The sequence below is a fragment of the Athene noctua genome, chromosome 33 (assembly GCF_965140245.1).
Source record: "Athene noctua chromosome 33, bAthNoc1.hap1.1, whole genome shotgun sequence".
NCBI classification, from domain to species: Eukaryota; Metazoa; Chordata; class Aves; order Strigiformes; family Strigidae; genus Athene; species Athene noctua.
Genome location: NC_134069.1, coordinates 1,663,109 through 1,800,542, shown reverse-complemented (window position 1 = coordinate 1,800,542; position 137,434 = coordinate 1,663,109). Strand labels below are relative to the sequence as shown.

The following is a 137,434-nucleotide window of genomic DNA, read 5'->3' as shown; positions in this document are numbered from 1 at the left end:
GGGTTGGACTCGATGATCCCGAGGGGATTTTCCAACCTGAAGGATTCTGGGATTCTGTGACTCTAAGGCAGCGCCCAGCGGCACCGGCAGCCCCCTAGAGCCGCCCAGACACCCCCCGGCACGGGCTGTGCCTGGCCAGTCGCCCTCCCACCACCGCTGGGTCCCCACCGCTGCTGGGGCTCCCCTTCCCCGGCTGCAGGTCCTTGCCCAGGGCCCCACTTGCCCCAGAGGCCCGGGACTCTGCCCAGAAAGCCCACCCAGCGCTCCTGGCAGCCCCGAGGTCCGGCTCCCAGCCCTGGAACATCCCTCTTGCACCCGGCCAGCGTCGCTGTGCAGAGATGAGCGCCAGCCCTACCCCACGGGCCCACCACCCCCTCCCAGACAAGGTCCTGTCGGCCCCAGCACCTGAGCAGCGCCTCTGTGCCGCGGACACAGCTCTGGGGGTGCTGGCAGAGAGAAGGAGCCGGCCCCAGCGCTGCCAGCGGCCACCCGACACCACCGTGACCCTCTTTCCTCCGTCGCAGGGGGACAGCGGCGGTCCTCTCCTCTGCAAAGACAGGAGTGCTGACTACTTCTGGCTCGCTGGGGTGACCAGCTGGGGGAGAGGCTGCGCGAGAGCGAAACGGCCCGGAATCTACACCTCCACTCAGCACTACTACGAGTGGATCCTAGTACAGGTGGGGCTGCCCCCAGCAGGAACGGCTGCTCCAATGCCACGGCCAGCCTTCCCCTCAACCCCCCTTCAGAGGCCAAGGCCAACACCAACACCATCAGGCGGGTTCAGCTCCCGCCCCCTTCTACCCCAGAAGTTGGTGGAATTCTTCACTTGCTTGCAGGAGCTCCTGCAGAACCTGAGGGAAGGCCTGAGCAGCAGGAGGGAAAGGATCCAGCGCAGGCTGCAGTGCACCACGGCCACCTCCTGCAGGGGCTCTGCCTGCTGAGCCAACGGCAGCCTCAGTGCCAACGGCCTGCTCGGTCCTGCCCACGCCCCCCGACTGCACACAACCACCCATGTTTGTCTTAGCTGTTGAATGAAGCTGCCGCCTTCCACAGCTCACCACGCTTCGGTTCCACCCCGCCTCCTGGGCAAGGCCCAGCGCCTGCAAAGTGAGGCTGCAGGCAGCCAAGGGGGGCACAAAGGGGAAGAGTCACTCCGAGGGGTGACCCCGAGCCTGGTCGAGGGGAGGGGGAGGGTGTGGTGGGAGAAGGGGCCACTGGTCACAGGGCCGAGAGGTCTTGGGGACAGCGGCTGGAACACAGAGTGTCTTAGGGCAGTCGTAGGGGGGGCCACAGGGCAGGACAGAGATTTTGGGAGGGCACACATGGGGTCTGGGGGGGCAGACTGAGGGTCTGGAGGGGGCACAGGGCAGGACAGGGGCTCTGGGAAAGCACGTTGGGGGTCTAGGGGGCCACAGGGAAGGACAGGGGCTCGGGGGGGGCAGATTGGGGACTTGGGGCAGGGCGGGGGGGCTCAAGGGGAGGGGGGGGCAGGGGCTGTAGTTCAGACCCCCCTATAACCCCCCTTCTCCTCCCCACCCCACCACGGGGCGAACAGAGCCCACCGTGGGTCTTGCAAGGGCTCAAACCAGGGAATTTCTGATGAAGTCTGAACTGCGAGGCAGGAAGGTTTTGCTCGTGTTTGTTCCCCAGCGACTCCTCAGCGGTTTTCCGTCGGCCTCTTGGTCTGCGTGGACAAAAGTAAAACGCTCCCCATACACCTCACCGGTAGCAGCCTTCGGTGGGTGCTTGGGCAACCGAGCTAAGGGCAACTCGAAGACAAGGGCCCGGAGATACCGTCTAGGGAGGGTGATCTCGCCCATGCAGGCGGACGACACCTGGACCTTCCTCACGGCTCCTGCTCCACAAAGAGCCGACCCCGCGAAGAAGAGCCCGTACTCCTGCCCTCGGCCACCGAGGCCCCTCACTCTCTTGTCACTGGGCATGCTGGGGCTGCGCAAAGGAATCCCGGGAAGTCGTGATCATAAAACACCCCTTTCCAGGAAATTCACGCCTGTGTATGATTGGCGGGTGTGTAAACTGATGGCCCCCGCTAGTTCGGGGGAGCCCTTATGGTGGAGAAAGCCCAGGGCGACCCCAGCGCTGCTGATCAGGAATTCCCGCCGAGCAGTGCCTTTGGATTCCGACTGGTGAGGGAGTTTCTTGGTTTCAGTCCGGACCCCCCTGCTGTGGGTCCCGCTTGTCACCCCCCCCGGCTGTGGGGCAGAGGCCCCCTCCCGCCGGGGGTGTGGAGGGGAGGAGCGGCTGGAGGATTTGGGGCTGGGGGCCTACACCCCCGTGGGGCTGGTGCAAAACTTCCTCCAGCCCCTGCGCCTCCACGTGGGGCCGCCCTGGTGGGGGCCATGGCCCTCGGTGACCCGGGGCTGGGGGTCTCTGTGGGCTGGGGGGGACCTGGGGGGGTCTCTGCGGGGCCGGGAAACGTCCCCGTGGGGGTTTGTGGGGGGATTTGCGGGCGCTGCCTCGGGGCAGGTGTGGGGGGGTCCCTGGGGGCTGCCCCTGACCCCCCCCGCCGCCCCCCAGGGACGCCGGGCCCCGCCTGGCCCCGCTGCCGCTGCCGGCCCGCGCCCCCCGTGCTCGCCGGGACGTCACGGCCCCGGTGACCCCCGGGAAGGGCGGGGAAGGGAAAGGCGAGGGGGGGAAGGGGAAGGGGGGGGAGGACCCGACCCCCCCGAGCCGCCGGGTTCACACCCCCCGGGCGGGGGGAGGCCGCGACGCGGGCGCGACGCCACCCCCGAGGGCCCCCCCACCCCGGGGCTCCCCTACCCGCCCTCCCGCCTCACCGGAGCCCGGGGAAGCTGCCGGGGCCACCGCCGCCGCCATCACGGTGGCCCTGAGGGGAGCGGGGTCCGCCATGGCGGGTGAGGGCATTGCCAGCGAGGGGGCGGGGCCGGAGAGGAGCATGCGCAGGACGCGGAGGGGGTGCGGGGCGACGCCGCGGCCGCCATGGCGGGTGAGGGCATTGCCAGCGAGGGGGCGGGGCCGGCGCGGCGTGACGGCCCCAGGGCGGGAAGGCGCTTTCCCCCCCCCCCCCCCCGCAGTCGCCGCCGCCATTTTGTAGTCGGCGCCGGTCGGGGCGGGCGCGGCTGCCTTCTCTTCCTTCTCTTCTTCCTGCACTTCTGCTCTTCTCCTCGCCGGCTCCTGAGGTAGGCAGGGGCTCCCCGCTGGGCGCCCCCTCCCCGCGGCACCGCCCTACGCTGGGGCGGGGGTCCCCGAGTTCTCCCTGGTACCCCCGGGCCCTCACGCACCCCCGTCCTCCCCTCTCGACCCTCCGACAGGGCACCTGGCAGTGGGGGACGGGACCCCCCTGACAGTGTGGGGAGAGGGACCCCCCGCCCACTGGGATCCCCCGACCAGGGGGTTTTGGGGGGCAGGACCCCTCGGGGACCCCAGGCGAGGGCTGCGCCTCCATTAGTGCCACCGCTGCCCCGCTAACACATTATTTTCGTTCCTCCCCCCCGTAAAAGTTTCCCTTTTTCTCCCCGTTTCTGCCCCTCAGGTGATGGCGGAAGAGGCCGAGCCCGGCGCCCCAGTCCCGGCGGAGGGGACTCCCCCCACATGCCGGGGGTCCCCGCGCATCCCGGAGTCCTCTGAGGGCCCCCCAAGATCCTGAGGGCTCCCCCCACACCGCGGGGTCCTCCTAGGGGTGCCCCCCCATCGCGGGCCGCTCCGAATGGGGCACCCCTCGACCCAGGGGGGTTCCCCTGAACCCCGGGGGGCAGTGAGGCGCCCTCCCGCCCGATCTCGGGGGGGCGCTGCGTGCGGCACTGGAGGCGGCTCCGACCCAGGACCCCGGGGAGGCGACAGCGGCAGAGCTGAGCCCGATTTTGGGGGTCCCCAGGCCCCCTACAGCCCCCCCGCCCCCAAGACAAGTGTGGACACCTGGACGGTGCCCGACTGCTGTGCCACAACCTGTGCCTGGAGCGTTGGGGGGGACCCCAAAATGGGGGAGGTGGGGTCAGCCGAAATGCAGGGGAGGCACTCAAAATATGGGGGAATGGGGAATGTGGGCAGTGGGAGGGGGAGTGTGGGGGTGCGGTGGGGGTTTGGGGGCTCTCTCTGACCCTCCCTGTCCCCCCCAGCCGCTGGGGGGTGCGGCCACAGGGTTTGGGGGGGCCACGGACAGCGCTCAGCATCCTGGAGAAGTACAGTCAGAACCTGCTGCAGCCCGGCCCCCCCGGCACTGCCGCGCCGTCCGCTTCGGGAACCCCGTCTTCCGCGGCACCGTCGATGCTGTGCAGGTACCCCAAAAGCTGCACTGGCACCCCAAAACCTCAAGGACCCCAGTCCCCCCATATCACGCCAATATCCCCCACAGAACCCCAGTGTCCCTCACTAGCACCCCAGTATTTTACTGTGGGACTCCAGTATCTCCTGTCTCACTCCAGTATCCCCCACAGAACCCCAATATCCCTCTCTAGCATCCCAATATTTTTCCATAGTACCTCAATCCCCCGTATCACCCCAATATCCCCTGTAGCACCCCAATATTTCCCTGTACAATCCCAGTACTCCTAGTATCCCCCCCAGTATCACTCATATCCCTGCAGTATCCCATTACAGCACCCCAATACTCCCCTTTCACCCCAATATTCTGCTGTAGGTCCCTAGTTCCCTGCCGGGCCCCCCAGTTCCCCCTCACCTGCAGGGGGGCTGGGGTGTGCGGCGTCTGTTGGGGTACACAGAGGAGACAGGGCAGGGGCTGAGCTTTCCCCTGAGGTTGGGGGTCCCCAAATCCCCCGTGTGGCCACCGTCACCGCTGATGTCCTGCTGCTGCGAGCCAAGCTGGACCTGCTGCTGGCCGTGAGCTCTGGGGGCCACTGGGAAGGTCATTAGGACAGTCTAGGGCGGCCCTGGGACATGCTGGGGAGCAGTGGGATATACTGGGATATATTGGGGAGCACTAGGAAGGTCACTGGGATACACTGGGATGTATTAGGGAGCGGTAAGAGGGTCACTGGGCCATACTGAGGAGTACTGGGAGGGGAACTGGGACATACTGGAAAGTACTGTGCTATACTGGGAGGGCTCTTGCTCTCCCTCTGCCTCTCTCCTCCAGAACGAGTACCTGAACCCCCAGTTCTTCACTGACCTCCTGGTGGGGGGGCTAAGGTGAGTGGGGACTGGGAGGAACTGGGGGGAGCACAGAGGTATATTGGAAGGGACTGGGAGGAGGTTGGGCTGCACTGGGATGGGTGGGTGGGGCACTGGGCTATAGTAGAGGTGCCCAGGGATGTACAGGGGGTGTGGAGTGGGGGTGTCACTGGTTCCTACTGGTCTGTACTGGTGTGAAGTGGGAGCGGTTCTTCTTCCCGTCCCCAGGGGCCGCTGGTGGCCGGATCGCTGCCAGTAACGGATGGGGACAGCCCGCAGGTAGGGGGGTCTGTAGGGACTGGGGTCTGTAGAGGGAATATAGGGAGCTCTGTGGGATCTGGGGGGCTGTAGGGATTATAAGAAGCTTGTAGAGGCAGGGCGGAGCTGTAGAGGGGCTGCAGGGCGCTCTGTAGTGGTTGGTGGTCTGTACTGGCATTATAAGGAGCTCTGTAGGGGCTGGGGTGGGAAGAGTGGTCATAAGGAGCTCTCTGAGGACTGGGGTGCTTGTAGAGTGGTTATAGGGAGCTCTGTAGGGGCTCGGGGGCTGTAGAGGGGATGTACAGGTACTATAGGGAGCTGGGGAGGGCTGTAGAGGGGTTATAAGGAGCTCTGTAAGAGCTGTGGGAGCTGTACAGGCCCTATAGGGGGCTCTATAGGGGCTGGCGGGTTGTAGAGTGGCCTTAGGGACCTGGGAAGGGGTTTAGAGGTGTTATAAGGACCTCTGTAGGGGCTGTGGGTGTTGCAGAGGGGCTATAATGAGCTCTGTATGGGCTGGGGGGAGCTGTAGAGTGGTTATAGGGAGCTCTGTAGGGGCTGTGGGGGTTTTAGCAGGGCTATATGGAGCTCTGTTGGGTCGTAAGGGGGGCCCTAGATTGGCTATGAGGAGCACAGTCCAGGCTAGGGTGGGCTGTAGAGGGTCTATAGGGAGCTCTGTAGTGGCAGTTGGGGCTGTAGAGGGTTTATAAGGAGATCTATAGGGGCTGGGGGGCTACAGAGGGGCTCTAGGGAGCTCTGTATGGGCTGGTGGGCTGTAGAGGTGCTATAAGGAGTCATGTAAGGGCTGGGGGGATCTTTAGAGGGGCTAGAAGGAGCTCTGTAGGGGCTGTGGGAGCTGCACAGGGCCTATAAGGAGCTCTGGGGGGCTGTAGAGGGACTATAGGGTTCTGGGGAGAGCTGTAGAGGGGTTATAAGGAGCTCTGAGGGGGCTGTAGAGGGTCAATTGTGAGCTCTGTAGGGGCTAGGAGGCTGTAGAGGTTCTATAGGAAGCTCTGTAGGGACTGAGGGGCTGTAGAGGGTCTGTAGGGACCTGGGGAGGGGTTTATAGGGGTTACAATGAGCTCTGTAGGGGCTGGGGGTGTTGCAGAAGCGCTATAATGAGCTCTGTAGGGGCTGTGGGAGCTGTACAGGGCCTATAAGGACCTCTGTAGGGGCTTGGGGGGCCGCAGAGGGTTTATAAGGAGCTCTGTAAGGGCTGGGGGGATGTAGAGGCATTATAAAATGCTCTGTATGGGCTGTGGGTCCCGAAGACTGTTTGTAAGGTGGTTTCTAGGGGCTGGGGGGGGAGAAGAGTGGTTCTCGGGAGCTCTGTAGGGGCTGAGGTGGCTGTAGCAGGGCTATATGCTGTTCTGTAGGGGCTGGGGGGGGGGCCTAGATTGGCTGTGAGGAGCTCTGTATGGGCTGGGGTGGGCTGTAGAGGTGTTACAATGAGCTCTGGAGGGGGCTGTAGAGTGGTTACAGGGAGCTCTTGGGGGGCTGTAGAGGGGCTATAAGGAGTTCTGTAGGGGTTGGGGTGGCTGCAGAGGGTTTATAAGGAGCTCTGTAGGGGCTGGTGGGCTGTAGAGTTATTATAAGGAGTCATGTAGCAGCTGGGGGGGCTTTAGAGGGGCTAGAAGGAGCTCTGCGGGGGCTGTGGGAGCTGTAGAGGACCTATAGGGATCTCTGTAAGGGCTGGGGGTTGTAGACGGTATATAGGGAGCTGTGTAGGGGCTCAGGGGCTGTTGAGGGGATGTAGAGGTACTATAGGGAGCTGGGGAGGGCTGTAGAGGGGTTATAAGGAGCTCTCTAGGGGCTGATGGAGCTGTAGAGGGGGTATAGGGAGTTCTGGTCGCTGTTGAGGGGCTATAGGGACTTCTGTAGGGACTGAGGTGTCCAGAGCTTATATAACGAGCTCTGTAGGGGCTGGGGAGCTGTAGAGGGGTTATACGGAGCTCTATAGGAGCTGGGGGGGCTGTTGAGGGGCTATAGGGAGCTCTGTAGGGGCTGAGGGGGTGGCCCTAGATTGGTTATGAGGAGCTTTTTACGGGCTGGGTTCGGCTGTAGAGCGGTTATAATGATCTCTATAGGGGTGGGGGGAGCTGTAGTGTGGTTATAGGGAGCTCGGGGGGGCCTGTAAGGGGGCTATAGCCATCTGTGTAGGGGCTTGGGGCCTGTAGAGGGGCTATAGGGATCTGGGGAGGGCTGTAGAGGGGTTATAAGGAGCTCTGGGGGGGCTGTAGAGGGTCTATTGTGAGCTCTGTAGGGGCTGGGGGGAGCTGTAGAGGGGCTGTAGGGACCTGGGGGAGGGGTTTAGAGGGGTTATAAGGAGCTGTGTAGGGGCTGGGGGTGTCGCATAGGGGCTATAATGAGCTCCGTAGGGGCTGGGGGAGCTGTAGACAGGCTATATGGAGTCATGTATGGGCTGTGGGGGCTTTAGAGCGGCTAGAATGAGCTCTGAATGGGTTGTGGGAGCTGTACAGGGACTGTAAGGAGCTCTGCAGGGGCTGGGGGGCTGTAGAGGCATTATAAGATGCTCTGTACGGGCTGCGGTGCCCGAACAATGGTTGTAAGGCACTTTGTAGGGGCTGGGGGGGAGAAGAGTGGTTATAAGGAGCTCTGTAGGGACTGGGGGGCTGTAGAGGCCCTATTGGGAGCTCAGTGTGCTGTAGAGGGGTTGTAGGGAGCTCTGTAAGGGCTGGTGGGCTGTAGAGGTGCTATAATAAGGAGTCATGTAGGGGCTGGGGGGGCTGTAGAAGGGGTATAGGGAGCTCTGTAGGGGCTCTGGGGCTGTAGAGGGATTATAGGAAGCTCTGTAGGGACTGAGGGGCTGTAGAGGGGCTTTAGGAACCTGGGGAGGGGTTTAGAGGGCTATAAGGAGCTCTGTAGGGGCTAGGGGTGTCGAAGAGGGGTTATAATGAGCTTTGTAGTGGCTGGGGGTGCTGTAGAGGGGCTATATGGAGTCATTTAGGGGCTGGGGGGCTTTAGAGGGTCTAGAAGGATCTCTATAGGGGCTGTGGGAGCTGTACAGGGCCTATAGGGAGCTCGGTAAGGGCTGGGGGTCTGTTGAGGGTATATAGGGAGCTCTGTAGGGGCTGGCGGGTTGTAGAGTGGCCTTAGAGACCTGGGGAGGAGTTTAGAGGGGTTATAAGGACCTCTGTAGGGGCTGCGGGTGTTGCAGAGGGGCTATAATGAGCTCTGTAGGGGCTGGTGGGAGCTGTAGAGTGGTTATAGGGAGCTCTGTAGGGGCTGTGGGGGTTTTAGCAGGGCTATATGAAGCTCTGTTGGGTTGTAGGGGGGGCCCTAGATTGGCTATGAGGAGCACAGTACAGGCTAGGGTGGGCTGTAGAGGGTCTATAGGGAGCTCTGTAGTGGCAGTTGGGGCTGTAGAGGGTTTATAAGGAGCTCTATAGGGGCTGGGGGGCTACAGAGGGGCTCTAGGGAGCTCTGTAGGGACCAGGGGGCTGTAGAGGCTCTATTGGGAGCTCAGTGCTATAGTGTGGCTGTAGGGAGCTCTGTAGGGGTTGGTGGGCTGTAGAGGTGCTATAAGGAGTCATGTAAGGGCTGGGGGGATCTTTAGAGGGGCTAGAAGGAGCTCTGTAGGGGCTGGGGGGCTGTAGAGGGACTATAGGGTTCTGGGGAGAGCTGTAGAGGGGTTATAAGGAGCTCTGAGGGGGCTGTAGAGGGTCAATTGTGAGCTCTGTAGGGGCTAGGAGGCTGTAGAGGTTCTGTAGGAAGCTCTGTAGGGACTGAGGGGCTGTAGAGGGTCTGTAGGGACCTGGGGAGGGGTTTATAGGGGTTACAATGAGCTCTGTAGGGGCTGGGGGTGTTGCAGAAGCGCTATAATGAGCTCTGTAGGGGCTGTAGAGGGGCTATAGGGAGTCATGGAGGGGCTGGAGGGGCTTTAGAGGGGCTAGAAGGAGCTCTGTAGGGGCTGTGGGAGCTGTACAGGGCCTATAAGGACCTCTGTAGGGGCTTGGGGGGCCGCAGAGGGTTTATAAGGAGCTCTGTAAGGGCTGGGGGGATGTAGAGGCATTATAAAATGCTCTGTATGGGCTGTGGGTCCCGAAGACTGTTTGTAAGGTGGTTTCTAGGGGCTGGGGGGGGAGAAGAGTGGTTCTCGGGAGCTCTGTAGGGGCTGAGGTGGCTGTAGCAGGGCTATATGCTGTTCTGTAGGGGCTGGGGGGGGGGGCCTAGATTGGCTGTGAGGAGCTCTGTATGGGCTGGGGTGGGCTGTAGAGGTGTTACAATGAGCTCTGGAGGGGGCTGTAGAGTGGTTACAGGGAGCTCTGGGGGGACTGCAGAGGGTTTATAAGTACCTCTGTAGGGGCTGGTGGTCTGTAGAGGTAAATTAGGGAGCTGGGGGGGGCTGTAGAGGGGATATAAGGAGCCGTGTAGGGCCTGGCATGGGGGGTAGAGGGACTATTAAGTACGTCTGTGGGAGCTGTACAGGGCCTATAGGGAGCTCTGGAGGGGCTGGGGGGCTGATGAGGTGCTATAGAGAGCTCTGGTGGTGTGTAGAGGGGCTATAAGGAGCTCTCTAGGGGCTGGGGGGCTGTAGAGTGGTTATAGGGAGCTCTGTAGGAGCTGGGGGGGCTGTTGAGGGGCTATAGGGTTCTGGGGAGAGCTGTAGAGGGGTTATAATGATCTCTGGGGGGACTGTAGAGGGTCTGTTGTGAGCTCTGTAGGGACTGAGGGGCTGTAGAGGGTCTGTAGGGACCTGGGGAGGGGTTTAGAGGTGGTATAAGGAGCTCTGTAGGGGCTAGGGGTGTCGAAGAGGGGTTATAATGAGCTTTGTAGGGGCTGGGGGGGCTGTAGAGGGGCTATATGGAGTCATGTAAGGGCTGGGGGGCTGTAGCGGGGCTAGAAGGAGCTCTGTAGGGGCTGTGGGAGCTGTACAGGGCCTATAGGGAGCTCGGTAAGGGCTGGGGGTCTGTTGAGGGTATATAGGGAGCTCTGTAGGGGCTGGCGGGTTGTAGAGTGGCCTTAGGGACCTGGGGAGGAGTTTAGAGGGGTTATAAGGACCTCTGTAGGGGCTGTGGGTGTTGCAGAGGGGCTATAATGAGCTCTGTATGGGCTGGTGGGAGCTGTAGAGTGGTTATAGGGAGCTCTGTAGGGGCTGTGGGGGTTTTAGCAGGGCTATATGGAGCTCTGTTGGGTCGTAGGGGGGGCCCTAGATTGGCTACGAGGAGCACAGTACAGGCTAGGATGGGCTGTAGAGGGTCTATAGGGAGCTGTGTCGTGGCAGTTGGGGCTGTAGAGGGTTTATAAGGAGCTCTATAGGGGCTGGGGGGCTGCAGAGGGGCTCTAGGGAGCTCTGTAGGGACCGGGGGGCTGTAGAGGCTCTATTGGGAGCTCAGTGCTATAGAGTGTCTGTAGGGAGCTCTGTAGGGGCTGGTGGGCTGTACAGGTGCTATATGGAGTCATGTAAGGGCTGGGGGGATCTTTAGAGGGGCTAGAAGGAGCTCTGTAGGGGCTGGGGGGCTGTAGAGGGACTATAGCGTTTTGGGGAGAGCTGTAGAGGGGTTATAAGGAGCTCTGGGGGGGCTGTAGAGGGTCTATTGTGAGCTCTGTATGGGATAGGAGGCCGTAGAGGTTCTATAGGAAGCTCCGTAGGGACTGAGGGGCTGTAGAGGGTCTGTAGGGACCTGGGGAGGGGTTTAGTGGGGTTACAAGGAGCTCTATAGGGGCTGGGGGTGTTGCAGAGGGGCTATAATGAGCTCTGTAGTGGCTGGGGAGGCTGTAGAGATGCTATAGGGAGTCATGTAGTGGCTGGCGGGTTTTAGAGGGCCTATAAGGAGCTCTGTATGGGCTGTGGTAGCTGTGCAGGGCCTATAAGGAGCTCTGTAGGGACTGGGGGGCTGTAGAGGCCCTATTGGGAGCTCAGTGTGCTCTAGAGGGGGTGTAGGGAGCTCGGTAAGGGCTGGGGGGCTGTAGAGGTGCTATAAGGAGTCATGTAGGGGCTGGAGGGGCTTTAGAGGGGCTATAAGGACCTCTGTAGGGGCTTGGGGGGCCACAGGGTTTATAAGGAGCGCTGTAAGGGCTGGGGAGCTGTAGAGGCTTTATGAGATGCTCTGTACGGGCTGCGGTGCCCGAAGACTGGTTGTAAGGCGGTTTCTAGGGGCTGGGGGGGGAGAAGAGTGGTTCTAAGGAGCTCTGTAGGGGCTGAGGTGGCTGTAGCAGGGCTATATGCTGTTCTGTAGGGGCTGGGGGGGGGGCCCTAGATTGGCTGTGAGGAGCTCTGTATGGGCTGGGGTGGGCTGTAGAGGTGTTACAATGAGCTCTGGAGGGGGCTGTAGAGTGGTTACAGGGAGCTCTTGGGGGGCTGTAGAGGGGCTATAAGGAGTTCTGTAGGGGTTGGGGGGGCTGCAGAGGGTTTATAAGGAGCTCTGTAGGGCCTGGTGGGCTGTAGAGTTATTATAAGGAGTCATGTAGCAGCTGGGGGGGCTTTAGAGGGGCTAGAAGGAGCTCTGTGGGGGCTGTGGGAGCTGTAGAGGACCTATAGGGATCTCTGTAAGGGCTGGGGGTTGTAGACGGTATATAGGGAGCTGTGTAGGGGCTCAGGGGCTGTTGAGGGGATGTAGAGGTACTATAGGGAGCTGGGGAGGGCTGTAGAGGTGTCATAAGGAGCTCTCTAGGGGCTGATGGAGCTGTAGAGGGGGTATAGTGAGTTCTGGTCGCTGTTGAGGGGCTATAGGGACTTCTGTAGGGACTGAGGTGTCCAGAGGTTATATAACGAGGTCTGTAGGGGCTGGGGAGCTGTAGAGGGGTTGTAAGGAGCTCTGTAGTGGCTGTTTGGGCTGTATAGATGCTATAGGGAGCTCTGTAGGGGCTACTGTGCTGTAGAGGGTCAATAAGGAGCTCTGTAGGGACTGGCGGAGGCTGTAGAGGGCCTCTAGGCAGGTCTGTAGAGGTTGTAGGGCTCTGTAGGGGCTATAAGTACCTCTGTAGGCACTGGGGGCTTTAGAGGGTTATAAGTACCTCTGTAGGGGCTGGTGGTCTGTAGAGGTAATTTAGGGAGCTGGGGGGGCTGTAGAGGGGATATAAGGAGCCGTGTAGGGCCTGGCATGGGGGGTAGAGGGACTATTAAGTACGTCTGTGGGAGCTGTACAGGGCCTATAGGGAGCTCTGGAGGGGCTGGGGGGCTGATGAGGTGCTATAGAGAGCTCTGGTGGCGTGTAGAGGGGCTATAAGGAGCTCTCTAGGGGCTGGGGGGCTGTAGAGTGGTTATAGGGAGCTCTGTAGGAGCTGGGGGGGCTGTTGAGGGGCTATAGGGAGCTCTGTAGGGGCTGAGGGGGTGGCCCTAGATTGGTTATGAGGAGCTTTTTACTGGCTGGGTTCGGCTGTAGAGCGGTTATAATGATCTCTGTAGGGGCGGGGGGGCTATAGTGTGGTTATAGGGAGCTCGGGGGCGCCTGTAAGGGGGCTATAGCGATCTGTGTAGGGGCTTGGGACCTGTAGAGGGGCTGTAGAGGGGTTATAAGGAGCTCTGGGGGGGCTGTAGAGGGTCTATTGTGAGCTCTGTAGGGGCTGGGGGGAGCTGTAGAGGGGCTGTAGGGACCTGGGGAGGGGTTTAGAGGGGTTATAAGGAGCTGTGTAGGGGCTGGGGGTGTCACAGAGGGGCTATAATGAGCTCTGTAGGGGCTGTGGGAGCTGTAGACGGGCTATATGGAGTCATGTAGGGGCTGGGGGGGCTGTAGAGGGGGTATAGGGAGCTCTGTAGGGGCTGGGGGCCTGTAGGGGGGCTGTAGGGACCTGGGGAGGGGTTTAGAGGGGTTATAATGAGCTTTGTAGGGGCTGGGGGAGCTGTAGACGGGGTATATGGAGTCATGTAGGGGCTGGGGGGGCTGTAGAGGGGCTAGAGGGAGCTCTGAATGGGCTGTGGGAGCTGTACAGGGCCTATAAGGAGCTCTGCAGGAGCTGGGGGGCTGTAGAGGCATTATAAGATGCTCTGTACGGGCTGCGGTGCCCGAAGACTGGTTGTAAGGCACTTTGTATGGGCTGGGGGGGAGAAGAGTGGTTATAAGGAGCTCTGTAGGGGCTGGGGTGCCTGTAGAGTGGTTCTAGGCAGCTCTGTAGGGCTAGGGGGGGCTTTAGAGGGGCTATGAGTATATCTGTAGGGTTTGGGGTGGCTGTAGAGGGGTTATAGGGAGCTCTGGTGGACTGTTTAGGGGCTCTAGGGAGCTCTTTTGGGGTTGGTGTGCTGTGGAGGCATTATAAGGGGCTCTGTAGGGGCTGGGGGGAGCTGTAGAGGGACTATAGGGAGCTCTGTAGGGATTGGCGGCCTGTAGTGGTATTATAAGGAGCTCTGTAGGGGCTGGGCTGGTGAAGACTGGTCATAAGGAACTCTGTAGGGATTGAGGGGGCCACAGAGGGTCTATAAGGAGCTCTCTGGGGACCGGGGTGCTTGTAGAGTGGTTATAGGGAGCTCTGTAGGGACTAGGGGGGCTGTAGCAAGGCTATAGGGAACTCTGTAGGGGCTGGCGTGGGCTGTAGAGTGTTTACAGGGAGCCCTGGGGGGGCTGTAGAGGGGCTATAGCGAGCTCTGTAGAGGCTGGGGGGAGTTGGAGAGGGGCTATAGTGAGCGGTGTAGGAGCTGGGATAGCTGTAGAGGGGCTGTACGGAGCTCTGTAGGGGCTAGTGGGCTGTAGGGAGCTCTGTAGGGTCTGTAGAGAGGTTAAAAGGAGCTCTGTAGGAGCTGGGGCTTGCTGTAGAGAGACTATAGGGAGGTCTGTAGGGTCTGTGGGGGGCCGAAGAGTGGTTATAAGGAGCTCTGTAGGCGCTGGGGTGCCTGTAGAGTGGTTCTAGGCAGCTCTGTAGGGCTAGAGGGGGCTTTAGAGGGGCTATGAGGATATCTGTAGGGTTTGGGGTGGCTGTAGAGGGGTTATAGGGAGCTCTGGTGGACTGTTGAGGGGCTCTAGGGAGCTCTGTAGGGGTTGGTGTGCTGTGGAGGCATTATAAGGAGCTCTGTAGGGGCTGCGGGAGCTGTAGAGGGGCTACAGGGAGCTCTGTAGGGGCTCCGGAGACTGTTCAGAGTGTATATGGAGCTCGCGGGGGGCTGTAGAGGGGCTATAGGAAGCTCTGTAGGGGCTGAGGGAGCTGTACAGGGCCTATAGGAGCTCTCTAAGGGCTGGGGGGCTGTAGAGGCTATATATGGAGCTCTGTAGGGGCTCGGGAGCTGTTGAGGGGATGCAGAGGTACTATAGGGAGCTGGGGAGGGCTGTAGAGGGGTTATAAGGAGCTCTCTAGGGGCTGATGGAGCTGTAGAGGGGCTCTAGGGAGCTCTGGTCACTGTTGAGGGGCTTAGGGACTTATGCAGGGACTGGGGGTCCGCAGAGAGGCTATAACGAGCTCTATAGGGGCTGGGCGGAGCTGTAGAGTGGTTATAGGGAGGTCTGGGGGGCCTGTAGAGGGGCAATAGCGAGAGGGCTGGAGAGGTGCTATAAGGAGCTCTTTAGTGACGGGGAGGGCTTTAGAGGGGCTATGAGGAGCTCTGTGGGGGGCTGTAGAGGGACTATAGGGAGTTGGGGAGGGCTGTAGAGGGGTGATAGGGAGCTCTGGGGGGCTGTTGGGGGGCTATAGGGAGCGCTTTAGGGGTTGGTGGGCTGTAGAGGCATTATAAGGAGATCTGTAGAGGCAGGGGGGAACTGTAGAGGGGTTACAGGGAGCTCTGTGGGGGCTCGAGGGGCTGTTCAGGGTGTATATGGAGCTCTGTAGGGGCTGGGGGGCTGTAGAGGGTATATAGGGAGCTCTGAAGGGGCTTGGGGGGCTGGTGAGGGTCTATAGAGTGCTCTGTAGGGGATCGGAGGGCTGTAGAGGTACTATAGAGAGCTGGGGCGTATGTAGGGGTTTATAAGGAGCTCTGTCGGGGCTGGGGGAGCTATCGATGGGCGATAGGGAGCTCCGTAGGGGCCTCGGGGCTATAGGGAGCTCGGGGGGGGTGTGCTGTAGGGGGCTATTAAGGAGCTCTGTAGAGGCAGGGGGGAGATATAGAGGGGCTATAGGGAAGCTCTGTAGGGGTTGAGGGGCCGCAGAGGGTCTGTAAGGAGCTCTCTGGGGACTGGGGTGCCTGTAGAGTGGTTATAGGTGTCTTGCGGAGATAAGACTCTACAACCGTGAAGCTGTAAAGTAGTGTGGTGGTTTGACTCTGGCTAAATGCCAGGTTTTGCGCGGAAGCAAAAGCAAACAGATTTATTCTCTCCTTCCCATGGACAGGCGCTGTGGGGCCTTCTCGGGAAGCGGGGCTCCAATACGCGGAGTGGTTGCCTCGGAGGACCGAGGGTGACCCACCCCTCCCTCCTTTCTCCCGGCTTTATACTGAGCCGACGTCACAGGGTCGGGAATATCCCTTGGGTCGGTTCGGGTCAGCTGTCCTGGCTGTGTCCCCTCCCGAGATCTCGCCCACCCCGTCCCGCTGGGGGAAATGTCAGGAAGAGCCTTGGTGCTGTGTGAGCACTGCTCAGCAGCAGCCACCACACCAGGGAGCTGCCAACACCCTGCAGCTCCCAGCACAAACCACAGCACCACGGGGCTGCTGTGAGGGAAAACCGATTCCGGCTCAGCCAGACCCAGTACAAGTAGGAACGTTTATCCGGCGCCGGGCGCATGGGGGATCGCTCCACCACGAGCACGCGCGCCGTTTGCAGCTCCCGTCCGGCTGATACGTTACAGAATAGCGCATATTCATGGAACGCCTGTACATATACGTAGTGTACCCCCGCCTCCCCTCGCTCCTCATGGTAATCAGGTCTCCTCCCCTTGCGCCTGCGCCATGAGCTCTTCAAGCTCCGGTCAGGGGTCAGAAATTTCTGGGCAAGGGTCGGATAGGTGAAGTACCTCTTCTTCCTCGCTGATGAACTTTTCACCCTGTCGCTCTGCGCTGCCTCAGTTGTTCCCTGGGCCCCGGCCAAACCGCCAGGCCAGTTTGTGCTGGAATCTCGGGTGATTTGTTGCTGGAACACACAACTTCAAGGACCAGAAGAAACTTCTCTTTGGGCTAGGAGATTGCAGCCGAGCAACGTTATCAGCACCTGGTATGTGGCTCTCCCCCCTTTTCTTTGTCCGTGCACAGGCCTCTGTCTTGTGCCATCTGACCAAAGTTACTCAAATCCCCTATCTCAGCACTCAAAATATGGGGGCAGTGGGAGGGGGAGTGTGGGGGCGCGGTGGGGGTTTGGGGGCTCTCTCTGACCCTCCCTGTCCCCCCCAGCCGCTGGGGGGTGCGGCCACAGGGTTTGGGGGGGCCACGGACAGCGCTCAGCATCCTGGAGAAGTACGGTCAGAACCTGCTGCAGCCCGGCCCCTCCGGCACTGCCGCGCCGCCCGCTTCGGGAACCCCGTCTTCCGCGGCACCGTCGATGCTGTGCAGGTACCCCAAAAGCTGCACTGGCACCCCAAAACCTCAAGGACCCCAGTCCCCCCATATCACGGCAATATCCCCCACAGAACCCCAGTGTCCCTCGCTAGCACCCCAGTATTTTACTGTGGGACTCCAGTATCTCCTGTATCACTCCAGTATCCCCCACAGAACCCCAATATCCCTCTCTAGCATCCCAATATTTTTCCATAGTACCTCAATCCCCCGTATCACCCCAGTATCCCCTGTAGCACCCCAATATTCCCCTGTACAATCCCAGTACTCCTAGTATCCCCCCCAGTATCCCTCATATCCCCGCAGTATCCCATTACAGCACCCCAATACTCCCCTTTCACCCCAATATTCTGCTGTAGGTCCCTAGTTCCCTGCCGGGCCCCCCAGTTCCCCCTCACCTGCAGGGGGTCTGGGGGGTGCAGTGTCTGTTGGGGTACACGGAGGAGACAGGGCAGGGGCTGAGCTTCCCCCTGAGGTTGGGGGTCCCCAAATCCCCCGTGTGGCCACCGTCACCGCTGATGACCTGCTGCTGCGAGCCAAGCTGGACCTGCTGCTGGCCGTGAGCTCTGGGGGCCACTGGGAAGGTCATTAGGACAGTCTGGGGCGGCCCTGGGACATGCTGGGGAGCAGTGGGATATACTGGGATATATTGGGGAGCACTAGGAAGGTCACTGGGACACACTGGGAGACACGGGGGGGTTACTGGGCTGTACTGAAGGGCACTGGGACATACTGGGATATATTGGGGAACGCTAAGAGTGTCACTGGGACATACTGGGGAGCACTGTGCCATACTGGGAGGGCTCTTACTCTCCCCTTGCCCCTCTACCAGAACCAGCACCTGAACCCCCAGTTCTTCACTGACCTCCTGGTGGGGGGGCTAAGGTGACCGGGAACTGGGGGAAACTGGGGCGAGCACACAGCTATACTGGGAGGAGGTTGGGCTACACAGGGGTGGGTGGGGCACGGGGCTATACTGGGGGTGCCCAGGGATGTACAGGGGGTGTGGAGTGGGGGTGTCACTGGTTCATACTGGTCTGTACTGGTGTGAAGTGGGAGCGGCTCCTCTTCCTGCCCCCAGCGGCCACTGGTGCCTGATTTGGTGCCAATACCAGATGGGGACGGCCCGCAGGTAGGGGGGTCTGTAGGGACTGGGGTCTGTAGAGGGGCTATAGGGAGCTCTGGAGGGGCTGGGGGGGTGTGTGGAGTGGTTCTGTAGGGCTCGGGGGGGGCTATAGGGGGGTTCTATAGGGGCTGTTGGGGGCTGGAGGTGCTCTATGGGGCTTCTGTAGGGGTAGGGCGGTGCTGGGGGGGGCTCTAGGGGCTGCAGGGGTGCTTCTGGGGTTGCGTGTGGGACTGTAGGACCCCTACAGGGCCCCTATAGATCCTGAGAGTGTCCCCCTGTGACTCTGGTGGGACGGGCACCTCCTGCAAGGGAGCGTTGCTGACAGCGCTGGATAAATCACCGGCTCCTCTGCTCCCACGCAGGATGACCCAAAGAAGCCGCAGCTTTTGCTGGCTCTTCTTAGGGAAGCCTCTCCTGGGAAGCCCCGGCAGCTCTGGTAGCGGATACCTGAACAGAGTGTTTTTCCCTTTCAGGAGCTGAGACGTGTGTGTGCGGCACCCCTGGAGACCCTGCGGTAAGAGACGTTTCCTGAGCTGGAATTGTGTCTGTGCAGCAGTCTTGGCTGACCTCGTGCTACCTGCACTCCTTTTCCTAACAGCCAGGGCTCTGGTACTTCCCTCCTGCCTTTGCCTTTTGCTCAGCCTGGCGAGGAAGGGGAGCACGTGCGGAGCAGGGAAGGCACACGTGTCTGCTGCTTGCTGAGCTCAGACAGTTCCCAGAGGGGATGGGCAGCTCTCTGACAAGAGCGGCTTTTGTCTTCCTGCAGGAACTGGCAAACTTTGTTGGCAGAGGAAACCCAAAACAAGGAGCGTCTGCGGGAGCAGGTGGCTCAGCTGAAGGCGAAGTTCAGCAGCGCAGAGGTGACCCTGCATTTTGGGGAAGGAGGGGTGGCTGGGCAGAACCCCCGAGAAAGCACTCCTCGGGGTTGTTGGTGGGCTCAGACCGCTGACTGCAGCGAGCCAGCCTTTGCCAGGGGCTTGCTGGGTGAGCTGCTGCGCTGCGCAGGCCCTTCTCCGGGCCCGGTTTCTCTGGGCCGCTTCAGGCAGCGGAGGACTCCCGGCAGCCTTCCCTCGGCACGCCGGGGCCTCTGCCTGCTCTGGCCGGGCCCCGGGGGCAGTGGTGAGACCCAGGTGTGCTCACGGGGTCAGCCAACGCCGGCGGGGCCTGGGACCGTCTCCCGACCGACCTGGAGAGCGTGGAGGGTGGGCACGGGACGGTGGGGACCCTCATCAACCCGCCTCGGGGCTGCGGCCACGGCCACGGCACAGATCCTGTTCCTCAGGCCTGGTGGCTCACACCAGCAGCAGAGCGTCTCTGGGCTCTGCGGACAAGGCTTGGCTTGCACCTCGGGCACCGCCCCTTTGCCTCTGCAGGCGCTAGTGGCCACGCTGCTCTGCCCGCTGACATGGTCCTTTTCTGTGTTCATTCACATCTTTACCAGGAAGTTCAGGACAGCAGCCAGGCAGCGCCTGCCAAAGTCTCTGCCGCGACATATGACTGGGCCCTGAAAAGCTCTGGTATGGACGCAAGCAGCCCCACCTCCTTGCCCTGCGCTTGCCTGTAGCCCTGCCCAGAGGAGGCCGTGCTCTCCAAAGCGGGGCAGCTGAAATGCTGCCTGGGGTCCCCGAGCCAGGCTGTGGCTGAGCGGCTCTCTCGGGCTCCCTCCCAGTCCTGCCCTTGGCCCCTGCGCGGGGGCCTCTGGCGCTGCCCCCGCACACGCTGCTGCGCTGATGGAGGGGCTCTTCCTGCGGCTGCGTCCGCGAAGGGAACGGCTGGGTCACCCTTTGCTGCCCACGCGGCGAGCCCTCGGCTTTGCTCCGCTGTCGTCGCCCCGGCGCCTGCTGCCCCCCAGCACCCTCAGACCTTCTCCTCGTGGCGCCGTGGCGGCAGCAGTCGCCAGGCACGGGGATGCCGTCCCTGCCCCGCGCAGCCGGGCGCCCCCGCGGCCTGGGGGTGAGAACAGCGCTGACAGACGTGGAGCTGCTCGGCGGCACCAGAAATAGTGTCTGAGCACCGGGTGCTCCTGGTCTGGGGCCTCTGGCAGTGACCTGCTCTCCCTCCCTTACAGGTGCCTCCATTGACATGCGGAGAACTTCGGAGGCCTTCAGCTGCACACACTGGCGCTGCAGCGTTGTGGAGTGGTTCTCTCAGTCCACACCTGATGCTGTTTTGGAGGTACTGTAGCGGAACTCACGGGTGCTGGTTTCCTTCCCTCCGGTGAAGCTGGGACCGACCTCGGGGCTCTCCCCTCAGTGCAGGGCAGTGCCGCTCCAGCCCGCAGTGCCCATCAGGTTCCTGAAGCCAAAGCTCGGACACAGGGCTGGGCCTGCTGGAGATGAGCGGTTCCCCTCAGGAGGGGAACGGGGCTGAGCTGAGCGGAGCTGCTGCCCCTTGCCCACAGGCCTCTGTCCCAGCTGAGTGAAAGACTTTCTCCCTGGTGACCCCCTTTCCACACTTGTCCCTAACGGTGCCTTTTCAGGGGTGGGGGGTGCCCTGCTGAGCGCTGGGCAGAGAGGTGTTTCTGTAAGGCCCTGACTAGGGTGGCTTCATAACCAGTGTTCTCCTCTTTTCCGTAACACTGAGAGCCCCCTCTGTCGGGCAGGGAAGGCGGCCTCCTGCTTCTGTCCGCCCCTCACGGGCGCCTCATTTCCGAGCTGCAATAGCCCCCCCAGACACGCCGGTCCCGTGCTCCGAGCGGCACGAGCTGTGTTGTCCCCGACGCGCTCTCGCCCCTCACTGCTCTCTCGTCCTGCCTGCAGCCGGATATGTCCCCAGGGAACTGCTGGCCTCTGCCGAGGCACCAGGGCCAGGTGGTCATCAGGCTGCCAGCACGGGTCCATCTGACCGCCGTCAGCGTGCAGCACATCTACAAAGATGTGTCTCCGTCCGGGACCGTCGTCAGCGCCCCCAGAGACGTCGCTGTCTTCGTAAGTCTCTGCCGGGCGCGTCTGGTGGGGTCTGGCCCTGGGGGAAAGCCGTGACAGGGACTCGCCTGCGGCCTTCTGTGCGTTCCCTGGGGCTTGTGTCCTGCTCTCTGCTGAGCCCTGGGGGGACGCTTCGAGGGCTCCATCCCTCTCGGGACATCTTCTGGCCGAAGCACCTCCGGGTTCTTGACCCTGAGGAGCCTGAGCTCCGCCCCGGGCAGTGTCAGACAGCTGCTGGAGCCCGGGAGAGGCCGGGTACCTGCCCGGGCTGAGCCAGCGCGCACGTCCCCTCTGTGGGGCTGAGTCTGAACTGCTCTGCTTGTGCTTTGGCCCCAAGGGACTGGACGCGGATGGAGAGGAGGAAGCGCTGCTCCTGACGTTCACCTACGACGTGACCAAAGAGGCCATTCAGACCTTCCCTCTGAAGGTACGCTCCACGCGCGGGGGAGGATGCCGGGGGGCGAACCAGGCTTGGCTGGGAGCCCACGGCAGGGGGGTGTGAACGCTTCCTCCCTGGGCACAGGGCCCCGGGCCCCCGCCCAGAGAGCCCTGGCGGGGCTGAGGCGCAGGCGGTGGTTCTCCTCGCAGCAGAGCGTCCCCTTCTCTGCGGGAGGCAGGCAGAGCGGGCAGCGGGGCCTGGAGGGCCAGAGCAAGGGGCAGGGGGGCGCAGCCCCGGCCGGGCCGGCACGCAGAGGAGGCCAGGAGCCTTCCCCCGTCCCGTGCCCCGGCCTCCCCAGCAGCCCCGGTGGCAGCAGCCGCTCCCACCCGCCGCCGGGAGCTGGTTCCTGAGCAGGAGCAGGGCCGGCAGGGAGGGACTGACTGCACTGTCGCTCTTAACCCCTCTGCCTCCCTTTCCCTCTTGTCTTCGCAGACCGCGCCGTTTCCCAGAGCCTTTTCGTATGTCAAGTTCCTTGTGAAGAGCAACTGGGGCAACCCCGAGTACACCTGCGTTTACCGAGTGCAGGTGCACGGGCTGAGGGCGGGCGCAGGAACCAGCTGAGCCCTGTCCTGCTCTGGGCCAGGCGGGAGTTCCCTCTCCGTGGCCGAGGGGAGCACGGCCGAGGGCAGGGCTGCCTTGGAGCGTTCCACGTGGGGTCACGTCCCGCTCCCCGTCCAGGCGGACGCTGCTCCCCCGCGCCCCGTTTCGGTTCCGGGGTGGTGGCGGATTCTCTGGAGCGGTCGGGTCGCTGCTGGGACGGGCCCAGACCGGCCACCGCTCGGTGACCGCCTTCACCTGCTCGGCCTTGCTGTTGTTGTGTTGGTCCTGTTAGTACTAGTAAATCTTTTAGTTCAACCTGTGAATTTCCTCTTTTGTCCCTCTCCTGTTTCACCGGGCTGGGGTGGGGGGAAGTAAACAACTGGCCACGTGGCGATTGGCTGCTGGCCGAGTTCAAACCACAACACACCAGAGAAGAACAAGAAGGACCAACAGAAGAAAAGAGGGAAGAAATAACTAAAGGCTGTGGCCTTTCAGCTCAGCGTGGATTTGTCTCCATCGGGGGGGCACCAGAAGAGCCCTGGGGGGGCGGGGGTGCCCACTGCTATGGCCCCTGCCCAGCCTGCCGGTGGGTGTGGGGGCACCAGCAGCCCTGGGGCCAGCTCCTGGGGGCTCTCGGGGCCGGGGGGGAGCCCCTTCCCCACCCCGTGAGCGTCCCGGGCCGGGTCTCGCTGCTCTGTCCGGCAGCCGTTTGTGCCCGGGGACACCCAGACACAGACTGCGCCCTGCCGCCAGGCCCCCCCTGCTCAAGGCCTGGAAATAATTAATCGCCAGAGAGCGGCTGCGCAGATCCGGCCAGTGCACGCATTTCATTTCCCGCCGTAACAAAACTTCCTCAGCATCTCCTTCCTTCTCTTCCTCCCTGGAAGAGGAGGGTACAGGGGGGGCCCGGCGCTGGGGGAGACGCTCTTCCTGCGCCTCCTCCTTCCGAGAGTCTTTTTCCTTTACCTTTGTATTACAAAACACACAACGGCCTGGGGAATACCTTGCACAGTCTATTATTAAGGCCACACACATATATCAAATTTGCTCGTCCCAAAAACTATATGGACAATTAGCTGGCACTTTACCTGGTTAAAAATACCGCTGATACCAGACAAGTTGTGAACCACCAGACAGCTCCAGGCAGTCATCGCTTCCTACCCCCTCCACACCTTCACAGCTGAAGTCGCACGCTTCTCTCACATTCAGAATCACAGGCACCTTACGCGAAGCAATAAATATTTACATATACGTGCAAAATCACCCACAGAAGCAGCTCACGAGCCCCCACGGCAGGGAGCAGCACTAGAACCGAGAGGCTCCCGGTCCTCACGGAGCTGGACAGTGCTGTGGCACGAGCACAAGTTCAGTGCCAAGATGCTGCTCAAGAACACACTCTGCACTGCTGACATCTGGGCTCTGACCAAGTGTTCACTGACTTCACACACTGATCAGGGTACCTCCCGACTAGAAGCACTGCTGCCTTACCAACAACATAACTACCCGTAACCAGTTTACAAGAAAATCTAGTCAAACTCTCCATGAAAGAGTGTGATTCCTCCAGCTCCTATCACAGACGGGTACACAAAATGCTTCAGGTAACAGACAAAACTCCTCCCCAACAGACGGAGATTGGCCTCTTCTTGAGGGTTCAGCTACCTATGACAATTAAAAGGGGTCTTCTTTTCTCATTCTGATAATAGAACCTAGTCAGCAATGAGTATGTTCAATGCATTTTGAAAAAGTCCGAATAAACTAATAGAGACAGGTAAATACCACCAAGAATTCACACTTGACAAATTCTTCTAAGAGACGACTTATAGATGGCTTTTTGATTTCCAAAAGCGTCATAATCATGTAGGAGCTACTTCTGTATGAAACAGGTCATGACCCGGGGGAAATAAAGTCCCTTGTGTGTAAGGCACTAGCTGAGTCCTTTAGGGACTGGGTTCCTTTTCAGAACCTACCACAGATTCCCTCGGCGATCTTTAGAGAAATTATTTGGTTTATGCCTTCACACTCTGTATCTAAGGAGGGCCAGTACCTTTTTCGTCACCTTTCTTTGTGTGGTTTGCTAAGTATGCAAATTCTCTGCCATGGGAAACGTCCCTTCTCCGCGGGCTGCACCACACATTGCACCATGGAGGCTCTAACCCAGACAAGGACTAAAGTAAGGAATTTCCATCCATCCCTCAGCGCTGAGGGGGAAAGAGCTACGGATTCAAGTGTGCATCTGACACAGGTCACCCTGTAGGACGCAGACCGACGTATTAAAAACACAAGTGTTGCGGTGAGGGAATAGCTGTCTTTTTCTACCTGCCAAGCCACAGAGCTGTGGCGCTCAGATCACAGCTAACCCTTGCAGGAGGTTAAAACCTTCGCAGGAACAAAAGCACAGACACCGATATGACGGTTACTACTTGTTCAGCTTATTAGCTGTGCAAATGCCTTATATATGCTCCTTAAAGGGACCCACCTGAAGCATGGCTGTGTTTTGGTCACATCCTTCTTTGGCATCTTTGATTGGTTCCCTATTCTTCCCGTACATCGCGAGCTCTTCCGCGCGCCTCTCCCTACACACAAGCAATTTGTTGTTTTTAAATAGGTTCAGTGCACCAAAACTCACAAACAAACAAAAAGCAAACAACAAAAACCATTAATGGGGAAAAACCTCGGGTTTGACCTTCACCAGTAAACCCAGCGCCATCCACTGACCCCGTGTTTCTGTGCCCGGTGTGCCCGCCCGCAGCTCCGCACAGCAGCAGGGCTCTTCTCAACCCCGGGCTCTGCCCAGGGACACGAGAAATCACAGCGCTGCCAGCTCACAGCAAAGGCTCCAGGCTCTCGCCTCTGAAGCAAAACCCTTCAGATCTGCACTTAGGCATTTTAGACAAAGTCCACCAGCAATGCAAACAGCTCCGTCCACCACAAAAACAACGCCGGCTGCTATCGGTACGTGTGCCGCCGGGCACGTGTTATCAAGGGCAGAAACCCAGGGCCTGGAGCATCGCTTCACCGCGGGTGTATCCAGAAACACGCGATCCCGGAGATCCTGGCACCACTGCCCGGGGTTCCTCCCGCACCAAAAAGAGTTCTGACACTTCTACGCGTTTCCTTCCCGTTTACACCCAGCACCAACCGGGGCATCAATTCCTGTTTCTCGAGCCGTTACACTCTTGCCTTGATTAAAGCGTTTCATAACAGCCACCGCAGGCCAGACTCTCACCCAGATCTCCGGGAACCTCGGCAGATGGGTCTGGAGGGGAACGCCCGGTACCGCCGGGGGTCTGACAGCGGCGTTCCCTCGAGACAGCTCCCCTCCAGCTTTCCAAAACCCCCGAAAACACCCACAGTCCCGGTCAGACCGAGAAGGAGCGGGAAAACGGATCCTTTGCTCAACCTCGCTGTTGCCCAAAGTGCAATTTCCACGCGGCCCTGGCGCCCAGAAACCCCCATTTTATCCTCACGTTTTCAACCCTCCTCCGCGCTCTCGACCCGCCCCTCGCGCAGTTTCTCTCTCCCGCGACCACGCGCAGACCCTGAGCGGATCCCCCCGCGTGTTCCCGGCCGCCCGCCCCGGGTCCCCGCGCAGAGCCCGCGGGAATCCCCCGCCCGGAGGAACCGCTGTCCCGGGACCGAGCGGCCGCGCCCGGCCCCGCCGGCCCCTCCGGCGGCGCCGCCCCGCCGGCCCCGCGCCTCGCTCCGCGCCCCCCCGCGCACGGCCCGGCCGCCCCCCCGGCCCCTCCCGCGCCCCCGAGCGCAGCCTGACCGCGGGAGCGGAGCCGCGGGGCGATCCGCGCCGTCCCCGCCGCCGCCGGGGAGCCGCCGCGCGTCCGCGGGGGACCGCGCCCGCCCGGCCCCGGTGCCCGGCGCCTCCGCCCCTGCGCGACGGGGCCGCCGCGCCCGCGGCGGGGGGGGCGCTCGCGTCTCCCGGGGCCGGTCGCGCGGGGCCGCGGCCGCGTCTCGGCTCCGGGCGGGGCCGGGACTCCGCGGGCGGGGCCGCGTCCGCGCACGGTCCCCGCGCCGCCGCCGCCGGGCGCTCTGCGGGGCTGGAGCGGCGCCGCCCGCCCCGCCCGCCCCGCCCGCGCTGCCCGCGCCCCGCAGCGGCGGCCGGGCCGCGGGCGGGGGGCGCCGGGCGGGGGCTCGGTGTCTCCCGGCACTGCCTGGGCTCGGCCTGCCCCGCGCGGCCGGGCTGAGGCGCCTCCAGCCCCGGGGGTGCCGAGGGGGCAGCGTCGGGGCCCAGCGCCGCCCCCCGCCGTCTGCCCGGCCCCGGGGCGCGGAGGGCGCTCAGGTGTCTCCCGCCGTGGCTGGCAGCTCCCGGCAGCAGAGGATCCCGGAGCCACGGCCCGGCTGCGGCGGGCGCGGGAGCAGGGCACGGGGCCGGGGGTGGGCGTCATTCTGGGGTCTCGTTGCCAGGCACCCCCGGACGGCGTCGAACCGGGAGAGCTCCGCTAGATGCCTTCGCCGGCGCATGACGCTCTTTCCGGAGCTCCCTTTAAAACGCACAAGCTGTTCTGTGTCCGGGCGCTGCCGTCCCCGCCCCGCAGTCACCCAAAACCCACCACGACGCTTGGGTGCGCTGCCAGTCTGCCGCGAGCCCGGGCGGAAAGAGCCGTTCTGCCCCGCGGGGACGTCCCAGGCGACGTCAGCACGAAGCGCAGGGGCCGGGTGGGAAGGGCGGGGGAAGCTCGCGCTGGTGCCGATGGCCCCCGCGGAGCTGGAGGAGGAGCCGCTGGCCGGGGGCTCCAGCGGGGACCACGGGGCCCTGGCAGCAGCCCCCGGCCTCGGCTGCGCTTGGGGACCAGCAGCCCCCGGTTCTCGGCCTTTGCAGAGGAGACGACGCGGCCTCCGCGGGGGGGTGTCTGTGAGCCCTGGGCAGGGCTGGGGATCCCTCCTGGACCCAAGGGCTTGCTGAAGCCTCCTCTGCCCGCCTGGGGCACCTCGGGGCGGCCCTTCCCTCCAGGCACCTCCCTGCAGCTCTGAGGTTGTCCCCGACGCTGGCTCGGAGCTCAGGGGGACGAGTGGCACCATGTGCGTGCGGGGAGCAGGGGAGGGGAGAGGCACGAGGGCTCCGCGCCAGGTCAGACAGCCCGGGCCAGGGGCTCTCCCTTTCCCAGGCAGGCTCCGACCTTCCGCTCCCACGCGCGCACACGAAGACACCCCCCTGAGATCCGGTACCTGCCCAGGCCTCAGCCCCTGCCCCACGTTTCCCCAGAGCTGCCTCAGGCAGACACCAGCCCCCGGGGCTCCCAGAGCTGTCGGGGGGGCAGAGGTCCCAGGAAGGACCAGGGGGGAGAAAGCCAGCCTGCCCCCAGCTCTGCTCTGCCTGGGAAAGCCGAGCCCAGCCCAGCCCAGCCCCACCTCTGCGGGGAGAGCAGCTGGGCGAGGGGCAGGGGGACGGGGCTGCCTCCAAACCCAGCTCAGCTCCCCTCGGGGCTTGACGCCGCTGCTTCTGCCTGACAGGAGGGACCGAGGAGCTCCCGGTCCAGCTCTGCTGTGGGCTTGGAAGAACGACAAAGACCGGCTGTATTCAGTCTAAGAGTATTTTCTGTATTTAGAAAAAGAGCACAACGCGTGGCCGAGGGCATCCAGAGCACAAGGGGTGGTCGGGGGCACCCAGAGCTCTCGTGCGCGGAGCAGCCGCTACTTCTTGCCACGTTTCTTGTTGGATTCCATCAGGAGCAGCCCCTGCTTCTTGATGTCTTCCCGGGAGAAGACAAGGTCGTCTTCGTCATCAGAAGCAGGGGGGTCTGGAGGAGAGAGCAGAGAGGAGCGGGTTGGGGAGGGTCTGCGGGGCCACCTCCGCTGTGCCCGTGTCCCCGGGGAGATGTGGCCCGTTTTGGAGGGCTGGTGGCGTCCCAGAGAGCCCCGGGCCAGGCCCTCGGGCACAGGCACTGTGACGGGCTCTCCCAGCCCAGCGTCCCAGGGTGACCTGCAGGGCCTGGGGATGCCACCGCTGGGGTCCCCCCCCAACACTGCTGGGGCTTCCCACAAAGGTCTGGAGCTGGGGGGCGGTGGGTTCACCCCGGCTTTGGGAAAAAAGCTGCCAAAAGCTCCTTGTCTGCTCCAATGGAAAGTACCAACGGGTGATGCACAAGGCGACTGCTCACCACCCACCGGCCAACAGCCCGCTCCTGGCCAGTGACCCCGACAGAACGAAGATCCCGCTGCTGCGAAACACAGCCCTGGGGCTGTGCTCCCTCCCAGCTGGAGAAAATTAACTCTATCCCGGCTGAAACCAGGAAACTCTTGTAGCAGATAAAACCTACTCTGGCGGTGTGGGAGAGAACTGGACATGGGCGAGCAAATGCTCCAGGTGACCGCAAGGGAGAGACGGGGCAGGCTGGAGGGTTTCTGCCGGATCGAAGCAGAAGGTCCGGGCTCCGTGCCGGGGTGTGAGAACCCTCTGGGACGAATCGGGGGGTCCAGGAAGGTGCTGAGGGGACATGATGGGGGCCTGGGGACACCCCGAGAGGAGTCATGGCCCAGTGGCGAGCTGGGTAACCGCCCCGCCCAGCGGAACCCTGCCCCACCCGGCCTGGGTGACGCGTCACAATGTGACCCCCTTTGTGACACCACTCCGTGTCACCCCCGGCACCGTATCTGAGCAGCGCAGCCCCGCAGTGTCTGACAGGACGGGAAAGGGACAGGGCAGGAGCACAGCGAGGAGACTCCTGAGCACAGCCCGCGTCTTTTCCCATCGCTCCTTAAAGCTGAACCCCCCCACCGTCCCTCAGCCATTTCTGAGGATGGCAGAGAGACCCCCCAGCAGCCCCAGCGTGGTTTGGGAGGAGGTCGGGGCTCCCCAGGAGAGCAGCTCTCTGCCGGAGCCCTGGGAGGTGTCCACGGTCCAGCCACTGTGGATGGGTGAGTGAGGGGGCTGACGCCAGGACCCCGTTTCCCCCGTTTCAAGCTCTTTTCACCCCTTGGGAGGCTGGTTGGCCGAGATGGCCGTTGTCTTACCGACTCTTCTGTGATTCCGTGTAGACGAGACGCTGCCAGAGGAGATTCCAGAGGAAGCGGGATGGGATTCTGACGGCGCCTGGTTGCTTTCTTTACTTGACTGCAGCGACATGAGGACGGTAACGAGCTCCCCCCTCGCCGGGACCCTTGTCCGTGGCATCGGCTTGTGTGAGCAAAGGGACCCAGAGGTGGTCGAGCTGCTCAGCCAAGCTCAGCGTGACACGTCTTCCCCCGTCCTTCCTCCCGTAGGTGTTTGGCGAATACTTCTGGCCTTCTCAGAAGACGGACGTTCTCCTCGTGGCCATCGAGGCCTTGACGGCAGACGATGCCCACGACAGGCAGATGGGCAGTGACATCGTGGACATGGCCACGACAGACCCCGTGTCCTGGCTGACGGATGTAAGTGCCCCGTGGCTGGATTGTCCTTCCGTGTCAAGACGTGTCAAATCTTGTTCTTCCCTCCTGCCCTAACCGGGCTCTCTCGGGCACCCAAAGCCACGTCTAGGCAGCAGGGAGGGGTGGGAAGGGCAGCACCATCCTCACCCGTGTCCTCTCCAGGTGCCAAAAATCCTGAGACACATCCACAGAAATGTGGAGCGGATCCGCGAGGAGCCGGCCCGGCGCAGCCTGCACTCACTGCTGCTGCTGCTGACAGACTGGAGCCCCAGGGAGGTGGTCAGGAGCCTTCTGAGCATCTCTCCAACGTGTGACAGGTACCAGCCCTGACAGCCTTGAGGGCTCGTTCCCCACGGGGAGAGTGGCCCAGAGACTCTCTGGCTGCCAGACCCACGGGAAACTGCGGGATATCCCCGAGGAGCAGGGCTCTCCATCCCGCCGCGCTTCCCCCTGCAGCCAGAGCCGGCCCAAGCAGAGCCCCTGCCCCACGGGAACAGAACCTCACCCCCCTCGGCCTCCCCGGACACCCCGAAATGAGGGGGTGGGCAGGGCCGGGGTCCGGGGGAGCCGAGGCAGCTCTGCTGAGCGAGTTGGCTCTGGCTCCGCAGGGCGGCCATGGCCATGTGGGAGGTGATGATCTCCGTGCCCTGGGCTCTGCGGAGAGTCATGTCGGAGCTGCTCGGCGTGCTGCAGGACTGGCGGCTGTGCAGGGTGTTCAGCTCTGCCACGGATGACGCCTGCATCTACCCCTTGGCGGTGAGTGACCCACGCCCAGCCCCACCGCTCTGCCTTCCTCCTCCTCCTCCTCCTCCTCCTTCCCCTGCTCAGCACCAGCCAGACCCCCGTGCCACACGCTCGGGCCCACCCCACGCTGGTTTGGCCCCACCAAGCCTGTCCCGGCACAGGCAGCGCTCTGCCCTCCCCCCTGCCGGCATCCCCCTGCCCAGCTCCGCAGCCTGGAGACCCCGGGAAGGGGCAGAAACCAGAGTCGAGGCGGTTGCTGGTCCTGGGTCAGAGACGTGGGGACTCGGAGGTGGCCGCAGGGGGAGAGGAGACCCTTGCCATGGACCGTGCTGGTGCGGGGAGGGAGCCCTGCAGCTCTGCTGGTCTCTCACCGCTGTCTCCATTGTAGCTCCTGGCCTGCGCTAACATCGACAGGAAGGAGTTTTCTGCCCTCTACAAAGCCCAGCGGTACCTGAGGCATCCCAGCCCAGTGATGCTCTCGCTGGTGCTCACGGGCCTCATCACGCTGTCGCAAACACCTGGAACGGTGAGTGGGGGGTCGGCAAGGGGAGCCACATCGGCAGGTGGGGGCTGGGGCGGTGGGGGGGTCTTTCACCGCTTCACAAAAAGGCAACGGTGTGTTTCGTACAGGCCAGAAAACTCCCGGTGCTGCTCCCTGACGTACTGGAGACCCTGACAGATGCCGACGCCGATGTCAAGACGAAGGTCCTGGTGTTGTTCATCAACGTGCTGGGTCACGTGAAGAGGGAGGAGGCCAACCTCATCTCCCTGAGCCTGGCGGAGAAGCTCCTGCCCCTCTTCGATGATGTAAGGCTGCCATGGGAGCCTGAGCCGAGGCGATGGCTGCAGGATGGGTGCCCTTCAGGGTGGCCATGCGGGAAGCTTCTGGGCAGGGGTCCCCCCCTTACTCCTCTTGTGTAGCCTTTGGGGGCTCTTCCCCTCCCCGCTCCTCTTCCGGGCCCTTTCAGGGCTCCGGGGCGTTGAGCCACAGCTGCAGGTCTGGCCGACGGCTCCTGCGTTCAGGCTCGGACCCCGGAGCAGCTCCTCTCCCCCGGCCACGCTGCCGCCCTGCTCCCTGTGGGCGAGGAGCGGCTGGTGCTGAGCTCCCTCTGTCCTCCTCCCTGCCAGGAGTGCAGCCGGGTGCGGGAGCTCTCCATCCGCCTCTTCAAAGATGTGATGAAGACCGCGGTGTGGAGAAATAAGAAAAAAATGGTGAAGAAAGTGCAGGGGGTGTTGCTGCCTCTGTTCTTCCACACCAACGAGCCCATCGAGAGCGTGGCCAAGGTGCGGTGACCAGCGATCGGTGTCGCGGGGAAGGGTGTGCTGACACCACGGGGGTGGCCTGGGCGTGAGGGACAATGGGAATATGTGTCACGGCAGGTCCCGCTGCACTGGTCCCAGTGCTGCAGAGCTGGAGGGGGAGGTGGGGCCCCCCAGCCCAGAGGAAGGGTCCCTGCAGCCCCAAGCACCAGCAGGGCTGGGGAACTGGGCACAGACATTTCCCTGCTCAGCAGCGGCCTGTGGCCACCGAGCCCCCGAGTCCCCACGGGCTTTGTGTGCTTTGAGCCCCCATCCCTGTCCCCCGGGGCTGTGCCAGGCCCAGAGCAGGAGGATGCCAGGTCTCCTTCCCCGGGCTCTGGTGCCATCGCCCGGCCTCTGCTTCTCCACAGGCTTCCTGGGACACCCTCCGCGCCTGTGCAGTGTTCCTGGGCTGGAGGAGGCTCAGCTCCCTGGCCGAGACAGAGCAGACACACCTGATTAGAGAGTGCTTGGTAAGGACAAGCCCCAAACCCTCAGGGCGGGCTGGACGGGGGCTGCAGCTGTGCCGTGGGAGGCGCTGTGCCGCTCTGCATCGCCGCCCTGCTCCAGCCCCGCTGCCCCAGCTGCATCCTCCTTCCCTGCCCTCCAGCACGCAGCCCCCAGGGCTCTTCTCCAGGAGAGCCCGGCCCAGCTGGGCCCTGGCAGCGGGACGGAGGGGTCTCAGCACCCCCAGCCCCCTCTGCCTGCGGCTCTCTCTGCCCCTCAGCCCCACGGGGCTCCTGGCTGGGAGACGGGACTCACTGGGAGGGAGCGGGGGTGCTGGCAGGAGGGACTGCTCCGGATGGCTGCGGAGGGTCCGTACCAGCCCCGTGCTCCCGTGCTCCCTCAGATAACGCACAAGAGGAACAGCGTGGACGAGTATCTGCTCCAGAGCCTGCCCTACCTGAAGGACCCTCAGGCCACCATGCGAGAGGAGGCCGTCAGGTTCATCGGTGAGTGCCCTATTTCTGGCCTCCTGGCCCCAGTCCCCACTGGTGGGGCTCGCTGGGGGTCTTGCTGGATCCCAGCGCCCTCAGGTGCTGTCCTTGCTGGAGGACAGCCCTGCCCAGGGGGAGCAGAGCTCTGACTGGTGCTCTGTGCCCCAGGTCTTGCTGCGCGGCACTGGAGGATCCTCAGGTGGAAGAAGCTCTGGGAGATCTGCCACAGTGGTGAGCGGGGGCAGTGCTGTGCTGGCGGGGGCTGGTGGGGCAGGGGACAGAGCCTGGGCTGCTGGGCTCTCTGCGGGCAGGGGGCTTCACCTCTGCTCCCTTTCCTTCTCTTGCAGCCCTCCAGTCCTTGGGCAACGATGTGGAGTCGTCGATCAGGTCCCTGGCAGCTCAGACCATCCTCATCCTGACAGCTCTAAAGCAGAAGCCAAGGTCAGGATGGAGCCTGCGGTCGCTGTGCGGCTGCGCCTGATGAGCCTCGGAGAGGTGCAGTTCTCAGGGAAACGGCCGTACTTCAATAAATCTTTTTTTTAAATCAAGCTGGAGCAACAAGCCCAGTCCCATGGTGTCCTTCCCACAGGGACCCCCCGAGCAGTGTCCCTCTGCCACTGCGCCCAGGGCCACACCCCCGCACCCAGGGTGTCCCGCGAGACCACAAAGCCCGGAGAGGAGGAGGAGGAGGGAAGCTTTAGCCCATCCTGCCCCTCCCAAGGCGTCTCAGGGCACAAAAAGGCACCCACGCGCCCAGCTGGCACATCACCATTTGTCCCAGGACCCCACTAGCTCCCACTGGACCCTTCTTGCACCCCATTACTGCCCCCAGGACCCCAATATCTCCCCCAGAAACCGTCCCCAGGAGCCCATTAGACCCACAGCCCACCCCCGACACTAATAACGCCCTCAACTCCCCCATGGCCCAAATAACACCCCCCAAGTAACAAGACGCCATTACATCCTTCCAGACCCAGAACCGCAAGGAACGGTCCCTAACATCTCCAGGACCCCCACACCCCCCCGACTCCATTACACTCCCTCTAGGACCCAAATAACCCCCACAGGGACCCCAATAACCCCCACAACTCCCACAGAACCCCAATAACACCCCCAATAACCCCCCGGGTCCCCAGTGACCCCTCACGGCACAGGCAGGAGTGTGGGCAGGTGCTGGGGGGACACAACGTGCTGGAGCCCCCCGGGGTCCCCCTGGCCCCACAGGGCCCACTGCCTGCGACACTCTGCCAGGGCTCCGTGGGCTCCAGGGAGGCGGCCTGGGCAGGAGGCCTCCAGCTCTCCATGGCCTCCCCTGAGGGGTGTTCCTGCAGAGATTCGGGTCACCCAGGCAGTGGGAATTCCTCCTTTCTAAACACTCCTGTGTGCTGGCAGTGACGGAATGTTTCTCCCGCCAAGGTGGCACCAGCCCCGGCAGCCCCAGCACTAGTGGTGGTGGCTCCGGCCCAGCAGTGGGTGAGCCAGGGGCTGGGCCCATTTCCCTGGGGGGTGGGATCGCTGGGGAAGGGGAACGCTTTGCTCTAAAAACCCAAACTTCTTCATGGTTCTGAATTTGTTTTCAAAAAAAGAGGTTTCTGTCACAGCTGGGGCTGTGCAGACGTTCTGCTGTGTGACTGTGCTGTCCTTTTCCCTTGAACTCGGGGGGTTTTGCTCTCTGCAGGGGTCTGTGGTGTCTGCGGGGTTTACCTGTCAGGTTTCCCCAGGGAAAGGGAATTTTAGCCCTTTATTTTTACTTCAGGTGGGAAAGAAGTGACACATTTCATATTCTCTCCTCTCTCTGTGGGGATTTGGGGGGTTCAGCCTGATGAAACACCTCGGAGCGGTGCTGCAGAGGGTGCCGGTCACCAGAGCCGAGAGGTGCTGCTCAGGAACCGGCATGAAGCCCGAGGGCGAGAGCTGGCCCAGGCGGGCTCTTGCCTTCTGGCTGTGGGACAGTGTTTCCCAGCTGGGAGGTGCTGGGAGAGATGTGGGGGGTGAGCAGGGGTGTGCTGGAGCCCAGCCCCTCTGCAGAGCCCGGCTGCTCCTCTGGCTTTCTGCACAAAGGTCAGTGTCTGTGCAGAGCTTCTACTTCACACCTAACTCACTGAACACGCTGAACTAACCTGACCATAGAGAAGACTGAGGTGAAGAGACCTGTTCTGTCAGTATTGGGTCCAGTGTCTGAACTGTAGTTCTCCCAAGAAGCAGCAGAAGGAGGGGTGTTCCTGCATCCATTCCCGCTCTCTGCTCTGGGATGCTGGGCCCACAGCCCTGCCAGCTGCCGGGTGCAAGGCAAAAGGTCTCTCTTCATTAAAATGACTTGTCTCATTTCAGAAACTGCCCACACAGAGTTCAGAGTTGTACTTTCCATATTCTGTTTGCACACTCGGAGAGAAGCAGTGGGGGGGTTTCAGGGCTGTGCCTGTGAAAGAGGCTTTAGGAGATTCTTGCCTCTCAGATGGGTGATGAAGAGGGTGAGAAAGTCATGGATATTGTTGATGTTCCCCAAAGCAGTTTGCTTTTGTGTAGCTTCTAGCCAGAGGCTGAATATTCGCAGTCTGATTTGGCATCAGCCTCGAAGCCTTTTTTTCCCGGTATGATGTGTGTGCACAGGAGCTGTCTCTTCCATTGTCACGGTTCTCCCTGTAGGTAAATGCTGCACCCGTTTGTACAGATGCTGGGCAGAGCAGAAGCTGTAGTGCCAGTCCACAACGGCAGCTCGGTGCTGGGATCCTGCTGCAGCTCTCCCAAGTGAGGAGGTTTTTGTTTGTTGGTCACGGATGTGTTAGAGGAATTTCCCAGGTTTGGTATCTAATGGGAAACCCCGGGGATGCTTCAGGGTGTCAGGGCTGGTGAAAGATGGTCCGTGTCGGAGTGGCTGCCTCAGTCCTGTGCGCTGGCTCCCCGCAGGGCGGCATCGACACCTGCCAGGTAGGAGCCTGCGACAAGGCAGCGCCCAGCGGCACCGGCAGCCCCCTAGAGCCGCCCAGACACCCCCCGGCACGGGCTGTGCCTGGCCAGTCGCCCTCCCACCACCGCTGGGTCCCCACCGCTGCTGGGGCTCCCCTTCCCCGGCTGCAGGTCCTTGCCCAGGGCCCCACTTGCCCCAGAGGCCCGGGACTCTGCCCAGAAAGCCCACCCAGCGCTCCTGGCAGCCCCGAGGTCCGGCTCCCAGCCCTGGAACATCCCTCTTGCACCCGGCCAGCGTCGCTGTGCAGAGATGAGCGCCAGCCCTACCCCACGGGCCCACCACCCCCTCCCAGACAAGGTCCTGTCGGCCCCAGCACCTGAGCAGCGCCTCTGTGCCGCGGACACAGCTCTGGGGGTGCTGGCAGAGAGAAGGAGCCGGCCCCAGTGCTGCCAGCGGCCACCCGACACCACCGTGACCCTCTTTCCTCCGTCGCAGGGGGACACCGGCGGTCCTCTCGTCTGCAAAGACAGGAGTGCTGACTACTTCTGGCTCGCTGGGGTGACCAGCTGGGGGAGAGGCTGCGCGAGAGCGAAACGGCCCGGAATCTACACCTCCACTCAGCACTACTACGAGTGGATCCTGGAACAGATGGGGCTGTACTGGACACCAAGGGCGGCTCCAACGTCACGGCCATGGAGTCCTTCTCTCAGCGCCTCAACCCCTCTTCAGAGGCCCAGCCCAACACCAGCACAGTCGGGCTGGTTTAGCTCCTGCCCCTTTCCCCTCCAGCAGCTGCTGCAATTCTTTACCCGGCTGCAGGGGCTCCTGCAGATCCTAAAGGGAACAAAGGCTTGAGCAGCAGGAGGAAGAGGATCCAGCGCAGGCGGCAGCGGACCAGGGCCATCTCCTGCTGGGACACTCCCTGCCTGCGGACCCAAAGGCAGCCTCCGTGTCAAAGGCCTGCTCCGTCCTGCCCACGCTCCTCTGAGCGCACACAAACGCTCAGCCTGACTTAGTGGTTGAAATAAAGTTGCCGGGTTTCCCAGCTAGCCACGCTGCAGGCCAGTTCAGTCTCCTGTGCAAGGCAAGGACTTCCATGCCTGGCACCTGCAGGGTGAGGCTGCAGGCAGCCACGTCGGGCACAAAGGGAAAGAGTCCCTCCAAAGGGCTGACCCCGGCCTGGTCGCAGAGGAAGGTGCTCAGAGCCACCCGGCACGGAGGGGACTGGCACATCGGGGCAGAGAGGGGACAGGAAAATGGATGTGACACGCAGACAGCTCTGGGGCACGTGCACACACACACACACACACACACACCCCACGCGCACAGGCAGCGCGTGCACACGCTGCAGCACACACGCACGCGGGATGCAGCCACCCGCACCCCCGCACGCACGCTTGCCAGCAGAGCAGGGTAATGGGGGGAGCAGAGCAAAGGATCCTCCTGTCGCCGACCCCTTGACAGTCTGCAGCTGCTCTCCATCGCTCATCGCCACCCAGACTGAGAAGGCTGAAGGGGTTCGGTTCTCCTGGAGTCGGGGCCAAATAACGGGCACTTGTCGCCACACATCTGCACTTGGGACTCGTCCACGTCTGACTGACACGACCACGGCTGTGTAACACAGCGCAACACCCACAGTCTGTCCTAACACTCGATAACCGCGCCCAGAGGGCACCGCTCATGAAACAGCAGGGCCAGGCCTGAGGCAGAGATCTGCCCAGGGCAGGGGGAACGGGGAGGAAGATGCCGTGCTGGAAGCGCTGGGCTCCTGAAGCTGACGGCAGCACGGGCGCCATCCGGACAAAAAGCTCTGCCGGCTCATTCCCATGGAGTAATTAGCGAGAGGTTTTGCTTTCTGTATGTGTGAGGTTGTCCTGTCCCTTGCTAGAGGGGGGTGTCTCGTGCAGGTGGGCAGTAGGGGACGTCCCGATGGACTCAGCCCTGGCAAATCAAAGCTGTGTCCTAAGGACAGAAAGCAGAGCTGAGCTGAGAGACGGGAGCACTGGGAAAGCCACGGCCTGACGGCCAGGCCAGAAGAGCAGAGCTCTCCAGCCTCCATCCGAAGGGGCCACTCCCAAAGTGCCTCCTGCCCTCTGGTCAGTAAAGCCGTCCCTGACAGAGCGGGGACATCTCTGAGAACGGGCCCGACACCTCCACTAGGAACAGCAGACGAGCCCCAGGTGTCTTCAGCACAGGGTGGGCTGCATTATCGACAGCCAGGGAATTAACTAAATGCCGTTCGACTCATTTGCCTGCTTCATCTGGAGCACTTTTAAATCCCCATACACGGATCCAAGGTGCCGGAGGAATTTTAACCAGGATGCTAAACAGTGGTCAAGAAAGGGATTTTAAATAGACAAATGGAACTTCCTTCAGTGTTGAAGGAGCTGTGAATGAACTGCTCATCCACCCTGGGTACCAGCTCTTGCTAGAAGGAAGATTTATTTGGCTCCATCTTGCTTAAAATACTGAGCTGAATCCGCAGATCCTGTCCTGGAGGAAGAGGTGACCCTGCCCTGAACCTCTGTGCAGCCCCAAACTGCTGCTGCAGGTTAAGGGCCAGAAGCAAAACAGACCAAAGAACGAGCTGACAGAAACTGCTGGGTTTGGAGGCCTGGTATCCCCCTCCCACAAGACACGTCCCAAGACACCTGGGCTAAAGGATTGTTCCTTCCAGTACCAGAGGTCCTACAGCAAACGCCCTTGTTTTCTCTGGGGTTTGGTCACCAGAGTGCTGCCCACCAGCCCCTGGGCAGAAGAGCACACATCCTAATTAAAGGCAACACGTAAAAGCCCAAAACAACAGAAGTCGAGATTCATTGGTGGCATCTGGCAAGTGGCAAAGATACAGCAGCTTCTGGTAACAATTCCTTGAAGGGAAAGCCAGAGTTGAGAGGCATCCCCGCTGGGAGGCTCTTACAGAGGAGAGTGTCAAACAGCGTCAGCTGGCAGGTTTGGGCGTTGTCTGGGAAATGTCAAACCCTGTCAAGTACCACAGAGCTCTCTGCAGCCAGGCCCAGCGAGGGACTCCTGTGGGCTCACCTCTGAGAACACAGAGCGATGGGCCCCCAGCCCTGCCGACAGAAAACACCTTCTGAGCAGCGGGCGCAGAGAGTACAGCGCCCTCAAACCACCAAAGCAGCCAGGTCAGCCCCTGGACACCCAGCGTCTCCCCGCAGCACCTGCAGCCACGTCTGCAGCCCAGCCCTGCTGTCAGGAGTCCGCTCGGGCTGGGCGGGTCAGCGCCCGCACGTGGGGGTGCTGATGTCACCGTTCTACGGTGACCGCCAGAGCTGATCCTGCCCATGTATGGGGGTCCTGATGTCACAATGGCCGCTGTGCCCCACGGCAACAGGCCTGTAACAAGGGTCGCTGGGCTCCAGCCGTGCGTCAGTGCGACCTGGGAGGTGAGGAGAGGGCAGGGGAGGGATGGGGCTGGTCGGGGGCTGCTGAGGGAGGAGTGGGGGGTCCCACACCTCGGGGCGCCGGGGCTGTGCTGAGAGCTGACCCGCGCCCCGCTTCTCCCTCAGAGTCAGCCGAGGAGCATCTGGGAGAGACACCCCGGTGCTGCTGGGACAGGGACGCTCCCAACGCTCGCTGAGGACGTGCGCCATGGCCGAGAGGCGAGAGGAGGAGGCCCCCGACTCCATGGAGCAGGGTGAGAGCAAAGTTTCCTCCCACAGCACAGCAGAGGGGCTGTCGGGGGGTCAGCGTGGGGCCGAGCGCGGTGGCAGGGGGAGGCAGTGCCTGCGCTGCCCTTTCCTCGCCACGGCCCCCAGCCCTGCCCCTCAGCCCCTCAGGGACGGGGCAGGGCCCTGGGGACAATCCCTCAGGGATGCTTCCCCCGGCACACAGAGGTGCTCATTCCCGCTGGCATTTGCTCTCTCCCTCCAGAGTGTGTGCTGTGTGGCCAGGCAGCGGCGGACCAATTTCTCTGTGGGCCAAGAGTAGATGTGGAATTCCTGTGTGTGCATTTCTTTTGCATGGTGAGTCCCGCGGGCCAACCTCCTGCTCCCTGACATGCACTCCCAGCCACGCTCTCCTCATCACTCCTCTCTTCTTTTCTCTTCTCTTCTGCAGATTTTTGCCAGTGTGCTTTTTGACTGGCAGGATGACGAATCAGGGGAGCATAAATATGTCACTGAGCACATTGACCACATAGTCGAGCGGGCAGCGCAGGAGGTGAGCACCTGACCAGGTCAGGGAGATTTATATCAGGAGAGGTTTGGGGGAGCTTACCCCAGAGGCCAGGAAAGAAATCTCAGCCCCTCCAAGCAGCTCCAGGACAAAAGCCTTGCTCCCCGCAGCTCCACAGAGGCTCCAGCCCAGGAGCCTCATGCGCCGGGCGGATCCGTGGGCTGTGACCCGGCAGCGGCCACATGCTGCGCCCTGCCCGGAGGCGTGGGGCTGGCTGGGGAGGCCCTGGGGCTGCCGCTGACGGGGCTGCTCTGCTCTTTCCAGCGATGCTTCGTCTGCGGGGAGAGCAGGGCCGCCATCACCTGCACCCGGTGGGGCTGCGACCGCAGCTTCCACCTGCCCTGTGCCATGGAGGGTGAATGCATCACCCAGTACTTTTTCCCATTCAGGTACATCCTCTCCCCTCCTCGCCCCCACCGGGGAAGGACCCAGCGCTTCTCACCTCACCCATCCCTTGCATCTGCCCCCCAGGTCCTTCTGCAGGGAGCACCGCCCAGAGCAGGAGGTGGAGGCAGCTCTGGAGGAGGACACCGAGTGCCTCATCTGCCTGGAGCCTGTGGGGGACAGAAAGTCCTTCCACACCTTGGTGTGTCCCGCCTGCAAACACGCCTGGTTCCACCGGGGCTGCATCCAGGTAGGAGCCGTTCCCTCGCCCCGGGGACACGGCAGGAGCTGGGCAGCACCAGGGCCTGACTCCTGCTCCTTCTGTTTCCGCTGCAGGATCAGGGTCGGTACAGCACTATTAGTACCTTCAGCTGCCCCCACTGCAGAGACAGAAATGACTTTCTCAGGGACATGCTCACCATGGGCATCCGAGTCCCCATGAGGTTGGTGTCCTGCCGGCTCACAGCACAGGAGGCTGCAAGCCCTGTGCCGTGCCCGGGGCTCCCCTGCAGTCCTGCCCCTCCGCTGTCCCGTCTGCCTGGGCTTCAGCTTCAGGGAGGAGCTGGAAACCGGGCAGGGGGCAGGAGCAGGGCTGCCCTGCATCGGCCTCATGCCGGGGCAGCAGGGGCTCAGCCATTTCCCTTTCTCCATCAGCTTGCTACCACAGGGTAACATGCCTCCATTTGAAGCACTGATCCTGAACAGCCGCTGCGATGCCCGTGAGTGCCTGTGTCCCGGAGGCAGGGAGCACGCAGAGGAACAGGGGTAAGTTGGCAAAGCAGCACCCTGGGCTCTGCACGGGATCGCTGCCTCGCCAAGAGCTGGAAGCAGAAGGACTGAGAACAGGAGCTGTGCCGCACAACCCCGTGCTGTGGTCGCTTTGTCCTCACAGCCGTGAACGCTTTTGCTTCCCCAGGCCCTGGGAACTGCTGATGTGCAGTTCCTGCGCTGCCAGGGGCACCCACCGGCGCTGCTCCAGCATCAGGAACAGCCAGACCAGATGGGAGTGTGGGAGTTGTGCTGGCCAGGGCACCGGTAAGAGGCAAAGCACCTTCATGCCCCTGGGCTGGGGCCAGGGCCCAGGCAAGGCCTGGCAGCGGGTGCCCAGGCTGGGCTTGGCAGAGCCTCTCTGCCCCAGGAGGGCTGGGGGCACCGCTCCGGCCTCTCCACTGTGGCCTCTGTGCCCCTGACCTTCCCGCTTCCCCTTACAGCCTCCACTGACAGCTCAGAGCTCGCTGGCTCTGGCAATGGTAGCGGCTCAGGATCGGGGTCATCCCACGGCTCGCCAGCACCGGAGAGCAGCAGCCCCAGCACTGGTAGCCAGGCGGCATCGGGGCCGTCCGACTCTCAAGTGCTTCAGGGCAGCAGCAGCAGCTCCAGCTCACCTGGGCCCGAGCACAGGCAACGCCGCTCCCAGGTGCAGCGTCGTGCCCAGACGCCCTACAGCCGGCCCAGAACACGCCGGGAGAGGAGCCGCGCACCAGCACCAAGGGCTGAGGGCAGCACCCCCGGCCAGGCAGCGCTGGGGACGTCCCCGGGCTCCCCAGTGCCGGAGAGCAGCAGCCCCAGCACCCCCAGCCAGGCGGCACCGGGGCCGTCCCAGGACTCCCCAGCGCTCGAGGGCAGCAGCAGCTCCAGCCGCCGTGGGCCCGTGCGGAGGAGGGACGGCTCCCGCCTGGAACGTCGGGCCCAAACCCCTTACAGCCGGCCCGGACGCAGACGCGGGACCAGCCGTGCGCCGTCCCCACGTGATGGCCCCGATCCCCCTCCACCAGCACAATAAAGTTGTCCGTTGGCCTCTGCCCTGGGAGATTCCCCGCTCATCTGTCGGCTTCCTCCGCCTCTCCCTTTCTCCAGGGGCAGCGTTAGGGGCCGGGCCCAGAGGGTTTCTTCCCCCGGGGCCTGGCAGCCCTTGCCCAGCCCTCCCTCCTTGCGGGCTGGCCTTGGCCGGCTGCCCAGCGCCATGGCCGTGTGCCTCGGGCCTCGCTGGCCCCGCAGCCGGCTCAGTCTCCCCGGGGAAGGGTCACACCAGGGGCAAAGCTCCTTTACTTTACAGGTGCCGACCGGTGCCACGGCTGCAGTTGTGACATGGAGATGGCTGCAGACGGTCTAGCAACTGTAATAAAACAGTAACAGTGATAGAAAGGACAAGCGGGTGCTGCACCCTGTGAGTGCAGTCCTGGCACAAGGAGTTCTTGAGGCGGGACATGAAAGCAAATGAATCTTACCTGGCTCTGATTTTTCTGGCCCGGGAAATCTGTTCCCAGCGTGATCTGTCAGCAAGTACTGGGAAGTGAGTGAAGTGCAGGCCACTGATGTGCTGTAGTGAGCTGGCGGGAAAGCCGTTGGATGAAAACACACCCCTCCTTGCTAAGCAGAAATGGGAATTCTTTAAGAATTGTCTGTTGGGTGCTGCGAGGACTAGTTGGGGACTACATCCAGGGCCAGAAGCAAAACAGACCAAAGAACGAGCTGACAGAAACTGCTGGGTTTGGAGGCCTGGTATCCCCCTCCCACAAGACACGTCCCAAGACACCTGGGCTAAAGGATTGTTCCTTCCAGTACCAGAGGTCCTACAGCAAACGCCCTTGTTTTCTCTGGGGTTTGGTCACCAGAGAGCTGCCCACCAGCCCCTGGGCAGAAGAGCACATCTCCTCCCGGGGGGGCAGCTCTCACTTCCACACTGCTGCCCAGGGAGCGCAGGGGAGGAGAGTCAGGACAGCTGCAAAAATTCATGGCTCTTGTCAAAGGGAAAAAAAGGAAAGAGAAAATAACCAAGATCTTTTTACCAGGCTGTCTGTGACAAGAGCCATCAAAGAGGAGTGTGGGTGATGGACAGCTGGGGAGAACAGTCGGGATTCGACAAAAGAGTGCAGACAGCATGAAATCAGAATGAGAATGAACATTCACCAAAAAAATCACTTAGTATTTAGCTCTGCCCAGGAGGTACCTCTGAGGCACAGGGTAAATATCCCATTCCGCTGCCCAGAGCCAGACCAAGCCCACTCCTTTCCCGAAGGCGGCTGCCACAGCCCGCGGCAGGGTGAGGATGGACACCATCTCTTCTCCAGCTGGTGAACCTGGGGAAGAGGAGCTCCCTGGGGTCCGACACACTGACTCTGGCAGGTATTCGAGTGGGCTGTGCTGCTCACACTCAGCTATGGCAGGATGGGCTCATGGCCTTGTCAGAGCCACAGCGGCAGCTAAATCCAAACCTCAGCCACGCCGACCTTCCTCATCTGCTCTGGTTTCATAGAGGTAATGCCCGTTTGGAAAGTAACTCCACACAACTCAGCTTTAGTGCCAGGGATCCCATCTTCAGTAGGGTTTTCCCCCTTTCCTTAAGGACGAAGGAAAGGGCAGGGGGGAGACGGATCAATTTGTTTCCCATCCGCGGGGAGCATTTGCTCAGCCCTCCAGCGCTGGGAGGCAAATGAGCTCTTGGTGCGAGGCCACAGAGTTCAGCACAGTTCTGCCAGCCAAGAGCTTGGCCCAGGTCTCCCTTCTCGATCCCTGCTTTCTAACAAGCATCCCATTGCTGAGCCGGGATTCAGGAACGGGGCACCCACACAGCTGAGCAGACCCGGGCTCCCACTGCCTCCTCCTGCCTTCCACAGCAGGCCTAACGCCCAGGGAAAAAAGATCCGGGATCATCAGACATAACATCTCCTTTGTTCCTTACAGCTGCCCCTGTTCTTCCCCCCAGGCCATTATGGTCAAAATGCAAGGTAATTAGCGTCCCCCTGCGGGTCCGTTCTCCACAGGGTTTGGAAGGGCAGCTCGGCAGCAGAGCCCCATGGAAATGGAGGCAGCTCCGAGATCTGCATCCCCAAGCTCAGTGGGGAGCGGGCAAGCCAAGTCGTGAGAAAAAGTCCGTCTTCCCCAGGAAGCCACCTAGGACACAATTCCCGCGCCCTCTGCCCTGTGCTCTAGCAGTTCCCTTTGTCACACCCAAGGTCTGCGGTGTCTGACGGTGCAGTTCGACACACTGCTCCCTCTCGTTGCTTCACAGCACTCCTGCTGTCACAGTACTGCCTCCAGAGCTCCTGTTCCCCAGCCAGAGCAAGGCTGCCCCAGCAGTCAGACACCAGAGAACAGGTTTACCTGGCGCGTTACAGCCAGCTCCGGCACAGCTCAAGCCCTGCACACTTTCTGGTGCTGCTGGAAGCTGGTGGCTACGGTTCAGGTAGCTGTGCATTTGGGCAGGCACAGCCTCGTCCCGCTGGGGCTCTGCTGTGCCAGCCCAGAGCCAGACGTCTGTTCCACGCCGACACAGGGGGGATGTAGTCCCCAACTAGTCCTCCCAGCACCCAACAGACAATTCTTAAAGAATTCCCATTTCTGCTTAGCAAGGAGGGGTGTGTTTTCATCCAACGGCTTTCCCGCCAGCTCACTACAGCACATCAGTGGCCTGCACTTCACTCACTTCCCAGTACTTGCTGACACATCACGCTGGGAACAGATTTCCCGGGCCAGAAAAATCAGAGCCAGGTAAGATTCATTTGCTTTCATGTCCCGCCTCAAGAACTCCTTGTGCCAGGACTGCACTCACAGGGTGCAGCACCCGCTTGTCCTTTCTATCACTGTTACTGTTTTATTACAGTTGCTAGACCGTCTGCAGCCATCTCCATGTCACAACTGCAGCCGTGGCACCGGTCGGCACCTGTAAAGTAAAGGAGCTTTGCCCCTGGTGTGACCCTTCCCCGGGGAGACTGAGCCGGCTGCGGGGCCAGCGAGGCCCGAGGCACACGGCCATGGCGCTGGGCAGCCGGCCAAGGCCAGCCCGCAAGGAGGGAGGGCTGGGCAAGGGCTGCCAGGCCCCGGGGGAAGAAACCCTCTGGGCCCGGCCCCTAACGCTGCCCCTGGAGAAAGGGAGAGGCGGAGGAAGCCGACAGATGAGCGGGGAATCTCCCAGGGCAGAGGCCAACGGACAACTTTATTGTGCTGGTGGAGGGGGATCGGGGCCATCACGTGGGGACGGCGCACGGCTGGTCCCGCGTCTGCGTCCGGGCCGGCTGTAAGGGGTTTGGGCCCGACGTTCCAGGCGGGAGCCGTCCCTCCTCCGCACGGGCCCACGGCGGCTGGAGCTGCTGCTGCCCTCGAGCGCTGGGGAGTCCTGGGACGGCCCCGGTGCCGCCTGGCTGGGGGTGCTGGGGCTGCTGCTCTCCGGCACTGGGGAGCCCGGGGACGTCCCCAGCTCTGCCTGGCCGGGGGTGCTGCCCTCAGCCCTTGGTGCTGGCGCGCGGCTCCTCTCCCGGCGTGTTCTGGGCCGGCTGTAGGGCGTCTGGGCACGACGCTGCACCTGGGAGCGGCGTTGCCTGTGCTCGGGCCCAGGTGAGCTGGAGCTGCTGCTGCTGCCCTGAAGCACTTGAGAGTCGGACGGCCCCGATGCCGCCTGGCTACCAGTGCTGGGGCTGCTGCTCTCCGGTGCTGGCGAGCCGTGGAATGACCCCGATCCTGAGCCGCTACCATTGCCAGAGCCAGCGAGCTCTGAGCTGTCAGTGGAGGCTGTAAGGGGAAGCGGGAAGGTCAGGGGCACAGAGGCCACAGTGGAGAGGCCGGAGCGGTGCCCCCAGCCCTCCTGGGGCAGAGAGGCTCTGCCAAGCCCAGCCTGGGCACCCGCTGCCAGGCCTTGCCTGGGCCCTGGCTCCAGCCCAGGGGCATGAAGGTGCTTTGCCTCTTACCGGTGCCCTGGCCAGCACAACTCCCACACTCCCAGCTGGTCTGGCTGTTCCTGACGCTGGAGCAGCGCCGGTGAGTGCGCCTGGCAGCGCAGGAGCTGCACAGCAGCAGTTCCCAGGGCCTGGGGAAGCAAAAGCGTTCACGGCTGTGAGGACAAAGCGACCACAGCACGGGGTTGTGCGGCACAGCTCCTGTTCTCAGTCCTTCTGCTTCCAGCTCTTGGCGAGGAAGCGATCCCGTGCAGAGCCCAGGGTGCTGCTTTGCCAACTTACCCCTGTTCCTCTGCGTGCTCCCTGCCTCCGGGACACAGGCACTCACGGGCATCGCAGCGGCTGTTCAGGATCAGTGCTTCAAATGGAGGCCTGTTGCCCTGTGGTAGCAAGCTGATGGAGAAAGGGAAATGGCTGAGCCCCTGCTGCCCCGGCATGAGGCCGATGCAGGGCAGCCCTGCTCCTGCCCCCTGCCCGGTTTCCAGCTCCTCCCTGAAGCTGAAGCCCAGGCAGACGGGACAGCGGAGGGGCAGGACTGCAGGGGAGCCCCGGGCACGGCACAGGGCTTGCAGCCTCCTGTGCTGTGAGCCGGCAGGACACCAACCTCATGGGGACTCGGATGCCCATGGTGAGCATGTCCCTGAGAAAGTCATTTCTGTCTCTGCAGTGGGGGCAGCTGAAGGTACTAATAGTGCTGTACCGACCCTGACCCTGCAGCGGAAACAGAAGGAGCAGGAGTCAGGCCCTGGTGCTGCCCAGCTCCTGCCGTGTCCCCGGGGCGAGGGAACGGCTCCTACCTGGATGCAGCCCCGGTGGAACCAGGCGTGTTTGCAGGCGGGACACACCAAGGTGTGGAAGGACTTTCTGTCCCCCACAGGCTCCAGGCAGATGAGGCACTCGGTGTCCTCCTCCAGAGCTGCCTCCACCTCCTGCTCTGGGCGGTGCTCCCTGCAGAAGGACCTGGGGGGCAGATGCAAGGGATGGGTGAGGTGAGAAGCGCTGGGTCCTTCCCCGGTGGGGGCGAGGAGGGGAGAGGATGTACCTGAATGGGTAAAAGTACTGGGTGATGCATTCACCCTCCATGGCACAGGGCAGGTGGAAGCTGCGGTTGCAGCCCCACCGGGTGCAGGTGATGGCGGCCCTGCTCTCCCCGCAGACGAAGCATCGCTGGAAAGAGCAGAGCAGCCCCGTCAGCGGCAGCCCCAGGGCCTCCCCAGCCAGCCCCACGCCTCCGGGCAGGGCGCAGGATGTGGCCGCTGCCGGGTCACAGCCCACGGATCCGCCCGGCGCATGAGGCTCCTGGGCTGGAGCCTCTGTGGAGCTGCGGGGAGCAAGGCTTTTGTCCTGGAGCTGCTTGGAGGGGCTGAGATTTCTTTCCTGGCCTCTGGGGTAAGCTCCCCCAAACCTCTCCTGATATAAATCTCCCTGACCTGGTCAGGTGCTCACCTCCTGCGCTGCCCGCTCGACTATGTGGTCAATGTGCTCAGTGACATATTTATGCTCCCCTGATTCGTCATCCTGCCAGTCAAAAAGCACACTGGCAAAAATCTGCAGAAGAGAAGAGAAAAGAAGAGAGGAGTGATGAGGAGAGCGTGGCTGGGAGTGCATGTCAGGGAGCAGGAGGTTGGCCCGCGGGACTCACCATGCAAAAGAAATGCACGCACAGGAATTCCACATCTACTCTTGGCCCGCAGAGAAATTGGTCCGCCGCTGCCTGGCCACACAGCACACACTCTGGAGGGAGAGAGCAAATGCCAGCGGGAATGAGCACCTCTGTGTGCCGGGGGAAGCATCCCTGAGGGATTGTCCCCAGGGCCCTGCCCCGTCCCCGAGGGGCTGAGGGGCAGGGCTGGGGGCCGTGGCGAGGAAAGGGCAGCGCAGGCACTGCCTCCCCCTGCCACCGCGCTCGGCCCCACGCTGACCCCCCGACAGCCCCTCTGCTGTGCTGTGGGAGGAAACTTTGCTCTCACCCTGCTCCATGGAGTCGGGGGCCTCCTCCTCTCGCCTCTCGGCCATGGCGCACGTCCTCAGCGAGCGTTGGGAGCGTCCCTGTCCCAGCAGCACCGGGGTGTCTCTCCCAGATGCTCCTCGGCTGACTCTGAGGGAGAAGCGGGGCGCGGGTCAGCTCTCAGCACAGCCCCGGCGCCCCGAGGTGTGGGACCCCCCACTCCTCCCTCAGCAGCCCCCGACCAGCCCCATCCCTCCCCTGCCCTCTCCTCACCTCCCAGGTCGCACTGACGCACGGCTGGAGCCCAGCGACCCTTGTTACAGGCCTGTTGCCGTGGGGCACAGCGGCCATTGTGACATCAGGACCCCCATACATGGGCAGGATCAGCTCTGGCGGTCACCGTAGAACGGTGACATCAGCACCCCCACGTGCGGGCGCTGACCCGCCCAGCCCGAGCGGACTCCTGACAGCAGGGCTGGGCTGCAGACGTGGCTGCAGGTGCTGCGGGGAGACGCTGGGTGTCCGGGGGCTGACCTGGCTGCTTTGGTGGTTTGAGGGCGCTGTACTCTCTGCGCCCGCTGCTCAGAAGGTGTTTTCTGTCGGCAGGGCTGGGGGCCCATCGCTCTGTGTTCTCAGAGGTGAGCCCACAGGAGTCCCTCGCTGGGCCTGGCTGCAGAGAGCTCTGTGGTACTTGACAGGGTTTGACATTTCCCAGACAACGCCCAAACCTGCCAGCTGACGCTGTTTGACACTCTCCTCTGTAAGAGCCTCCCAGCGGGGATGCCTCTCAACTCTGGCTTTCCCTTCAAGGAATTGTTACCAAAAGCTGCTGTATCTTTGCCACTTGCCAGATGCCACCAATGAATCTCGACTCCTGTTGTTTTGGGCTTTTACGTGTTGCCTTTAATTAGGATGTGTGCTCTTCTGCCCAGGGGCTGGTGGGCAGCTCTCTGGTGACCAAACCCCGTAGAAAACAAGGGCGTTGGCTGTAGGACCTCTGGTACTGGAAGGAACAATCCTTTAGCCCAGGTGTCTTGGGACGTGTCTTGTGGGAGGGGGATACCAGGCCTCCAAACCCAGCAGTTTCTGTCAGCTCGTTCTTTGGTCTGTTTTGCTTCTGGCCCTTAACCTGCAGCAGCAGTTTGGGGCTGCACAGAGGTTCAGGGCAGGGTCACCTCTTCCTCCAGGACAGGATCTGCGGATTCAGCTCAGTATTTTAAGCAAGATGGAGCCAAATAAATCTTCCTTCTAGCAAGAGCTGGTACCCAGGGTGGATGAGCAGTTCATTCACAGCTCCTTCAACACTGAAGGAAGTTCCATTTGTCTATTTAAAATCCCTTTCTTGACCACTGTTTAGCATCCTGGTTAAAATTCCTCCGGCACCTTGGATCCGTGTATGGGGATTTAAAAGTGCTCCAGATGAAGCAGGCAAATGAGTCGAACGGCATTTAGTTAATTCCCTGGCTGTCGATAATGCAGCCCACCCTGTGCTGAAGACACCTGGGGCTCGTCTGCTGTTCCTAGTGGAGGTGTCGGGCCCGTTCTCAGAGATGTCCCCGCTCTGTCAGGGACGGCTTTACTGACCAGAGGGCAGGAGGCACTTTGGGAGTGGCCCCTTCGGATGGAGGCTGGAGAGCTCTGCTCTTCTGGCCTGGCCGTCAGGCCGTGGCTGTCACAGTGCTCCCGTCTCTCAGCTCAGCTCTGCTTTCTGTCCTTAGGACACAGCTTTGATTTGCCAGGGCTGAGTCCATCGGGACGTCCCCTACTGCCCACCTGCACGAGACACCCCCCTCTAGCAAGGGACAGGACAACCTCACACATACAGAAAGCGAAACCTCCCGCTAATTACTCCATGGGAATGAGCCGGCAGAGCTTTTTGTCCGGATGGCGCCCGTGCTGCCGTCAGCTTCAGGAGCCCAGCGCTTCCAGCACGGCATCTTCCTCCCCGTTCCCCCTGCCCTGGGCAGATCTCTGCCTCAGGCCTGGCCCTGCTGTTTCATGAGCGGTGCCCTCTGGGCGCGGTTATCGAGTGTTAGGACAGACTGTGGGTGTTGCGCTGTGTTACACAGCCGTGGTCGTGTCAGTCAGACGTGGACGAGTCCCAAGTGCAGATGTGCGGCGACAAGTGCCCGTTATTTGGCCCCGACTCCAGGAGAACCGAACCCCTTCAGCCTTCTCAGTCTGGGTGGCGATGAGCGATGGAGAGCAGCTGCAGACTGTCAAGGGGTCGGCGACAGGAGGATCCTTTGCTCTGCTCCCCCCATTACCCTGCTCTGCTGGCAAGCGTGCGTGCGGGGGTGCGGGTGGCTGCATCCCGCGTGCGTGTGTGCTGCAGCGTGTGCACGCGCTGCCTGTGCGCGTGGGGTGTGTGTGTGTGTGTGTGTGTGTGTGTGCACGTGCCCCAGAGCTGTCTGCGTGTCACATCCATTTTCCTGTCCCCTCTCTGCCCCGATGTGCCAGTCCCCTCCGTGCCGGGTGGCTCTGAGCACCTTCCTCTGCGACCAGGCCGGGGTCAGCCCTTTGGAGGGACTCTTTCCCTTTGTGCCCGACGTGGCTGCCTGCAGCCTCACCCTGCAGGTGCCAGGCATGGAAGTCCTTGCCTTGCACAGGAGACTGAACTGGCCTGCAGCGTGGCGAGCTGGGAAACCCGGCAACTTTATTTCAACCACTAAGTCAGGCTGAGCGTTTGTGTGCGCTCAGAGGAGCGTGGGCAGGACGGAGCAGGCCTTTGACACGGAGGCTGCCTTTGGGTCCGCAGGCAGGGAGTGTCCCAGCAGGAGATGGCCCTGGTCCGCTGCCGCCTGCGCTGGATCCTCTTCCTCCTGCTGCTCAAGCCTTTGTTCCCTTTAGGATCTGCAGGAGCCCCTGCAGCCGGGTAAAGAATTGCAGCAGCTGCTGGAGGGGAAAGGGGCAGGAGCTAAACCAGCCCGACTGTGCTGGTGTTGGGCTGGGCCTCTGAAGAGGGGTTGAGGCGCTGAGAGAAGGACTCCATGGCCGTGACGTTGGAGCCGCCCTTGGTGTCCAGTACAGCCCCATCTGTTCCAGGATCCACTCGTAGTAGTGCTGAGTGGAGGTGTAGATTCCGGGCCGTTTTGCTCTCGCGCAGCCTCTCCCCCAGCTGGTCACCCCAGCGAGCCAGAAGTAGTCAGCACTCCTGTCTTTGCAGACGAGAGGACCGCCGGTGTCCCCCTGCGACGGAGGAAAGAGGGTCACGGTGGTGTCGGGTGGCCGCTGGCAGCACTGGGGCCGGCTCCTTCTCTCTGCCAGCACCCCCAGAGCTGTGTCCGCGGCACAGAGGCGCTGCTCAGGTGCTGGGGCCGACAGGACCTTGTCTGGGAGGGGGTGGTGGGCCCGTGGGGTAGGGCTGGCGCTCATCTCTGCACAGCGACGCTGGCCGGGTGCAAGAGGGATGTTCCAGGGCTGGGAGCCGGACCTCGGGGCTGCCAGGAGCGCTGGGTGGGCTTTCTGGGCAGAGTCCCGGGCCTCTGGGGCAAGTGGGGCCCTGGGCAAGGACCTGCAGCCGGGGAAGGGGAGCCCCAGCAGCGGTGGGGACCCAGCGGTGGTGGGAGGGCGACTGGCCAGGCACAGCCCGTGCCGGGGGGTGTCTGGGCGGCTCTAGGGGGCTGCCGGTGCCGCTGGGCGCTGCCTTGTCGCAGGCTCCTACCTGGCAGGTGTCGATGCCGCCCTGCGGGGAGCCAGCGCACAGGACTGAGGCAGCCACTCCGACACGGACCATCTTTCACCAGCCCTGACACCCTGAAGCATCCCCGGGGTTTCCCATTAGATACCAAACCTGGGAAATTCCTCTAACACATCCGTGACCAACAAACAAAAACCTCCTCACTTGGGAGAGCTGCAGCAGGATCCCAGCACCGAGCTGCCGTTGTGGACTGGCACTACAGCTTCTGCTCTGCCCAGCATCTGTACAAACGGGTGCAGCATTTACCTACAGGGAGAACCGTGACAATGGAAGAGACAGCTCCTGTGCACACACATCATACCGGGAAAAAAAGGCTTCGAGGCTGATGCCAAATCAGACTGCGAATATTCAGCCTCTGGCTAGAAGCTACACAAAAGCAAACTGCTTTGGGGAACATCAACAATATCCATGACTTTCTCACCCTCTTCATCACCCATCTGAGAGGCAAGAATCTCCTAAAGCCTCTTTCACAGGCACAGCCCTGAAACCCCCCCACTGCTTCTCTCCGAGTGTGCAAACAGAATATGGAAAGTACAACTCTGAACTCTGTGTGGGCAGTTTCTGAAATGAGACAAGTCATTTTAATGAAGAGAGACCTTTTGCCTTGCACCCGGCAGCTGGCAGGGCTGTGGGCCCAGCATCCCAGAGCAGAGAGCGGGAATGGATGCAGGAACACCCCTCCTTCTGCTGCTTCTTGGGAGAACTACAGTTCAGACACTGGACCCAATACTGACAGAACAGGTCTCTTCACCTCAGTCTTCTCTATGGTCAGGTTAGTTCAGCGTGTTCAGTGAGTTAGGTGTGAAGTAGAAGCTCTGCACAGACACTGACCTTTGTGCAGAAAGCCAGAGGAGCAGCCGGGCTCTGCAGAGGGGCTGGGCTCCAGCACACCCCTGCTCACCCCCCACGTCTCTCCCAGCACCTCCCAGCTGGGAAACACTGTCCCACAGCCAGAAGGCAAGAGCCCGCCTGGGCCAGCTCTCGCCCTCGGGCTTCATGCCGGTTCCTGAGCAGCACCTCTCGGCTCTGGTGACCGGCACCCTCTGCAGCACCGCTCCGAGGTGTTTCATCAGGCTGAACCCCCCAAATCCCCACAGAGAGCAGAGAATATGAAATGTGTCACTTCTTTCCCACCTGAAGTAAAAATAAAGGGCTAAAATTCCCTTTCCCTGGGGAAACCTGACAGGTAAACCCCGCAGACAGCACAGACCCCTACAGAGAGCAAAACCCCCCGAGTTCAAGGGAAAAGGACAGCACAGTCACACAGCAGAACGTCTGCACAGCCCCAGCTGTGACAGAAAACCTCTTTTTTTGAAAACAAATTCAGAACCATGAAGAAGTTTGGGTTTTTAGAGCAAAGCGTTCCCCTTCCCCAGTGACTTGCGGAAAAAACTAACTCTCCAACTGTGAAGTTGTAAAGTAGGTATGTTTATTCAGCGCCAGGCGCATGTGGGATCGCTCCTCCACAAGCATGTGCGCCCCTTGCAGCTCTCATCCTGCTTATATATTACATAATAATGCATATTCATAGAATACTTATACATAAACATAATATTTCCCTGCCTCCCCTCGCTTCTCATGGTAATTAGGTCTCCTCCTCTTGCGTCTGCACGTTGAGCTCCTTTGGTTGTTGCAAATTCCTGGGCGGGGGTCGTACAGATGAAGTATCTCCTCTTCCTCGCTGATGAACTCTTTACCCTATCCTTGTGCGCAGCCTCAGTTGTTCCCTGGCTCCTAGCTAAACCGCAAGGCCAATTAGTGTTAGGATTTGAGGTGATCTATTGCTGATTTGTACTACTTCAAGGACAATAGGAAGCTCCTGTTTGAGCCAGAAGATAATATCTTAGCAACACTGTCAGCCCCTGGTATGTCTTCGCGCATAGCCCCCTCATCTTGGCGCAAGCTCCTCAGTCCTGCGCCGTCTAACTAAAATTGTTTAAATTCCCTATCTCACCCAGCGCTGGAAGGGGAAGGGGCTTCCTCATGGCATCTGTGGCTGAGACAGCAGCCAGAGCCAAGGGCCGAAAGAGCCCATCTCCTGTTGGGGGATTTTTAGACTTCATCCCTCGACCGTCTCCACCACAGGCTGTCCCACCATGTCCCACACCTGCACCTCTTTCTCTGCAGGCTGGAGACATCCACCCGGCTAGCACACCCTGCTCTCGGCTCAGCATCTTCCCTCCTTTACTGAGATCTCTCCGTCCTCCCTGGCTGCTCCTGCAAACACAAAGCCTGGGGCTGCTCCAGTCTCCCTCTGGGTGACTCGTCACACCACAGCACTGCCCTTCGACTGATATTGCTGTGTGCGCAGTCTGGGCCACTCCAGCTGCACTGTGTGGCATCACTTCCTTCTCATGCTGTATCTTACTACAAATAAAATCTCCATCATCTCTGAAATCCCCCCTCGGTCACTCTCAGGCTACTCCTGTGTTGCCTGGAGCCTCCACACCGATGGGCCTAAGAACTCCAGATCCCTCAGCCACCCCTACCTCACCAGGCTGCAGAAGTCCGGACATGTCTGGGCTGGGGGGGACCTCAAGAAGGTGGGGGGACACAGACAAGCTGGAAGATGCCCCAGGGCAATGGCCCCTCCCAGGACATCACTAAGGGGCCCTCAGCACCATTCCTGGCGCAGCCAGAGAAGAGCCTGATGCTGCCAGCTGGACTGGAAGGCCCCAGCAGCCCAGCCCTGCCGGACGGCCAGGCAGCGTAGACTGGGGCAGACTCTGAGCTCTTCTTGGTGCTGCAAGGCACAGGCAACACTGTCTGCGAACATGGGAAACCAGGACAAAATGCCAACTCCAGAAGAATATGTGCATGGGGACAGTAGTGAAAGGACCCAGAGGGGATCCCAGAAAAGACCATGTGAGCCAGAGGAACTCGCCAGTTAGCCCAGGAACCACAGACTGGATTTGGAGGTGCCAAAGAGAGGGGTAGGGTGCTGGAGGGGAACTCCCTTTCCCCATGGCTGGGGGGGTCTCACAGCTGCCTCTAGGAGCACTGTGGGGTGCAGGCTGGTGCTACAGAAATGTCCTTGTCCTTCGGTTGGTAACCGGACTGAATGGCCCGAATAGCTCTGGCTGACTGAGTGAGGGGAGGAGTCAGGCGTGTGCTGGGACTGGTCCAGGTCCCTCTGAGCCACACCAGCCAAAGCCAGTCTGCTCTGTGTGTGTGTGTCATGTCAGGGGATGGGGAAGGGGGTGCTGGGTGTAAATGTGCTGAATACGGTAGGGCTTGTGAGATTGCTGGTGCCTGAGCAGCTGATAGGCCAAGCGCATGCACATGACTTGTGTCAGAGCTTGCGAGGTCACTTGTGCCTGCTTCCCTTGTAGGCGAGCAGATCACAAGCGGAGGGATGCGTGGTGGTCAGGTCAGAGGTGTCTGAGGAGCTGATAGGCAAGAGGGAGACAAATGCCTTGGGACTGTGCTTGTGATGTCCCTGCTGGCTGAACAGCTGACTGGCCGGGACCAGGTGCACGGCCTCGACAGGGGCATGTGAGGTCACTGGAGGCCGAGTACCTCACCAGTGAGAACATGGCGATGGGTGTACCTGTACTCGTGAGGTCACTGGTGCCTGAGTGGCTGACAGGGCAGGAGCAGGCAGCTGGCATTGTACTGGTTTTGGCTGGGATAGAACTAACTTGTATTTAATGAAAGAGTGCGTGAGGACTGTTGGGCTGAGCTGCTGCCTGGGGTCACACCACGACAAATACATGTAGGGTGTTTTGAGGTCACTGTTGCCTGAGCAGCTGACAGGGCAGGAGCAGGCCCACGGCTGTGTCTGTGCTGATGAGGTCACTCACGCCTGAGCAGCTCCTCGGCCTGGAGTAGGCCCACGGCATGTGTAGGTGCTCATCATGTCCCCGCTGCCTGAGCAGCTGACAGGGCAGGGGCAGAGCCAGAGTTTGTGTCGGCGGGTTTGAGGTCATTGGTGTCTGAACGGCCGATAGGCCAGGAGCAGGCCAAGAGCAGGGGCGGATGCTGTGACATCGCCGGGGGCTGAGTAGCAGATAGGCCAGGAGCAGCCCCTGGCTGTGTGTGAGCTTGTGATGTCGCTGGTGCCTGAGCAGCTGACAGGCCAGGATCTGGCCCATCGCTTGTGTGGGTGCTTCCGATGTCACCAAAGGATCTTTAGAGCGTGCCCAGATGTGGCTTTTTGGAAGAACCATGGCCAGCAGAAGTCCCTACGCCGCACACGCGTGTGACAGCGTGACGCACGCGCACCCAGCAGTGGCGGCAGGAGGGTGTGAGGTCACTGTCAGTGTGACTCCTGGGCACACAGTGGTGGCCACAGGAGGGTGTGAGGTCCCGTCACCGATGCCCCCCGTGGCCGTGGGGCTGAGCGCAGAGCGGCCGTGTGCCTCAGAGGGGCGTCGCAGGGGCAGGAGCTGCCCGGCCCCGTGTCTGCGAGGCCGAAGGAGCAGCCCCTGCAGCCCTGGCTGGAGCTGTCCCCGTGGGGTGGCTCGGGGGCACCGCAGGGATGTGCCTGGGCTCGGCGCCAGGAGGAAACCACAGACTTCCTGCCCGGGCTCTGCGGGGGGAGCGCAGGGAGCGCGGCGAGCTCACGTGGGCTGTGGTTTGTGCACCTGCAGGCTGCGGCTCCCGAGCCACCCGTGGGGAATAACGGCCCCTCGGTGACATGCCGAGAGTCAGGGATATGTCTGAGCTGTGTGTCTGCTGCCGGGACAGGGACAGGGCCCAGCTCCAGCTCCAGCTCACTGGCAGGGCCCTTCCCTGGGGCTCTGCAGGGAGGGGCGGGTGAGCCAGCGCTCCGGGGATGGGCTCTGGCCTGGGCTAAGGCCCTTTCCCAGCTGCTGCTCCCAGCACAGAGGGGTCTGAAGCAGGGGCAGGGGCTGGTTCCTTCCCGTCCTGACACAGCCCCCGGGGCAGTCCCAGCCCTGCGGTTCCCATGGCAGGGGCATGGCTGGACACGCGCACCTTGGGCTCCTGGATGTGCCCAGTGTAGGAGATGCTCAGCGCTCCTGGTCCACACAGCAGGCTTCAAGGCATGAAAAACCCATTTCCCCCACTACAACTGACCCTGTCCTGTGACGCCCCACCGCCACCGTGACGTGACACCTGCAGCGGAGCCATCCCTCATATATGGTCATGAATGGCACTGGAGAAGTTCATTGGAGGGCTGGGCTGTGTCGGAGGGGAGATCGCTCCCGATAATGTCTAAAAAGGGGCTGCTGCTGTGATTGGCTCCTCCTGTAGCTGGGCTGGCAGTGCAGAGAGATATTGCCCTCCCGTCGTCATTGTCCCCACGAGTCCCCAGGAGCTGTGGCAGGGAGCGTGGCGCAGCAGGGACGTGCGGGCGGGGCAGGAGGCTCAGGATGGGCAGAGAGGGACTCCTGTCCCCTCAGGTGCTGTGGCTGCTCCTCTGGGTACAGCTGTGCAGGGGTAAGTGCCATCTCCCTTGTCCCACAGCCCAGGGCCAGCGGGTACCAGCGTGGTCATCGGGATCTGTCGGGGAATGGGGACTCTTTGCAGGCGCTACTGAGATGAGGGGCGAATGTGCTCAGTCCCTGGGCCCTGTGCCCACCTGGGTGGGAGAGAGCATCATCTCCTTCTCCAGGCTTCTGCTGCTTAGGGCAGCCTGTGCCTGCCTGGATTCACAGACACCCTGTCCTGGGGTTCCTTTTGGGACCCCCTGTTCCCTGTCACTGAGCCTCTGGAGCCGGTGGTGGCCTAGTGGCTGATGGCAGCCCCCAGAGATCCCCCAGGGCACAGCCAATCTCTCGGGTGCCCCGAAGGGTTTGTGTGCTGCTCCCTGCCCCCTTGTTCCAGGGGAGCCCTGACCCCACAGGGACAGTTTGTACCCCACTGAGAGAAGGGGACTGGGGCATCTACCATAGAGGGACATCCTGCCGGGGGGGCCCGGCCCAGTGCAGGGACTGGGCTGACACCGGGGGTGAGGAGGGGATGTGGGTGCAGGGACCTTCCGGATCCTCTCAGTGGGAACAGGGAAAGCCCTGGGCATGGCGGTGGGTTTGGATGGTGCTGGGGCAGGCAGTTTGCATGGGAAGCTGCGGGCCTGGGCACATGGGGCTGTTCAGGGGGTGCTGGGGAGGAGCAGGGGCCCAGTGCAGGGCTGGGCCATGTGCGGGTGGCCATGGGCAGGAGGGAGGTACCCACTGGGCTGTGAAAAGATGCCTTGTGTGGTGGGATGGCAAATGACCCATCAGGGCTGGAGCTGTCACCCCCAGCCTTGCACAGCCCATGAGGATAGAAGGGACCCCTGCAGTGCCCTGGGGACAGCCTGGGGGTGAGTGGGCTCCCACCCTGGTACCTCTGACACTACCCGGGCTGGGGCTTCCCTCAGACCCGCAGTGCTGGGGCTTGGTGCTCTCCTGACCCATCTCATGTCGGTGTTTGCAGGAGCTGTGGAGGTGAGGCTGGCAGATGGCGGCAGTCGCTGTGCTGGGAGAGTGGAGGTGAAACACCAGGGCCAGTGGGGGACCGTGTGTGGTGACTACTGGAGCATGAATGATGCAGCAGTGGTTTGTAAGCAGCTGGGCTGTGGGTCTGCTGTTGAAGCTCCTCAGTACGGACACTTTGGGCCAGGTTCTGGCCCAATTTGGATGGACGACGTTGGTTGTAATGGCACCGAATCTGCCCTGTCTGACTGCACACACAGCGGATGGGGTGAACATGACTGTGATCATCGTTTTGATGCTGGAGTGATGTGTTCAGGTAAGGGGACAACTATTCTCCATCTCGGTTTGGGATTGTGGAAGGAACCTGGCAGTACCCTCAGGGATCAGCCGTCAGGCACCAGAGCAGTGCCCAATGTGGCTGGTCACACTGCTGAGCTGGCACTGTCATCACTGGTGCCCCAGTCCCTGGGGAAAGGCCAGTGGGACCCTGCCCAGGGTTGCCCTTACGGTGCCTGGCCCCTGAGGTGCCGCAGATGAACCCTCCATCCCTGTCCTGCACTGTCTGTCGATTCCCATCTCTCTCCTCCTGTTCACCCAGGACCTGTCTGTCAGTGCTGAGGGCCACGTGCCCCCGTGCCAGAGGCACCACAAGTGACTCCTGTGGCCACCCACAGTCCTGGCCGAGGGCATGAGATGGATAGCTGCTGTTGGGTTGTGCCCCCTGGCAGTCACGAGTCCCTTCGCGGTGGAAAAGGGGTTACATGGAGAGGAGAAGCGCTGGGCTTGGTCAGAAGAGCAGGGTGGCACGTGGCTCCTCGTTCCTCTCCCAGGTCACCCCATGAGAGCCGGAGCATGGGGACATGGCCCCGCCAGGCAGTGCTGACCTGCTGCCCAGCCTCTCCTGCCTGCCCCGGCCCCTGGCTGCTCGGTGCCACGGGGGATTTGTCAGCACTTGCTGTCTCTGCTCTGTGCCTGCCCTTGCACCGGGAGCTCGTGTAAGCCCAGGGCTGCTCTTCTCTCCACTCTCCGGCCTTCTGCCCGGCCACGGGCAGGGACGTGCATGCCCAGCAGTGCACTCTGGCCGTGGCTGAGAACCTCTTTCCTGGGTAGGCGCCTGAGGAGGGTGGTGGCACAGCCAGAAAAGGCAGGTACAGACTCACTGTACTTCTGCCCTGTGACATGTCTCATTTCCCAGCAGTGCCCCAACAGCCTGAAACCCTGTGGGAATGGGATTCTCTTCTCATATCAGCCAGGGGTTCCTCACACCTGGCCCTGAGCCCAGTGGGGCAGAACAAGCTGCAGCAGCCAACAGCGCCTGGGACCATTTCCCTGAACCCCAATTGCTCTGAGTGTGACAGTGCCCAGGGACCAGAACTGGGCAGCCCAAGGTCTCTGGGGCAGCAGCACTTTGTCTGAGAGATTCCTGTGGCTGTGGCTGTGGGGAGAGAAGCAAGCCCACGAGTGCTGTGCTGATTTCTGAGGAGCAGCAGGGTGGGGGCTGATGTGTTTGTGCCATCAGCACCCCCTGAGAGCAGCTGGGGATGTCGTAGGGATTTTTGTCTGTGGCCACCTGGGAGATCGGTCAGGGAATTGCCAGAGGGCTGTGGGAACTCTCAGGGGTCTTTGGCTGCTCCAGAATCTCTGCAGCTGCTCTGAGGGGACAGCCCCTCCTGAGGACGTAGAGGGACCCTTGATGAGGACCTTTGGAAAACTGTCTGTGACTCACACTTCGGTCCCAAAGGCACCCACATGGTTTGCAGGGTCTGCTGTGGCTCTGTCCCAGACACAGCCCCCTGAGTGCTGTGATGGAGCAGTGGAGGCGTGCAAGGGGGCCGGGATGTGTTTGTGTCACCAACACTCCCCCAGCAGCTTCCTCTGGGCTGTGCAATGGGAGAATTGGTCACGGCTTGCTTGGAGGGGATGTGGGATGTGGGCATGTAACTGCCAGAGGGCTCTGGGAACTCCCAGCTCTTTTGTTTTTTTTCCAGAATTTGTCCATCTGGTGGAAGGGAAGAGCCGCTGCTCAGGCCGTGTGCAGATCCGTGACGGGGACCAGTGGAAAACTGTCTGTGATTCCCACTTTGGTGCCAAAGCTGTGGACGTGCTCTGCAGGGAGCTGCAGTGCGGCGCAGCCCTGCCTGTCCCTGGAGGAAGTCCCTTTGGAGAAGGGGCGGGTCCCGCCTGGGATGGAGAGCTGCAGTGTGTGGGGAATGAATCCCTCCTGGCCTCCTGCCCCAGGGGGTCCCGCGGGGACCAGCCCTGCAGCCCCGCAAACAGCGCTGCTGTCAGCTGCACACGTAAGGGCTCAGGGAGGGTGTTGAACGCTGGGGCTGTGCCGGGGGCAGGGAAGCAGGGCAGGGGCTGTGCGGGCCTTGGCATGAGACCAGGAGGGGTGACCTTGTCTTCTGCAGTCTCAGTTATGCAGGAAAAGAGACAGGAGCCAATGTCTCACTTGTGTTCTCTGCTCAGGAGTTTGGTGCAGGGCTGCAGAAAGGGTCAGGATGGGGACAGAGGGACTGTGTGCCCGTAGTGACTGTAGCCGCTCCTCTGGGTGCAGCTGTGCAGGGGTCAATGCCGGCTGTCCTGTCACAATGTCCTGGGGCCAAGGAGCCCCACAGGGATCCCTCTGGAAATGGGGCTTCTTCCCGAGTGTCAATGTGACAAGGGGGACGGTGAACAGGTTCATTGAGCCTGTGCGGCTCTGAAGGGGAGAAGGGCTTTTCTGTTTGCAGGGCTCCCACGGTTGTGGCCGTTAGTGCCTGGGTGTGTCCATGGATTTGCCACCCTTGGGCACCCTTCCTGGAGCCCGGGCTCTGCCAGCTCTGTTCCTTGTGAGCGGGTGGTGGCTAAACTGGTGGCTCTTTGCTCTGTGACCCCAGAGGCACAGCCAGCCTCAGGGGTACCTGGGAAGGGGTGTGGGCTGTTCACCCTTGCCCTGGAGTCAGGGTGAGACCCAGCCTGAGCAGGGAGAGGTTGTGCTTGTGGAGGCCAGGGAAGTGGGGTGCCTGTTCCCACAGGCGCACAAAGAGGTGGCTGTCATGGGGTTTCCTAGACAAGCACAGGGCTGGGCTGATGCCTGAGGAGAAGCAGGGGCATGGGTTGGGTGGCCCCGCTGGGACCTTCATGTTGCTGCAGAGTGGACACAGAAAGGCCTGAGGGTGGAGGGTGAGTTGGGAGGGGCCCAGGGCAGGCTGTGGTCCAGGGGAGCTGGGGGCTCTGGGGAGGAGCAGCCGTGTATGCTTGGGGGGGCCATGGAGGGGACAGGTCTGTTGTCAGGGTGCTGTCAGGGGAGGAGCAGGAGCCCTGGGTGGGCATGGGCCACGGGCAGGGAGTGTTGGGCTGGAAGGAAGTGCCAAAGACTGTGGGGACAGAAATGACCCATCAGGGCTGGAGCTGTCACCCCCAGCCTTGCACAGCCCATGAGGATAGAAGGGACCCCTGCAGTGCCCTGGGGACAGCCTGGGGGTGAGTGGGCTCCCACCCTGGTACCTCTGACTCCAGCTGGACAGGGCTTCTCCCAGAACCCCAGCGCTGGGGCTCAGCGCTGTCCTGACTTTTCCTGTGTCAGTGTTTGAAGGTGCTGTGGAGGTGAGGCTGGCGGATGGCGGCAGTCGCTGTGCTGGGAGAGTGGAGGTGAAACACCAGGGCCAGTGGGGGACCGTGTGTGGTGACTCTTGGGACATGAATGATGCAGCAGTGGTTTGTAAGCAGCTGGGCTGTGGGTCTGCTGTTGGAGCTCCTCAGTACGGACACTTTGGGCCAGGATCTGGCCCAATTTGGATGGACGATGTTGGTTGTAATGGCACCGAATCTGCCCTGTCTGACTGCACACACAGCGGATGGGGTGAACATAACTGTGTCCATGAAGGGGACGCTGGAGTGATGTGTTCAGGTAAGGGGACAACTATTCTCCATCTCGGTTTGGGATTGTGGAAGGAACCTGGCAGTACCCTCAGGGATCAACCGTCAGGCACCAGAGCAGTGCCCAATGTGGCTGGTCACACTGCTGAGCTGGCACTGTCATCACTGGTGCCCCAGTCCCTGGGGAAAGGCCAGTGGGACCCTGCCCAGGGTTGCCCTTACAGTGCCTGGCCCCTGAGGTGCCGCAGATGAACCCTCCATCCCTGTCCTGCACTGTCTGTCGATTCCCATCTCTCTCCTCCTGTTCACCCAGGACCTGTCTGTCAGTGCTGAGGGCCACGTGCCCCCGTGCCAGAGGCACCACAAGTGACTCCTGTGGCCACCCACAGTCCTGGCCGAGGGCATGAGATGGATAGCTGCTGTTGGGTTGTGCCCCCTGGCAGTCACGAGTCCCTTCGCGGTGGAAAAGGGGTTACATGGAGAGGAGAAGCGCTGGGCTTGGTCAGAAGAGCAGGGTGGCACGTGGCTCCTCGTTCCTCTCCCAGGTCACCCCATGAGAGCCGGAGCATGGGGACATGGCCCCGCCAGGCAGTGCTGACCTGCTGCCCAGCCTCTCCTGCCTGCCCCAGCCCCTGGCTGCTCGGTGCCACGGGGGATTTGTCAGCACTTGCTGTCTCTGCTCTGTGCCTGCCCTTGCACCGGGAGCTCGTGTAAGCCCAGGGCTGCTCTTCTCTCCACTCTCCGGCCTTCTGCCCGGCCACGGGCAGGGACGTGCATGCCCAGCAGTGCACTCTGGCCGTGGCTGAGAACCTCTTTCCTGGGTAGGCGCCTGAGCAGGGTGGTGGCACAGCCAGAAAAGGCAGGTACAGACTCACTGAAATTTAGACCTGTGATTTGTCCCGTCCCTCAGCAGCGCCCCAACAGCACAAGACCCATGTGGCAATGGGTTCTGTTTCTCATGTCACCAAGGGGTTCCTCATGCATCTCCCTGAGCTCAGTGGACTAGATCAAGCTGCAAAACGCAACACCCCAGGGCCCATTTCCCTGAACCCCAAGTGCTCTGGGTGTGACAGTGCCCAGGGACCAGAACTGGGCAGCCCAAGGTCTCTGGGGCAGCAGCACTTTGTCTGAGAGATTCCTGTGGCTGTGGCTGTGGGGAGAGAAGCAAGCCCACGAGTGCTGTGCTGATTTCTGAGGAGCAGCAGGGTGGGGGCTGATGTGTTTGTGCCATCAGCACCCCCTGAGAGCAGCTGGGGTTGTCGTAGGGATTTTTGTCTGTGGCCACCTGGGAGATCGGTCAGGGAATTGCCAGAGGGCTGTGGGAACTTTCAGGGGTCTTTGGCTGCTCCAGAATCTCTGCAGCTGCTCTGAGGGGACAGCCCCTCCTGAGGACGTAGAGGGACCCTTGATGAGGACCTTTGGAAAACTGTCTGTGACTCACACTTTGGTCCCAAAGGCACCCACATGGTTTGCAGGGTCTGCTGTGGGTCTGTCCCAGACACAGCCCCCTGAGTGCTGTGATGGAGCAGTGGAGGGGTGCAAGGGGGCCGGGATGTGTTTGTGTCACCAACACTCCCCCAGCAGCTTCCTCTGGGCTGTGCAATGGGAGAATTGGTCACGGCTTGCTTGGAGGGGATGTGGGCATGTAACTGCCAGAGGGCTCTGGGAACTCCCAGCTCTTTTGGGTTTTTTCCAGGATTTGTCCGTCTGCTGGAGGGGAAGAGCCGCTGCTCAGGCCGTGTGCAGATCCGTGACGGGGACCAGTGGAAAACTGTCTGTGATTCCCACTTTGGTGCCAAAGCTGTGGACGTGCTCTGCAGGGAGCTGCAGTGCGGCGCAGCCCTGCCTGTCCCTGGAGGAAGTCCCTTTGGAGAAGGGGCGGGTCCCGCCTGGGATGGAGAGCTGCAGTGTGTGGGGAATGAATCCCTCCTGGCCTCCTGCCCCAGGGGGTCCCGCGGGGACCAGCCCTGCAGCCCCGCAAACAGCGCTGCTGTCAGCTGCACACGTAAGGGCTCAGGGAGGGTGTTGAACGCTGGGGCTGTGCCGGGGGCAGGGAAGCAGGGCAGGGGCTGTGCGGGCCTTGGCATGAGACCAGGAGGGGTGACCTTGTCTTCTGCAGTCTCAGTTATGCAGGAAAAGAGACAGGAGCCAATGTCTCACTTGTGTTCTCTGCTCAGGAGTTTGGTGCAGGGCTGCAGAAAGGGTCAGGATGGGGACAGAGGGACTGTGTGCCCGTAGTGACTGTAGCCGCTCCTCTGGGTGCAGCTGTGCAGGGGTCAATGCCGGCTGTCCTGTCACAATGTCCTGGGGCCAAGGAGCCCCACAGGGATCCCTCTGGAAATGGGGCTTCTTCCCGAGTGTCAATGTGACAAGGGGGACGGTGAACAGGTTCATTGAGCCTGTGCGGCTCTGAAGGGGAGAAGGGCTTTTCTGTTTGCAGGGCTCCCACGGTTGTGGCCATTAGTGCCTGGGTGTGTCCATGGATTTGCCACCCTTGGGCACCCTTCCTGGAGCCCGGGCTCTGCCAGCTCTGTTCCTTATGAGCGGGTGGTGGCTAAACTGGTGGCTCTTTGCTCTGTGACCCCAGAGGCACAGCCAGCCTCAGGGGTACCTGGGAAGGGGTGTGGGCTGTTCACCCTTGCCCTGGAGTCAGGGTGAGACCCAGCCTGAGCAGGGGGAGGTTGTGGAGGCAAGGGAAGTGGGGCTTCCCCCAAGGGAACCTGGACAGGGCTTCCCCCAGACCCCCAGTGCTGGGGCTCAGCGCTGTCCTGACTGTTCCTGTGTCAGTGTTTGAAGGTGCTGTGGAGGTGAGGCTGGCGGATGGCGGCAGTCGCTGTGCTGGGAGAGTGGAGGTGAAACAACAGGGCAAGTGGGGAACAGTGTGTGGTGACTCTTGGGACATGAATGATGCAGCAGTGGTTTGTAAGCAGCTGGGCTGTGGGTCTGCTCTTGAAGCTCCTCAGTACGGACACTTTGGGCCAGGAACTGGTCCCATTTGGATGGATGATGTTGACTGTAATGGCACCGAATCTGCCCTGTCTGACTGCACACACGATGGATGGGGTGAAAATGACTGTAGTCATAGTCATGATGCTGGAGTGATCTGTTCAGGTAAGGGGACACGTTATTTTTCATCTCTGGGGGTGGGATTGTGGAAGGAACCTGGCAGTGCCCTCAGGGATCAGCCGTCAGGCACCAGAGCAGTGCCCAATGTGGCTGGTCACACTGCTGAGCTGGCACTGTCATCACTGGTGCCCCAGTCCCTGGGGAAAGGCCAGTGGGACCCTGCCCAGGGTTGCCCTTACGGTGCCTGGCCCCTGAGGTGCCGCAGATGAACCCTCCATCCCTGTCCTGCACTGTCTGTCGATTCCCATCTCTCTCCTCCTGTTCACCCAGGACCTGTCTGTCAGTGCTGAGGGCCACGTGCCCCCGTGCCAGAGGCACCACAAGTGACTCCTGTGGCCACCCACAGTCCTGGCCGAGGGCATGAGATGGATAGCTGCTGTTGGGTTGTGCCCCCTGGCAGTCACGAGTCCCTTCGCGGTGGAAAAGGGGTTACATGGAGAGGAGAAGCGCTGGGCTTGGTCAGAAGAGCAGGGTGGCACGTGGCTCCTCGTTCCTCTCCCAGGTCACCCCATGAGAGCCGGAGCATGGGGACATGGCCCCGCCAGGCAGTGCTGACCTGCTGCCCAGCCTCTCCTGCCTGCCCCGGCCCCTGGCTGCTCGGTGCCACGGGGGATTTGTCAGCACTTGCTGTCTCTGCTCTGTGCCTGCCCTTGCACCGGGAGCTCGTGTAAGCCCAGGGCTGCTCTTCTCTCCACTCTCCGGCCTTCTGCCCGGCCACGGGCAGGGACGTGCATGCCCAGCAGTGCACTCTGGCCGTGGCTGAGAACCTCTTTCCTGGGTAGGCGCCTGAGCAGGGTGGTGGCACAGCCAGAAAAGGCAGGTACAGACTCACTGAAATTTAGACCTGTGATTTGTCCCGTCCCTCAGCAGCGCCCCAACAGCACAAGACCCATGTGGCAATGGGTTCTGTTTCTCATGTCACCAAGGGGTTCCTCATGCATCTCCCTGAGCTCAGTGGACTAGATCAAGCTGCAAAACGCAACACCCCAGGGCCCATTTCCCTGAACCCCAAGTGCTCTGGGTGTGACAGTGCCCAGGGACCAGAACTGGGCAGCCCAAGGTCTCTGGGGCAGCAGCACTTTGTCTGAGAGATTCCTGTGGCTGTGGCTGTGGGGAGAGAAGCAAGCCCACGAGTGCTGTGCTGATTTCTGAGGAGCAGCAGGGTGGGGGCTGATGTGTTTGGGCCATCAGCACCCCCTGAGAGCAGCTGGGGATGTCGTGGGGATTTTTGTCTGTGGCCACCTGGGAGATCGGTCAGGGAATTGCCAGAGGGCTGTGGGAACTCTCAGGGGTCTTTGGCTGCTCCAGAATCTCTGCAGCTGCTCTGAGGGGACAGCCCCTCCTGAGGACGTAGAGGGACCCTTGATGAGGACCTTTGGAAAACTGTCTGTGACTCACACTTCGGTCCCAAAGGCACCCACATGGTTTGCAGGGTCTGCTGTGGGTCTGTCCCAGACACAGCCCCCTGAGTGCTGTGATGGAGCAGTGGAGGCGTGCAAGGGGGCCGGGATGTGTTTGTGTCACCAACACTCCCCCAGCAGCTTCCTCTGGGCTGTGCAATGGGAGAATTGGTCACGGCTTGCTTGGAGGGGATGTGGGATGTGGGCATGTAACTGCCAGAGGGCTCTGGGAACTCCCAGCTCTTTTGGGTTTTTTCCAGAATTTGTCCGTCTGGTGGAGGGGAAGAGCCGCTGCTCAGGCCGTGTGCAGATCCGTGACGGGGACCAGTGGAAAACTGTCTGTGATTCCCACTTTGGTGCCAAAGCTGCGGACGTGCTCTGCAGGGAGCTGCAGTGCGGCGCAGCCCTGCCTGTCCCTGGAGGAAGTCCCTTTGGAGAAGGGGCGGGTCCCGCCTGGGATGGAGAGCTGCAGTGTGTGGGGAATGAATCCCTCCTGGCCTCCTGCCCCAGGGGGTCCCGCGGGGACCAGCCCTGCAGCCCCGCAAACAGCGCTGCTGTCAGCTGCACACGTAAGGGCTCAGGGAGGGTGTTGAACGCTGGGGCTGTGCCGGGGGTTGGGCACCAGAGCAAGGACCGCGCTGGGCCGGGTGTGAGGACAGGAGGGGTGGGTGGGGTTGTCTGCAGCAGGAAAATAGTGCAGAAGGAGCACAAGGGCATGTTGTCCCTCTGGCCTCTCCGGCAGCTGCTGAGGGTCCCAGAGCACCCATCCACCCTCTCTCCTCCTCCTCTGTCCCCAGAGTACACAGGGTTCCGGCTGGTGAACGGCAGCGCAGTGTGTGCGGGGAGGGTGGAGGTGCAGGTGCTGGGGACCTGGGGGACCCTCTGTGCCTCCCGCTGGGATCTCTCGGACGCCCACGTTCTCTGTCGTCAACTCAACTGCGGGTTTGCTGAGTCCATTCCTGGGGGAGAGCATTTTGGGAGAGAGACTGGCCCTGTCTGGAGAGACTCGTTCCACTGTGACGGGACTGAAGCCCACCTGCAGCAGTGCCCAGTGACCGCCCTGGGGGCCTCACCGTGCTCCCGAGGGAACACTGCTGCTGTCATTTGCTCAGGTGAGTGCCAGGAGAATGCTGCATTCACTCCGTTTGTCATCTGTGTGCATCACGGCCACCCAGAGCAGGGCTCCCGTGGCCATACCAGGCTGACCTTCTCCGCGGAGAAGCCCTGGCTTCCCCAGGAGCCATCTGGAGGGCTTTCCCTGCTCAGAGTGAGCGCTCCGCTTTGGGAGAGCTGAGGCCTGAAGAGAGGCAGACATCTGCCCCCAGGGCAGGGGCTGAGGCCCCAGTGCCACACCGCCAGGCCTGGGCTCCTCTGTTCTCGTACTGTGCAAGGAGCCCGGGACAGGGCCGCAGGGCTCTGCCCCATCCCTCTGGCTGCAGACACCCACATGCCATCCCGCAGAGAGCCCTGCAGAGCCTCGTCCCAGCACCCAGCAGGAGCTGCCTGGGTGCCCCCAGCAGCAGCAGACCTGGCTGTGAGGTGCAGGGAGGGCCCAGGCTTTGCCCTCGCTTCTCCTCAGCACAGGCTCCATCTTGTCCCGTTTGGTGGGGAAATCCCCCCTCGCCCCGCTCCCTGAAGGGTGCCACGCTCCCGGTGCCGCCCTTGGCCGTGGCATCTCTGCTCTCCCCAGGCTCGGCCGGCTTTGGATCCCTGCGGCTGGTGGGCGGAGGGAGCCGGTGCGACGGACGCGTGGAGATCTTCCAGGACGGGGCGTGGGGCAGAGTCCTGGATGACCAGTGGGACGTGCAGGAGGCCAGCGTGGTGTGCCGGCAGCTGCGGTGTGGGGAGGCCGGGACAGCCTACAGCCCCCCAAAGGCTGAGCGAGGGACGGGCCCCGTGGGGCTGCGAGGGGTCCGGTGCGCAGGGCACGAGGCCAGCCTGAGCCTCTGCAACACCTCCCTGCCTGAGAGCGCGCTGGCGGCAGGGGTCGCGGAGGACGTGGGAGTCGTTTGCGGGGGTGAGTGTCACTGCGCAGGCCCCCGGGTGACGTCTGTGCGGGCAGGCAGTCCCTGGCAGCAACCGGGGTTTGTACCCGCTGCAGGGAGCCGGTGGCTGCGGCTGGCGAACGGGGCCGGGCGCTGCGCGGGGAGAGTGGAGATCTACTACCAGGGCGTCTGGGGGACGGTCTGCGACGATGGCTGGGACCTGTCTGATGCCGCCGTCGTCTGCCACCAGCTGGGCTGCGGAGGGGCAGTGGAGGCAGCCGGCTCCGCTCGCTTCGGGGAAGGCTCCGGGCAGATCTGGCTGGCTGCTGTGAACTGCTCCGGGGCCGAAGCTGCTCTCTGGGACTGCCCGGCTGGGGCCTGGGGGCAGCACGACTGCGGGCACAAAGAGGATGCGGGAGTCATCTGCTCAGGTCTGTGCCGGGAGCGGTGGTGGGAGCCTGGTTCCTGGGGAGGCCAGGACGCGGGGAGAGCCGGGCATGGCTGAGGCTGTCCCTGGCTGCCTCTGAGCTCCTGCCCGAGCCCATCCTGTGGGCACCCGTGCCTGGGCACCCTCAGTCCCACTGGGGGTCCTGGGGAGCTCATTCCCTCCCAAGGGTTCTCGGGAGGGGCAGGGGTGTGTGTCCATCAGGGACTTCTCTCTGGCCCTGGGTGCAAAGGGGACGTGTTGGCCCTGCCCCTGCCTGGCTGAGGGCCTGGGGGTGCAGAGGTGTCCTGGCTCCCACACCCCAGGGCAGCCTGTTCCCCTCTGGGGCCTTTTCCTCCCAGAGTTCATGGCCCTGAGGCTGGAGAACAGCGACGGCTGCTCTGGGCTCCTGCAAGTTTTCTACAACGGGACATGGGGGAGCGTTTGCTCCAACTCGATGACTCCCGACACGGTGACGCTGGTGTGCAAGGAGCTGGGCTGTGGCGATGGAGGAACCCTGGAAAGACGCCAGCCGCCTTACAGGGAGTCTGGCCCTGCCTGGCTGGATCGTGTGCAGTGTGGGGAGAGCACCGGCTCCTTCTGGCAGTGTCCCTCCACTCCCTGGGACCCACAGTCGTGCCAAGACCCGCGAGAGGAGACCAACATCACCTGCAACGGTAACTCTGATCCTCCCGGGTACTCCCGTCAGCCCAGCTCCTGCTCCCCACTGGCCACGGCCAGGCACAGAGAAAGAGCTGGGAGGGGCTTTTCCTTTCCGTGTCAGACCCTTCTGCTGCCAGTGGCACAAACACGGCCACAGCCACACCCGTCCAGCAGCAGTTGCCACCCAGGCTGCCGGCAGCGCCTGGGGGAGGCAGAGGCATCTCCAGGTGAGGTCTCAGAAGAGGCCAGACAGGTTTCAGAAGAGCCTCCCCTCCATAGACAAGCTACTGCTGCGCTGCGAACCAGGGAGCTCTTGGGGCTGAGCACTCGGGGTCCCCCCACGGTCCCGTGCGTGTCCCCTGGACGACCGCAGCTCAGTTCTGCCATGACCGAGATGGTACAGGGAGGCCCGAGCAGAGCTCAGCCCCGCTCTCGTCTGCATGGTCCCCCAAACCAGCCCCCTCACCGCAGTGTTTCCTTCTTCAGGGGGACGCCCAGAAATGCCCCTGGCCCCGTTGGCCCCGTGCCCCAACTCCTCGAGCTGCACCGGTAAGGAGTTGCCCCTCTGTGTCTGGCAGGGCTCTGCCTGCTGCCCTGGTGCCATGGGAGGTCTCTGCCTTCTGCAGGCAGGGAGAAGATTCGTGCCGTGGGCGGTGAGGACGGGTGCTCGGGCAGAGTGGAGGTCTGGCACCGTGGCTCCTGGGGGACGGTGTGTGACGACTCCTGGGACATGCGGGATGCCGAGGTGGCGTGCAGGCAGCTGGGCTGTGGCCCTGCGGAGTCTGCCCTGCGTGAGGCTGCCTTTGGGATGGGGACGGGCCCCATCTGGCTGGAGCGGGTGGAGTGCCGGGGGACGGAGCCGTCCCTGCAGGACTGCTGTGCCCGGCCTGGGGACGGCGGTGCTTGCCGGCATAAGGAAGATGCTGCCGTGCGCTGCTCAGGTGAGTGGCAGGGCTGGGACCCCTTGGTCGGGCACTGGCAGGGAGCTGGGGAAGACCTTTAGTCCATGAGGTCCTGACATGGCCCCGACCTCCCAAGAGCAAGAATGTTCCTGCAGAGTGCAGGAGGCTGGTGCCAGGCAGGGAGCAGCCTCGGTTGAACTGGATGTGCTCTGGCCACTGCCCATGGGGCCCTGCAGCCCCAGGGCTATCCCCTGGGCTGCCTGTGCCATCCTGCCTGCCTCCCCGAGCAGGGGCGCTGGGCCCTGGCCTGGCCTCCCTTTTGGGCACTACAGGAGGGGCAATGTGGGTTGGATGTGTCAGGGCCACCTACAGACACCCCCATGGTGTGCTGGGAGGAGGCTCCCCGCTCTCCGCACACCCACTGTCTCAGCCCCGCTCTCCTTTTCCTCCTCTGCAGCGACACCCAGGATGGCAACATCCCCTCCCCAAGCAGGTAAGTTGCCTTTCCCCTCAGGCTGGGTAACCCCGGGGCCAGGCTGTGACTCACAGATGGATGGAAGGGGCTCCTTGCTGGGCTGTGAAACTCTCTGGAGGAGGCACTGGGGTGATGGGAGGGTGAGAGGGAGAGTTTTCATTTTGTCAGCAGGGTGGAAGCTTCCCCACACTCACTCCTGGAGCCCCCCAGCTAATCCTGCCTTGTGTGATGGGGTCAGGACTGGTTCTGCGTCCACCTCTCCCACGTCTTGTACTTCTCCCATGTTCTCTCCCCTGCAGTTGCCACCCGAGGCCGTCAGAGCAGCAGCGGGAGTGTCTCAGTGCCCGTCATCATCTGCATCATCCTGGGGGCCCTTCTCTGCCTGCTCCTGGCCCTCCTGGCTGGGCAAGTGCTGAGCGCCAGGGCTGGGCGCAGAGGTGGGTCCTTCCCCAGAGGTCCCAGGGGGAGATACCTCCTGGAAGGGCTGTGGGGCGCTGTGGGGCGTGTCAGCGAGGGGCACAAGCAGAGTGGGGGATGAGACTGTGTGCTGCCACCTTCTCATGTCCTGCCCCACTGAGTGCCTGTCCGTGGCCACCAGCTGCAAGGGCTGGAGAGAGCCCAGAGGTGGGGGGAGCTAGCGATGGGGCGAGGAGAGAAGTGGCAGAGCGGGGACGGCCAAGGCTGGCAGTGCTCTAGGTACTGCTGGAGGGGGCTCTGGGGCAAGGGAGGTGCGAGGAGGAGTGCGGGGCAGCAGGGCCCATCACCACGGTGTCAGGCCCAAGCCTGTCCCTCTGCCCAGGCCTGCCCACCCCCAGGACAGGGCCCCACTATGGACCCGTGGGGCAGACAGGGGCAAGCTCCGGGTGCAGAGGACATGTGGGAGCTGCTCCAGGGTGAGGTAAGGGGGACATGACCCAGGGCCAGAGGGACACGAGCGCTGTCTTCAAAGGGATGGTGCGAGGGCGACGCAGCCCCAGAGGATCTCCACAGCGATGTTGCCCTCACGGGGGATGTGGCAGCCGTGCCTGGGCAGCACCGTGGGGCTGTGCTGTCAGAGCAGTCCTGGGCTGGCCCAAGGCACTGGTTTGGGGGAGCACAGTGAGATCCCACTGCCCCTCTGCCTGTCCCTGTGCCAGCCCTGCTTCTGTCCCCAGGCTCCAGGAGAGCTCAGGAGCCCTTCCTCGAGGCCGTGTATGAGGAGATTGGCTACAGCCCAGCTTTGGAGAAGCAGGCCACGTTTGGTCACTCAGGTGGGTGTGGGTCCTCCCTGGAGGCACATCTGCAGGACCCTTTCTGCTGGCCCCAACCCAGAGCTGATCCCCTGAAGCCCCCCAGTCCATGGTCCCTCTGGTGCTTGGTCCGTGGGGTCTGTGGGGAGAGCATCCAGGTCCTGGGCCCAAGAGAGAAGCTTTCTCCCAGTCAGATCAGACTGTCCCAGCCGGACAGCCCCTCTCTTCCTGCCCCTGCACCCCATGTGGCACCTGAGGAGTGAGGGCAGGGGCTGGCCTGGGGCAGCTCTGCAGCAACTTTGAGTCAGGGTTTGGCAGGAAGGGGTTGATCTCCCTGCAGAGATGTGATGGACAGAGGAGTCGCTGAGTGTCACCATTGGGGATGGGGAGGACATGGGCATCTCCTGTGGTGCTGCCAAGCCCAGTGTCTCAGTCCTGGGTCCCTGCGCATCCTCCCACCCTCTGCTCTGCAGGACGTCTCTTCTCTCTGTCACCAGCTCCCCTCTCCTTTCAGATGTCCTTGTCCTGCCCAGAGATCACCCAGCAGATGGCTACGATGACGCCCGAGAGGTTTCTGATCTGGGGGAGGATGCTGTGCCTGGGCAGGGAGAGTGGGAAATGCCCAGGATGCCGGAGGAGGGAGCAGGCCCCAGGGATGCACCCAGAGGTGAGAGGGAAAGACAGCGCTGGCTGTTCCTAGGGTGCCATCCCTGCTGCCCCCCATGTCACTACTGTACTGAGGCCCAAACCTCCTGGGAAGGCAGAACCTGCCTGGGATTTTTCCTTGAAAGGCCTGGAGGTGGGAGAAGGAGCTGAATGTGGTGAGGAGCAGGGAGGGTGGTGGGGTACAGACGCCAAGGGTGAACTGAAACGTCCAGCTTTGCTGCTTGCAGGGGTCACCCCCCGCTCCCGGAGAAGTGCCGAGGTCCCTGGAGCTGAAGGAGACACCTCGTCCCTGTCCCCGGGGAGCATGGGCTATGATGATGCTGAAGAGGTGTCTGTGGCACATCCCCATGAGGACCCAACGCCTGTGACACTGTGGCTTGGTGCACAACAGTCCCTGAGCCCCCGGCCAGGAGAGCCCATCCCTGCCCTGCAGCTGGGTGCAGGCGGGAGGGAGGAGAGGTCTGTGCAGCTGGGAGAGCCGTGAGCACCAGGGAACCGACTCCCTTGGCCCATGGGCAGCAGAAATCAGCGGGTGTTTCCTCTGGTTTTATTCCCATTTTTATGCTGGGCCTCCTTATTTGTTCTCATTAAAAGTCTGTGGGGGCTTTGACCCAGGGCTGTCCTTGCCTGCCAGGTGTCAGGGCATTTCCTGAGGCTGGTCGGGGGAGCAGAGAACAAAGACTCAGTGGTAGGGAAGGGCCGTGTCTCAGGACAGAGGTTTGTGGTCCCTGGGGAATACTCTTAGTGACAGAAATATTTCCATCCCGCTGGCCACAGGCAGTTCCTAGTCAAAATGTCTCTGATCGTTCCCGTGATGTACCCCAGTGGGAGCACCCGTCTCCTCACCCGCGGGTTCCGGCTGCTCTTTCCCCCAGGCCCTGACTCAGCCACAGGGATCCCGCAGTGCAGAGGCCGTGACAGAGCTGCCATGTCAGGGGAAGCCCTGGGCTCTGGCTCATAGAAGTGAGCCTAAGGTGACCACAGGGCCCGGAGCGCCCCAGCCTGACCAGGGGAGATGGTAACATGCAGATAGTTCCCTTGGTGCTCAGGGCAGGCCCCAGCATAGAGTGCAGAGCCACTTTCTGTTCACACGGGGCTGGGACTCTGGCCGGATTCCCTGTGGGGAGCAGCCGCAGCTCTGCAGCCCTGCAGACAGCAGGATCTGGCCCTGGAGCAGAAGCGGGGAGGAGGCAGATGTTGGGAACATCCTCTGCTATTGCAGTGTTGGCCCATTCCCTGCTGGGAGCTCCTCCACCCCTGGGGTGACCCTGGGGGGAGCCGGGGGGAGCTGAGGTTCACACACCCCTCTGCCCCACACCCGGAAGCCTTCTTGCTGGCAGCCCCCATGGGAGACCAGAGTTCCCAGGGCAAGACCCCCACGGTGACGGGTGACATACATGGGCGTGGCAAACACAGCCTCCAGCCCCTGACAAACTCCCGCTGGGATAAGCTCCAGCCCCGCATCTCAGAGGAATAAGGTCTGAAAGTGAAGTAAAGAAGAAGAGGGGAGTGTTATCTTCTGGACACAGGATGGTGGGCGCCTCTGGGCAGTATGGCCTCAAGGTGCCCCAAGCGGGGACTGGGGAGAAGAGCCCAGTGCCTGTCCCGTGCCACCTCCCCGCCAGCTCTGCCCTCCCACAGGTATAATATTTCTGCCTTACTCTGGCAGCTGGTAGAGGTTTGGCTCTTCATTCCAGGCCTGGGTACGCTGGAGGGGGCAGCACCCCTGAGCAGAAGGAACCTGTTTCATGGCATTTGGGCACCGGAACACTCTGGCCCTGATGGCTGGGTCTGTTCTCTGCAGCCAAGCGGGATTGTCACTGTGCCCCAGAGCTGGGGGTGCTCCTGCAGCTCCTGAGAACCTGAGGGGAGCGCAGTGAGACCCCAACCCTCAGCACTGCAGCCCCACACCGGGCAGAGCTCAGCTGCGGAAAGCCCCCGGGAGATCAGCCTTATTTCTGAGTTTGGGCTCACCATGCCCAGGGGCTGGGCACCCTGAAGGGAAAGTCCGTGTCTCACACCCCATTTAGTTGCCAGTGTCTTGCTGGGGGAGCAGCCGAGGCACCACCTCCTGGCTATCGCCGCCTCTGCCTGGCTGTGGACAGGCCTGTGCCTCTCCAATCCCACCCACACAGGGCGGATGGAGACACCAAACACCCCAGCAACAAGAAGTGGGCACCGGCCCCACCAGACCCCCTTGGCAGGGCTGTGCCTGACCTCAGCATCTCCAGGTTCCCTTGTTTTGCAGAGAAATCACTCTATAACTTCTGGAGTTATAACGTGGGTATGTTTATTCAGCGCCGGGCGCATGGGGGATTGCTCCACCACAAGCACGCGCGCCGTTTGCAGCTCCCGTCCGGCTGATACGTTACAGAATAGCGCATATTCATGGAACGCCTGTACATATACGTAGTGTACCCCCGCCTCCCCTCGCTCCTCATGGTAATCAGGTCTCCTCCCCTTGCGCCTGCGCCATGAGCTCTTCAAGCTCCGGTCAGGGGTCAGAAATTTCTGGGCAAGGGTCGGATAGGTGAAGTACCTCTTCTTCCTCGCTGATGAACTTTTCACCCTGTCGCTCTGCGCTGCCTCAGTTGTTCCCTGGGCCCCGGCCAAACCGCCAGGCCAGTTTGTGCTGGAATCTCGGGTGATTTGTTGCTGGAACACACAACTTCAAGGACCAGAAGAAACTTCTCTTTGGGCTAGGAGATTGCAGCCTAGCAACGTTATCAGCACCTGGTATGTCTTGTTCGAACAGTCCCATACGCCTCCCCTTGTTTTTGCGCAGGCCTTGCACCATCAATCTAAGATTGTTTAGACTCCCCGTCTCATCCCCCCCTTTTCTTCTTACTTAGTAAATTCTTTTACTACTTATTTATCTACTTCTTAATCTATTTCCCTTGTCCTATAATATGTTAGTGCTATCCTACAAATTAATCAGTTTATTGCTTAAAGCTCGGATTGTGATATAAAGCGTCATACACAGCTTGCAAGCGTTTTGTAAGTCTCCAGATCCATCCATATATAGCTACAGTAAGGATCAACAAAATTGCTACAGCTATTAATAAAGCAACCACTGGGTGAAGGGCTGTGTTTAAGGTTCCAGTAGCTGTCGGCGACCATCTGAAGAGCGTATCCCAGCAATTATGTTCCCCTTCCTGCTCAACCATCTTTAAGACCTTTTTTATCCTTTCCCCATCATGAAAGGTTGTGAGTAAAGTTTCTTGCCCTTTTTCCTTAACTTCTTCCAGTGTCCGGTGCAAGTCTGGGTGTTTTAATAGGCTTTCTATATGACTGACATTTAACCCTGTGGGGACAGGAAGTACCTTTACCATGAGGCTGCTTTTCAAGAGGGAATGTGTAACCACCGGGGCAGAATAAGTGAAATCACACCCCAGGATGATGGTGAAATTACGAATACAATAATTTAGATGCTGTATCAATTTCTTCTCTTGCCCATCTATGATTATTGTGTCACACAGTGTCCTTAAACATGCACATCCCTTTCCGGTACAGACAACAACGGTCCTCAAATCTACATTGGGGCGTGCTTCAAAGTGGCAGATCTTTTGGTCAGTATCTAAGCAGGTACCCTGGGTTATTAAGGTATTACTGTCACATATAAATCCCTGTTGTTCTTTCATGATACAGGGTTTGAGATCTACTGCTTGCCATTTATTACCAGTATTCATAGCCCAGGTCTTATGTGCAAAGGGGTACAGCAGGGTCCCGTTGTAATTGACTCCGAGACTTACAATGGGGTGTATGGTGATTAATTTTGCATCACATATTGTTAACACAAAAGTCGTTACTGTACGTGTGTCAGGCCTATAGGTGAAGTTGACCATGTTCCACCATGATTGTAACTTTGTCTCTGTCTCTGGGCACTATCCCAAACTATTTTTCGAATTTCAGTGGGAAGTGCACCCTCCTCTCCTTCCCTTATTACAGATTCTGCTACTGTTTGCATCCATAACTGGGCTTGTATGCAACTTAGAGCTACGGCGACATCACCTTGTAACGCTCCCAGGGCTTCAGCAGTAAGTGTGTGCTCCTTTGTGTCGACGGATACAGCCCGGGTATCCAGAATAACACCAATGTGGTTTGCCAGCTTGATCCAATTTTATTAAGCACAGAGCATCTTATATACTATTAGGGCGTGATCGCATACAGCTAAACAAGCTGTGATTGGTTCTAAGCCACTGTCCACACAATATAACTCATATTTCATTGGTACAACGTGAGAAGCACACGCAAGAAGCACGAGCCTATGGACCTCCTACTCAGTGTTTCAACTTCACTCCATATCTCTAGGTAAGGAATTTGCTGAACAATAGCTCTCTGTGCAGTGGCAGCCAGAGAGGAACATTGAACAGTGAGTTCTTTACACAGGGGCAGCTAGCACAGAGTTACCTTGTCGGTATCAAGGACCAGGTGGCCGTTATCTTCCAAAAACTTCTCCACACCCCAACCCCCCGCTCATCCCCACTGCCGGGGCAGGATGGGGCAGCGCACACACATCAGCATCGCAGGGCCACCGCTGCCCTGTCCCTTCCCCGTGGACACAGAATTCACCTCCCCCCAGAAAACCATGCTTGCGATGGGAGATCATGGAGGTGGGGAGAGTGTCGGGATAGGAAACCATCGCGGGGCTGAGAAATCGTCCTTGAGATGGGAAACCATCCCTGGGACGGGAAGCTGTTGGGAGGGGAACCATTGTGGGGATGGGAAATCATCCCTGGAGACAGAACAGCAGGATGGGAACCGCTGGGCTGGGGAGTTGTGGGGTGAAGCAGCAAAACCTCGTAAGGCTGGCTGAAGCAGGTGCTGGTGGAATGATGGCCGTGGGGCCAGACCCCCAAAACCCTGTTTGCCCCAAAGAGACCCCGCAGCGCCCAACCCCCACGGCAGGGGCAGCAGCAGGCTCCCGCTCCTCCTCAGGCTCCTGCTCTCCAGGGAACTCCCCCGCCAGCTCTGCCCGCCCGGCTCTCACCCCGTCACCCCTCTTCGCTCCCCCTGCAGAGAGGGTCCCTATCCAGCCGCCGAGGACGTCGGAGGCGCCCGGCGGGGGCTTCACCCCCCCAGCCATGTCCCCGCCGTCCCTGCCTGAGCGCTGCCCCCTGTCACGGCGCTGCCAGTGCCCCGTGAGCCTGCCCGGGTCCCCGCTGTCACCTGCCAGCTGGCCCAGGCCGCCGCCAGGCAGGGGGTGCCCAGGGCCCTTGGAGCCCCGGGCGGGTGTGTTGCGGGTGAGTGTTTTAGATCACTTGAAGAGTCGCTGTGGAAGGTATTAGCAAAAAGTGAGTTCAACGTGATGTTATAAAAGGGTGATTTTGCAAAGTCTGGTGGCAGCATTCACTCTATTGCTTACTACCTGGAAGAAACATACAAAGGAAAATCAAGTTCAAATTTATTTAAAATTATTTACACAGAGACCAGAAACAGAAAAAGGTAAGGGAGACCTCCCGCTGAGTCACAGAGTTCACAATGGACCCCCTTGCTTTCTCAACTCCTGATGGAGCTTAGATGCAGGTAGATTCAATCTCAATCCCAGACTTGGTCAAAGGTTTCTGCCTAATGGGAGAGGTACAAAGGGTAAGGAAGAGCTCCCGCTGAGACACGAGGTTCAGAACAGATCCCCTTGCTTTCGCAACTCCTTCTCAGAGAGGAGTCCAGGTGAGGCTGGATCCAGGCTTGTGGCAACCGGGGCACGGACTCTGCACCGAAGAGCGGAAGGAAAGACCCTTTCTTATTACAATAGCACATACTTATGCACTCCCCAAAGCTCTTACTTCACAATTAGCAAATCGGCAATTGGACAGCCATCAATCCTTTCTCCTATCAGCACCAGAGCACTCTCACACGCTGTGCAGACCAATCCCCTGCTCGCTCAGGCGCTGTTCACGCGGCGGGAACTCCTCACGGGTCAGGATTTCCCACAGCTCAGGGTGGCAGCTGTCCCTCGTTTTCCCCTGACGCCTCGGCACAACTCGGCAGTTTCTGATCTTTCTCCCCAGGGCTGTTCCTCATCAAAGCCTTGCTGCTGCTCAGGGGCTGTGCAGGGCTGACAGGCCGATGTCTCCCACAGTCAGAGAGTGGAAGAAGCTGCCCAGGGAGGGGGGAGAGTCCCCATCCCCGGGTGTGTTTAAGGGCCATTTGGATGAGCTGTGGGGGGATGTGGGGCAGGGGAGAACTTTGTAGAGTGGGCCTGAGGGTTGGACTCGATGATCCCGAGGGGATTTTCCAACCTGAAGCATTCTGGGATTCTGTGACTCTAAGGCAGCGCCCAGCGGCACCGGCAGCCCCCTAGAGCCGCCCAGACACCCCCCGGCACGGGCTGTGCCTGGCCAGTCGCCCTCCCACCACCGCTGGGTCCCCACCGCTGCTGGGGCTCCCCTTCCCCGGCTGCAGGTCCTTGCCCAGGGCCCCACTTGCCCCAGAGGCCCGGGACTCTGCCCAGAAAGCCCACCCAGCGCTCCTGGCAGCCCCGAGGTCCGGCTCCCAGCCCTGGAACATCCCTCTTGCACCCGGCCAGCGTCGCTGTGCAGAGATGAGCGCCAGCCCTACCCCACGGGCCCACCACCCCCTCCCAGACAAGGTCCTGTCGGCCCCAGCACCTGAGCAGCGCCTCTGTGCCGCGGACACAGCTCTGGGGGTGCTGGCAGAGAGAAGGAGCCGGCCCCAGTGCTGCCAGCGGCCACCCGACACCACCGTGACCCTCTTTCCTCCGTCGCAGGGGGACAGCGGCGGTCCTCTCCTCTGCAAAGACAGGAGTGCTGACTACTTCTGGCTCGCTGGGGTGACCAGCTGGGGGAGAGGCTGCGCGAGAGCAAAACGGCCCGGAATCTACACCTCCACTCAGCACTACTACGAGTGGATCCTAGTACAGGTGGGGCTGCCCCCAGCAGGAACGGCTGCTCCAATGCCACGGCCAGCCTTCCCCTCAACCCCCCTTCAGAGGCCAAGGCCAACACCAACACCATCAGGCGGGTTCAGCTCCCGCCCCCTTCTACCCCAGAAGTTGGTGGAATTCTTCACTTGCTTGCAGGAGCTCCTGCAGAACCTGAGGGAAGGCCTGAGCAGCAGGAGGGAGAGGATCCAGCGCAGGCTGCAGTGCACCACGGCCACCTCCTGCAGGGGCTCTGCCTGCTGAGCCAACGGCAGCCTCAGTGCCAACGGCCTGCTCGGTCCTGCCCACGCCCCCCGACTGCACACAACCACCCATGTTTGTCTTAGCTGTTGAATGAAGCTGCCGCCTTCCACAGCTCACCACGCTTCGGTTCCACCCCGCCTCCTGGGCAAGGCCCAGCGCCTGCAAAGTGAGGCTGCAGGCAGCCAAGGGGGGCACAAAGGGGAAGAGTCACTCCGAGGGGTGACCCCGAGCCTGGTCGAGGGGAGGGGGAGGGTGTGGTGGGAGAAGGGGCCACTGGTCACAGGGCCGAGAGGTCTTGGGGACAGCGGCTGGAACACAGAGTGTCTTAGGGCAGTCGTAGGGGGGGCCACAGGGCAGGACAGAGATTTTGGGAGGGCACACTTGGGGTCTGGGGGGGCAGACTGAGGGTCTGGAGGGGGCACAGGGCAGGACAGGGGCTCTGGGAGAGCACGTTGGGGGTCTAGGGGGCACAGGGCAGGACAGGGGCTCTGGGAGAGCACGTTGGGGGTCTAGGGGGCACAGGGCAGGACAGGGGCTCTGGGAGAGCACGTTGGGGGTCTAGGGGGCCACAGGGCAGGACAGGGGCTCTGGGAGAGCACGTTGGGGGTCTAGGGGGCCACAGGGCAGGACAGGGGCTCGGGGGGGGCAGATTGGGGACTTGGGGCAGGGCGGGGGGGCTCAAGGGGAGGGGGGGGCAGGGGCTGTAGGTCAGACCCCCCTATAACCCCCCTTCTCCTCCCCACCCCACCACGGGGCGAACAGAGCCCACCGTGGGTCTTGCAAGGGCTCAAACCAGGGAATTTCTGATGAAGTCTGAACTGCGAGGCAGGAAGGTTTTGCTCGTGTTTGTTCCCCAGCGACTCCTCAGCGGTTTTCCCTCGGCCTCTTGGTCTGCGTGGACAAAAGTAAAACGCTCCCCATACACCTCACCGGTAGCAGCCTTCGGTGGGTGCTTGGGCAACCGAGCTAAGGGCAACTCGAAGACAAGGGCCCGGAGATACCGTCTAGGGAGGGTGATCTCGCCCATGCAGGCGGACGACACCTGGACCTTCCTCACGGCTCCTGCTCCACAAAGAGCCGACCCCGCGAAGAAGAGCCCGTACTCCTGCCCTCGGCCACCGAGGCCCCTCACTCTCTTGTCACTGGGCATGCTGGGGCTGCGCAAAGGAATCCCGGGAAGTCGTGATCATAAAACACCCCTTTCCAGGAAATTCACGCCTGTGTATGATTGGCGGGTGTGTAAACTGATGGCCCCCGCTAGTTCGGGGGAGCCCTTATGGTGGAGAAAGCCCAGGGCGACCCCAGCGCTGCTGATCAGGAATTCCCGCCGAGCAGTGCCTTTGGATTCCGACTGGTGAGGGAGTTTCTTGGTTTCAGTCCGGACCCCCCTGCTGTGGGTCCCGCTTGTCACCCCCCCCGGCTGTGGGGCAGAGGCCCCCTCCCGCCGGGGGTGTGGAGGGGAGGAGCGGCTGGAGGATTTGGGGCTGGGGGCCTACACCCCCGTGGGGCTGGTGCAAAACTTCCTCCAGCCCCTGCGCCTCCACGTGGGGCCGCCCTGGTGGGGGCCATGGCCCTCGGTGACCCGGGGCTGGGGGTCTCTGTGGGCTGGGGGGGACCTGGGGGGGTCTCTGCGGGGCCGGGAAACGTCCCCGTGGGGGTTTGTGGGGGGATTTGCGGGCGCTGCCTCGGGGCAGGTGTGGGGGGGTCCCTGGGGGCTGCCCCTGACCCCCCCGCCGCCCCCCAGGGACGCCGGGCCCCGCCTGGCCCCGCTGCCGCTGCCGGCCCGCGCCCCCCGTGCTCGCCGGGACGTCACGGCCCCGGTGACCCCCGGGAAGGGCGGGGAAGGGAAAGGCGAGGGGGGGAAGGGGAAGGGGGGGGAGGACCCGACCCCCCCGAGCCGCCGGGTTCACACCCCCCGGGCGGGGGGAGGCCGCGACGCGGGCGCGACGCCACCCCCGAGGGCCCCCCCACCCCGGGGCTCCCCTACCCGCCCTCCCGCCTCACCGGAGCCCGGGGAAGCTGCCGGGGCCGCCGCCGCCGCCATCACGGTGGCCCTGAGGGGAGCGGGGTCCGCCATGGCGGGTGAGGGCATTGCCAGCAAGGGGGCGGGGCCGGAGAGGAGCATGCGCAGGACGCGGAGGGGGTGCGGGGCGACGCCGCGGCCGCCATGGCGGGTGAGGGCATTGCCAGCGAGGGGGCGGGGCCGGCGCGGCGTGACGGCCCCAGGGCGGGAAGGCGCTTTCCCCCCCCCCCCCCGCAGTCGCCGCCGCCATTTTGTAGTCGGCGCCGGTCGGGGCGGGCGCGGCTGCCTTCTCTTCCTTCTCTTCTTCCTGCACTTCTGCTCTTCTCCTCGCCGGCTCCTGAGGTAGGCAGGGGCTCCCCGCTGGGCGCCCCCTCCCCGCGGCACCGCCCTACGCTGGGGCGGGGGTCCCCGAGTTCTCCCTGGTACCCCCGGGCCCTCACGCACCCCCGTCCTCCCCCCTCGACCCCCCGGCAGGGCACCTGGCAGTGGGGGACGGGACCCACCTGACAGTGTGGGGAGAGGGACCCCCCGCCCACTGGGATCCCCCGACCAGGGGGTTTTGGGGGGCAGGATCCCTCGGGGACCCCAGGCGAGGGCTGCGCCTCCATTAGTGCCACCGCTGCCCCGCTAACACATTATTTTCGTTCCTCCCCCCCGTAAAATTTTCCCTTTTTCTCCCCGTTTCTGCCCCTCAGGTGATGGCGGAAGAGGCCGAGCCCGGCGCCCCCGTCCCGGCGGAGGGGACTCCCCCCACATGCCGGGGGTCCCCGCGCATCCCGGAGTCCTCTGAGGGCCCCCCCAAGATCCTGAGGGCTCCCCCCACACCGCGGGGTCCTCCTAGGGGTGTTGCCCCATCGCGGGCCGCTCCGAATAGGGCACCCCCCGACCCAGGGGGGTTCCCCTGAACCCCGGGGGGCAGTGAGGTGCCCCCCCGCCCGATCTCGGGGGGGCGCTGCGTGCGGCACTGGAGGCGGCTCCGACCCAGGACCCCGGGGAGGCGACAGCGGCAGAGCTGAGCCCGATTTTGGGGGTCCCCAGGCCCCCTACAGCCCCCCCGCCCCCAAGACAAGTGTGGACACCTGGACGGTGCCCGACTGCTGTGCCACAACCTGTGCCTGGAGCGTTGGGGGGGACCCCAAAATGGGGGAGGTGGGGTCAGCCGAAATGCGGGGGAGGCACTCAAAATATGGGGGAATGGGGAATGTGGGCAGTGGGAGGGGGAGTGTGGGGGTGCGGTGGGGGTTTGGGGGCTCTCTCTGACCCTCCCTTTCCCCCCCAGCCGCTGGGGGGTGCGGCCACAGGGTTTGGGGGGGCCACGGACAGCGCTCAGCATCCTGGAGAAGTACGGTCAGAACCTGCTGCAGCCCGGCCCCCCCGGCACTGCCGCGCCGTCCGCTTCGGGAACCCCGTCTTCCGCGGCACCGTCGATGCTGTGCAGGTACCCCAAAAGCTGCACTGGCACCCCAAAACCTCAGGGACCCCAGTCCCCCCATATCACCCCAATATGCCCCACAGAACCCCAGTGTCCCTCGCTAGCACCCCAGTATTTTACTGTGGGACTCCAGTATCTCCTGTATCACTCCAGTATCCCCCACAGAACCCCAATATCCCTCTCTAGCATCCCAATATTTTTCCATAGTACCTCAATCCCCCATATCACCCCAGTATCCCCTGTAGCACCCCAATATTCCCCTGTACAATCCCAGTACTCCTAGTATCCCCCCCAGTATCCCTCATATCCCCGCAGTATCCCATTACAGCACCCCAATACTCCCCTTTCACCCCAATATTCTGCTGTAGGTCCCTAGTTCCCTGCCGGGCCCCCCAGTTCCCCCTCACCTGCAGGGGGGCTGGGGGGTGCGGCGTCTGTTGGGGTACACGGAGGAGACAGGGCAGGGGCTGAGCTTCCCCCTGAGGTTGGGGGTCCCCAAATCCCCCGTGTGGCCACCGTCACCGCTGATGACCTGCTGCTGCGAGCCAAGCTGGACCTGCTGCTGGCCGTGAGCTCTGGGGGCCACTGGGAAGGTCATTAGGACAGTCTGGGGCGGCCCTGGGACATGCTGGGGAGCAGTGGGATATACTGGGATATATTGGGGAGCACTAGGAAGGTCACTGGGACACACTGGGAGACACGGGGGGGTTACTGGGCTGTACTGAAGGGCACTGGGACATACTGGGATATATTGGGGAACGCTAAGAGTGTCACTGGGACATACTGGGGAGCACTGTGCCATACTGGGAGGGCTCTTACTCTCCCCTTGCCCCTCTACCAGAACCAGCGCCTGAACCCCCAGTTCTTCACTGACCTCCTGGTGGGGGGGCTAAGGTGAGCGGGAACTGGGGGAAACTGGGGCGAGCACACAGCTATACTGGGAGGAGGTTGTGCTACACAGGGGTGGGTGGGGCACGGGGCTATACTGGGGGTGCCCAGGGATGTACAGGGGGTGTGGAGTGGGGGTGTCACTGGTTCATACTGGTCTGTACTGGTGTGAAGTGGGAGCGGCTCCTCTTCCTGCCCCCAGCGGCCACTGGTGCCTGATTTGGTGCCAATACCAGATGGGGACGGCCCGCAGGTAGGGGGGTCTGTAGGGACTGGGGTCTGTAGAGGGGCTATAGGGAGCTCTGGATGGGCTGGGGGTGTGTGTGGAGTGGTTCTGTAGGGCTCGGGGGGGGCTATAGGGGGGTTCTATAGGGGCTGTTGGGGGCTGGAGGTGCTCTATGGGGCTTCTGTAGGGGTAGGGCGGTGCTGGGGGGGCTCTAGGGGCTGCAGGGGTGCTTCTGGGGTTGCGTGTGGGACTGTAGGACCCCTATAGGGCCCCTATAGATCCTGAGAGTGTCCCCCTGTGACTCTGGTGGGTCGGGCACCTCCTGCAAGGGAGCGTTGCTGACAGCGCTGGATAAATCACCGGCTCCTCTGCTCCCACGCAGGATGACCCAAAGAAGCCGCAGCTTTTGCTGGCTCTTCTTAGGGAAGCCTCTCCTGGGAAGCCCCGGCAGCTCTGGTAGCGGATACCTGAACAGAGTGTTTTTCCCTTTCAGGAGCTGAGACGTGTGTGTGCGGCACCCCTGGAGACCCTGCGGTAAGAGACGTTTCCTGAGCTGGAATTGTGTCTGTGCAGCAGTCTTGGCTGACCTCGTGCTACCTGCACTCCTTTTCCTAACAGCCAGGGCTCTGGTACTTCCCTCCTGCCTTTGCCTTTTGCTCAGCCTGGCGAGGAAGGGGAGCACGTGCGGAGCAGGGAAGGCACACGTGTCTGCTGCTTGCTGAGCTCAGACGCTTCCCAGAGGGGATGGGCAGCTCTCTGACAAGAGCGGCTTTTGTCTTCCTGCAGGAACTGGCAAACTTTGTTGGCAGAGCAAACCCGAAACAAGGAGCGTCTGCGGTAGGAGGGGGCTCAGCTGAAGGCGAAGTTCAGCAGCGCAGAGGTGACCCTGCATTTTGGGGAAGGAGGGGAGGCTGGGCAGAACCCCCGAGAAAGCACTCCTCGGGGTTGTTGGTGGGCTCAGACCGCTGACTGCAGCGAGCCAGCCTTTGCCAGGGGCTTGCTGGGTGAGCTGCTGCGCTGCGCAGGCCCTTCTCCGGGCCCGGTTTCTCTGGGCCGCTTCAGGCAGCGGAGGACTCCCGGCAGCCTTCCCTCGGCACGCCGGGGCCTCTGCCTGCTCTGGCCGGGCCCCGGGGGCAGTGGTGAGACCCAGGTGTGCTCACGGGGTCAGCCAACGCCGGCGGGGCCTGGGACCGTCTCCCGACCGACCTGGAGAGCGTGGAGGGTGGGCACGGGACGGTGGGGACCCTCATCAACCCGCCTCGGGGCTGCGGCCACGGCCACGGCACAGATCCTGTTCCTCAGGCCTGGTGGCTCACACCAGCAGCAGAGCGTCTCTGGGCTCTGCGGACAAGGCTTGGCTTGCACCTCGGGCACCGCCCCTTTGCCTCTGCAGGCGCTAGTGGCCACGCTGCTCTGCCCGCTGACATGGTCCTTTTCTGTGTTCATTCACATCTTTACCAGGAAGTTCAGGACAGCAGCCAGGCAGCGCCTGCCAAAGTCTCTGCCGCGACGTATGACTGGGCCCTGAAAAGCTCTGGTATGGACGCAAGCAGCCCCACCTCCTTGCCCTGCGCTTGCCTGTAGCCCTGCCCAGAGGAGGCCGTGCTCTCCAAAGCGGGGCAGCTGAAATGCTGCCTGGGGTCCCCGAGCCAGGCTGTGGCCGAGCGGCTCTCTCGGGCTCCCTCCCAGTCCTGCCCTTGGCCCCTGCGCGGGGGCCTCTGGCGCTGCCCCCGCACACGCTGCTGCGCTGATGGAGGGGCTCTTCCTGCGGCTGCATCCGCGAAGGGAACGGCTGGGTCACCCTTTGCTGCCCACGCGGCGAGCCCTCGGCTTTGCTCCGCTGTCGTCGCCCCGGCGCCTGCTGCCCCCCAGCACCCTCAGACCTTCTCCTCGTGGCGCCGTGGCGGCAGCAGTCGCCAGGCACGGGGATGCCGTCCCTGCCCCGCGCAGCCGGGCGCCCCCGCGGCCTGGGGGTGAGAACAGCGCTGACAGACGTGGAGCTGCTCGGCGGCACCAGAAATAGTGTCTGAGCACCGGGTGCTCCTGGTCTGGGGCCTCTGGCAGTGACCTGCTCTCCCTCCCTTACAGGTGCCTCCATTGACATGCGGAGAACTTCGGAGGCCTTCAGCTGCACACACTGGCGCTGCAGCGTTGTGGAGTGGTTCTCTCAGTCCACACCTGATGCTGTTTTGGAGGTACTGTAGCGGAACTCACGGGTGCTGGTTTCCTTCCCTCCGGTGAAGCTGGGACCGACCTCGGGGCTCTCCCCTCAGTGCAGGGCAGTGCCGCTCCAGCCCGCAGTGCCCATCAGGTTCCTGAAGCCAAAGCTCGGACACAGGGCTGGGCCTGCTGGAGATGAGCGGTTCCCCTCAGGAGGGGAACGGGGCTGAGCTGAGCGGAGCTGCTGCCCCTTGCCCACAGGCCTCTGTCCCAGCTGAGTGAAAGACTTTCTCCCTGGTGACCCCCTTTCCACACCTGTCCCTAACGGTGCCTTTTCAGGGGTGGGGGGTGCCCTGCTGAGCGCTGGGCAGAGAGGTGTTTCTGTAAGGCCCTGACTAGGGTGGCTTCGTAACCAGTGTTCTCCTCTTTTCCGTAACACTGAGAGCCCCCTCTGTCGGGCAGGGAAGGCGGCCTCCTGCTTCTGTCCGCCCCTCACGGGCGCCTCATTTCCGAGCTGCAATAGCCCCCCCAGACACGCCGGTCCCGTGCTCCGAGCGGCGCGAGCTGTGTTGTCCCCGACGCGCTCTCGCCCCTCACTGCTCTCTCGTCCTGCCTGCAGCCGGTTATGTCCCCAGGGAACTGCTGGCCTCTGCCAAGGCACCAGGGCCAGGTGGTCATCAGGCTGCCAGCACGGGTCCATCTGACCGCCGTCAGCGTGCAGCACATCTACAAAGATGTGTCTCCGTCCGGGACCGTCGTCAGCGCCCCCAGAGACGTCGCTGTCTTCGTAAGTCTCTGCCGGGCGCGTCTGGTGGGGTCTGGCCCTGGGGGAAAGCCGTGACAGGGACTCGCCTGCGGCCTTCTGTGCGTTCCCTGGGGCTTGTGTCCTGCTCTCTGCTGAGCACCGCGCTGCCCTGGGGGGACGCTTCGAGGGCTCCATCCCTCTCGGGACATCTTCTGGCCGAAGCACCTCCGGGTTCTTGACCCTGAGGAGCCTGAGCTCCGCCCCGGGCAGTGTCAGACAGCTGCTGGAGCCCGGGAGAGGCCGGGTACCTGCCCGGGCTGAGCCAGCGCGCACGTCCCCTCTGTGGGGCTGAGTCTGAACTGCTCTGCTTGTGCTTTGGCCCCAAGGGACTGGACGCGGATGGAGAGGAGGAAGCGCTGCTCCTGACGTTCACCTACGACGTGACCAAAGAGGCCATTCAGACCTTCCCTCTGAAGGTACGCTCCACGCGCGGGGGAGGATGCCGGGGGGCGAACCAGGCTTGGCTGGGAGCCCACGGCAGGGGGGTGTGAACGCTTCCTCCCTGGGCACAGGGCCCCGGGCCCCCGCCCAGAGAGCCCTGGCGGGGCTGAGGCGCAGGCGGTGGTTCTCCTCGCAGCAGAGCGTCCCCTTCTCTGCGGGAGGCAGGCAGAGCGGGCAGCGGGGCCTGGAGGGCCAGAGCAAGGGGCAGGGGGGCGCAGCCCCGGCCGGGCCGGCACGCAGAGGAGGCCAGGAGCCTTCCCCCGTCCCGTGCCCCGGCCTCCCCAGCAGCCCCGGTGGCAGCAGCCGCTCCCACCCGCCGCCGGGAGCTGGTTCCTGAGCAGGAGCAGGGCCGGCAGGGAGGGACTGACTGCACTGTCGCTCTTAACCCCTCTGCCTCCCTTTCCCTCTTGTCTTCGCAGACCGCGCCGTTTCCCAGAGCCTTTTCGTATGTCAAGTTCCTTGTGAAGAGCAACTGGGGCAACCCCGAGTACACCTGCGTTTACCGAGTGCAGGTGCACGGGCTGAGGGCGGGCGCAGGAACCAGCTGAGCCCTGTCCTGCTCTGGGCCAGGCGGGAGTTCCCTCTCCGTGGCCGAGGGGAGCACGGCCGAGGGCAGGGCTGCCTTGGAGCGTTCCACGTGGGGTCACGTCCCGCTCCCCGTCCAGGCGGACGCTGCTCCCCCGCGCCCCGTTTCGGTTCCGGGGTGGTGGCGGATTCTCTGGAGCGGTCGGGTCGCTGCTGGGACGGGCCCAGACCGGCCACCGCTCGGTGACCGCCTTCACCTGCTCGGCCTTGCTGTTGTTGTGTTGGTCCTGTTAGTACTAGTAAATCTTTTAGTTCAACCTGTGAATTTCCTCTTTTGTCCCTCTCCTGTTTCACCGGGCTGGGGTGGGGGGAAGTAAACAACTGGCCACGTGGCGATTGGCTGCTGGCCGAGTTCAAACCACAACACACCAGAGAAGAACAAGAAGGACCAACAGAAGAAAAGAGGGAAGAAATAACTAAAGGCTGTGGCCTTTCAGCTCAGCGTGGATTTGTCTCCATCGGGGGGGCACCAGAAGAGCCCTGGGGGGGCGGGGGTGCCCACTGCTATGGCCCCTGCCCAGCCTGCCGGTGGGTGTGGGGGCACCAGCAGCCCTGGGGCCAGCTCCTGGGGGCTCTCGGGGCCGGGGGGGAGCCCCTTCCCCACCCCGTGAGCGTCCCGGGCCGGGTCTCGCTGCTCTGTCCGGCAGCCGTTTGTGCCCGGGGACACCCAGACACAGACTGCGCCCTGCCGCCAGGCCCCCCCTGCTCAAGGCCTGGAAATAATTAATCGCCAGAGAGCGGCTGCGCAGATCCGGCCAGTGCACGCATTTCATTTCCCGCCGTAACAAAACTTCCTCAGCATCTCCTTCCTTCTCTTCCTCCCTGGAAGAGGAGGGTACAGGGGGGGCCCGGCGCTGGGGGAGACGCTCTTCCTGCGCCTCCTCCTTCCGAGAGTCTTTTTCCTTTACCTTTGTATTACAAAACACACAACGGCCTGGGGAATACCTTGCACAGTCTATTATTAAGGCCACACACATATATCAAATTTGCTCGTCCCAAAAACTATATGGACAATTAGCTGGCACTTACCTGGTTAAAAATACCGCTGATACCAGACAAGTTGTGAACCACCAGACAGCTCCAGGCAGTCATCGCTTCCTACCCCCTCCACACCTTCACAGCTGAAGTCGCACGCTTCTCTCACATTCAGAATCACAGGCACCTTACGCGAAGCAATAAATATTTACATATACGTGCAAAATCACCCACAGAAGCAGCTCACGAGCCCCCACGGCAGGGAGCAGCACTAGAACCGAGAGGCTCCCGGTCCTCACGGAGCTGGACAGTGCTGTGGCACGAGCACAAGTTCAGTGCCAAGATGCTGCTCAAGAACACACTCTGCACTGCTGACATCTGGGCTCTGACCAAGTGTTCACTGACTTCACACACTGATCAGGGTACCTCCCGACTAGAAGCACTGCTGCCTTACCAACAACATAACTACCCGTAACCAGTTTACAAGAAAATCTAGTCAAACTCTCCATGAAAGAGTGTGATTCCTCCAGCTCCTATCACAGACGGGTACACAAAATGCTTCAGGTAACAGACAAAACTCCTCCCCAACAGACGGAGATTGGCCTCTTCTTGAGGGTTCAGCTACCTATGACAATTAAAAGGGGTCTTCTTTTCTCATTCTGATAATAGAACCTAGTCAGCAATGAGTATGTTCAATGCATTTTGAAAAAGTCCGAATAAACTAATAGAGACAGGTAAATACCACCAAGAATTCACACTTGACAAATTCTTCTAAGAGACGACTTATAGATGGCTTTTTGATTTCCAAAAGCGTCATAATCATGTAGGAGCTACTTCTGTATGAAACAGGTCATGACCCGGGGGAAATAAAGTCCCTTGTGTGTAAGGCACTAGCTGAGTCCTTTAGGGACTGGGTTCCTTTTCAGAACGTACCACAGATTCCCTCGGCGATCTTTAGAGAAATTATTTGGTTTATGCCTTCACACTCTGTATCTAAGGAGGGCCAGTACCTTTTTCGTCACCTTTCTTTGTGTGGTTTGCTAAGTATGCAAATTCTCTGCCATGGGAAACGTCCCTTCTCCGCGGGCTGCACCACACATTGCACCATGGAGGCTCTAACCCAGACAAGGACTAAAGTAAGGAATTTCCATCCATCCCTCAGCACTGAGGGGGAAAGAGCTACGGATTCAAGTGTGCATCTGACACAGGTCACCCTGTAGGACGCAGACCGACGTATTAAAAACACAAGTGTTGCGGTGAGGGAATAGCTGTCTTTTTCTACCTGCCAAGCCACAGAGCTGTGGCGCTCAGATCACAGCTAACCCTTGCAGGAGGTTAAAACCTTCGCAGGAACAAAAGCACAGACACCGATATGACGGTTACTACTTGTTCAGCTTATTAGCTGTGCAAATGCCTTATATATGCTCCTTAAAGGGACCCACCTGAAGCATGGCTGTGTTTTGGTCACATCCTTCTTTGGCATCTTTGATTGGTTCCCTATTCTTCCCGTACATCGCGAGCTCTTCCGAGCGCCTCTCCCTACACACAAGCAATTTATTGTTTTTAAATAGGTTCAGTGCACCAAAACTCACAAACAAACAAAAAGCAAACAACAAAAACCATTAATGGGGAAAAACCTCGGGTTTGACCTTCACCAGTAAACCCAGCGCCATCCACTGACCCCGTGTTTCTGTGCCCGGTGTGCCCGCCCGCAGCTCCGCACAGCAGCAGGGCTCTTCTCAACCCCGGGCTCTGCCCAGGGACACGAGAAATCACAGCGCTGCCAGCTCACAGCAAAGGCTCCAGGCTCTCGCCTCTGAAGCAAAACCCTTCAGATCTGCACTTAGGCATTTTAGACAAAGTCCACCAGCAATGCAAACAGCTCCGTCCACCACAAAAACAACCCCGGCTGCTATCGGTACGTGTGCCGCCGGGCACGTGTTATCAAGGGCAGAAACCCAGGGCCTGGAGCATCGCTTCACCGCGGGTGTATCCAGAAACACGCGATCCCGGAGATCCTGGCACCACTGCCCGGGGTTCCTCCCGCACCAAAAAGAGTTCTGACACTTCTACGCGTTTCCTTCCCGTTTACACCCAGCACCAACCGGGGCATCAATTCCTGTTTCTCGAGCCGTTACACTCTTGCCTTGATTAAAGCGTTTCATAACAGCCACCGCAGGCCAGACTCTCACCCAGATCTCCGGGAACCTCGGCAGATGGGTCTGGAGGGGAGCGCCCGGTACCGCCGGGGGTCTGACAGCGGCGTTCCCTCGAGACAGCTCCCCTCCAGCTTTCCAAAACCCCCGAAAACACCCACAGTCCCGGTCAGACCGAGAAGGAGCGGGAAAACGGATCCTTTGCTCAACCTCACTGTTGCCCAAAGTGCAATTTCCACGCGGCCCTGGCGCCCAGAAACCCCCATTTTATCCTCACGTTTTCAACCCTCCTCCGCGCTCTCGACCCGCCCCTCGCGCAGTTTCTCTCTCCCGCGACCACGCGCAGACCCTGAGCGGATCCCCCCGCGTGTTCCCGGCCGCCCGCCCCGGGTCCCCGCGCAGAGCCCGCGGGAATCCCCCGCCCGGAGGAACCGCTGTCCCGGGACCGAGCGGCCGCGCCCGGCCCCGCCGGCCCCTCCGGCGGCGCCGCCCCGCCGGCCCCGCGCCTCGCACCGCGCCCCCCCGCGCACGGCCCGGCCGCCCCCCCGGCCCCTCCCGCGCCCCCGAGCGCAGCCTGACCGCGGGAGCGGAGCCGCGGGGCGATCCGCGCCGTCCCCGCCGCCGCCGGGGAGCCGCCGCGCGTCCGCGGGGGACCGCGCCCGCCCGGCCCCGGTGCCCGGCGCCTCCGCCCCTGCGCGACGGGGCCGCCGCGCCCGCGGCGGGGGGGGCGCCCGCGTCTCCCGGGGCCGGTCGCGCGGGGCCGCGGCCGCGTCTCGGCTCCGGGCGGGGCCGGGACTCCGCGGGCGGGGCCGCGTCCGCGCACGGTCCCCGCGCCGCCGCCGCCGGGCGCTCTGCGGGGCTGGAGCGGCGCCGCCCGCCCCGCCCGCCCCGCCCGCGCTGCCCGCGCCCCGCAGCGGCGGCCGGGCCGCGGGCGGGGGGCGCCGGGCGGGGGCTCGGTTTCTCCCGGCACTGCCTGGGCTCGGCCTGCCCCGCGCGGCCGGGCTGAGGCGCCGCCAGCCCCGGGGGTGCCGAGGGGGCAGCGTCGGGGCCCAGCGCCGCCCCCCGCCGTCTGCCCGGCCCCGGGGCGCGGAGGGCGCTCAGGTGTCTCCCGCCGTGGCTGGCAGCTCCCGGCAGCAGAGGATCCCGGAGCCACGGCCCGGCTGCGGCAGGCGCGGGAGCAGGGCACGGGGCCGGGGGTGGGCGTCGTTCTGGGGTCTCGTTGCCAGGCACCCCCGGACGGCGTCGAACCGGGAGAGCTCCGCTAGATGCCTTCGCCGGCGCATGACGCTCTTTCCGGAGCTCCCTTTAAAACGCACAAGCTGTTCTGTGTCCGGGCGCTGCCGTCCCCGCCCCGCAGTCACCCAAAACCCACCACGACGCTTGGGTGCGCTGCCAGTCTGCCGCGAGCCCGGGCGGAAAGAGCCGTTCTGCCCCGCGGGGACGTCCCAGGCGACGTCAGCACGAAGCGCAGGGGCCGGGTGGGAAGGGCGGGGGAAGCTCGCGCTGGTGCCGATGGCCCCCGCGGAGCTGGAGGAGGAGCCGCTGGCCGGGGGCTCCAGCGGGGACCACGGGGCCCTGGCAGCAGCCCCCGGCCTCGGCTGCGCTTGGGGACCAGCAGCCCCCGGTTCTCGGCCTTTGCAGAGGAGACGACGCGGCCTCCGCGGGGGGGTGTCTGGGAGCCCTGGGCAGGGCTGGGGATCCCACCTGGAGCCAAAGGCTTGCTGAAGCCTCCTCTGCCCGCCTGGGGCACCTCGGGGCGGCCCTTCCCTCCAGGCACCACCCTGCAGCTCTGAGGTTGTCCCCGACGCTGGCTCGGAGCTCAGGGGGACGAGTGGCACCATGTGCGTGCGGGGAGCAGGGGAGGGGAGAGGCACGAGGGCTCCGCGCCAGGTCAGACAGCCCGGGCCAGGGGCTCTCCCTTTCCCAGGCAGGCTCCGACCTTCCGCTCCCACGCGCGCACACGAAGACACCCCCCTGAGATCCGGTACCTGCCCAGGCCTCAGCCCCTGCCCCACGTTTCCCCAGAGCTGCCTCAGGCAGACACCAGCCCCCGGGGCTCCCAGAGCTGTCGGGGGGGCAGAGGTCCCAGGAAGGACCAGGGGGCAGAAAGCCAGCCTGCCCCCAGCTCTGCTCTGCCTGGGAAAGCCGAGCCCAGCCCAGCCCAGCCCCACCTCTGCGGGGAGAGCAGCTGGGCGAGGGGCAGGGGGACGGGGCTGCCTCCAAACCCAGCTCAGCTCCCCTCGGGGCTTGACGCCGCTGCTTCTGCCTGACAGGAGGGACCGAGGAGCTCCCGGTCCAGCTCTGCTGTGGGCTTGGAAGAACGACAAAGACCGGCTGTATTCAGTCTAAGAGTATTTTCTGTATTTAGAAAAAGAGCACAACGCGTGGCCGAGGGCATCCAGAGCACAAGGGGTGGTCGGGGGCACCCAGAGCTCTCGTGCACGGAGCAGCCGCTACTTCTTGCCACGTTTCTTGTTGGATTCCATCAGGAGCAGCCCCTGCTTCTTGATGTCTTCCCGGGAGAAGACAAGGTCGTCTTCGTCATCAGAAGCAGGGGGGTCTGGAGGAGAGAGCAGAGAGGAGCGGGTTGGGGAGGGTCTGCGGGGCCACCTCCACTGTGCCCGTGTCCCCGGGGAGATGTGGCCCGTTTTGGAGGGCTGGTGGCGTCCCAGAGAGCCCCGGGCCAGGCCCTCGGGCACAGGCACTGTGACGGGCTCTCCCAGCCCAGCGTCCCAGGGTGACCTGCAGGGCCTGGGGATGCCACCGCTGGGGTCCCCCCCCAACACTGCTGGGGCTTCCCACAAAGGTCTGGAGCTGGGGGGCGGTGGGTTCACCCCGGCTTTGGGAAAAAAGCTGCCAAAAGCTCCTTGTCTGCTCCAATGGAAAGGACCAACGGGTGATGCACAAGGCGACTGCTCACCACCCACCGGCCAACAGCCCGCTCCTGGCCAGTGACCCCGACAGAACGAAGATCCCGCTGCTGCGAAACACAGCCCTGGGGCTGTGCTCCCTCCCAGCTGGAGAAAATTAACTCTATCCCGGCTGAAACCAGGAAACTCTTGTAGCAGATAAAACCTACTCTGGCGGTGTGGGAGAGAACTGGACATGGGCGAGCAAATGCTCCAGGTGACCGCAAGGGAGAGACGGGGCAGGCTGGAGGGTTTCTGCCGGATCGAAGCAGAAGGTCCGGGCTCCGTGCCGGGGTGTGAGAACCCTCTGGGACGAATCGGGGGGTACAGGAAGGTGCTGAGGGGACATGATGGGGGCCTGGGGACACCCCGAGAGGAGTCATGGCCCAGTGGCGAGCTGGGTAACCGCCCCGCACAGCGGAACCCTGCCCCACCCGGCCTGGGTGACGCGTCACAATGTGACCCCCTTTGTGACACCACTCCGTGTCACCCCCGGCACCGTATCTGAGCAGCGCAGCCCCGCAGTGTCTGACAGGACGGGAAAGGGACAGGGCAGGAGCGCAGCGAGGAGACTCCTGAGCACAACCCGCGTCTTTTCCCATCGCTCCTTAAAGCTGAACCCCCCCACCGTCCCTCAGCCATTTCTGAGGATGGCAGAGAGACCCCCCAGCAGCCCCAGGGTGGTTTGGGAGGAGGTCGGGGCTCCCCAGGAGAGCAGCTCTCTGCCGGAGCCCTGGGAGGTGTCCACGGTCCAGCCACTGTGGATGGGTGAGTGAGGGGGCTGACGCCAGGACCCCGTTTCCCCCGTTTCAAGCTCTTTTCACCCCTTGGGAGGCTGGTTGGCCGAGATGGCCGTTGTCTTACCGACTCTTCTGTGATTCCGTGTAGACGAGACGCTGCCAGAGGAGATTCCAGAGGAAGCGGGATGGGATTCTGACGGCGCCTGGTTGCTTTCTTTACTTGACTGCAGCGACATGAGGACGGTAACGAGCTCCCCCCTCGCCGGGACCCTTGTCCGTGGCATCGGCTTGTGTGAGCAAAGGGACCCAGAGGTGGTCGAGCTGCTCAGCCAAGCTCAGCGTGACACGTCTTCCCCCGTCCTTCCTCCCGTAGGTGTTTGGCGAATACTTCTGGCCTTCTCAGAAGACGGACGTTCTCCTCGTGGCCATCGAGGCCTTGACGGCAGACGATGCCCACGACAGGCAGATGGGCAGTGACATCGTGGACATGGCCACGACAGACCCCGTGTCCTGGCTGACGGATGTAAGTGTCCCGTGGCTGGATTGTCCTTCCGTGTCAAGACGTGTCAAATCTTGTTCTTCCCTCCTGCCCTAACCGGGCTCTCTCGGGCACCCAAAGCCACGTCAAGGCAGCAGGGAGGGGTGGGAAGGGCAGCACCATCCTCACCCGTGTCCTCTCCAGGTGCCAAAAATCCTGAGACACATCCACAGAAATGTGGAGCGGATCCGCGAGGAGCCGGCCCGGCGCAGCCTGCACTCTCTGCTGCTGCTGCTGACAGACTGGAGCCCCAGGGAGGTGGTCAGGAGCCTTCTGAGCATCTCTCCAACGTGTGACAGGTACCAGCCCTGACAGCCTTGAGGGCTCGTTCCCCACGGGGAGAGTGGCCCAGAGACTCTCTGGCTGCCAGACCCACGGGAAACTGCGGGATATCCCCGAGGAGCAGGGCTCTCCATCCCGCCGCGCTTCCCCCTGCAGCCAGAGCCGGCCCAAGCAGAGCCCCTGCCCCGCGGGAACAGAACCTCACCCCCCTCGGCCTCCCCAGACACCCCGAAATGAGGGGGTGGGCAGGGCCGGGGTCCGGGGGAGCCGAGGCAGCTCTGCTGAGCGAGTTGGCTCTGGCTCCGCAGGGCGGCCATGGCCATGTGGGAGGTGATGATCTCCGTGCCCTGGGCTCTGCGGAGAGTCATGTCGGAGCTGCTCGGCGTGCTGCAGGACTGGCGGCTGTGCAGGGTGTTCAGCTCTGCCACGGATGACGCCTGCATCTACCCCTTGGCGGTGAGTGACCCACGCCCAGCCCCACCGCTCTGCCTTCCTCCTCCTCCTCCTCCTCCTCCTTCCCCTGCTCAGCACCAGCCAGACCCCCGTGCCACACGCTCGGGCCCACCCCACGCTGGTTTGGCCCCACCAAGCCTGTCCCGGCACAGGCAGCGCTCTGCCCTCCCCCCTGCCGGCATCCCCCTGCCCAGCTCCGCAGCCTGGAGACCCGGGAAGGGGCAGAAACCAGAGTCGAGGCGGTTGCTGGTCCTGGGTCAGAGACGTGGGGACTCGGAGGTGGCCGCAGGGGGAGAGGAGACCCTTGCCATGGACCGTGCTGGTGCGGGGAGGGAGCCCTGCAGCTCTGCTGGTCTCTCACCGCTGTCTCCATTGTAGCTCCTGGCCTGCGCTAACATCGACAGGAAGGAGTTTTCTGCCCTCTACAAAGCCCAGCGGTACCTGAGGCATCCCAGCCCAGTGATGCTCTCGCTGGTGCTCACGGGCCTCATCACGCTGTCGCAAACACCTGGAACGGTGAGTGGGGGGTCGGCAAGGGGAGCCACATCGGCAGGTGGGGGCTGGGGCGGTGGGGGGGTCTTTCACCGCTTCACAAAAAGGCAACGGTGTGTTTCGTACAGGCCAGAAAACTCCCGGTGCTGCTCCCTGACGTACTGGAGACCCTGACAGATGCCGACGCCGATGTCAAGACGAAGGTCCTGGTGTTGTTCATCAACGTGCTGGGTCACGTGAAGAGGGAGGAGGCCAACCTCATCTCCCTGAGCCTGGCGGAGAAGCTCCTGCCCCTCTTCGATGATGTAAGGCTGCCATGGGAGCCTGAGCCGAGGCGATGGCTGCAGGATGGGTGCCCTTCAGGGTGGCCATGCGGGAAGCTTCTGGGCAGGGGTCCCCCCCTTACTCCTCTTGTGTAGCCTTTGGGGGCTCTTCCCCTCCCCGCTCCTCTTCCGGGCCCTTTCAGGGCTCCGGGGCGTTGAGCCACAGCTGCAGGTCTGGCCGACGGCTCCTGCGTTCAGGCTCGGACCCCGGAGCAGCTCCTCTCCCCCGGCCACGCTGCCGCCCTGCTCCCTGTGGGCGAGGAGCGGCTGGTGCTGAGCTCCCTCTGTCCTCCTCCCTGCCAGGAGTGCAGCCGGGTGCGGGAGCTCTCCATCCGCCTCTTCAAAGATGTGATGAAGACCGCGGTGTGGAGAAATAAGAAAAAAATGGTGAAGAAAGTGCAGGGGGTGTTGCTGCCTCTGTTCTTCCACACCAACGAGCCCATCGAGAGCGTGGCCAAGGTGCGGTGACCAGCGATCGGTGTCGCGGGGAAGGGTGTGCTGACACCACGGGGGTGGCCTGGGCGTGAGGGACAATGGGAATATGTGTCACGGCAGGTCCCGCTGCACTGGTCCCAGTGCTGCAGAGCTGGAGGGGGAGGTGGGGCCCCCCAGCCCAGAGGAAGGGTCCCTGCAGCCCCAAGCACCAGCAGGGCTGGGGAACTGGGCACAGACATTTCCCTGCTCAGCAGCGGCCTGTGGCCACCGAGCCCCCGAGTCCCCACGGGCTTTGTGTGCTTTGAGCCCCCATCCCTGTCCCCCGGGGCTGTGCCAGGCCCAGAGCAGGAGGATGCCAGGTCTCCTTCCCCGGGCTCTGGTGCCATCGCCCGGCCTCTGCTTCTCCACAGGCTTCCTGGGACACCCTCCGCGCCTGTGCAGTGTTCCTGGGCTGGAGGAGGCTCAGCTCCCTGGCCGAGACAGAGCAGACACACCTGATTAGAGAGTGCTTGGTAAGGACAAGCCCCAAACCCTCAGGGCGGGCTGGACGGGGGCTGCAGCTGTGCCGTGGGGGGCGCTGTGCCGCTCTGCATCGCCGCCCTGCTCCAGCCCCGCTGCCCCAGCTGCATCCTCCTTCCCTGCCCTCCAGCACGCAGCCCCCAGGGCTCTTCTCCAGGAGAGCCCGGCCCAGCTGGGCCCTGGCAGCGGGACGGAGGGGTCTCAGCACCCCCAGCCCCCTCTGCCTGCGGCTCTCTCTGCCCCTCAGCCCCACGGGGCTCCCGGCTGGGAGACGGGACTCACTGGGAGGGAGCGGGGGTGCTGGCAGGAGGGACTGCTCCGGATGGCTGCGGAGGGTCCGTACCAGCCCCGTGCTCCCGTGCTCCCTCAGATAACGCACAAGAGGAACAGCGTGGACGAGTATCTGCTCCAGAGCCTGCCCTACCTGAAGGACCCTCAGGCCACCATGCGAGAGGAGGCCGTCAGGTTCATCGGTGAGTGCCCTATTTCTGGCCTCCTGGCCCCAGTCCCCACTGGTGGGGCTCGCTGGGGGTCTTGCTGGATCCCAGCGCCCTCAGGTGCTGTCCTTGCTGGAGGACAGCCCTGCCCAGGGGGAGCAGAGCTCTGACTGGTGCTCTGTGCCCCAGGTCTTGCTGCGCGGCACTGGAGGATCCTCAGGTGGAAGAAGCTCTGGGAGATCTGCCACAGTGGTGAGCGGGGGCAGTGCTGTGCTGGCGGGGGCTGGTGGGGCAGGGGACAGAGCCTGGGCTGCTGGGCTCTCTGCGGGCAGGGGGCTTCACCTCTGCTCCCTTTCCTTCTCTTGCAGCCCTCCAGTCCTTGGGCAACGATGTGGAGTCGTCGATCAGGTCCCTGGCAGCTCAGACCATCCTCATCCTGACAGCTCTAAAGCAGAAGCCAAGGTCAGGATGGAGCCTGCGGTCGCTGTGCTGCTGCGCCTGATGAGCCTCGGAGAGGTGCAGTTCTCAGGGAAACGGCCGTACTTCAATAAATCTTTTTTTTAAATCAAGCTGGAGCAACAAGCCCAGTCCCATGGTGTCCTTCCCACAGGGACCCCCCGAGCAGTGTCCCTCTGCCACTGCGCCCAGGGCCACACCCCCGCACCCAGGGTGTCCCGCGAGACCACAAAGCCCGGAGAGGAGGAGGAGGAGGGAAGCTTTAGCCCATCCTGCCCCTCCCAAGGCGTCTCAGGGCACAAAAAGGCACCCACGCGCCCAGCTGGCACATCACCATTTGTCCCAGGACCCCACTAGCTCCCACTGGACCCTTCTTGCACCCCATTACTGCCCCCAGGACCCCAATATCTCCCCCAGAAACCGTCCCCAGGAGCCCATTAGACCCACAGCCCACCCCCGACACTAATAACCCCCTCAACTCCCCCATGGCCCAAATAACACCCCCCAAGTAACAAGACGCCATTACATCCTTCCAGACCCAGAACCGCAAGGAACGGTCCCTAACATCTCCAGGACCCCCACACCCCCCCGACTCCATTACACTCCCTCTAGGACCCAAATAACCCCCACAGGGACCCCAATAACCCCCACAACTCCCACAGAACCCCAATAACACCCCCAATAACCCCCCGGGTCCCCAGTGACCCCTCACGGCACAGGCAGGAGTGTGGGCAGGTGCTGGGGGGACACAACGTGCTGGAGCCCCCCGGGGTCCCCCTGGCCCCACAGGGCCCACTGCCTGCCACACTCTGCCAGGGCTCCTTGGGCTCCAGGGAGGCGGCCTGGGCAGGAGGCCTCCAGCTCTCCATGGCCTCCCCTGAGGGGTGTTCCTGCAGAGATTCGGGTCACCCAGGCAGTGGGAATTCCTCCTTTCTAAACACTCCTGTGTGCTGGCGGTGACGGAATGTTTCTCCCGCCAAGGTGGCACCAGCCCCGGCAGCCCCAGCACTAGTGGTGGTGGCTCCGGCCCAGCAGTGGGTGAGCCAGGGGCTGGGCCCATTTCCCTGGGGGGTGGGATCGCTGGGGAAGGGGAACGCTTTGCTCTAAAAACCCAAACTTCTTCATGGTTCTGAATTTGTTTTCAAAAAAAGAGGTTTTCTGTCACAGCTGGGGCTGTGCAGACGTTCTGCTGTGTGACTGTGCTGTCCTTTTCCCTTGAACTCGGGGGGTTTTGCTCTCTGTAGGGGTCTGTGCTGTCTGCGGGGTTTACCTGTCAGGTTTCCCCAGGGAAAGGGAATTTTAGCCCTTTATTTTTACTTCAGGTGGGAAAGAAGTGACACATTTCATATTCTGTGCTCTCTGTGGGGATTTGGGGGGCTCAGCCTGATGAAACACCTCGGAGCGGTGCTGCAGAGGGTGCCGGTCACCAGAGCCGAGAGGTGCTGCTCAGGAACCGGCATGAAGCCCGAGGGCGAGAGCTGGCCCAGGCGGGCTCTTGCCTTCTGGCTGTGGGACAGTGTTTCCCAGCTGGGAGGTGCTGGGAGAGATGTGGGGGGTGAGCAGGGGTGTGCTGGAGCCCAGCCCCTCTGCAGAGCCCGGCTGCTCCTCTGGCTTTCTGCACAAAGGTCAGTGTCTGTGCAGAGCTTCTACTTCACACCTAACTCACTGAACACGCTGAACTAACCTGACCATAGAGAAGACTGAGGTGAAGAGACCTGTTCTGTCAGTATTGGGTCCAGTGTCTGAACTGTAGTTCTCCCAAGAAGCAGCAGAAGGAGGGGTGTTCCTGCATCCATTCCCGCTCTCTGCTCTGGGATGCTGGGCCCACAGCCCTGCCAGCTGCCGGGTGCAAGGCAAAAGGTCTCTCTTCATTAAAATGACTTGTCTCATTTCAGAAACTGCCCACACAGAGTTCAGAGTTGTACTTTCCATATTCTGTTTGCACACTCGGAGAGAAGCAGTGGGGGGGTTTCAGGGCTGTGCCTGTGAAAGAGGCTTTAGGAGATTCTTGCCTCTCAGATGGGTGATGAAGAGGGTGAGAAAGTCATGGATATTGTTGATGTTCCCCAAAGCAGTTTGCTTTTGTGTAGCTTCTAGCCAGAGGCTGAATATTCGCAGTCTGATTTGGCATCAGCCTCGAAGCCTTTTTTTCCCGGTATGATGTGTGTGCACAGGAGCTGTCTCTTCCATTGTCACGGTTCTCCCTGTAGGTAAATGCTGCACCCGTCTGTACAGATGCTGGGCAGAGCAGAAGCTGTAGTGCCAGTCCACAACGGCAGCTCGGTGCTGGGATCCTGCTGCAGCTCTCCCAAGTGAGGAGGTTTTTGTTTGTTGGTCACGGATGTGTTAGAGGAATTTCCCAGGTTTGGTATCTAATGGGAAACCCCGGGGATGCTTCAGGGTGTCAGAACTGGTGAAAGATGGTCCGTGTCGGAGTGGCTGCCTCAGTCCTGTGCGCTGGCTCCCCGCAGGGCGGCATCGACACCTGCCAGGTAGGAGCCTGCGACAAGGCAGCGCCCAGCGGCACCGGCAGCCCCCTAGAGCCGCCCAGACACCCCCCGGCACGGGCTGTGCCTGGCCAGTCGCCCTCCCACCACCGCTGGGTCCCCACCGCTGCTGGGGCTCCCCTTCCCCGGCTGCAGGTCCTTGCCCAGGGCCCCACTTGCCCCAGAGGCCCGGGACTCTGCCCAGAAAGCCCACCCAGCGCTCCTGGCAGCCCCGAGGTCCGGCTCCCAGCCCTGGAACATCCCTCTTGCACCCGGCCAGCGTCGCTGTGCAGAGATGAGCGCCAGCCCTACCCCACGGGCCCACCACCCCCTCCCAGACAAGGTCCTGTCGGCCCCAGCACCTGAGCAGCGCCTCTGTGCCGCGGACACAGCTCTGGGGGTGCTGGCAGAGAGAAGGAGCCGGCCCCAGTGCTGCCAGCGGCCACCCGACACCACCGTGACCCTCTTTCCTCCGTCGCAGGGGGACAGCGGCGGTCCTCTCCTCTGCAAAGACGAGTGCTGACTACTTCTGGCTCGCTGGGGTGACCAGCTGGGGGAGAGGCTGCGCGAGAGCGAAACGGCCCGGAATCTACACCTCCACTCAGCACTACTACGAGTGGATCCTGGAACAGATGGGGCTGTACTGGACACCAAGGGCGGCTCCAACGTCACGGCCATGGAGTCCTTCTCTCAGCGCCTCAACCCCTCTTCAGAGGCCCAGCCCAACACCAGCACAGTCGGGCTGGTTTAGCTCCTGCCCCTTTCCCCTCCAGCAGCTGCTGCAATTCTTTACCCGGCTGCAGGGGCTCCTGCAGATCCTAAAGGGAACAAAGGCTTGAGCAGCAGGAGGAAGAGGATCCAGCGCAGGCGGCAGCGGACCAGGGCCATCTCCTGCTGGGACACTCCCTGCCTGCGGACCCAAAGGCAGCCTCCGTGTCAAAGGCCTGCTCCGTCCTGCCCACGCTCCTCTGAGCGCACACAAACGCTCAGCCTGACTTAGTGGTTGAAATAAAGTTGCCGGGTTTCCCAGCTCGCCACGCTGCAGGCCAGTTCAGTCTCCTGTGCAAGGCAAGGACTTCCATGCCTGGCACCTGCAGGGTGAGGCTGCAGGCAGCCACGTCGGGCACAAAGGGAAAGAGTCCCTCCAAAGGGCTGACCCCGGCCTGGTCGCAGAGGAAGGTGCTCAGAGCCACCCGGCACGGAGGGGACTGGCACATCGGGGCAGAGAGGGGACAGGAAAATGGATGTGACACGCAGACAGCTCTGGGGCACGTGTACACACACACACACACACACACACACACACCCCACGCGCACAGGCAGCGCGTGCACACGCTGCAGCACACACGCACGCGGGATGCAGCCACCCGCACCCCCGCACGCACGCTTGCCAGCAGAGCAGGGTAATGGGGGGAGCAGAGCAAAGGATCCTCCTGTCGCCGACCCCTTGACAGTCTGCAGCTGCTCTCCATCGCTCATCGCCACCCAGACTGAGAAGGCTGAAGGGGTTCGGTTCTCCTGGAGTCGGGGCCAAATAACGGGCACTTGTCGCCGCACATCTGCACTTGGGACTCGTCCACGTCTGACTGACACAACCACGGCTGTGTAACACAGCGCAACACCCACAGTCTGTCCTAACACTCGATAACCGCGCCCAGAGGGCACCGCTCATGAAACAGCAGGGCCAGGCCTGAGGCAGAGATCTGCCCAGGGCAGGGGGAACGGGGAGGAAGATGCCGTGCTGGAAGCGCTGGGCTCCTGAAGCTGACGGCAGCACGGGCGCCATCCGGACAAAAAGCTCTGCCGGCTCATTCCCATGGAGTAATTAGCGGGAGGTTTCGCTTTCTGTATGTGTGAGGTTGTCCTGTCCCTTGCTAGAGGGGGGTGTCTCGTGCAGGTGGGCAGTAGGGGACGTCCCGATGGACTCAGCCCTGGCAAATCAAAGCTGTGTCCTAAGGACAGAAAGCAGAGCTGAGCTGAGAGACGGGAGCACTGTGAAAGCCACGGCCTGACGGCCAGGCCAGAAGAGCAGAGCTCTCCAGCCTCCATCCGAAGGGGCCACTCCCAAAGTGCCTCCTGCCCTCTGGTCAGTAAAGCCGTCCCTGACAGAGCGGGGACATCTCTGAGAACGGGCCCGACACCTCCACTAGGAACAGCAGACGAGCCCCAGGTGTCTTCAGCACAGGGTGGGCTGCATTATCGACAGCCAGGGAATTAACTAAATGCCGTTCGACTCATTTGCCTGCTTCATCTGGAGCACTTTTAAATCCCCATACACGGATCCAAGGTGCCGGAGGAATTTTAACCAGGATGCTAAACAGTGGTCAAGAAAGGGATTTTAAATAGACAAATGGAACTTCCTTCAGTGTTGAAGGAGCTGTGAATGAACTGCTCATCCACCCTGGGTACCAGCTCTTGCTAGAAGGAAGATTTATTTGGCTCCATCTTGCTTAAAATACTGAGCTGAATCCGCAGATCCTGTCCTGGAGGAAGAGGTGACCCTGCCCTGAACCTCTGTGCAGCCCCAAACTGCTGCTGCAGGTTAAGGGCCAGAAGCAAAACAGACCAAAGAACGAGCTGACAGAAACTGCTGGGTTTGGAGGCCTGGTATCCCCCTCCCACAAGACACGTCCCAAGACACCTGGGCTAAAGGATTGTTCCTTCCAGTACCAGAGGTCCTACAGCCAACGCCCTTGTTTTCTACGGGGTTTGGTCACCAGAGAGCTGCCCACCAGCCCCTGGGCAGAAGAGCACACATCCTAATTAAAGGCAACACGTAAAAGCCCAAAACAACAGGAGTCGAGATTCATTGGTGGCATCTGGCAAGTGGCAAAGATACAGCAGCTTTTGGTAACAATTCCTTGAAGGGAAAGCCAGAGTTGAGAGGCATCCCCGCTGGGAGGCTCTTACAGAGGAGAGTGTCAAACAGCGTCAGCTGGCAGGTTTGGGCGTTGTCTGGGAAATGTCAAACCCTGTCAAGTACCACAGAGCTCTCTGCAGCCAGGCCCAGCGAGGGACTCCTGTGGGCTCACCTCTGAGAACACAGAGCGATGGGCCCCCAGCCCTGCCGACAGAAAACACCTTCTGAGCAGCGGGCGCAGAGAGTACAGCGCCCTCAAACCACCAAAGCAGCCAGGTCAGCCCCCGGACACCCAGCGTCTCCCCGCAGCACCTGCAGCCACGTCTGCAGCCCAGCCCTGCTGTCAGGAGTCCGCTCGGGCTGGGCGGGTCAGCGCCCGCACGTGGGGGTGCTGATGTCACCGTTCTACGGTGACCGCCAGAGCTGATCCTGCCCATGTATGGGGGTCCTGATGTCACAATGGCCACGGTGACCGCCAGAGCTGATCCTGCCCATGTATGGGGGTCCTGATGTCACAACGGCCGCTGTGCCCCACGGCAACAGGCCTGTAACAAGGGTCGCTGGGCTCCAGCCGTGCGTCAGTGCGACCTGGGAGGTGAGGAGAGGGCAGGGGAGGGATGGGGCTGGTCGGGGGCTGCTGAGGGAGGAGTGGGAGGTCCCACACCTCGGGGCGCCGGGGCTGTGCTGAGAGCTGACCCGCGCCCCGCTTCTCCCTCAGAGTCAGCCGAGGAGCATCTGGGAGAGACACCCCGGTGCTGCTGGGACAGGGACGCTCCCAACGCTCGCTGAGGACGTGCGCCATGGCCGAGAGGCGAGAGGAGGAGGCCCCCGACTCCATGGAGCAGGGTGAGAGCAAAGTGTCCTCCCACAGCACAGCAGAGGGGCTGTCGGGGGGTCAGCGTGGGGCTGAGCGCGGTGGCAGGGGGAGGCAGTGCCTGCGCTGCCCTTTCCTCGCCACGGCCCCCAGCCCTGCCCCTCAGCCCCTCAGGGACGGGGCAGGGCCCTGGGGACAATCCCTCAGGGATGCTTCCCCCGGCACACAGAGGTGCTCATTCCCGCTGGCATTTGCTCTCTCCCTCCAGAGTGTGTGCTGTGTGGCCAGGCAGCGGCGGACCAATTTCTCTGCGGGCCAAGAGTAGATGTGGAATTCCTGTGTGTGCATTTCTTTTGCATGGTGAGTCCCGCGGGCCAACCTCCTGCTCCCTGACATGCACTCCCAGCCACGCTCTCCTCATCACTCCTCTCTTCTTTTCTCTTCTCTTTTGCAGATTTTTGCCAGTGTGCTTTTTGACTGGCAGGATGACAAATCAGGGGAGCATAAATATGTCACTGAGCACATTGACCACATAGTCGAGCGGGCAGCATGGAAGGTGAGGACCTGACCAGGTCAGGGAGATTTATGTCAGGAGAGGTTTGGGGGAGCTTACCCCAGAGGCCAGGAAAGAAATCTCAGCCCCTCCAAGCAGTTCCAGGACAAAAGCCTTGCTCCCCGCAGCTCCACAGAGGCTCCAGCCCAGGAGCCTCGTGTGCCGGGCGGATCTGTGGGCTGTGACCCGGCAGCGGCCACATGCTGCGCCCTGCCCGGAGGCGTGGGGCTGGCTGGGGAGGCCCTGGGGCTGCCGCTGACGGGGCTGCTCTGCTCTTTCCAGCGATGCTTCGTCTGCGGGGAGAGCGGGGCCGCCATCACCTGCACCCGGCGGGGCTGCGACCGCAGCTTCCACCTGCCCTGTGCCATGGAGGGTGAATGCATCACCCAGTACTTTTACCCATTCAGGTACATCCTCTCCCCTCCTCGCCCCCACCGGGGAAGGACCCAGCGCTTCTCACCTCACCCATCCCTTGCCTCTGCCCCCCAGGTCCTTCTGCAGGGAGCACCGCCCAGAGCAGGAGGTGGAGGCAGCTCTGGAGGAGGACACCGAGTGCCTCATCTGCCTGGAGCCTGTGGGGGACAGAAAGTCCTTCCACACCTTGGTGTGTCCCGCCTGCAAACACGCCTGGTTCCACCGGGGCTGCATCCAGGTAGGAGCCGTTCCCTCGCCCCAGGGACACGGCAGGAGCTGGGCAGCACCAGGGCCTGACTCCTGCTCCTTCTGTTTCCGCTGCAGGGTCAGGGTCGGTACAGCACTATTAGTACCTTCAGCTGCCCCCACTGCAGAGACAGAAATGACTTTCTCAGGGACATGCTCACCATGGGCATCCGAGTCCCCATGAGGTTGGTGTCCTGCCGGCTCACAGCACAGGAGGCTGCAAGCCCTGTGTCGTGCCCGGGGCTCCCCTGCAGTCCTGCCCCCCCGCTGTCCCGTCTGCCTGGGCTTCAGCTTCAGGGAGGAGCTGGAAACCGGGCAGGGGGCAGGAGCAGGGCTGCCCTGCATCGGCCTCATGCCGGGGCAGCAGGGGCTCAGCCATTTCCCTTTCTCCATCAGCTTGCTACCACAGGGCAACATGCCTCCATTTGAAGCACTGATCCTGAACAGCCGCTGCGATGCCCGTGAGTGCCTGTGTCCCGGAGGCAGGGAGCACGCAGAGGAACAGGGGTAAGTTGGCAAAGCAGCACCCTGGGCTCTGCACGGGATCGCTGCCTCGCCAAGAGTTGGAAGCAGAAGGACTGAGAACAGGAGCTGTGCCGCACAACCCCGTGCTGTGGTCGCTTTGTCCTCACAGCCGTGAACGCTTTTGCTTCCCCAGGCCCTGGGAACTGCTGCTGTGCAGCTCCTGCGCTGCCAGGGGCACCCACCGGCGCTGCTCCAGCGTCAGGAACAGCCAGACCAGCTGGGAGTGTGGGAGTTGTGCTGGCCAGGGCACCGGTAAGAGGCAAAGCACCTTCATGCCCCTGGGCTGGGGCCAGGGCCCAGGCAAGGCCTGGCAGCGGGTGCCCAGGCTGGGCTTGGCAGAGCCTCTCTGCCCCAGGAGGGCTGGGGGCACCGCTCCGGCCTCTCCACTGTGGCCTCTGTGCCCCTGACCTTCCCGCTTCCCCTTACAGCCTCCACTGACAGCTCAGAGCTCGCTGGCTCTGGCAATGGTAGCGGCTCAGGATCGGGGTCATCCCACGGCTCGCCAGCACCGGAGAGCAGCAGCCCCAGCACTGGTAGCCAGGCGGCACCGGGGCCGTCCGACTCTCAAGTGCTTCAGGGCAGCAGCAGCAGCTCCAGCTCACCTGGGCCCGAGCACAGGCAACGCCGCTCCCAGGTGCAGCGTCGTGCCCAGACGCCCTACAGCCGGCCCAGAACACGCCGGGAGAGGAGCCGCGCGCCAGCACCAAGGGCTGAGGGCAGCACCCCCGGCCAGGCAGCGCTGGGGACGTCCCCGGGCTCCCCAGTGCCGGAGAGCAGCAGCCCCAGCACCCCCAGCCAGGCGGCACCGGGGCCGTCCCAGGACTCCCCAGCGCTCGAGGGCAGCAGCAGCTCCAGCCGCCGTGGGCCCGTGCGGAGGAGGGACGGCTCCCGCCTGGAACGTCGGGCCCAAACCCCTTACAGCCGGCCCGGACGCAGACGCGGGACCAGCCGTGCGCCGTCCCCACGTGATGGCCCCGATCCCCCTCCACCAGCACAATAAAGTTGTCCGTTGGCCTCTGCCCTGGGAGATTCCCCGCTCATCTGTCGGCTTCCTCCGCCTCTCCCTTTCTCCAGGGGCAGCGTTAGGGGCCGGGCCCAGAGGGTTTCTTCCCCCGGGGCCTGGCAGCCCTTGCCCAGCCCTCCCTCCTTGCGGGCTGGCCTTGGCCGGCTGCCCAGCGCCATGGCCGTGTGCCTCGGGCCTCGCTGGCCCCGCAGCCGGCTCAGTCTCCCCGGGGAAGGGTCACACCAGGGGCAAAGCTCCTTTACTTTACAGGTGCCGACCGGTGCCACGGCTGCAGTTGTGACATGGAGATGGCTGCAGACGGTCTAGCAACTGTAATAAAACAGTAACAGTGATAGAAAGGACAAGCGGGTGCTGCACCCTGTGAGTGCAGTCCTGGCACAAGGAGTTCTTGAGGCGGGACATGAAAGCAAATGAATCTTACCTGGCTCTGATTTTTCTGGCCCGGGAAATCTGTTCCCAGCGTGATGTGTCAGCAAGTACTGGGAAGTGAGTGAAGTGCAGGCCACTGATGTGCTGTAGTGAGCTGGCGGGAAAGCCGTTGGATGAAAACACACCCCTCCTTGCTAAGCAGAAATGGGAATTCTTTAAGAATTGTCTGTTGTGTGCTGGGAGGACTAGTTGGGGACTACATCCCCCCTGTGTCGGCGTGGAACAGACGTCTGGCTCTGGGCTGGCACAGCAGAGCCCCAGCGGGACGAGGCTGTGCCTGTCCAAATGCACAGCTACCTGAACCGTAGCCACCAGCTTCCAGCAGCACCAGAAAGTGTGCAGGGCTTGAGCTGTGCCGGAGCTGGCTGTAACGCGCCAGGTAAACCTGTTCTCTGGTGTCTGACTGCTGGGGCAGCCTTGCTCTGGCTGGGGAACAGGAGCTCTGGAGGCAGTACTGTGACAGCAGGAGTGCTGTGAAGCAACGAGAGGGAGCAGTGTGTCGAACTGCACCGTCAGACACCGCAGACCTTGGGTGTGACAAAGGGAACTGCTAGAGCACAGGGCAGAGGGCGCGGGAATTGTGTCCTAGGTGGCTTCCTGGGGAAGACGGACTTTTTCTCACGACTTGGCTTGCCCGCTCCCCACTGAGCTTGGGGATGCAGATCTCGGAGCTGCCTCCATTTCCATGGGGCTCTGCTGCCGAGCTGCCCTTCCAAACCCTGTGGAGAACGGACCCGCAGGGGGACGCTAATTACCTTGCATTTTGACCATAATGGCCTGGGGGGAAGAACAGGGGCAGCTGTAAGGAACAAAGGAGATGTTATGTCTGATGATCCCGGATCTTTTTTCCCTGGGCGTTAGGCCTGCTGTGGAAGGCAGGAGGAGGCAGTGGGAGCCCGGGTCTGCTCAGCTGTGTGGGTGCCCCGTTCCTGAATCCCGGCTCAGCAATGGGATGCTTGTTAGAAAGCAGGGATCGAGAAGGGAGACCTGGGCCGAGCTCTTTGCTGGCAGAACTGTGCTGAACTCTGTGGCCTCGCACCAAGAGCTCATTTGCCTCCCAGCGCTGGAGGGCTGAGCAAATGCTCCCCGTGGATGGGAAACAAATTGATCCGTCTCCCCCCTGCCCTTTCCTTCGTCCTTAAGGAAAGGGGGAAAACCCTACTGAAGATGGGTTCCCTGGCACTAAAGCTGAGTTGTGTGGAGTTACTTTCCAAACGGGCATTACCTCTATGAAACCAGAGCAGATGAGGAAGGTCGGCGTGGCTGAGGTTTGGATTTAGCTGCCGCTGTGGCTCTTGACAAGGCCATGAGCCCATCCTGCCATAGCTGAGTGTGAGCAGCACAGCCCACTCGAATACCTGCCAGAGTCAGTGTGTCGGACCCCAGGGAGCTCCTCTTCCCCAGGTTCACCAGCTGGAGAAGAGATGGTGTCCATCCTCACCCTGCCGCGGGCTGTGGCAGCCGCCTTCGGGAAAGGAGTGGGCTTGGTCTGGCTCTGGGCAGCGGAATGGGATATTTACCCTGTGCCTCAGAGGTACCTCCTGGGCAGAGCAAAATACTAAGTGATTTTTTTGGTGAATGTTCATTCTCATTCTGATTTCATGCTGTCTGCACTCTTTTGTCGAATCCCGACTGTTCTCCCCAGCTGTCCATCACCCACACTCCTCTTTGATGGCTCTTGTCACAGACAGCCTGGTAAAAAGATCTTGGTTATTTTCTCTTTCCTTTTTTTCCCTTTGACAAGTCCCATGAATTTCTGCAGCTGTCCTGACTCTCCTCCCCTGCGCTCCCTGGGCAGAAGTGCGGCAGTGAGAGCTGCCCCCCCGGGAGGAGATGTGCTCTTCTGCCCAGGGGCTGGTGGGCAGCTCTCTGGTGACCAAACCCCGGAGAAAACAAGGGCGTTGACTGTAGGACCTCTGGTACTGGAAGGAACAATCCTTTAGCCCAGGTGTCTTGGGACGTGTCTTGTGGGAGGGGGATACCAGGCCTCCAAACCCAGCAGTTTCTGTCAGCTCTTTCTTTGGTCTGTTTTGCTTCTGGCCCTTAACCTGCAGCAGCAGTTTGGGGCTGCACAGAGGTTCAGGGCAGGGTCACCTCTTCCTCCAGGACAGGATCTGCGGATTCGGCTCAGTATTTTAAGCAAGATGGAGCCAAATAAATCTTCCTTCTAGCAAGAGCTGGTACCCAGGGTGGATGAGCAGTTCATTCACAGCTCCTTCAACACTGAAGGAAGTTCCATTTGTCTATTTAAAATCCCTTTCTTGACCACTGTTTAGCATCCTGGTTAAAATTCCTCCGGCACCTTGGATCCGTGTATGGGGATTTAAAAGTGCTCCAGATGAAGCAGGCAAATGAGTCGAACGGCATTTAGTTAATTCCCTGGCTGTCGATAATGCAGCCCACCCTGTGCTGAAGACACCTGGGGCTCGTCTGCTGTTCCTAGTGGAGGTGTCGGGCCCGTTCTCAGAGATGTCCCCGCTCTGTCAGGGACGGCTTTACTGACCAGAGGGCAGGAGGCACTTTGGGAGTGGCCCCTTCGGATGGAGGCTGGAGAGCTCTGCTCTTCTGGCCTGGCCGTCAGGCCGTGGCTTTCCCAGTGCTCCCGTCTCTCAGCTCAGCTCTGCTTTCTGTCCTTAGGACACAGCTTTGATTTGCCAGGGCTGAGTCCATCGGGACGTCCCCTACTGCCCACCTGCACGAGACACCCCCCTCTAGCAAGGGACAGGACAACCTCACACATACAGAAAGCGAAACCTCCCGCTAATTACTCCATGGGAATGAGCCGGCAGAGCTTTTTGTCCGGATGGCGCCCGTGCTGCCGTCAGCTTCAGGAGCCCAGCGCTTCCAGCACGGCATCTTCCTCCCCGTTCCCCCTGCCCTGGGCAGATCTCTGCCTCAGGCCTGGCCCTGCTGTTTCATGAGCGGTGCCCTCTGGGCGCGGTTATCGAGTGTTAGGACAGACTGTGGGTGTTGCGCTGTGTTACACAGCCGTGGTCGTGTCAGTCAGACGTGGACGAGTCCCAAGTGCAGATGTGCGGCGACAAGTGCCCGTTATTTGGCCCCGACTCCAGGAGAACCGAACCCCTTCAGCCTTCTCAGTCTGGGTGGCGATGAGCGATGGAGAGCAGCTGCAGACTGTCAAGGGGTCGGCGACAGGAGGATCCTTTGCTCTGCTCCTCCCATTACCCTGCTCTGCTGGCAAGCGTGCGTGCGGGGGTGCGGGTGGCTGCATCCCGCGTGCGTGTGTGCTGCAGCGTGTGCACGCGCTGCCTGTGCGCGTGGGGGGTGTGTGTGTGTGTGTGTGTGTGTGCACGTGCCCCAGAGCTGTCTGCGTGTCACATCCATTTTCCTGTCCCCTCTCTGCCCCGATGTGCCAGTCCCCTCCGTGCCGGGTGGCTCTGAGCACCTTCCTCTGCGACCAGGCCGGGGTCAGCCCTTTGGAGGGACTCTTTCCCTTTGTGCCCGACGTGGCTGCCTGCAGCCTCACCCTGCAGGTGCCAGGCATGGAAGTCCTTGCCTTGCACAGGAGACTGAACTGGCCTGCAGCGTGGCGAGCTGGGAAACTCGGCAACTTTATTTCAACCACTAAGTCAGGCTGAGCGTTTGTGTGCGCTCAGAGGAGCGTGGGCAGGACGGAGCAGGCCTTTGACACGGAGGCTGCCTTTGGGTCCGCAGGCAGGGAGTGTCCCAGCAGGAGATGGCCCTGGTCCGCTGCCGCCTGCGCTGGATCCTCTTCCTCCTGCTGCTCAAGCCTTTGTTCCCTTTAGGATCTGCAGGAGCCCCTGCAGCCGGGTAAAGAATTGCAGCAGCTGCTGGAGGGGAAAGGGGCAGGAGCTAAACCAGCCCGACTGTGCTGGTGTTGGGCTGGGCCTCTGAAGAGGGGTTGAGGCGCTGAGAGAAGGACTCCATGGCCGTGACGTTGGAGCCGCCCTTGGTGTCCAGTACAGCCCCATCTGTTCCAGGATCCACTCGTAGTAGTGCTGAGTGGAGGTGTAGATTCCGGGCCGTTTCGCTCTCGCGCAGCCTCTCCCCCAGCTGGTCACCCCAGCGAGCCAGAAGTAGTCAGCACTCTTGTCTTTGCAGACGAGAGGACCGCCGCTGTCCCCCTGCGACGGAGGAAAGAGGGTCACGGTGGTGTCGGGTGGCCGCTGGCAGCACTGGGGCCGGCTCCTTCTCTCTGCCAGCACCCCCAGAGCTGTGTCCGCGGCACAGAGGCGCTGCTCAGGTGCTGGGGCCGACAGGACCTTGTCTGGGAGGGGGTGGTGGGCCCGTGGGGTAGGGCTGGCGCTCATCTCTGCACAGCGACGCTGGCCGGGTGCAAGAGGGATGTTCCAGGGCTGGGAGCCGGACCTCGGGGCTGCCAGGAGCGCTGGGTGGGCTTTCTGGGCAGAGTCCCGGGCCTCTGGGGCAAGTGGGGCCCTGGGCAAGGACCTGCAGCCGGGGAAGGGGAGCCCCAGCAGCGGTGGGGACCCAGCGGTGGTGGGAGGGCGACTGGCCAGGCACAGCCCGTGCCGGGGGGTGTCTGGGCGGCTCTAGGGGGCTGCCGGTGCCGCTGGGCGCTGCCTTGTCGCAGGCTCCTACCTGGCAGGTGTCGATGCCGCCCTGCGGGGAGCCAGCGCACAGGACTGAGGCAGCCACTCCGACACGGACCATCTTTCACCAGCCCTGACACCCTGAAGCATCCCCGGGGTTTCCCATTAGATACCAAACCTGGGAAATTCCTCTAACACATCCGTGACCAACAAACAAAAACCTCCTCACTTGGGAGAGCTGCAGCAGGATCCCAGCACCGAGCTGCCGTTGTGGACTGGCACTACAGCTTCTGCTCTGCCCAGCATCTGTACAGACGGGTGCAGCATTTACCTACAGGGAGAACCGTGACAATGGAAGAGACAGCTCCTGTGCACACACATCATACCGGGAAAAAAAGGCTTCGAGGCTGATGCCAAATCAGACTGCGAATATTCAGCCTCTGGCTAGAAGCTACACAAAAGCAAACTGCTTTGGGGAACATCAACAATATCCATGACTTTCTCACCCTCTTCATCACCCATCTGGGAGGCAAGAATCTCCTAAAGCCTCTTTCACAGGCACAGCCCTGAAACCCCCCCACTGCTTCTCTCCGAGTGTGCAAACAGAATATGGAAAGTACAACTCTGAACTCTGTGTGGGCAGTTTCTGAAATGAGACAAGTCATTTTAATGAAGAGAGACCTTTTGCCTTGCACCCGGCAGCTGGCAGGGCTGTGGGCCCAGCATCCCAGAGCAGAGAGCGGGAATGGATGCAGGAACACCCCTCCTTCTGCTGCTTCTTGGGAGAACTACAGTTCAGACACTGGACCCAATACTGACAGAACAGGTCTCTTCACCTCAGTCTTCTCTATGGTCAGGTTAGTTCAGCGTGTTCAGTGAGTTAGGTGTGAAGTAGAAGCTCTGCACAGACACTGACCTTTGTGCAGAAAGCCAGAGGAGCAGCCGGGCTCTGCAGAGGGGCTGGGCTCCAGCACACCCCTGCTCACCCCCCACATCTCTCCCAGCACCTCCCAGCTGGGAAACACTGTCCCACAGCCAGAAGGCAAGAGCCCGCCTGGGCCAGCTCTCGCCCTCGGGCTTCATGCCGGTTCCTGAGCAGCACCTCTCGGCTCTGGTGACCGGCACCCTCTGCAGCACCGCTCCGAGGTGTTTCATCAGGCTGAACCCCCCAAATCCCCACAGAGAGCACAGAATATGAAATGTGTCACTTCTTTCCCACCTGAAGTAAAAATAAAGGGCTAAAATTCCCTTTCCCTGGGGAAACCTGACAGGTAAACCCCGCAGACAGCACAGACCCCTGCAGAGAGCAAAACCCCCCGAGTTCAAGGGAAAAGGACAGCACAGTCACACAGCAGAACGTCTGCACAGCCCCAGCTGTGACAGAAAACCTCTTTTTTTGAAAACAAATTCAGAACCATGAAGAAGTTTGGGTTTTTAGAGCAAAGCTTTCCCCTTCCCCAGTGACTTGCGGAAAAAACTAACTCTCCAACTGTGAAGTTGTAAAGTAGGTATGTTTATCCAGCGCCGGGCGCATGGGGGATCGCTCCTCCACAAGCATGTGCGCCCCTTGCAGCTCTCGTCCTGCTTATATATTACATAATAATGCATATTCATAGAATGCTTATACATAAACATAATATTTCCCTGCCTCCCCTCGCTTCTCATGGTAATTAGGTCTCCTCCTCTTGCGTCTGCGCGTTGAGCTCCTTTGGTGGTCACGAATTCCTGGACGGGGGTCGTACAGATGAAGTATCTCCTCTTCCTCGCTGATGAACTCTTTACCCTATCCTTGTGCGCAGCCTCAGTTGTTCCCTGGCTCCTAGCTAAACCGCAAGGCCAATTAGTGTTAGGATTTGAGGTGATCTGTTGCTGATTTGTACTACTTCAAGGACAATAGGAAGCTCCTGTTTGAGCCAGAAGATAATATCTTAGCAACACTGTCAGCCCCTGGTATGTCTTCGCGCATAGCCCCCTCATCTTGGCGCAAGCTCCTCAGTCCTGCGCCGTCTAACTCAAATTGTTTAAATTCCCTATCTCATTCCCCCCTTTTCTTCCTACTTAGTAAATTCTTTTACTACTCAAACCATCTTACAGCTCACTTTTTTAACTAAGTTGTGTTAGTCTACATTACTCTTTTGAAACTCGGGTTATATTTTATCTGTTGTGTGCATTTGCTGCCTTGATGCTTTGCCCTGTATTATTCCTTGCTTTGTTCAGTTAATCCAACATGTTGTATCCAACGTGCAATTTACATCTACTGCCTCACCTGATGGTGTAAAACAGATTCGTGCTGTTCGCCAATCAAAGTCTACTGCTGTATTAATCATTTCAACCTTATATACACATGTATCCTTGTTTATATTTAGGCTAGGTGCTTTTAGGCCTAAACACCACATGCGTGTTGGGCTGGGGGCGTGGAAATCCTTTTTCTTGCTGCGTATTTGGACTTCCATTTTGGAGCTTTGGAATCTATCGCAAGCATGGATATGGATTGCATTTCTGCGCTAGCTTTAATTCTTGTTTTATCGGCTATTGCCTTATTTGTTATTGTAATGTTTCTTTTTTGTCGGTGTGAATGTCAGTTTTGTAAGTTATCTTCACGTTCTTCTGCAGCTTCGCCTGAATCTCCTGAGCAGCAACCACCGCAATCCTCTGTTGGTTCTCCTGCATCTCCTCCTCAGCTATCGTCCTCTTCTGCCGCTGTTTTTACTGCTACTATCCCTGAACCTCAACCATCGTGTTCTTTTGTTGACTTTCCGGAATCTCAGGTTTAGTTTATACGATGTTTTTGTTCTATAAAGTTAGAAATAGTAGTATTGCTTACTTGTTTTGGTTGAAAATCAAAATAGAATTTTCTAGGCTCACATGACGCATGCGCTTTGGGATAGAAAAGGGGGGGTGTGGAGAGCCTTTTTCCCACTGCGCATGCTGATCCCGACCCCAGCGGACCGGAGCAGCCGACCGCGTGGATCTGCAGGGCCGTAATCAGTTTGTGATATCTTTTGTTAAAAAAATGGATCGCCTTTTGGCACTAATTTTGATTCATGTTGTCTTTTTTTCTCTATTGGCTATTATCTTACTTATCATTATTATACTTTTGTTTTGTCCTGGAATTTGTTGTTCTTGTAGACTATCACTGCGTCCCTCTACTGATTCGTCGGAGCCTCAAACTTTATAAAATTTATAAAATGCTTAGGCTTTGTAAAGTTGATTAGTTTTAAACATGTTATATTTGTTAGATAAAAATGTTCAAGTATTGTTAAAAATATATGTTTGTTAGATAAAAATACTAAAAATGTTTATTGTTGTTAAAAATAGTGTTAAAAATATTGTTACAAATATATACTTGTTAAACTAAGATGTTTTGTAGTAGTTAAGAATAATGTTAAAAATATATACTTGTTAGTTACGGTATTGCACTTTTCCTAGCTTTTCTCTTTCTCTTTCTGTACTGTTATCTTTCACACCACCACGACGGCAGCAATGTTGCGCCATGGAGCGGTGTAAAGACTTTTGGTTTGTCTCAGCATTGCTGCCTCCATGAATACCACTTCCTGGCTACAGCATCTTGTTGTTGTGGAGGAGTGCGTTTAGGAGGCGACAAACAGTCCCTGGCAAAACCACGACATCCACCAAAGGCGAAAAACAGCAGCAGCCTTACCAGCACCCACCGAGCTGCACCTGCACGCGAGCCAGGTGGAGGGGAAGCCACGGCGAGGCTGAAGACGCTGCAGATCGGCCCCTCACCAGCACGACCACCATGGACACCTGGGCACGCGCGTATGGAGGACCACGGGGCGGCACACAGAACTACGAGTCCCGTGGAAATGGGCGGACAGATCGTGGGGACGGGGACTATAAAAGGACAGACTGCGTACTCCTCTCAGAGGGAGAAACTAAAGCAGAAGATTGTTAGAGGATGCTGTTTGGTGGAGACTAACACAGAGCCAGGAACGTGGAGCATCATCGGGCCGCCAGAACATCGCGGGATCCCTGGTCGTGGTGGTGGTAATTAGTTGCGCCTCTACCGTGTTCTTGCTTAGGGATTCCGACCTTTTCCTTCTTTCCTCTCTGTCCTATGGCTCTGATCAATTGTTATAGAGAATAAAGTTTCTAAGGTTATACAGTTCTGACCTCATTCGTGTCTTAATCTCGCTTTTGGCTTGGTTCGTATTCGTAAAAGAGCTATATGGAGAGATAGAGGCCAAGCCAAATTAGTCTCCTATAACTAATACAGTGTTAGTAGAATCTACCCCAGTCTTTTAAAACTCGGATTATGGTATAAAGCTTCATGCATAATTTGCAGGCGTTTTGTAAGTCTCCAGTTCCATAGATATATAGCTGCAGTAAGAATTAACAAAATTACTACAGATATCAAAAGAACTACTACTGGGTGAAGGACTGTGTTAAAAATTCCGGTTGCCGTTGGTGACCATCCAAGGAGGATGTCTCACCAATGATGTTCTACTACCTTTCGTACTTTCGTCAAAATCTTGTGAATTTGTTCCGTATCATGTCTTACTTTCTATTCTAGAGGAAGTGAAACAAAAAGGGAAGGAGATGCTAATAGTAGTAAGTCTTGGTGCTGTAGCATCTCCTTCACTCTTTCCAAGTTCATTCCTATGGGGGTAGAGCCTATTCTTTGAAACAAGGTGTCTTCCGTTTCTATCACTTGGGAGCTCAGTACGGGGATAACATAGTTAAAGTCACACCCTTCAGTTTTAGTGAAATTATATGATTTTTCTGGGCGTGATTCCAAGGCCAGTCTTTAGGTTCCTGGGCACAGGCAAGAAGGATAATTCTAAACCATATTAACAGTTCCAACTCACGGCTGATCAGGTTGATCAGGTCTCAATCCAAAAGTTTTTGTTTGAATCTGAGTTTTAATGGTCCAGCTTCAGTCACCTCCCAGCGCTGTTTAGGAGCCTTCTTGACCCTAGTATGATGTATCCATGACGTGTGTTCTTTAATTTTCACTGCAGTAAAGGTCGTAAGCAGCACCTGGAACGGCCCCTCCCATTGTGGTTCCAGCGTTTTTTTCTGCAAGAGACTTAACATACACACAGTCTCCAGGCTGTATATCATGTACCGGTCCGTCTAACCCTCTACCCCGAGTTCCGAATACATGTTTCCCAATTTTGTTAAGCTGTTTGCTTAATGCTATCATGTATGAAGTCATAGTTTCCTCCCCAATTTGCACTGACATTCCCTTTTGCACTGCGTAAGGTCTGCCATATAACATCTCAAAAGGACTCAACCCTTCCTTGGCCCTCGGTTTTGCTCGTATGCGCAAGAGTGCCAATGGGAGAGCCTGGGGCCAGGTCAGGTTTGATTCCTGACCGAGTTTTACTATTTGCTGTTACTTCTCTTTGTTCTTTCCCTAGCTTTATTGTAACCAGCGGATCCGCTAGGGTGGATTCCCCAGGTCCCCGTCATTGTTCGTTTAAATTGGCTAGCATCTGCTGCTTGCGGCGGGTTCCTCCTTTCCCTTTATTTTTCCATCTCCCTGGACATTCGCTTTTCCAATGTCCAAATTCTCTACATATGGCACATTGATTTCTTTTGAGTGGGGGCAGTTCCGGTCTCCTCTGCTCCCCTTCCTTGATCACTGCAAGCATTTTCTTATGCCCTTTCTTGTAGTCCTCCTCCCTATTCCGAAATACTCTCCATGCCTCTTCCAATAGTGTCTCTAAGTTCCTGCCCCGGGAGGAGGTACTTTCTGAAGTTTTCTCCTAATATCCCGTGTGGCTTGCCCTAGGAACAGAGAAACCAGATGTTGTATCCCTGCCTCTGAGCTCGGGTCTAAGGTGGTGTTACAGCGCATTGTATCTCTCAGCCGATCCAGGAACTCTGATGGGGACTCGGATGGACCTTGTTTAATTTCATAGAGTGTGGCCCAATTTATTGTTTTAGGGATAGCCCTCTCCATTCCCTTTGCAATCCACTCTCGGTATGCTCTTAATCTTTCCACATGTGCAGACCGATTGGGATCCCATTTCAGGTCATCTTGTAAGGGGAGGAACTCCTTATAGTCCCCCCCAGTAGCTCTATAGTGATCCTCAGCCAAATTTTGTGCTGTTTTTAAAACCAGCTGTTTTTCGGTCTCAGTTAAGTGATCCAGTAGCAGCTGCATGTCTTCCCAGTCAGGGTTGTGCTGCCTCATAACGAACCGAAAATGCCTAGTCACACTCTCAGGGTCATTTCGGTAGTTTTTAGCTTTCTTTTCCCGTATCTCTAAATCAGAGGTAGAAAACGGCACTTTAACCAACATAGTGCCCTGGGGTCCCACCGCCTCTCTGAGGGGTGCTTGGAGAGCTTTAGGAGCTCTTCCCCGCGTCCTGGAGGAGATTTGGCTATCTGGAGAAATGGGCTGTTCCTCCGAGTCCTCGTCCTGTTCCCGGGACTGAGGAGGGGGTTTGAATAGGTCCTCCGAGCTCTGCTCTTTCGCCCTTCTAGTCTCATCCGTTCTAGTACACCTCTGTCCGATGCTGCATGACGAGCAGCACCTTTTTAGTTTTCCTTTAATTTCTCCCTTATAATCCTTTCCCAGGGCAAGCACTAAAGGGTCTTGTGGTGGGACTAATCCACAATCCCTCTGCCACTCCGGGTGATTCCGGAGGGTGAAAAACATATCTGCGTAGGACACCTCGTCCCACTTCCCCTCTCTCCGTAAAAATAACAATAATTGTAGTAACATATGGTAGTCTAAGGTCCCATTCAGTGGCCATTTAGCCCCCTCTTCCAGTTTGTAAAGTGGCCACCACTGATTACAATATTTAATCAGAATTTTCTTACTTTCTGTGCTTCCGCTCCCCGCTATGTCTTTCCAGTGCGTATGCAATCCAATGGGCTTTTCTTTACAATTCTTCCCTGCTTATTCCCCATTATTATTTCTTCTCAAAATCCTTTCTTTCCACTTACAGCAGTTTCTACACTGTCTTTTAACCTTCTCCCACTCTTCCTCCTTTACTTCCCAAAGTTCCGGTATCTTATGACTTCTTCCACACACAAATTTAATAATTATCGACTCCTGTCTTTCGACCGAGAGGTCTAACGACACCTCTTCTTCCCGGCACTCTGCACACCTCGACCTCCTCTTATCAGACGCACAGTACCACTTACATCGACAGTCTACGCACTCTGCTAATACCCATGCATGGTGAGGATTCCCCTTACCGGGGGGGGCAGGAATACAAAGAAAGCAGGGGATTCTCCCACGGACCCGGGGGGTATAATCGACTGGTTGTTCCCGGTCTAATGCTACCAGCTGCCCAGAAGGAGTTGCATACAGCCCTTCTAGCAGGTATAAATCATTTCCCCGTGCCAACCATTCATTGCTTCTACGCAAATAATCACTAGATTCCAACCCAAACCAACGGAGAAGGGATCCGCTTTCCCGGTTCATGCGATGTTTTCACAAAACATTCAAAGACAGTGCATTACTTAAACAGATAGAAACTTCTCATTTGTTTTGCAGCGGCTGCGTCTCACTCACGCCCTGCAGGCACACAGACACACAGCAGCGGCTGCTCTCACTCTTAAAGGGCCCGTCACACCTTCCACTCACACCACAAAATAAAACAACAACTAGGTCCGTGTAGCATATATCATAAACCATTAACAATTTGCCGTAAGTTCAAAACCAGTATATCCACAAGTAGTGCACTATACAATAACAGCCCGGAAAAATAGAGTAAGATCTTACAGGTGACGGTAATTGGTAATTACCAGTGCCCTGCCCAAATGCAACTGCCTCTTATATACCAGTCATCGGTAGCTTGACCCAAAAGACCTTACACCTTTCCCTCGGCTTTCCAAAACCAGAACCAAATGGGTACCCCCTCCTTGGGACTAGGCTGTGCGCCAGACGTCTCTGCGCGTCTTACCAGCAGCCCATTACCCTTTAAACATACCTTTGTCCGCGATTTAGATGGTCCTTGTCTGCTCCCGCAGTGGACAGCTGGGAGCGGAGTTCCTCCGAGAAAAGCTTGGGGTGCACCTAGGACGTCCACCCTCCAGCAGTGTCCCGGCAGCCGAGTAGAGAAGGTCCCATCTGGGGTGCCAAGACGTCTTACGGAGATAAGATTCTACAACCGTGAAGTTGTAAAGTAGGTATGTTTATCCAGCGCCGGGCGCATGGGGGATCGCTCCTCCACAAGCATGTGCGCCTCTTGCAGCTCTCATCCTGCTTATATGTTACATAATAATGCATATTCATAGAATGCTTATACATAAACATAATATTTCCCCGCCTCCCCTCGCTTCTCATGGTAATTAGGTCTCCTCCTCTTGCGTCTGCGCGTTGAGCTCCTTTGGTGGTTGCAAATTCCTGGGCGGGGGTCGTACAGATGAAGTATCTCCTCTTCCTCGCTGATGAACTCTTTACCCTATCCTTGTGCGCAGCCTCAGTTGTTCCCTGGCTCCTAGCTAAACCGCAAGGCCAATTAGTGTTAGGATTTGAGGTGATCTATTGCTGATTTGTACTACTTCAAGGACAATAGGAAGCTCCTGTTTGAGCCAGAAGATAATATCTTAGCAACACTGTCAGCCCCTGGTATGTCTTCGCGCATAGCCCCCTCATCTTGGCGCAAGCTCCTCAGTCCTGCGCCGTCTAACTAAAATTGTTTAAATTCCCTATCTCACCCAGTGCTGGAAGGGGAAGGGGCTTCCTCATGGCATCTGTGGCTGAGACAGCAGCCGGAGCCAAGGGCCGAAAGAGCCCATCTCCTGTTGGGGGATTTTCAGACTTCATCCCTCGACCGTCTCCACCACAGGCTGTCCCACCATGTCCCACACCTGCACCTCTTTCTCTGCAGGCTGGAGACATCCACCCGGCTAGCACACCCTGCTCTCGGCTCAGCATCTTCCCTCCTTTACTGAGATCTCTCCATCCTCCCTGGCTGCTCCTGCAAACACAAAGCCTGGGGCTGCTCCAGTCTCCCTCTGGGTGACTCGTCACACCACAGCACTGCCCTTCGACTGATATTGCTGTGTGCGCAGTCTGGGCCACTCCAGCTGCACTGTGTGGCATTACTTCCTTCTCATGCTGTATCTTACTACAAATAAAATCTCCATCATCTCTGAAATCCCCCCTCGGTCACTCTCAGGCTACTCCTGTGTTGCCTGGAGCCTCCACACCGATGGGCCTAAGAACTCCAGAACCCTCAGCCACCCCTACCTCACCAGGCTGCAGAAGTCCGGACATGTCTGGGCTGGGGGGGACCACAAGAAGGTGGGGGGACACAGACAAGCTGGAAGATGCCCCAGGGCGATGGCCCCTCCCAGGACACCACTAAGGGGCCCTCAGCACCATTCCTGGCACAGCCAGAGAAGAGCCTGATGCTGCCAGCTGGACTGGAAGGCCCCAGCAGCCCAGCCCTGCCGGACGGCCAGGCAGCGTAGACTGGGGCAGACTCTGAGCTCTTCTTGGTGCTGCAAGGCACAGGCAACACTGTCTGCGAACATGGGAAACCCGGACAAAATGCCAACTCCAGAAGAATATGTGCATGGGGACAGTAGTGAAAGGACCCAGAGGGGATCCCAGAAAAGACCATGTGAGCCAGAGGAACTCGCCAGTTAGCCCAGGAACCACAGACTGGATTTGGAGGTGCCAAAGAGAGGGGTAGGGTGCTGGAGGGGAACTCCCTTTCCCCATGGCTGGGGGGGTCTCACAGCTGCCTCTAGGAGCACTGTGGGGTGCAGGCTGGTGCTACAGAAATGTCCTTGTCCTTCGGTTGGTAACCGGACTGAATGGCCCGAATAGCTCTGGCTGACTGAGTGAGGGGAGGAGTCAGGCGTGTGCTGGGACTGGTCCAGGTCCCTCTGAGCCACACCAGCCAAAGCCAGTCTGCTCTGTGTGTGTGTGTCATGTCAAGGGATGGGGAAGGGGGTGCTGGGTGTAAATGTGCTGAATACGGTAGGGCTTGTGAGATTGCTGGTGCCTGAGCAGCTGATAGGCCAAGCGCATGCACATGACTTGTGTCAGAGCTTGCGAGGTCACTTGTGCCTGCTTCCCTTGTAGGCGAGCAGATCACAAGCGGAGGGATGCGTGGTGGTCAGGTCAGAGGTGTCTGAGGAGCTGATAGGCAAGAGGGAGACAAATGCCTTGGGACTGTGCTTGTGATGTCCCTGCTGGCTGAACAGCTGACTGGCCGGGACCAGGTGCACGGCCTCGACAGGGGCATGTGAGGTCACTGGAGGCCGAGTACCTCACCAGTGAGAACATGGCGATGGGTGTACCTGTACTCGTGAGGTCACTGGTGCCTGAGTGGCTGACAGGGCAGGAGCAGGCAGCTGGCATTGTACTGGTTTTGGCTGGGATAGAACTAACTTGTATTTAATGAAAGAGTGCGTGAGGACTGTTGGGCTGAGCTGCTGCCTGGGGTCACACCACGACAAATACATGTAGGGTGTTTTGAGGTCACTGTTGCCTGAGCAGCTGACAGGGCAGGAGCAGGCCCACGGCTGTGTCTGTGCTGATGAGGTCACTCACGCCTGAGCAGCTCCTCGGCCTGGAGTAGGCCCACGGCATGTGTAGGTGCTCATCATGTCCCCGCTGCCTGAGCAGCTGACAGGGCAGGGGCAGAGCCAGAGTTTGTGTCGGCGGGTTTGAGGTCATTGGTGTCTGAACGGCCGATAGGCCAGGAGCAGGCCAAGAGCAGGGGCGGATGCTGTGACATCGCCGGGGGCTGAGTAGCAGATAGGCCAGGAGCAGCCCCTGGCTGTGTGTGAGCTTGTGATGTCGCTGGTGCCTGAGCAGCTGACAGGCCAGGATCTGGCCCATCGCTTGTGTGGGTGCTTCCGATGTCACCAAAGGATCTTTAGAGCGTGCCCAGATGTGGCTTTTTGGAAGAACCATGGCCAGCAGAAGTCCCTACGCCGCACACGCGTGTGACAGCGTGACGCACGCGCACCCAGCAGTGGCGGCAGGAGGGTGTGAGGTCACTGTCAGTGTGACTCCTGGGCACACAGTGGTGGCCACAGGAGGGTGTGAGGTCCCGTCACCGATGCCCCCCGTGGCCGTGGGGCTGAGCGCAGAGCGGCCGTGTGCCTCAGAGGGGCGTCGCAGGGGCAGGAGCTGCCCGGCCCCGTGTCTGCGAGGCCGAAGGAGCAGCCCCTGCAGCCCTGGCTGGAGCTGTCCCCGTGGGGTGGCTCGGGGGCACCGCAGGGATGTGCCTGGGCTCGGCGCCAGGAGGAAACCACAGACTTCCTGCCCGGGCTCTGCGGGGGGAGCGCAGGGAGCGCGGCGAGCTCACGTGGGCTGTGGTTTGTGCACCTGCAGGCTGCGGCTCCCGAGCCACCCGTGGGGAATAACGGCCCCTCGGTGACATGCCGAGAGTCAGGGATATGTCTGAGCTGTGTGTCTGCTGCCGGGACAGGGACAGGGCCCAGCTCCAGCTCCAGCTCACTGGCAGGGCCCTTCCCTGGGGCTCTGCAGGGAGGGGCGGGTGAGCCAGCGCTCCGGGGATGGGCTCTGGCCTGGGCTAAGGCCCTTTCCCAGCTGCTGCTCCCAGCACAGAGGGGTCTGAAGCAGGGGCAGGGGCTGGTTCCTTCCCGTCCTGACACAGCCCCCGGGGCAGTCCCAGCCCTGCGGTTCCCATGGCAGGGGCATGGCTGGACACGCGCACCTTGGGCTCCTGGATGTGCCCAGTGTAGGAGATGCTCAGCGCTCCTGGTCCACACAGCAGGCTTCAAGGCATGAAAAACCCATTTCCCCCACTACAACTGACCCTGTCCTGTGACGCCCCACCGCCACCGTGACGTGACACCTGCAGTGGAGCCATCCCTCATATATGGTCATGAATGGCACTGGAGAAGTTCATTGGAGGGCTGGGCTGTGTCGGAGGGGAGATCGCTCCCGATAATGTCTAAAAAGGGGCTGCTGCTGTGATTGGCTCCTCCTGTAGCTGGGCTGGCAGTGCAGAGAGATATTGCCCTCCCGTCGTCATTGTCCCCACGAGTCCCCAGGAGCTGTGGCAGGGAGCGTGGCGCAGCAGGGACGTGCGGGCGGGGCAGGAGGCTCAGGATGGGCAGAGAGGGACTCCTGTCCCCTCAGGTGCTGTGGCTGCTCCTCTGGGTACAGCTGTGCAGGGGTAAGTGCCATCTCCCTTGTCCCACAGCCCAGGGCCAGCGGGTACCAGCGTGGTCATCGGGATCTGTCGGGGAATGGGGACTCTTTGCAGGCGCTACTGAGATGAGGGGCGAATGTGCTCAGTCCCTGGGCCCTGTGCCCACCTGGGTGGGAGAGAGCATCATCTCCTTCTCCAGGCTTCTGCTGCTTAGGGCAGCCTGTGCCTGCCTGGATTCACAGACACCCTGTCCTGGGGTTCCTTTTGGGACCCCCTGTTCCCTGTCACTGAGCCTCTGGAGCCGGTGGTGGCCTAGTGGGTGATGGCAGCCCCCAGAGATCCCCCAGGGCACAGCCAATCTCTCGGGTGCCCCGAAGGGTTTGTGTGCTGCTCCCTGCCCCCTTGTTCCAGGGGAGCCCTGACCCCACAGGGACAGTTTGTACCCCACTGAGAGAAGGGGACTGGGGCATCTACCATAGAGGGACATCCTGCCGGGGGGGCCCGGCCCAGTGCAGGGACTGGGCTGACACCGGGGGTGAGGAGGGGATGTGGGTGCAGGGACCTTCCGGATCCTCTCAGTGGGAACAGGGAAAGCCCTGGGCATGGCGGTGGGTTTGGATGGTGCTGGGGCAGGCAGTTTGCATGGGAAGCTGCAGGCCTGGGCACATGGGGCTGTTCAGGGGGTGCTGGGGAGGAGCAGGGGCCCAGTGCAGGGCTGGGCACTGTGCGGGTGGCCATGGGCAGGAGGGAGGTACCCACTGGGCTGTGAAAAGATGCCTTGTGTGGTGGGATGGCAAATGACCCATCAGGGCTGGAGCTGTCACCCCCAGCCTTGCACAGCCCATGAGGAGAGAAGGGACCCCTGCAGTGCCCTGGGGACAGCCTGGGGGTGAGTGGGCTCCCACCCTGGTACCTCTGACACTACCCGGGCTGGGGCTTCCCTCAGACCCGCAGTGCTGGGCCTTGGTGCCCTCCTGACCCATCTCATGTCGGTGTTTGCAGGAGCTGTGGAGGTGAGGCTGGCGGATGGCGGCAGTCGCTGTGCTGGGAGAGTGGAGGTGAAACACCAGGGCCAGTGGGGGACCGTGTGTGGTTACTCTTGGGACATGAATGATGCAGCAGTGGTTTGTAAGCAGCTGGGCTGTGGGTCTGCTGTTGGAGCTCCTCAGTACGGACACTTTATGCCAGGAACTGGCCCCATTTGGATGGGTGATGTTGGCTGTAAAGGCACCGAATCTGCCCTGTCTGACTGCACACACGTTGGATGGAGTGAACATGACTGTGATCATCGTTTTGATGCTGGAGTGATGTGCTCAGGTAAGGAGACAAGGTATTCCCCACCTCTGGTGCTGGGAGGGTGGAAGGGATCTGTCTCTGTCCTCAGAGAGACCAAGCGGGTGCTGGAGCACAGCACAGTGTGGCCGGTCACGCTGCCAAGCTTGGACTGTCATTGCTGATGTCCCCAGCCCCTGGGGAAAGCCCGGAGGGAGCCTACCCCAGGGTGACCTGACCCTGCCACAGGGCCTCAGCCCCTTCAGTCACTGTCTTGGGCTGCAGATGAACCTTCCATCCCTGCCCCAGTGTGTCCACTGTTGACCACTGCTCTGCACCCATTCTGCCAGTTCCCAGCCAGCAATGCTGAGGGTCCCTGTGCTGGAGAAACCTGGGGGGAACTTTCACAGACACCAGACCTTGGAGGAACAGCATGAGACGGCTGGTCCCCTGGGTCACCCCCCTCCCAGGCACGAGTACCTCGACTGAACCAAAAGGCTTTTCAGAGAGCATGGGCGCTGGCCCTGGGCAGAGGAGCGGGCCGGCACACAGCCCTGCGCCTCCTGTCCCCGGGGCTCGCCTGGGGGATGCGGCACTGTGAGGCCTCGGAGCTTGGCAGCTGCTTGGCTCTGGCTGCTCCCTACTGCATCACCGCGTGCCCAGGCTGGCACGAGGACATCCCTGGGGCCGTGACAGCCCTGCAGGGACAGGGCCCCATGCAGGCAGTGCTGCCCTGCTGCCCAACCCCTCCTGCCTGCCCACAGCTCCCCACACTGCCCCATGAAACAGGGGCTTGGGCAACACTCGCTGACTCTCACCTCTGCCTGCCGTGACCCTCTGAGCCAGTGTGAGCCCAGGGGCGTGTGCCGCTGCCCTGCCCCTCTGCCTGGCTGTCGTGTTGGGACCTGTGCTCTCTGGCAGAGTCCTGTGTCCCTGGCTGACGACACCCCCTCAGAGCAGCCATTGGAGGGGGCTGCACAGGCACCAGACATGGTAACAGCTGCACCATTTCTGTGCTCTCTGAAATCCCCCTGCTAACAGGAACGTCCCAAAGTCCCAGAATACCCCTGGGAGCTGGTTCGATTTACGGCTGCATCAAGGTGAATGTCCCACCTGGTCCCATACACTGCAGGGACTGAGCAGGCTGCCGCAGTCATTATCATCTGGGTCACTTCTCCTGGACCCCAACTGCGCACACCTCTGCGGTGCTGGGGGACCATGCCAGGCAGCACAGGGCACCTTGTGCAGCCGCAGTTTGTCTGAATAGTGCTGCTGTTGAGACAGACACAGCCCCCTGAGTGCTGTGATGGAGCAGTGGAGGGGTGCAAGGGGGCCGGGATGTGTTTGTGTCACCAACACTCCCCCAGCAGCTTCCTCTGGGCTGTGCAATGGGAGAATTGGTCACGGCTTGCTTGGAGGGGATGTGGGCATGTAACTGCCAGAGGGCTCTGGGAACTCCCAGCTCTTTTGGGTTTTTTCCAGGATTTGTCCGTCTGGTGGAGGGGAAGAGCCGCTGCTCAGGCCGTGTGCAGATCCGTGACGGGGACCAGTGGAAAACTGTCTGTGATTCCCACTTTGGTGCCAAAGCTGCGGACGTGCTCTGCAGGGAGCTGCAGTGCGGCGCAGCCCTGCCTGTCCCTGGAGGAAGTCCCTTTGGAGAAGGGGCGGGTTCCGCCTGGGATGGAGAGCTGCAGTGTGTGGGGAATGAATCCCTCCTGGCCTCCTGCCCCAGGGGGTCCCGCGGGGACCAGCCCTGCAGCCCCGCAAACAGCGCTGCTGTCAGCTGCACACGTAAGGGCTCAGGGAGGGTGTTGAACGCTGGGGCTGTGCCGGGGGTTGGGCACCAGAGCAAGGACCGCGCTGGGCCGGGTGTGAGGACAGGAGGGGTGGGTGGGGTTGTCTGCAGCAGGAAAATAGTGCAGAAGGAGCACAAGGGCATGTTGTCCCTCTGGCCTCTCCGGCAGCTGCTGAGGGTCCCAGAGCACCCATCCACCCTCTCTCCTCCTCCTCTGTCCCCAGAGTACACAGGGTTCCGGCTGGTGAACGGCAGCGCAGTGTGTGCGGGGAGGGTGGAGGTGCAGGTGCTGGGGACCTGGGGGACCCTCTGTGCCTCCCGCTGGGATCTCTCGGACGCCCACGTTCTCTGTCGTCAACTCAACTGCGGGTTTGCTGAGTCCATTCCTGGGGGAGAGCATTTTGGGAGAGAGACTGGCCCTGTCTGGAGAGACTCGTTCCACTGTGACGGGACTGAAGCCCACCTGCAGCAGTGCCCAGTGACCGCCCTGGGGGCCTCACCGTGCTCCCGAGGGAACACTGCTGCTGTCATTTGCTCAAGTGAGTGCCAGGAGAATGCTGCATTCACTCCGTTTGTCATCTGTGTGCATCACGGCCACCCAGAGCAGGGCTCCCGTGGCCATACCAGGCTGACCTTCTCCGCGGAGAAGCCCTGGCTTCCCCAGGAGCCATCTGGAGGGCTTTCCCTGCTCAGAGTGAGCGCTCCGCTTTGGGAGAGCTGAGGCCTGAAGGGAGGCAGGCATCTGCCCCCAGGGCAGGGGCTGAGGCCCCAGTGCCACACCGCCAGGCCTGGGCTCCTCTGTTCTCGTACTGTGCAAGGAGCCCGGGACAGGGCCGCAGGGCTCTGCCCCATCCCTCTGGCTGCAGACACCCACATCCCATCCCGCAGAGAGCCCTGCAGAGCCTCGTCCCAGCACCCAGCAGGAGCTGCCTGGGTGCCCCCAGCAGCAGCAGACCTGGCTGTGAGGTGCAGGGAGGGCCCAGGCTTTGCCCTCGCTTCTCCTCAGCACAGGCTCCATCTTGTCCCGTTTGGTGGGGAAATCCCCCCTCGCCCCGCTCCCTGAAGGGTGCCACGCTCCCGGTGCCGCCCTTGGCCGTGGCATCTCTGCTCTCCCCAGGCTCGGCCGGCTTTGGATCCCTGCGGCTGGTGGGCGGAGGGAGCCGGTGCGACGGACGCGTGGAGATCTTCCAGGACGGGGCGTGGGGCAGAGTCCTGGATGACCAGTGGGACGTGCAGGAGGCCAGCGTGGTGTGCCGGCAGCTGCGGTGTGGGGAGGCCGGGACAGCCTACAGCCCCCCAAAGGCTGAGCGAGGGACGGGCCCCGTGGGGCTGCGAGGGGTCCGGTGCGCAGGGCACGAGGCCAGCCTGAGCCTCTGCAACACCTCCCTGCCTGAGAGCGCGCTGGCGGCAGGGGTCGCGGAGGACGTGGGAGTCGTTTGCGGGGGTGAGTGTCACTGCGCAGGCCCCCGGGTGACGTCTGTGCGGGCAGGCAGTCCCTGGCAGCAACCGGGGTTTGTACCCGCTGCAGGGAGCCGGTGGCTGCGGCTGGCGAACGGGGCCGGGCGCTGCGCGGGGAGAGTGGAGATCTACTACCAGGGCGTCTGGGGGACGGTCTGCGACGATGGCTGGGACCTGTCTGATGCCGCCGTCGTCTGCCACCAGCTGGGCTGCGGAGGGGCAGTGGAGGCAGCCGGCTCCGCTCGCTTCGGGGAAGGCTCCGGGCAGATCTGGCTGGCTGCTGTGAACTGCTCCGGGGCCGAAGCTGCTCTCTGGGACTGCCCGGCTGGGCCCTGGGGGCAGCACGACTGCGGGCACAAAGAGGATGCGGGAGTCATCTGCTCAGGTCTGTGCCGGGAGCGGTGGTGGGAGCCTGGTTCCTGGGGAGGCCAGGACGCGGGGAGAGCCGGGCATGGCTGAGGCTGTCCCTGGCTGCCTCTGAGCTCCTGCCCGAGCCCATCCTGTGGGCACCCGTGCCTGGGCACCCTCAGTCCCACTGGGGGTCCTGGGGAGCTCATTCCCTCCCGAGGGTTCTCGGGAGGGGCAGGGGTGTGTGTCCATCAGGGACTTCTCTCTGGCCCTGGGTGCAAAGGGGACGTGTTGGCCCTGCCCCTGCCTGGCTGAGGGCCTGGGGGTGCAGAGGTGTCCTGGCTCCCACACCCCAGGGCAGCCTGTTCCCCTCTGGGGCCTTTTCCTCCCAGAGTTCATGGCCCTGAGGCTGGAGAACAGCGACGGCTGCTCTGGGCTCCTGCAAGTTTTCTACAACGGGACATGGGGGAGCGTTTGCTCCAACTCGATGACTCCCGACACGGTGACGCTGGTGTGCAAGGAGCTGGGCTGTGGCGATGGAGGAACCCTGGAAAGACGCCAGCCGCCTTACAGGGAGTCTGGCCCTGCCTGGCTGGATCGTGTGCAGTGTGGGGAGAGCACCGGCTCCTTCTGGCAGTGTCCCTCCACTCCCTGGGACCCACAGTCGTGCCAAGACCCGCGAGAGGAGACCAACATCACCTGCAACGGTAACTCTGATCCTCCCGGGTACTCCCGTCAGCCCAGCTCCTGCTCCCCACTGGCCACGGCCAGGCACAGAGAAAGAGCTGGGAGGGGCTTTTCCTTTCCGTGTCAGACCCTTCTGCTGCCAGTGGCACAAACACGGCCACAGCCACACCCGTCCAGCAGCAGTTGCCACCCAGGCTGCCGGCAGCGCCTGGGGGAGGCAGAGGCATCTCCAGGTGAGGTCTCAGAAGAGGCCAGACAGGTTTCAGAAGAGCCTCCCCTCCATAGACAAGCTACTGCTGCGCTGCGAACCAGGGAGCTCTTGGGGCTGAGCACTCGGGGTCCCCCCACGGTCCCGTGCGTGTCCCCTGGACGACCGCAGCTCAGTTCTGCCATGACCGAGATGGTACAGGGAGGCCCGAGCAGAGCTCAGCCCCGCTCTCGTCTGCATGGTCCCCCAAACCAGCCCCCTCACCGCAGTGTTTCCTTCTTCAGGGGGACGCCCAGAAATGCCCCTGGCCCCGTTGGCCCCGTGCCCCAACTCCTCGAGCTGCACCGGTAAGGAGTTGCCCCTCTGTGTCTGGCAGGGCTCTGCCTGCTGCCCTGGTGCCATGGGAGGTCTCTGCCTTCTGCAGGCAGGGAGAAGATTCGTGCCGTGGGCGGTGAGGACGGGTGCTCGGGCAGAGTGGAGGTCTGGCACCGTGGCTCCTGGGGGACGGTGTGTGACGACTCCTGGGACATGCGGGATGCCGAGGTGGCGTGCAGGCAGCTGGGCTGTGGCCCTGCGGAGTCTGCCCTGCGTGAGGCTGCCTTTGGGATGGGGACGGGCCCCATCTGGCTGGAGCGGGTGGAGTGCCGGGGGACGGAGCCGTCCCTGCAGGACTGCTGTGCCCGGCCTGGGGACGGCGGTGCTTGCCGGCATAAGGAAGATGCTGCCGTGCGCTGCTCAGGTGAGTGGCAGGGCTGGGACCCCTTGGTCGGGCACTGGCAGGGAGCTGGGGAAGACCTTTAGTCCATGAGGTCCTGACATGGCCCCGACCTCCCAAGAGCAAGAATGTTCCTGCAGAGTGCAGGAGGCTGGTGCCAGGCAGGGAGCAGCCTCGGTTGAACTGGATGTGCTCTGGCCACTGCCCATGGGGCCCTGCAGCCCCAGGGCTATCCCCTGGGCTGCCTGTGCCATCCTGCCTGCCTCCCCGAGCAGGGGCGCTGGGCCCTGGCCTGGCCTCCCTTTTGGGCACTACAGGAGGGGCAATGTGGGTTGGATGTGTCAGGGCCACCTACAGACACCCCCATGGTGTGCTGGGAGGAGGCTCCCCGCTCTCCGCACACCCACTGTCTCAGCCCCGCTCTCCTTTTCCTCCTCTGCAGCGACACCCAGGATGGCAACATCCCCTCCCCAAGCAGGTAAGTTGCCTTTCCCCTCAGGCTGGGTAACCCCGGGGCCAGGCTGTGACTCACAGATGGATGGAAGGGGCTCCTTGCTGGGCTGTGAAACTCTCTGGAGGAGGCACTGGGGTGATGGGAGGGTGAGAGGGAGAGTTTTCATTTTGTCAGCAGGGTGGAAGCTTCCCCACACTCACTCCTGGAGCCCCCCAGCTAATCCTGCCTTGTGTGATGGGGTCAGGACTGGTTCTGCGTCCACCTCTCCCACGTCTTGTACTTCTCCCATGTTCTCTCCCCTGCAGTTGCCACCCGAGGCCGTCAGAGCAGCAGCGGGAGTGTCTCAGTGCCCGTCATCATCTGCATCATCCTGGGGGCCCTTCTCTGCCTGCTCCTGGCCCTCCTGGCTGGGCAAGTGCTGAGCGCCAGGGCTGGGCGCAGAGGTGGGTCCTTCCCCAGAGGTCCCAGGGGGAGATACCTCCTGGAAGGGCTGTGGGGCGCTGTGGGGCGTGTCAGCGAGGGGCATAAGCAGAGTGGGGGATGAGACTGTGTGCTGCCACCTTCTCATGTCCTGCCCCACTGAGTGCCTGTCCGTGGCCACCAGCTGCAAGGGCTGGAGAGAGCCCAGAGGTGGGGGGAGCTAGCGATGGGGCGAGGAGAGAAGTGGCAGAGCGGGGACGGCCAAGGCTGGCAGTGCTCTAGGTACTGCTGGAGGGGGCTCTGGGGCAAGGGAGGTGCGAGGAGGAGTGCGGGGCAGCAGGGCCCATCACCACGGTGTCAGGCCCAAGCCTGTCCCTCTGCCCAGGCCTGCCCACCCCCAGGACAGGGCCCCACTATGGACCCGTGGGGCAGACAGGGGCAAGCTCCGGGTGCAGAGGACATGTGGGAGCTGCTCCAGGGTGAGGTAAGGGGGACATGACCCAGGGCCAGAGGGACACGAGCGCTGTCTTCAAAGGGATGGTGCGAGGGCGACGCAGCCCCAGAGGATCTCCACAGCGATGTTGCCCTCACGGGGGATGTGGCAGCCGTGCCTGGGCAGCACCGTGGGGCTGTGCTGTCAGAGCAGTCCTGGGCTGGCCCAAGGCACTGGTTTGGGGGAGCACAGTGAGATCCCACTGCCCCTCTGCCTGTCCCTGTGCCAGCCCTGCTTCTGTCCCCAGGCTCCAGGAGAGCTCAGGAGCCCTTCCTCGAGGCCGTGTATGAGGAGATTGGCTACAGCCCAGCTTTGGAGAAGCAGGCCACGTTTGGTCACTCAGGTGGGTGTGGGTCCTCCCTGGAGGCACATCTGCAGGACCCTTTCTGCTGGCCCCAACCCAGAGCTGATCCCCTGAAGCCCCCCAGTCCATGGTCCCTCTGGTGCTTGGTCCGTGGGGTCTGTGGGGAGAGCATCCAGGTCCTGGGCCCAAGAGAGAAGCTTTCTCCCAGTCAGATCAGACTGTCCCAGCCGGACAGCCCCTCTCTTTCTGCCCCTGCACCCCATGTGGCACCTGAGGAGTGAGGGCAGGGGCTGGCCTGGGGCAGCTCTGTAGCAACTTTGAGTCAGGGTTTGGCAGGAAGGGGTTGATCTCCCTGCAGAGATGTGATGGACAGAGGAGTCGCTGAGTGTCACCATTGGGGATGGGGAGGACATGGGCATCTCCTGTGGTGCTGCCAAGCCCAGTGTCTCAGTCCTGGGTCCCTGCGCATCCTCCCACCCTCTGCTCTGCAGGACGTCTCTTCTCTCTGTCACCAGCTCCCCTCTCCTTTCAGATGTCCTTGTCCTGCCCAGAGATCACCCAGCAGATGGCTACGATGACGCCCGAGAGGTTTCTGATCTGGGGGAGGATGCTGTGCCTGGGCAGGGAGAGTGGGAAATGCCCAGGATGCCGGAGGAGGGAGCAGGCCCCAGGGATGCACCCAGAGGTGAGAGGGAAAGACAGCGCTGGCTGTTCCTAGGGTGCCATCCCTGCTGCCCCCCATGTCACTACTGTACTGAGGCCCAAACCTCCTGGGAAGGCAGAACCTGCCTGGGAGTTTTCCTTGAAAGGCCTGGAGGTGGGAGAAGGAGCTGAATGTGGTGAGGAGCAGGGAGGGTGGTGGGGTACAGACGCCAAGGGTGAACTGAAACGTCCAGCTTTGCTGCTTGCAGGGGTCACCCCCCGCTCCCGGAGAAGTGCCGAGGTCCCTGGAGCTGAAGGAGACACCTCGTCCCTGTCCCCGGGGAGCATGGGCTATGATGATGCTGAAGAGGTGTCTGTGGCACATCCCCATGAGGACCCAACGCCTGTGACACTGTGGCTTGGTGCACAACAGTCCCTGAGCCCCCGGCCAGGAGAGCCCATCCCTGCCCTGCAGCTGGGTGCAGGCGGGAGGGAGGAGAGGTCTGTGCAGCTGGGAGAGCCGTGAGCACCAGGGAACCGACTCCCTTGGCCCACGGGCAGCAGAAATCAGCGGGTGTTTCCTCTGGTTTTATTCCCATTTTTATGCTGGGCCTCCTTATTTGTTCTCATTAAAAGTCTGTGGGGGCTTTGACCCAGGGCTGTCCTTGCCTGCCAGGTGTCAGGGCATTTCCTGAGGCTGGTCGGGGGAGCGGAGAACAAAGACTCAGTGGTAGGGAAGGGCCGTGTCTCAGGACAGAGGTTTGTGGTCCCTGGGGAATACTCTTAGTGACAGAAATATTTCCATCCCGCTGGCCACAGGCAGTTCCTAGTCAAAATGTCTCTCTGATCGTTCCCGTGATGTACCCCGGTGGGAGCACCCGTCTCCTCACCCGCGGGTTCCGGCTGCTCTTTCCCCCAGGCCCTGACTCAGCCACAGGGATCCCGCAGTGCAGAGGCCGTGACAGAGCTGCCATGTCAGGGGAAGCCCTGGGCTCTGGCTCATAGAAGTGAGCCTAAGGTGACCACAGGGCCCGGAGCGCCCCAGCCTGACCAGGGGAGATGGTAACATGCAGATAGTTCCCTTGGTGCTCAGGGCAGGCCCCAGCATAGAGTGCAGAGCCACTTTCTGTTCACACGGGGCTGGGACTCTGGCCGGATTCCCTGTGGGGAGCAGCCGCAGCTCTGCAGCCCTGCAGACAGCAGGATCTGGCCCTGGAGCAGAAGCGGGGAGGAGGCAGATGTTGGGAACATCCTCTGCTATTGCAGTGTTGGCCCATTCCCTGCTGGGAGCTCCTCCACCCCTGGGGTGACCCTGGGGGGAGCCGGGGGGAGCTGAGGTTCACACACCCCTCTGCCCCACACCCGGAAGCCTTCTTGCTGGCAGCCCCCATGGGAGACCAGAGTTCCCAGGGCAAGACCCCCACGGTGACGGGTGACATACATGGGCGTGGCAAACACAGCCTCCAGCCCCTGACAAACTCCCGCTGGGATAAGCTCCAGCCCCGCATCTCAGAGGAATAAGGTCTGAAAGTGAAGTAAAGAAGAAGAGGGGAGTGTTATCTTCTGGACACAGGATGGTGGGCGCCTCTGGGCAGTATGGCCTCAAGGTGCCCCAAGCGGGGACTGGGGAGAAGAGCCCAGTGCCTGTCCCGTGCCACCTCCCCGCCAGCTCTGCCCTCCCACAGGTATAATATTTCTGCCTTACTCTGGCAGCTGGTAGAGGTTTGGCTCTTCATTCCAGGCCTGGGTACGCTGGAGGGGGCAGCACCCCTGAGCAGAAGGAACCTGTTTCATGGCATTTGGGCACCGGAACACTCTGGCCCTGATGGCTGGGTCTGTTCTCTGCAGCCAAGCGGGATTGTCACTGTGCCCCAGAGCTGGGGGTGCTCCTGCAGCTCCTGAGAACCTGAGGGGAGCGCAGTGAGACCCCAACCCTCAGCACTGCAGCCCCACACCGGGCAGAGCTCAGCTGCGGAAAGCCCCCGGGAGATCAGCCTTATTTCTGAGTTTGGGCTCACCATGCCCAGGGGCTGGGCACCCTGAAGGGAAAGTCCGTGTCTCACACCCCATTTAGTTGCCAGTGTCTTGCTGGGGGAGCAGCCGAGGCACCACCTCCTGGCTATCGCCGCCTCTGCCTGGCTGTGGACAGGCCTGTGCCTCTCCAATCCCACCCACACAGGGCGGATGGAGACACCAAACACCCCAGCAACAAGAAGTGGGCACCGGCCCCACCAGACCCCCTGTGCAGGGCCGTGCCTGACCTCAGCATCTCCAGGTTCCCTTGTTTTGCAGAGAAATCACTCTATAACTTCTGGAGTTATAACGTGGGTATGTTTATTCAGCGCCGGGCGCATGGGGGGTCGCTCCACCACGAGCACGCGCGCCGTTTGCAGCTCCCGTCCGGCTGATACGTTACAGAATAGCGCATATTCATGGAACGCCTGTACATATACGTAGTGTACCCCCGCCTCCCCTCGCTCCTCATGGTAATCAGGTCTCCTCCCCTTGCGCCTGCGCCATGAGCTCTTCAAGCTCCGGTCAGGGGTCAGAAATTTCTGGGCAAGGGTCGGATAGGTGAAGTACCTCTTCTTCCTCGCTGATGAACTTTTCACCCTGTCGCTCTGCGCTGCCTCAGTTGTTCCCTGGGCCCCGGCCAAACCGCCAGGCCAGTTTGTGCTGGAATCTCGGGTGATTTGTTGCTGGAACACACAACTTCAAGGACCAGAAGAAACTTCTCTTTGGGCTAGGAGATTGCAGCCTAGCAACGTTATCAGCACCTGGTATGTCTTGTTCGAACAGTCCCATACGCCTCCCCTTGTTTTTGCGCAGGCCTTGCACCATCAATCTAAGATTGTTTAGACTCCCCGTCTCATCCCCCCCTTTTCTTCTTACTTAGTAAATTCTTTTACTACTTATTTATCTACTTCTTAATCTATTTCCCTTGTCCTATAATATGTTAGTACTATCCCACAAATCAATCAGTTTATTGCTTAAAGCTCGGATTGTGATATAAAGCGTCATACACAGCTTGCAAGCGTTTTGTAAGTCTCCAGATCCATCCATATATAGCTACAGTAAGGATCAACAAAATTGCTACAGCTATTCATAAAGCAACCACTGGGTGAAGGGCTGTGTTTAAGGTGCCAGTAGCTGTCGGCGACCATCTGAAGAGTGTATCCCAGCAATTATGTTCCCCTTCCTGCTCAACCATCTTTAAGACCTTTTTTATCCTTTCCCCATCATGAAAGGTTGTGAGTAAAGTTTCTTGCCCTTTTTCCTTAACTTCTTCCAGTGTCCGGTGTAAGTCTGGGTGTTTTAATAGGCTTTCTATATGACTGACATTTAACCCTGTGGGGACAGGAAGTACCTTTACCATGAGGCTGCTTTTCAAGAGGGAATGTGTAACCACCGGGGCAGAATAAGTGAAATCACACCCCAGGATGATGGTGAAATTACGAATACAATAATTTAGATGCTGTATCAATTTCTTCTCTTGCCCATCTATGATTATTGTGTCACACAGTGTCCTTAAACATGCACATCCCTTTCCGGTACAGACAACAACGGTCCTCAAATCTACATTGGGGCGTGCTTCAAAGTGGCAGATCTTTTGGTCAGTATCTAAGCAGGTACCCTGGGTTATTAAGGTATTACTGTCACATATAAATCCCTGTTGTTCTTTCATGATACAGGGTTTGAGATCTACTGCTTGCCATTTATTACCAGTATTCATAGCCCAGGTCTTATGTGCAAAGGGGTACAGCAGGGTCCCGTTGTAATTGACTCCGAGACTTACAATGGGGTGTATGGTGATTAATTTTGCATCACATATTGTTAACACAAAAGTCGTTACTGTACGTGTGTCAGGCCTATAGGTGAAGTTGACCATGTTCCACCATGATTGTAACTTTGTCTCTGTCTCTGGGCACTATCCCAAACTATTTTTCGAATTTCAGTGGGAAGTGCACCCTCCTCTCCTTCCCTTATTACAGATTCTGCTACTGTTTGCATCCATAACTGGGCTTGTATGCAACTTAGAGCTACGGCGACATCACCTTGTAACGCTCCCAGGGCTTCAGCAGTAAGTGTGTGCTCCTTTGTGTCGACGGATACAGCCCGGGTATCCAGAATAACACCAATGTGGTTTGCCAGCTCGATCCAATTTTATTAAGCACAGAGCATCTGATATACTATTAGGGCGTGATCGCATACAGCTAAACAAGCTGTGATTGGTTCTAAGCCAC

General features: G+C 61.1%; 2 protein-coding genes, 2 long non-coding RNA genes and 1 pseudogene across 4 annotated transcripts in view; 4 read left to right on the top strand and 1 right to left on the bottom strand.

Moving 5' to 3' along the window:
• Positions 1 to 464, bottom strand: part of LOC141972532 (uncharacterized) — a 1,278-nt gene extending 814 nt beyond the window's left edge. The window contains exon 1 of the long non-coding RNA XR_012635416.1: positions 406 to 464. This is a non-coding gene — a long non-coding RNA (uncharacterized LOC141972532). The remainder of the gene's footprint in view (positions 1 to 405) is intronic.
• A 27,592-nt stretch (positions 465 to 28,056) lies between these two features.
• On the top strand, positions 28,057 to 56,418 carry LOC141972474 (E3 ubiquitin-protein ligase PHF7-like; annotated as a pseudogene).
• An 857-nt stretch (positions 56,419 to 57,275) lies between these two features.
• On the top strand, positions 57,276 to 65,365 carry LOC141972473 (scavenger receptor cysteine-rich type 1 protein M130-like). The gene is made up of 4 exons (XM_074930340.1): positions 57,276 to 57,606; positions 60,868 to 61,182; positions 63,948 to 64,262; positions 65,145 to 65,365. Exons 1-4 carry the CDS (start codon positions 57,276 to 57,278, stop codon positions 65,363 to 65,365), a joined length of 1,182 nt encoding a protein of 393 aa, XP_074786441.1.
• Positions 65,366 to 66,392: 1,027 nt separating this feature from the next.
• On the top strand, positions 66,393 to 134,711 carry LOC141972472 (scavenger receptor cysteine-rich type 1 protein M130-like). Its single transcript, XM_074930339.1, has 18 exons — positions 66,393 to 66,789; positions 67,368 to 67,694; positions 67,779 to 68,093; positions 68,449 to 68,763; positions 125,397 to 125,711; positions 126,708 to 126,766; positions 127,154 to 127,457; positions 127,686 to 128,000; positions 128,579 to 128,905; positions 128,990 to 129,304; positions 129,660 to 129,974; positions 130,447 to 130,509; positions 130,587 to 130,901; positions 131,320 to 131,355; positions 131,637 to 131,774; positions 132,492 to 132,587; positions 133,081 to 133,233; positions 134,575 to 134,711. The coding sequence occupies exons 1-18, from the start codon at positions 66,393 to 66,395 to the stop codon at positions 134,709 to 134,711; spliced, it is 4,242 nt and encodes a 1,413-aa protein (XP_074786440.1).
• Positions 86,555 to 87,993, top strand: LOC141972521 (uncharacterized). Its single transcript, XR_012635404.1, has 3 exons — positions 86,555 to 86,684; positions 87,029 to 87,118; positions 87,563 to 87,993. It is a non-coding gene; the product is annotated as an uncharacterized LOC141972521 (long non-coding RNA).
• Positions 134,712 to 137,434: the final 2,723 nt, after the last annotated feature.

Bases quoted from the DNA above. Each gene is read 5' to 3' on its own strand.
- LOC141972473 (XM_074930340.1), top strand. From the start codon at position 57,276: ATGTCGGTGTTTGCAGGAGCTGTGGAGGTGAGGCTGGCAGATGGCGGC. The intron at 61,183-63,947 runs GTAAGGGGACAA...CAGTGTTTGAAG, and splicing joins CGCTGGAGTGATGTGTTCAG to GTGCTGTGGAGGTGAGGCTG. The intron at 64,263-65,144 runs GTAAGGGGACAC...CCCGTCCCTCAG, and splicing joins TGCTGGAGTGATCTGTTCAG to CAGCGCCCCAACAGCACAAG.
- LOC141972472 (XM_074930339.1), top strand. From the start codon at position 66,393: ATGTTGTCCCTCTGGCCTCTCCGGCAGCTGCTGAGGGTCCCAGAGCAC. The intron at 129,975-130,446 runs GTAACTCTGATC...TTCCTTCTTCAG, and splicing joins GACCAACATCACCTGCAACG to GGGGACGCCCAGAAATGCCC. The intron at 130,902-131,319 runs GTGAGTGGCAGG...CCTCCTCTGCAG, and splicing joins TGCTGCCGTGCGCTGCTCAG to CGACACCCAGGATGGCAACA.